The sequence below is a fragment of the Salvia splendens genome, chromosome 3, assembly GCF_004379255.2.
Source record: "Salvia splendens isolate huo1 chromosome 3, SspV2, whole genome shotgun sequence".
In the NCBI taxonomy this organism is placed as follows: Eukaryota; Viridiplantae; Streptophyta; class Magnoliopsida; order Lamiales; family Lamiaceae; genus Salvia; species Salvia splendens.
The window spans coordinates 16,949,310-17,062,729 of record NC_056034.1 but is presented as its reverse complement, the minus strand read 5'-3'; the positions used below and the strand labels follow the sequence as shown (position 1 = coordinate 17,062,729).

The window sequence follows — 113,420 nt, the reverse complement described above, 5'->3', positions numbered from 1 at the left end:
TTCTTCCAACTTGCTCGAGCATTAGCCAAACTAGTTTGAAGATACTCTTCAAACTCAATGTCCCTCTCATACCATCCAATAAGCAATTCTTCTCGATTTAACCTCTACTTTTTTCTCGGCTTTCTCTTAACCACACTAGCTTCAGGATCTTCTATTTCTTCAATGACCACATTGCTTTTAGGTTTCATAAAAGCCTCTCTAAAATTTTTTTGATCCACTGCCAGCTTGGCCCTAGCTAGGGTTGTTGTAATCTCCACCACATACACATGCAGTAGCCTTTCTTTGGATAGAGCCAATGAAAGGAATTCACCCATGCGGCATTCATCGACAAGGGGAACCACACGACGGCCTACTGTAGTTCCCGTGCACTCATCGTTATATCGGGGATCACAATAATAAAACTCACAGATGTAATCTCTGGGATAGCCTAATTTCAGCAACATTGAAGAAAGATCTAGTAGCTGGAATTGCCCAACGAGACAATTATCAAAGTGGGTCATAGAACCACCCACGTAGGTATCCTTCACCACTCCTCCACCGTGGTGTAGTGCCACAGTGAACATTCCCGGTTTATTCTCTGTTAAAAAATTCACCAAATCAAAACCCTTACAAACAACAAACACAAGGCGAACAAAAAAAATTGTTCGTACAAAACACGAATACTAAAAGTGTGATTTACCGTAATAGGTATAAGTAACTTAACCGAACCTTTGTTTCTTCCCGACGTTCTACTCCCTTGATCTTGTGTGATAGGAGACGGGAGTGTCTTCTACCAATTCTTCAAATTTCACTTCCTTTTATTTATTTATTTATTTTTTCTCGTTGTTTCTCTCATTTTTCTTTTTCCTAATAACCTAGAGTATCTCTTAAGCCTTCTCTATTTTCTCTCCCCCCTCTATACAAATCGGCTATATATTATTAGTCAAATCTGATAACTTCTCCGGCAAAAAAATACAAAATAAAATAATGTTAACATATATTATAGTTGCATGCTTTTGAATTTTAAAATAATATAAGGGATGACATTACTTCCCATATGGTGGCTACGTGTATGAAACTAGGTAATGATCCCCTATATTTTTGACAACTAATGTTTGTTCCCATAATAAGTTATTTATAATTATTAAATCTCAAAATTTATCCCAACATCTCGTGTCTATATTTTGCATGAATTATTGATGTTACTATTTTCAAACATAAAATGCTATAATTAGCGTTATCAAACTCATCACGTCACTAATCCATTTTTCCATTTAATCTCTTATTTAAAATAATAAACTTGTATTTAGTAATTAAGATAATATATATACACTTATATATATAGAAGTGATCAAGGTATAACTAATTTTAAGTGTATAACTAAAGAATAAATCTCAGCCACACAAATAAATGCAACAAATATTATTTATTTTAATAATGTAAAATAGGCCAAGTGTATTTTTGGAAATCACATTATGAACTTCATAAGCTCATACGTGATTCATTTCCTTCCAGATTCATTTCCTTCCAGATTGAGATTGTCGATGTTCTGTTCCTCGACTAGGGATTTGGACGAAGAGGATTCGGGCTTGGATTTGGAGGTGTCGGTGTTCGAATTTGGGTCTGATGAGGAAGATTTCGTATCCTTACTCTGGTGATCTTGCTGCAGCTGCTTCTTGAGGACGGCTTTGGCTTCAGATTCCTGCTTCTCCTCCTCGGGCAGCCGCTGGAGTCATTTCTGCTCGATTTCAGAATGCTTGAAAAACTTCTTTCCGCCGACGTCCTGCTCCAGACTTTGTCGTTTCTTCAGCAATTCCTGCTTAAGAATGTCCATAGTCTCGATTCAATTATCGAGAAGATTGGTTCGATTCAAGAGTGCGTAAGTGAACTTAGGATTGGTCGGCAGGCCGACGACGGCGTCGATGAGGGCGGGCATTGCCTGGGTCGATGGGCGCAGCGACGGGGGACGGCGATGAACAGCACAGACAAATACAGAGAAATACTCACCTCGAACATAAAATGGCTTCAGATTATTTTCTACTCAACTCAACCAGATCTACGAATGAAGTATACACATTTCAGTATTTTACAATACTGCAAAATCGAGAAAAATCGGCATAAAAATCATATATTTGGGGTCAGCACGAAAACAAAATTGGCAAATTGGCGTTAGCCGTTGTTAAGCACCTGTGAATTGCAGATTCGCAAGATTATGAAGAAGAAACTAAAAAAATTTGGACAAATTCAGAGGAATCGGGCAAAAACTAGCTTAATTATTCAGCAATGGCAAATGGATTTCGATACCTTCCAATTCATAACCCTGAAACACATCACTATAACCATATTTTTACTTTACCGATGTTAACAAAATACATCACTATATTAAAACTCAAAGAAACATCACTCTAACCCTGGAACACATCACTATAACCATGTTTTTACTTCACTGATGTTAACAAAATACATCACTATAGCAAAAACTCAAAGAAACATCACTCTAAGCCTGGAACACATTACTATAACCATGTTTTTACTTCACTGATGTTAACAAAATACATCACTATAGCAAAAAATCAAAGAAACATCACTCTAACCCTAGAACACATCACTCTAACCATGTTTTTACTTCACTGATGTTAACAAAATACATCACTATAACAAAAAATCACAGAAACATCACTCTAACCCTGGAACACATCACTATAACCATGTTTTTACTTCGCTGATGTTAACAAAATATATTACTATAGCAAAAAATCAAAGAAATATCACTCTAACCCTAGAACAACGCACTATAACCATGTTTTTACTTCACTGATGTTAACAAAATACATCAGTATAGCAAAAACTCAAAGAAACATCACTCTAACCCTGGAACACATCACTATAACCAGGTTTTTACTTCACTGATATTAACAAAATACATCCCAATAGCAAAAAATCAAAGAAACATCACTTTAACCATGGAACACATCACTATAATCATGTTTTTACTTCACTGATGTTAAAAAAATACATCACTATAGCAAAAACTCAAAGAAACATCACTCTAACCCTGGAACACATCACTATAACCATATTTTTACTTCACTGATGCTAACAAAATACATCACTATAGCAAAAAATCAAAGAAACATCACTCTGACCGTGGAACACATCACTCTAACCATGTTTTTACTTCACTGATGTTAACAAAATAAATCACTATAGCAAAAACGCAAAGAACATCACTCTAACCCTGGAACACATCACTCTAACCATATTTTTATTTCACTGATGTTAACAAAATACATCACTATAAAAAAATCAAAGAAATATTACTATAACCACGGAATACTTGGTGTATACAGCCGGAACCTCCGATTGTATAAGTCATATTACACGAAAATATTGTGGATTAAAATAAAAAATAGTAGGAATCCCTCTCCCAAAATCACTCTCAAATCTCGACATTCCCACTAATCTCTCAGCCACCAAACCAACCAAAACATCCACCCTCTGTGCCCCACCTCCCCCGGTGCCGCCCTACCCTCTCCCACGAGCGCGCCGTTGTAGTACACCTCTGTGGTCGCCTCGTGGAACTTGAACGACGCCGCATTGGGGTTCTTGATCGAGACGCCGGCCACCAGCGTCGGGTTGTTCTTGATCGATTTTGACCGAGATGATCTCGAGCGATGGATACTTCACGTGGAAGATCGTGAGCATGAGGATGAGTGTTGTGACGACTAGGATTAGGAGAAGCGTGCTGGAGAAGCCGCAACACTTGAGGCACCGGTTGCGGCGGTGTGATATGAACTCCGGTGGAAAAGGATACATCGAGCACGTCCGTGCCAGCGAGTAGCTGACGTGGCGCATTCTGATTGGCCAACGGCATTTCCGTTGGAAATTCATTTTTTTTAAAATAAAAAATAATACCAAAAATAAAATAAATATTTTCAGATTCCCAAAAATATGGCCGTTTTTTTACCGTTTTTCTGGAATTTTTTTTATTTTTATTTTATATTCCCAAAATCATCTATAAATACACACATTTATCATCCATTTTTCACATCAAATCATCTCTCATTCATCTCTTATTCATATTTTTTTCGTACGAGTAGTGAGTTTTTTTATTTTATGAATTTAATTATGTAATTTTTAATTTTTAGGATTTTAATTATGTACTTTTAATTTTTAGGATTTTAATTATGTACTTTTTAATTTTTTTAATTTGTAATAGTATTCCGGATATTGGGATGCATTTTATTTTTGTGGAAATGTTTTTATTTAAATTGAATAATAGAAAGGTGGGACCCTTGAGCTTGTCCTTGCGAAAGAGCACAGATGTGGGTGTTGTGCTCTTGCCTAAGAGCAGGGAGTAAAAGTGGGTCCAGACCCACATCCATTCTCATTAGCAAGAGCACGGATGTGGATGCTCATAACACATAACATATACATTTAGAAACAGACAATAAATATGAAGTACTCTATTATTTCAGTAAAGATTATACCTACTTACCAAATGTGTATATAGGTATGTTTAGCTATATTCATTTTACCGTATTATCCTACTCACTTATATATATATATATATATATATATATATATATATATATGGATGTATTCATTTCCTTTTTGTATCTTTAGTTCTTTGTTCTTTTTAATCTCAGCCCCACGATTTTGTCATCCGACGGTTAGATTGGTGCCACGTGTCGTTTAATAATGCAGATTTTCAGTTAAATAATGCACACCGACTAATAATGCACCATTATAGTGTAATAATGCAGATCATCTGGACCGTTGATGAATGAGATCTAACGGCCCATATTAAGAAGAATAAAAGATCTACGGGATGAATATGAGAATATATATATATATATATATATAGGTGTGACCAAATACAAACTCTCTATAATAGAAACTATACAAACTGATGTCAACGGAGTGTACAAATTCTGTCAACGGGGGCTGATGTCAACGGAGTGTACAAATTCTGTCAACGGGGGGGCTGATGTCAACGGAGTATACAAATTCTGTCAACGGGGGCTGATGTCAACAGGGTATACAAATTATGTCAACGAGGGTGTACAAATTCTGATTGTTCGATGTCAACGGAGTGTACAGATTTGTAGGAAATGTTGACATTAGAAAAATCTCTTATATTAACCGTTGATTAATTGTATTAAGTGAGTAGGATTAAAGTTTGTATAGTTTGTATTATAGAGGGTTTGTAGTTTATCACACCCCTATATATATATATATATATATATATATTGAGTTGTATTCAAATCCTTTTCCTATAGTTCCTCATTTCTCCTTCTTAATCTTATGCATTGATTTCTCCTAATCCAATGGTTTAAATCATTGGCTGAATTTATTAAATTTAATCATATTTTAAAGTGAAAAGGGCAAAATAGAGATGCACTAATTTAGTTGGTTATGGAAGGTCCATAATTTCCCCCGTCTGCGGTTTTTCACCAAATTATGTTCAGATTTTCGTCTGGGGTTGCAGCGATTCAGCCACGAGACTCTTGCGCCGAGGAAATCATCGTGGATCAGATTTTGTTTCATTCCTTCTCCATTTCTCCACGTTTTATTTTGTAAATTATTTTCAGATCAATCGCTGATCCGAAACGTTGTTTAGCAGGAAATTCGTCTGGGGTTGCAGCGATTCAGGCACGAGACTCTTGCACTGAGGAAATCGTCGTTGATCGTCTGTTTGTCGTCGAGCGATAAAATGATGTCGTTTGATTTTTTACCGACGCAGAGGTTGGTGAAATCGGAGTCCTCGAGCGACGGGAGGGAGGTGAGGTAGAGCCAAACGCGGCGGTAGAAGAGGTTGCGCTGGTGAGTTGAATTGTTCGACTCGGGGACTTTGAAGTGCTGGTGAACGTGAACTCGGTCGTCGACCCACATAATGTACATATTGTATAGTATAATGCGTAGTTTAGTTTTTGAAATGCATTATTTGTGATATGTAATGAACATTTATACTGACGCGTTTAATTTAAGTTATGTCGTGTTTCGATGTTTGGCGCACGTTTCTTGTTTTCCCTAAGGGTTTAACAAGCCTATGGGCTAGGGTGTAGTATGTTCTAAGTCTAAAAAACGTTGTCCAAATACACGAGCTGCAGTAATTCGTCTGGGGTTGCACATAATGTATATTTTGTACAGTATAATGAATATTTTAGATTCTGTAATGCATTATTTGTGATATATAATGAACATTTATCATGACCAGTTTAATTTAAGTTGTGCCGTGTGTCGTTGTTTGGCGAACGTTTCTTGTTTTCCGTAAGGGTTTGACAAGCCTAGTGGCTAGGGTGTAGTATGTTCTAAGTCTAAAAAACGTTGTCCAAATATACGAGCTGGAGTAATTCGTCTGGGGTTGCACATGCATAACGCCTGGGTATATTTTAAAACAGATATACATAATGTAAATATTGTGTAGTATAATGTGTATTTTAGTTTCTGTAATGCATTATTTGTGGTATATAATGAACATTTATCCGTATCCGTTTAATTTAGGTTGTGCCGTGATTCGATGTTTTAAGCATGTTTCTTGTTTTCCCTAAGGGTTTAACAAGCCTAGGGGCTAGGGTGTAGTATGTTCTAAGTCTAAAAAACGTTGTCCAAATACACGAGCTGCAGTAATTCATCTCGGGTTGCACATGCATAGCGCGTAGGTATTTTTTAAAACAGACATACATAATGTACATCTTAGTATAGTATAATGCGTTGTTTAGTTTCTGTAATGCATTATTTGTACTATGGAATGAATATTTATCCTGACTCGTTTAATTTAAGTTGTGCCGTGTTTCGATGTATGGCGCATGTTTCTTGTTTTCCCTAAATGTTTAACAAGCCTAGGGGCTAGGGTCTAGTACGTACAACAGCAACCACGTGATGCATAAAACAAGATAAATAGTGTATTCAAATAACCAAATAATGTACAGAGTCACTCAAGTAATGAACATACAAATATTGCATTCATTCTTAGACTCATGTACAACAGCAATCTAATGATGCATATAACATGATAAATAATGCATAGAAATAGCTAAATAATGTACAAATATTGCATTCAATGTTAGACTCATGTACAAGTTCCGTGACTGGTTCCTTCTGCCGTGGATCTAAACTCTTTATACAATTCAGAAACTCGGTAGGGGTTCGTCGAAAATACAGATGGTCGACGTTTCTACCCCTTAGTTTCCTATCCTCCGTATCTTCCGGAGCTGTACTAGTCCCTGCCTCTGATACTCGCTCCCGGAATTTCTGGCCAATTCCTACTGGCAGTATATCATCGACCGCCTCGTCGATGTCCAATCTTAGCTGTTTTGATGATGTACAACATACAGAATAATAACATACAATTAGTTACGTAATGTACAAACTTAATAAATTAATGTGGACAGTTTTACTGCATTCACTTATACACTCTTGTACAGAAGCATCAAAATACTGGCTAAAAACTAATACATAATGCCTTTTAATAATCAAATAATGTTCAGGATAAATCAACAAATGCACCATGAATATTGCAATCACCCATTGTCCCATGTCCAACAACAGTCACATAAAGCAGACAACCATGATAAATAATGCACTAAAATAACTAAATAATGTACAGATCCGGTCAAGTAATGAACATACAAATATTCCATTCACTCTTTGACCCATTTACAACAGCAGTCACATGATGCACAAAATAGGATAAATAATGCATGCACTCAATCAGACAAATAAAGCACTTTGCAAATCAGGTAATAAACATACAAATAGTCCATTGACTCTTTAACCTTATACAACAACAACAACATGCATCATGAAACATGAAATATAATGCATACCAACAGCAGTCACTTGATGGTTCTATCAGCGCACATAATACATTCATATAGGCAAATAATGTAGAGATTATATCAGGTAATGACCAAACAAATATTGCATGTACTCTTTTACAATATAAAACATCAGTGACATGATGCATGATACATGATATATAATGCATAAAAATAGACAATAAATGAACATAGTCATTGAATTAATGAGCATAAAACTATTGCATTCACTACTTAACCAATGACCAACGGCAGTTGGTTGAAGGTTGTACCAGTGAATATAATGCATTCATATATGCAAATAATGCAGAGATTACAACAAGTAATGCACATACACATATTCCATTAAATCTTCGACAATTAAAAACAGCAGTTACATGATGCATGACACAGGATATTGTAATGCATATAAATACTGTTGTAATGCGCAGATCCATTAGAGTCATGAACACACTAACATTGCATTCACTCGTAGACTAATTTCCGGTAGCAAACACATAATGGCTACTTAAGGGTAATTAATGCACATAATTAGGTAAATAATGTACAAACGCGATTACAAAATGCGCATATGAAATTTTATATAAACCCAATACATCAAGCACAGAATCAGTCCAACAGTCCAAGTATTCAAAATGCAAATGAGATTGATTGCTCACCCTATTTCTGCGATTGTTGTGAAATTGACGGTCGTCCTCTTTTAGACATTTTTAAAATCTGCGCAAAACAGCATACAAACATAACCCATTAAGATTTAATAAACAGATTTATGGTGATAATCGGGTGAATCGTGATTTGGGTGGTGGGTTACGTGCAAAAATGAGGGAAAACGCATTACGAAACTCAAAAAGTAAACCAGTACAGTAACATTCGACAAACCCTACCACCTCTTTGACCGCAGGAGAATCTCGTTCAAAATCGGAAGGGTTATTGGACACTAAAGCAGACACCGATTGAATTCCCTAGAAAACGGCGAGAACTTGAGAGGGAGCGGCTAGGGTTTTGAAAGGGGTTGGAAATTGGGGAGACGAAGCGGGAGAGAGATTGTGAGTTAATTCGTTTAGTGATTAATGCTGTGTAGAGTAGATGGACAGTAGTGGGCTTAAATTTCGCACATGACGTTTTAGGCAGTTTTGAGTATATAAATTTACTAATTCGCCCCCATGATGCACGAAATGCCTCAAATAATGAACTGCGGGATCATATCTAAGCTTCTCATCCGGATCGTCAATCCTCCTGATCCAACGCTCCAAATTGAGAAGAAACTTAAATCTAAGGGGAGAAAAGGAGAATAACACTACCTTATATATATATATATATAGGGTTGCGTTAAAGATAGAACCATTCTTAAGTGTAGAACCTAGAACTCTACATATTTTATTCATTGGATGAGGAAAAAATGACGGTCAAGATTAAAAATCATACATATTAGACTATGTTTTCACGACATTCTGGACTCAACATGTGAAAAAACTCACATGTTGATGGAAGAATGAATGAAACGAAGAAGAGTCTATGCATGCTTTATTTTTTCATTTATCTGCATTCACCCATTAATAATAGTTTTGGTTGTAATGGGAAGTTGTTGTGCAAATCAACACCATTGGATTAAAAGATCTAACGACCTCCGTTTGGCATTTGTTCTACGTTTAAGAATGGTTCTATCTTGATCACAATCCTATATATATATATATATATATATATATATAAAGAGAGAGAGAGAGAGAGTAGTGATCTATGGCAAGAGCCTATTAAGTACTCCCTCCGTCCCCCAATTTGAGTCACTCTTTTCCATTTCGGGTCGTCCCCGAATAAGAGTCACTCTTCCCACTTACCATTTTTGGACATCAAAATTATCCCTGATGTTTAGCAAAATTTACAAAAACTGCCATTATGTACTTTAAAAAAAAGGCAAATTAACCCATTAGGGTTTGAGTCAACTCTCTCTCACTCTCGATTCACTCTATCTCCTTCACTCTCTCTCATTCACTCTCTGTCGTTAATCCTCTCCTCCTCCGCCTCCCTCCGAATATGGACAGTATCGTCCCTGAAACCCCGATGGACTGGGTAGATTACGATGAAATCGGTAGGCGTTCCGTCCTTCACGGTGTTCCACCGTTCGTAGGCTACCATAGGGTTGAAGGGCCGACACCCCCCGACTGGTTCTTTTACGGCTCTGAAACCGAAGATCCGTCCGACGCTCTCGATGGATCTGAAACCGAAGATCCGTCCAACGCTCTCAACGGATCTGAAACCGAAGCTCTGGTTAAGGGTTTCGACGGATCTGAAACTCAGCCTCCGTCCGAGGGCGTCTACGGTTCTGAAATTCTACCTCCGTCCCCATTAATCGACGGATCTGAAACTCAGGCTCCGTCGCAACCGTTTGACTGGTCGGAGACCAAGCCGCCTTCATGTCCTGTTAATTGGTGGGAAAGAGAAACCCCTTCCATTGGTTTGGATGAAATTGAGGAAGACATGGCCGCAGCAATGCAGCCGGCGGTTGAGCCAAAGAGAGAGTACTCCGACAATGAAAAAGCAATGCTATTAATCATGTTTCCTTTACTCAAGGATGTCCTTTAATTTGTGAGTATCTTTCTGATTCAAAGCCACCCCTTTGTTAGGGTTTAGAGGCTTCTGATTTTAGAGAAATGTAATCCATGATTCTGATGTACTCCATGTTTATGTGCATTGTTGGATGTTTATGTGTTATTGCTCCATATGTATGTGATATTGAGGCAGTGGGAATTGATGATGAATGTGACTGTGAAATAAAGGCAGTGGGAATTGATGCAAAAAATGTTTATGTGAAATTAAGGAAGTGGGAATTGATGATGAATGTTTATCTGATACTGAGGCATTACGATGGCTGTTGTAAGTGTCCTCCGATGTCCCTGTGATGAAGCTTTTCTGGGGAAAAGCTCAGCCACCCCTGTGTTTGGTCTGGAGGCTGTTGTAGGTGTAATGTGTTGTCCCTATGCTCTGTGATGAAGCTTTTCTGAGTACTTAGCTCAGCCACCCCTCTGTATGGTTTGGAGGCTGAATTAAGTGTAATGCCCTGTGATGAAGCTTTTCTGAGGGAAATGCAAAAAAAGCCACCCCCTATGAAGGGTTTGGAGGCCGATTTCAAGTGATAATACAACCTATAATCACTGATTACTGAATTACATGTACAGTGATGATGTTTACACAAAATGCAACCTATTTAGCTTAGTCAGCCACCCCCTATGAAGGGTTTGGAGGCTGATGCCATGTGATGAAATTTTTCTGATGGCAATAACAAAAAATGCAACCTATGCACAAAAAAAGAGTTTACATCTTAAACACAAACATATGTTGGTGCTTATACTGTAAACTCCATCCCCTAATATTATGTCTAGTACCCTAAAGCATGGTTAAGAGGCCCTATGTCATATGTGTCTCCAGTGTTGTTTTCAGGCAGCTTTAGGTACTCCAAACTCTCTCTCACCAAACCCTCTTCAACTTGAAGTTGTAAAGGCAGCCCTCCTGTTCTGTGCAATCTGTCCTTGTTTAAATGAGGGATGTTGTAGTCATTCTTCCCATGCACTTGTAATATTGATGTCAGACAGCTTTGTAATGTGATGAATACTCTATTGAGTGTTTGTGGTGAGAGTTCTTCAAATGAGGTAAACACATTCCTCAGCAAGTCATCTACATTGGTGGCAATTTTGTCATCTTGAAGTGATTGTATTGCCCTAAAATACCCTAGGTCTAATACATTTGTGTCCGGGGAGTTGGGTGATTGGCTAATTAGATGGAATTCAAAACCATCAGTACTAGCAAGTGACTCAAACTGATGATCAACAGCTCTTAGGTGAGGTTTGGCATTATCTTGCTGGATGAAAATCTTCATGCTTGCATTGGCTAGCCATTTGGCCTTGATTGTTGGTATAATATGTGCATGAGATGTGTATGAGACTAAATGATGACATTAATAATGTCTGATAGCTTTAATAACAACAAAAATTGGCATACCTGGTTTAGGAGACAAGCTGTCATGACTTCCTTGTTAATGGATTGAATAGGCTTTGTCTCAATTGTCCTTTTTGGACTGTTCTTTGAACTTCTTTGGGCTGGCACTTCCTCTGTTAACGGGAATAAGCCTATTTTACCATCAAATATGGTTTCCCCATCACTACCAATAAGTGGCCTACTGGCAGCAGCCATGAACATCACTTTAGTGATGAATCTCTTGGACTTACAGGACCTGTAAGGCACATCCTCATCCGGCAAAAGGTAGTAACTGTCTGATGTCTTTGTCATGTAGAACCATTTCTCATCAATATGAACTAGTTGTGCATTGAATGGTAAAGAAGTTTACCTTCACCTAATGTTGGCTGAATATGAGAAAGACACCATTTTATCCTTACAATTTTGTTGGCTTCAGTCAATGTAGGCTTGTAGCACTTGTATGCGGTTTTAACTGTCTACTCTTAATAAATCTACCAATTGTTGACTTGCTTACTTCCATCTTAGAAGCAACCTTCCTTATGGTTGATCTCTCAAGCATGGACAGGTTTCTAAATTTTTTCTTCATCTAGCATAAGTTTATCTTTGTGTTGATAACCTGATGCTCTGCTCCTCATTATAACAGGTTCCCCTCTGTCCATTTGCTGCTTGCTGACCTTCCAAATTCTCAATGATGTCCTTTTATGGATGTTGAATCTTTTGGTTGCATCTGTAAATGAACCTCTTGGCAGCACTCCAGCCTTACTTCGCTGTAGAAGAAACTGCGCAATGAGGTTTTTTTCATGGGCGGTCAAGGCTAATGAAACTCGTTGCCGTCCACCCTGCCCTTGCTCATGCTGCTCCTGATCATGGTCCAACTCTCTGACCACCTCACATTCCATTGCCCAGTGATGAAGATTTTCTGAGGGTTTTCAACAATAAATAGATTTATGTTTTTGGTTTTGGTTGTTGGAAGTAGTAGGAGTAGAAATGAATGTATTTATAGGAGTTGGTGGACTTTGTACAAATTCCCTCCATGCAATGAAATTTGGTGCTTGGAATTCCCTCCTTTAATTTTTGGCTCTCACTTTTGAATTTGAGGTTTTTTACCGTCTGCTTCACTGAGGATTAGTAATGGATATTTAATTTTTTGCTAACACCAAAATAAATGAAATTTAATTAATCACTATACCATTATCTAATCCTCCAACATTTATTTGCACATTTAATAATTCAAACAAATTTATTACACAAAAAGTCAAAGGGGTCCCACATTACACTACCTAACTCCATTTATTATACCACACATTCAAACTCTTCCTTAAAACTGTGCCGAGTCAAAGAGTGACTCAAATTGGGGGACAGATGGAGTATATAACTAGGGAACAAATCACAACCACAAGATCAAGAAAATCAAGGGCTAGTATTAATACATGTGATTTTCAAATTTAAAAGAGAATCAATTCACTCTTATCACAAATTTACTTCACTATAACAAGGCAGGGGTATAATGGTCACTTCACAGACAAAATTAGGGAAAAAGTAAAAAGCTCTCATTTGAAAATTAACATTGTCGCTGGAGAGAAGAATCGACTTATCTCTATTCTCATGGCGTCGCAATTGCAGGCAACCACGCCGGAATCGGACTAGAAATCCGACGTTTCAGCCGACGCTTTCAACGAATCTACATTTTTCCTGCGCCGTTGCTGCTGCGTCTGGACTTTCCCTTACTACGGCACCCCAAAACCAAAAATTGGGAGCGAATTTCCACTTCGGAGACCGAACACCACGACGGCGACCGGAGCTGGTGGAGCGACGGAGTGGAGGCGTTTAAGAAGGTGAGAGAATGGTCGGAGCTAGTGGCGGGGCTAAAGTGGAAGACGTTCATCCGGCGCTTTAACAAGGCGTTCCTCGAGGATGGGGAGAGGAAGCTGAGGGAGCTGTAGGGGGATGAAGACAGAGTGTTTCGGCTTGTTAGGGAGATTACAGGGTATTTTCATGGAGATGTGAGCAAGGATGAGTCCAATCCGCTGAGGATTTTCGTGATCGTTAGGGATTTCTTCAGCATGTTGGATAATGTGTGCAACACCCACACGTACAAACCACCAAAAATAGAAAGAAGAAAATTCGTTACAAAAGGCATCAAGCCCCACTTTCATAAATCATGTGATCCCACACACTGCTAAGCTCAATTAAAGTTATTGCAATGAAACAACGAGAAGGAGTGGTTGCGAAATAAATTTAATACCGCTGTGTTTTCATTTTTCACAAAGGATGTTAGTAGTATTTTTCACTCCCCAGTACATGAAAATTAATTTAATTAATTTTATATATGTATTTCGTTTATTCTTGATTCAATTCTAAGTTTGGAATTATGTGTATGTATGGATTATTAATAGTGATGTGTTTTGTAAACAAAAATCATGCTAGTAGTGATGTGTTTTATTAACAAAAGTGGAGTAAAATCATGCTAATAGTGATGTGTTTTGTTAACAAGAGTGAAGTAAAATCATGCTAATAGTGATGTGTTTTGTAAACAACAGTGAAGTAAAATCATGCTAATAGTGATGTGTTTTGTTAATAACAGTGAAGTAAAATGATGCTAATAGTGATGTGTTTTGCTAACAAGAGTGAAGTAAAATCATGCTAATAGTGATGTGTTTTGTTAACAAGAGTGAAGTAAAATCATGCTAATAGTGATGTGTTTTGTTAACAAGAGTGAAGTAAAATCATGCTAATAGTGATGTGTTTTGTAAACAACAGTGAAGTAAAATCATGCTAATAGTGATGTGTTTTGTAAACAACAGTGAAGTAAAATCATGCTAATAGTGATGTGTTTTGTTAATAACAGTGGAGCAAGACCAACAAATGTTGCCTTATCACCTTGCACGGGTGGCATGCTTGGTCGAGTAAACCGTCCTACTAATGTGAATATTCATAACTTTACTCATTCCACTCTAGTCCATCCAAGTCAAGTTCAAAACGGGAGCAACTCCATCGATTCAGTTGGGGAAATGCATCACGTCCTTCCGACTTCCAATTGAAATACAAGTTTATTTCATGGAGTTCAGCCGTCTCTGGAATTGGATCAGTTGTCTTAGAGATGGTAATCGAGAGAGGCGAGATCCATCTTGCTAGGCATTGGGAATACAACGAGTTGGAGTAGAATAGATTGTATTTCTTTTGATGATTTTACAATGATTTACAGCCCCTCATTATATAGGGAGGATTTGTCACTATCTATGGAAAATATATCAATATATTCTAGGACATAATATTCTGTAATATCTTTACATAATTCTAGCCCATCAATTATTCCCACAATCTTTCATTTCCGTTGATGCCTCCATTGATCTCTCTTTTGGTATATTTTGACACTCCCCCTCAAGTTGAGCAACGGTATCTCCGATACTCAACTTGTCCAGAATTGCCTTGAAGATTTTCGGATGAACTGCTTTTGTTAGGATGTCTGCGAGTTGTTCTTCTGACCAAACGAATGGGAACTCTATGATTCCTCCTTCGAGTTTCTCTTTGATGAAGTGGCAATCAACTTCAACATGTTTGGTTCGGTCGTGCTGTACTGGATTTTCTGCAATACTGATCGTTGCTTTGTTATCACAGAACAATTTACTTTTCCGTGTAGGTGGAAAGTCAATTTCTGTCAACAACCTCCTTAGCCACATGATTTCCATCAGTCCACTTTTGATTCCTCGAAATTCTGCTTCTGCACTTGATTGAGCCACCACCTTCTGCTTCTTACTTCTCCAAGTGACTAAGTTCCCTCCTATGAAGGTGAAGTATCCCCCAGTGGACTTTCTGTCAATCGGATTGCTTGCCCAGTCAGCATCTGTATATCCATCAATTTCCAGATCATCTTTTTTAGCTAGGAACACTCCATAGCCAATAGTTCCCTTTAGGTATCTCACAATTCTCAACGCAGCATCCATATAGTCGACTTGAGGTCGGTGCATGAACTGGCTGATAATGCCAACCACATATGTTATGTCGGGCCTAGTATGTGAGAGGTAGATGAGTTTCCCTACTAACCGTTGGTATCTCTCCCGGTCTGCAAGATCAGCTCCCTCTTCCATCTTCAATCCATGATTAGGGATCATTGGAGTTTCTGCAGGCTTGCAATCCAACAACCCAGTTTCTGCCAGAAGGTCTAGAACATACTTTTTCTGCCTTAGGAATATTCCGTGCCTGGATCTCAACACTTCAATTCCAAGGAAGTACTTCAGGGCTTCTAGATCTTTCATCTCAAACTCTTTGGATAGATTTTCCCGCAAGTTTTGGATTTCTTTAGTATCGTCTCCAGTAATGATCATGTCATCCACATATATGATCAGACATGCCATCTTCCCATCCCTTCTCTTGGTGAAGAGCGTATGATCCGAATGGCTTTGCTTGAACCAGTGTTTAAACATTGCTTGACAGAACCTCCCAAACCAGATTCTCGGAGACTGCTTTAACCCATACAACGTCTTTCCGAGGCGACACACTTGTCCTGTTCCAAACTCCTCTGAGCATCCCGGGGGGGACTTCCATATATACTTCTTTATCCTTCTCCAATTCGCCGTGTAGGAATGCATTTGTTACATCAAATTGGTGTAGAGGCCAGTCTTTGCATGCCGCCACGGAAAGTAGGGCTCGAACAGTGTCCAATTTAGCAACAGGAGAGAAGGTCTCCTCATAATCTACTCCATACACCTGTGTGTATCCCTTGGTCACGAGCCTTGCCTTGTATCTCTCGATTGAACCATCAGCACGCCGTTTTATAGTGAATATCCATCGGCATCCGACTGTCTTCTTTCCTGTCGGTAGTGTACACTTCTCCCATGTCTCGTTTTTTTATGAGAGCATCTATTTCCTTCTTCATAGCTTCTCTCCAATGTTTGTGTTTTGAGGCTTCCTCGAATGACTGCGGTATCTCTTCTTCTTCATATATGGCAGCTTTGAATGCACGAGCCATTTCAGTAAGTTGTCCTTGAGCAATGTTTGCCACTGCATATCTGGCCTTCCTTCCTTTCCAGTCTGGAGAGTATCTCCGTGGAGGAACTCCTCTTGTACTTCTGGGGGGCAATTCATATGGTTGTCCTGTGTCTCCATCTTTATTGTTCCTGTCACCATTAGCGTCTTGTAGCCATACATTATCCATAATTGAATCATTTACCACAGGAATCGAAGAAGGGGTTGATGGCTGAGCACTATCACTGAACTCCACGTCCTGCTCCATGGGACTTAACTGCCCGGCTGTACCACTACTTTTCTCTGTTGGACCAACGTCTGTGACAGGACTTGGCTTATGTTGATCCTCTCCCCTGACTGGTTTCTCCCCTGGCTAGGCATAGGTGTAGGTAGCCAATTTAGTAGGTCACTAGTAGGAATATTATCCTGCTGAATCTCCCCCTGACTACTAGATTGGCTGTAAAAGTATTCTCCCTCCATAAAGTCACAATTCATAGTTGTGTGCATGCGGTTTGTGGCCGGATCATAGCACCTATAGCCTTTCTGATTTTTCCCATATCCTAAGAAAACACATTTGAGGGCACAAGGTGAAAACTTAGTACGTTCATGCTTAGGGATATGGACGAAGACTGAGCAGCCAAAAACTCTGGGTTCAAGAGAAAGAGATGATGGTATCTCAAAATCTTTGGAGAAAATGTCTAAGGGAGTTTTGAATTGGAGAATTACAGTTGGTAGGCGGTTCATGAGGTAGACTGCGGTGGCTATGGCTTCAGGCCAAAAAGATTTGGGTATTTTAGACTCGATTAAGAGGGCTCTGGTGACTTCAAGGATATATCTGTTTTTTCTTTCTGCTACCCCATTTTGTTCTGGAGTATAGGCACATGACGTTTGGTGGACTATCCCATGTTCTCGAAAAAAGTCTTTCATTTTCCCATTCACAAATTCTCCCCCATTGTCTGACCTAAGGATTTGGATGTTTTGGTTGTACTGGGTTTGGATAAGTGTATAGAATTCTGTAAATTTTTCGTAAACTTCAAACTTATTTTTTAAGAAATAAACCCAAGATATACGAGAGAAATCATCCACAAACAACACAAAATAACGAAAACCTTGTCCCCCAGTAACGGGTGTAGGCCCCCACACATCAGAGTGAATCAAAGCAAACGGTTTTTTCATTCTAGTATTGTTCAGCTTAAAAGAATGTATAAGGCTTTTGGCCAACAAACAAGTTTCACAATGAAAAGACTGCATAGAAGTAACTAACTTAGGATAAAGTAGACGAAGATATCCTATAGATGGATGTCCTAACCGACGATGCCAAAGCCAAGCCTGCCGGTCTGTCAGTCCGTGAGTCAGTGATAAGTCGTATTCTAGGCCTTGGTTACTGGTCAGTATAATGTGCATAATTGGAATATAATCTGCAAAACAGTTGCTAAAGTGTGCAGGGAAGTGTTCTAGCCAGTACGGGAATGTTCGGAGAATTCAGGTGAAAAGGGCGTCGGGATGTTGTTATCCTGACTAGTATGCATGCCAAAAAGGCTCGAGATAGAGAAGAAGGATAGCTGGGAAGATCAGCCCCAAGCAAGGGGGCAAAAGAGTCATTTCATGTTTGAAGTCTACCCTAAAAATCAAGGGAGGCCTCCCTATAAAAGGAAGTCACTTGGAGAGAGAATCATGATCAATTAGTTAGTTAACTCCTACGCTTAGTTAGCAATCTCTCTTCGGTAGATCACTCCTTCAGCATTATCCTTCGTAATTCTCGTTCCTCGCCACAGCCATGGTCACTTGAAGATCATCAGTTCGCCGGAGTTCCATTCTCTCGTTCCAGTCAGCGTGTCTCTCAGTGTCAACAGTTTCATCGCCCGGAGTGGCAAACAATCTTTATTGCTTTCTTAGTTAATCGCATTCTGTTTTCTTAGGATTGGAGTTGTTGCACTTTAAATATTTGCTTACTTTGAAGTATTAGTTGTGATCCAAACGTTTTATTGAGTATGAAGTTGTTTTCCAGCATCGGTTCATGTTTAATTTCGCTTCTTTCTGCCTAGATAGTGTAGATCTAGCTGTTACTTTTAGATCTGAGTGTGGAATCGCATGTTTTAACTTCTGTAGTTAATTTCCAGTGTGGAATCGCATGTTTTAACTTCTGTAGTTAATTTCTCTGAGTTTGCAAGTCTAGATAGCTGTTAGATTTTAGATCTGAATTAGTTAAGTGCGAAAACCCAGTTTACGTGATTTCTGCCACCCTGCATATTGACCAGTCAGCATAATTGCAGTTTCAGTGTTCGATCTTTTGATTCGAAGTTTTAGATTGTAGATTTGTTTTTGTGAAGTTGTTAATCTGCATTTCTCGTTCATGGAACCTGAGTTGTTTGATTTGTGTTCAGACTTGTTGGAGAAGACAATGTCCACATCCAAATTTGGGACCACATTTACTTTTTAGTTACTTTTTGCTTTTGTCCTTTCCTTTTCTTTACTTTTCAACTGTTACTTTTCAGACCTGCGGGTCTAGTCACCTAACTACCTCTTTTCCTCTGATATTCCGTTTAGCCTTTTATAGTAAACTCGTACCTTCCACATTTATTAGCCAAACATCATGTTCCCCACTCACACGTACACAGCCGTCTGTTTAACATCTCCCCCGCCTCCTAGTCAGTAGAGTACCACCTTAAATTCCAGCCTAGATAAATCTCAACCCAAAGCGTGGTAGCTAACCAAACCTTCCAGAATATCACCACAATTCCCAAAACGCATTCATTTCTGTGGGATTCGACCCTTACGTCCACTATACTAGCCAGTAGAAGTGGGTTGAGGATTATTGATACCAGGTTCAGGATTAGCACGGACTTCCATACTGATCAGTAGGATACACCCTTTGCTTGAAAATGCACCTGCACAAACCTGCTCTTTCAAATGGCGCCGTTGCCGGGGATGAATGGCGTTATTAACAGTTATTGTGAGTGATACTTTGGCGTATATACTGTGCATATTTTTTCTCTTTTCCTTTCATTTCAGTTTATGAGCAGCAGCTCGGCTCCTGACCATCTGTGACCGAAGATACTCCAGGGGGGGACTATACTCGTGACCACTCGTTCTGACATGTCAACAACTTTGTCTGACTTAGCTTCGAGTAGTGACGAGGAACAATACACCATAGAAGGACCAATACCGGAAGAGATACCAAGGATAGAGGGAAACCCGAGAAGGATGGCCGCTCAAGGAGAAGAAGATCCTGAGATCGGGACGCTGAACGAACATACCAAGGGAGAACCACCGCAAGCTATAGTAGTCACCCCGAGGCATACTGCCTGTGATGTGAAGCCCCATGTTATCGCAATTCTGCTTACGTACTGCGGGAAGAGCTATGAAGGCCCTTACGAGTTCCTTCATGAGTTTTGTAAGATTTGTAGGGCGCAGAGGAGGCCAGCAGGGGCAACCGAGGATGACTACAGATTGAAGGCTTTGCCGTTCGTTTTGAAAGGGGAGGCAAACACCTGGTTCATGCGACTGCCGCCCGACTCCATTGAGAGTTGGGCTGATTTCAAGTCAGTATTCCTAGGCGAGTCTCTCCAGTCATCCAAGACAAGCGCGCTGAAAAGGGAAATAACTAGTGTGAAGCAAGGGTACGATGAACCTTTGAGCGATTATTGGGCGAGGTATATGGGCCTTTTAGATGCATGTCCCAATCATCGCATGGCGGACATTGAGATACATCATACCTTCTATGAGGGGATGAACATAACAACTAAGGACCTGGCCAATTCGTCGTCGGGAGGAAGCTTCACGCAGCTACGGGTCAGCGAAGCAAAGAGGGTCCTAAGGAAACTACTGAGTGCGAAGAAGGAGTATGACCATTCAAGGGATGGATACAACTGAGAAAGGGTTGCAAGTGCCTCGTCTACTGACCAGGAGCAGAAGCTTGAACAGAAGATGGATTTGAAGATGGATGAGCTGAAGAAGTCACTCCTGAGCGCAATCGAGAAGAATACACCGCCGACTTCCCCAGTTGGGAACTACAAGGGTGCAGAAAAGGGAAACCAAGAACCGAGCTATGATCAGCCAAACGACTCGGTCAGTATGGAGCAGGCTAATGCTGCCGGGTATATTAACTCAAATGAGAATTGGATCCAGGGGAGACAACGGGACGCACCATGGAGGGATCACCCAAATTTTCGATGGAGAGATGGGAACCAAAATCAAAACCAAGGTCAAGGTCAGAACCAATATAACCCCCACTCGAACCAAAATCCCAACCGTGGACCAGCAAACCCGGACCACCAGTTCAACTGGTCAGGAAGGAACCAACAATCCCAAAACCAAAACCCACAACACCAAAACCCAAACCCTGTCTACATACCACCCCACCAGAGAAACTTCCAAAATTACCAAAATCAACGGAATCAAGCACCCCAACACCATCAGAACCAAAATCATTTCCAAAACCAGAACCAGAACCAATATCACCAAGACCAGTATAACCCTCCTGGCCAGTATAACCAATACCCACCTAACCAGAACCAGCAAAACTTCCAAAATTTCCAGCCCAACCAAAGTTCCCAGTATAACCAGCACCAAGGCCCAAATCAGTCACAAACCAGACGATCCATGGAGGACATGATGGGAGAATTGCTCGCGTCGCAGCAAGGTATCAAGGGCGAGTTGCAATCCCACAACGAAGTAGTGCAGGGGATGCAAAATGCCCAGAAGGAACATAAAGCGAACATGGATATGATGAATAGGCAGTTGGCCCAGCTGGCCAGTTCGGTGGGTGATTTGAAAGGAAATGCAGGGAAACTCCCGTCTATAGTCCAAATACCCGAAAAGGCGAATGTGAGTAAGGTTACATTGAGGTCAGGAACCACTTATGATGGCCCTCGACCGAAACAACCAAGTGGAGAGCCGAGTGGAACGAAGATAGGGGGCGACACCATCTCAGTGGAAGAGCTTAATAGATCCATACCTCGGACGCAGGACCCATTTTTCTTGGGGGATACGCCATGTGGAGGAGAACGTACTGGTCAGGAAGGAACCCCATCAAGAGGTAGAATCCAGAACGGAGGCTCAGTTCCAGAATTTGCCCAAGGAAGATTCCAAGGAGGTTGCTGAGGGACCGGTAGAGGAGAGAAAGGGGGATAAACCATTCCCTTTCCGCTTTGTTACAAAAAGAAAGAAGGAGAACCCGGTGGATTACTTGTCGATTTTTGGGAAATTGGATGTCACCATACCATTCCTCCAAGCAGTGAAGCTACCCCCTCTTGGGAAATTCATTAAGGAGTTCATAGCCGGGAAAGCCCAGGAGGATGGGAAGATGTCATGACCGCACTTCCTAAGGATAGAAAGCACGGTGGATCGCGACTAATGGGGGAATTAAGAAGCGGGGAAGAAGGGGTAGCAATCAAGGAAGTACGACATATAGATCAAAAGACAAAATTTCATTATCAACTCAAAGTTTAAATTACAGAGCAACATAGTGCGAAAAGAAATAGCTTGACGAATTAACGAAAAACATAGAAGTTCGTAAAACTTAGATGAGCGGAAGCAATTGAGAGTTTGACTACTACTATGTATGAGGACACAGTAGTAACCAGAACATTTATTGAATAAAATCTTGGCTCATTGCTCAACACAACAATTAATATTTGGTGTTGTTCCAAATATTAATTCCTCAACCGATCCTTGATTTAAACGCGCCAAGTGCTATAAAATCTATCTCAACCATCTCATTCAATCATGCCAAGTATAGTAACATCAACGTCATTACTTCATCGAGACTTTCAAACACGTCTCATAGTAACCTCCATCATTTAAATAAAGGGACGTCTCATTTCATACCAAGCACGTAAATACTATACTCCATCATAAAGAAAATTAACGAGAAGCATAGCATCCGAAATTTTTTTTATTAATTATTTCATGACATATATTAAATTATTACTTAAAAAGTACGGGCGTTACATTCTACCCACCTTAACAAAAATTTCGTCCCGAAATTTGCTCATCTCATAATATTATCAATCTTACTCCATTCATTATCACGTCCAGCATCAATTGCATAAACATTTCTCATTTCAAAACATTTTACCTTCTCTTTTGTTGAGCGCGGCGAGACGGAATGTTGAGCCTTCAATGAATACTCTTTTAGTCTAGCGAAACGAGTCTAGACTAGATTAAATAAAAAGACTCTCGGTTCAGAGCGGAAGGAAAAATTGCTCTGATACCATTCTGTCACGACCGCACTTCCTAAGGATAGAAAGTACGGTGGGTCGCGACTAATGGGGGAATTAAGAAGCGGGGAAGAAAGGGGAATCAATCAAGGGAGTACGACATATAGATCAAAAGACGAAATTTCATTATCAACTCAAAGTCTAAATTACAGAGCAACATAGTGCGAAAAGAAATAGCTTGACGAATTAACGAAAAATATAGAAGTTCGTAAAACTTAGAGTAGCGGAAGCTATTGAGAGTTTGACTACTACTATGTATGAGGACACATTAGTAACCGGAACATTTATTGAATAAAATCTTGGCTCATTGCTCAACACAACAATTAATATTTGGTGTTGTTCCAAATATTAATTCCTCAACCGATCCTTGATTTAAACGCGCCAAGTACTATAAAATCTATCTCAACCATCTCATTCAATCATGCCAAGTATAGTAACATCAACGTCATTACTTCATCGAGACTTTCAAACACGTCTCATAGTAACCTCCATCATTTAAATAAAGGGACGTCTGATTTCATACCAAGCACGTAAATACTATACTCCATCATAAAGAAAATTAACGAGAAGCATAGCATCTGAAAAAAAGTTTATTAATTATTTCATGTCATATATTAAATTAGTACTTAAAAAGTACGGGCGTTACAGAAGATCATGGTGGAAGGGATAGCGTCGGCGATTGTGCAGGAAAAACTACCACCCAAGAGAGCCGGCCCAGGTATGTTCACTCTACCCATAACTGTAGGAGATGTAAAAGTCGAGCATGCAATGTGTGACCTGGGGGCATTTATAAATGTTATGCCATTGTCAATCTATAACCGATTGAAGGGAGTTAGATTGTCGAGTACTAGGGTGTTGATCCAACTGGCTGATAGGTCATGCATAAGTCCTGAGGGTGTTTTAGAGAATGTGTTGGTTAGAGTGCATGATTTTACCTACCCTGCTGACTTTTATGTGATTAAAATGAGTGAGTCCGAGGCTAGGGAATCTAGTGGCATATTGTTAGGGAGACCATTTTTTAGAACGGCCAAGACAATAGTAGACATGGCTGAGGGGACAATTTGCATTGATTTCCATGGGGGGAAATTTACTTTTGATATCAATGAGGCCATGAAGAAAGCCTATTGATTCTGAAAACTTATGCTATGTTTATGTGATTGACCCCTTAGTCCAAGATTTTCTTGAGACCGAACTATTGCAGGAGAAACTTCAAGCTTTAGATGTGTATGAGCAGGCTGACGTAGAAGCTGCTGCATGGTGCGATCTGATCAGTAGCCAAGGGTTGACTGATGAAGAAATAGGAGCGATCAAGGAATTTTGCCAGAAATCAGAGTTCATTGGAGCCGCAGGGGCTCAGCTATCAGCTAGTATAGAGGAACCCCCAGGGGGAGAATTAGAAAAAGAAGGAGAAGCTGAAAGAAACCCTCTACCCGAAGACACACTTACACCCCAAGTCGAGCTGAAGAAACTACCATCGAATCTGAAGTATGCTTTCCTCGGAGAGGAGAACTCATATCCAGTGATCATCAGCAGCAGCCTTACAAAGGAACAAGAGGCGAGGCTACTGACTGTGCTGAGCAAGAACAAGAACAAGAAAGCGATTGGATGGAGTCTTACAGATTTGGTGGGGATAAGCCCCGATGTCTGCATGCACCATATTAGGCTGGAGGAAGGAGCAAAAGCGCATCGAGATGCTCAAAGGAAGGTAAACCCTAACATGCGAGAAGAAATACTGAAGGAAATCTTGAAATTGTTGTCGCTAGGGATTATCTATTCAGTGCCGGACAGTGAGTGGGTCAGCCCGATCCACATGGTTCCAAAGAAGTCGGGAATCCAAGTCATTCAAAATGAGAGGAATGGGCTGATCCCAACGAGGCTAGTCACGGGTTGGCGAATGTGCATCGATTACCGAAAGCTGAACAATGCAACGAGGAAGGACCATTTCTCTTTGCCTTTCATCGACCAAATGTTGGAGAGACTAGCTGGTAAGAAGTACTTTTTCTTTTTGGATGGATACAGCGGATATTTCCAAATTTACGTGGATCCTGAGGACCAGGACAAGACTACATTCACTTGCCCATTCGGAACCTATGCATACAGACGCATGCCTTTCGGCATATGCAACGCTCCAGGTACGTTTCAAAGATGTATGATGAGCATATTCTCCGATCTAATTGAGGACTGTATAGAGATATTTATGGATGACTTTACGGTCTACGGAGATTCTTTCGACTCATGCCTTCATCACTTAGACATAGTTCTCGAAAGGTGTCAATCAAAGAGTTTGGTTTTGAACTTTGGGAAGTGTCATTTTATGGTCACCGAGGGGATTGTTCTAGGACACGTGGTCTCAGAGAGAGGAATCCAGGTGGATCGAGCCAAGGTGGACGTTATATCCAAAATGTTGTTTCCTGCTGATCAGAAGGGGACAAGGGGCTTTCTGGGGCACGCCGGATTTTATCAAAGATTTATCAAGGATTTCTCCAAGATCGCCCAACCCCTTACCCAACTTCTTCAGAATGAAGTGGAGTTCGTTTTTGATGAGCAATGCAAGGCTGCTTTCAACCTTCTCAAGGAAAAGCTGATATCCGCACCTATCATACGGGCTCCTGACTGGGACTATCCTTTCGAAGTAATGTGTGACGCCAGCGACTATGCAGTGGGAGCCGTACTGGGTCAGAAGATCGATGGGAAGAGGTACGTAATTTTTTATGCATCTAAGACTCTGAATCAAGCCCATCGGAATTACGATACCACTAAAAAGGAGATGCTGGCAATGGTGTATTCTTTCGAGAAGTTCCGACCATACTTGTTGGGATCCAAGGTCATCGTATATACTGACCATGCAGCGATTAAGTATCTGATTGCCAAGAAAGAATCCAAACCCCGTTTGATCCGATGGGTACTCTTGTTACAAGAATTTGATTGGGAAGTGGAAGATAAGAAAGGAGTCGAGAACAAGGTGGCGGACCATTTGAGTAGAATAGTGCAAGATGGAAACCACGAAGAGGTGCACGACAAGTTTCCAGAGGAGCATTTATGTGATGTGATTTTTGAGGTCAAGAAAATTGACTGGGAAGAAGTGATGAAGCTTACTGGCCAGTACGATACAGCAAGAGGGAAAGAAAAGGTAGGGCAAGAACCATGGTATGCAGACCTAGCCAACTACCTAGTGACTAGAGAGCTTCCAAAAGTGTCGAGTATTACCAAGGTCCAAAGAATGAATATTAAGAGTGAAGCAAAATACTACTTTTGGGACGACCCCTATCTGTGGAGAGTGGGATCCGATCAAGTGATAAGGAGGTGCATTCCTGACTGGGAGCAACGGGATGTCTTGATCCATTGCCATTCGTTAGCATGTGGAGGACATTTTGTGTCTAAGAAGACGGCAAGGAAGATTCTGGATAGCGATTTTTATTGGCCAACCCTCACCAAGGATGCATACGAATTCTGCAGAAGCTGTGAATGTTGTCAACTGACCGGAGGAATATCTGCCCGGGATGAAATGCCGCAGGTACCCATAATTGTCTGTGAGTTATTCGACATATGGGGAATGGACTTCATGGGTCCTTTTCCTTCGTCCTATGTCAATTTGTATATCCTAGTTGCAGTGGATTACGTCTCCAAGTGGGTAGAAGCCAAGGCCACAAGCACGTGGGAAGCAAGGGAGGTGGCCAAGTTCCTCAAAAGTAACATTTTCAGTCGATTCGGAGTACCAAGGGCCATAATATTCGATCAAGGCACCCACTTCTGTAACCGCACCATCGAAGCCTTGATGAAGAAGTACGGTGTGCATCACAGACTATCAAGCTCCTACCACCCGCAAGCGAATGGGCAGGCAGAGATCTCTAACCGAGAGATAAAGAAGATTCTGGAGAAGACCGTAAATCCTTCCAGGAAGGACTGGAGTATGAGGTTAGAGGATGCTCTATGGGCATATCGCACAGCTTACAAAACCCCCATAGGAATGTCTCCGTACCGAATCGTTTTTGGAAAAATGTGCCATTTATTTGTTGGAATTGAACACCGGGCATACTGGGCAGTACAGAAAGTGAATATGGATGCTACAGCCTGTGAAGAGGAAAGGAAGCTGCAGCTGCAGGAGTTGGAGGAACTTAGATTGGAATCGTTCGACTCAGCCATGTGGTACAAGGAGCGAACCAAATTGTGGCACGATAGGAATCTGAGGACCAAGGATCTCCATGTTGGGCAGAAAGTACTACTTTTCCAGTCAAGACTGAAGCTCATGCCTGGGAAACTCAAGTCGAAATGGGCAGGGCCTTATGTCATCACCTCACTCCGTTCCAATGGAGCAGTAGAAATTTCAGGGAGTCCTTCTAACTCTGAACCTTTTATTGTGAATGGGCATAGGCTAAAAGTATTTAGGGACAATAGTGATGTGGCTGTAGTGGATGAGATCCCACTGCAACCACATACTCATGTTTCATACTGACCGGTAGGATGGGGATTGGAATTCCACTGGGCTAGCTCCTTTAGCGTAATGTACATATGCTGGCAAAGTAGAATCCCAATTTTCCTAAGGAAGATGTAAATATGGTACATATGTGGTAGTTAATTAATTTGGACCTTTGCATGCTAGTTAGTTTTAAGAAAAACTAAAAATATTTTTCGGACCTCAAATATTAATTGGGAGTACGTACTGACCATCAGAATACCATATTGGTGAAACTCCTATTTTATTTAAGTGTCCTTTTTACTTTATTTCTAATCTAGGAAATATAGGGGGAAATCATTAAGGGACGAATTTGAATTTGTGGACTTTTTGCAGCTTTTGCAGGGTGGCAGCGGCTGGAAGGGGCGCGTGAGCAGAGAGAGTGGACACGCCGACCAATCAGGAGTCAGTATTCTCAACCGCCTCTCCCTCGAAACGACGCGATTTGGAACCGCCTATAACCGGTCGCAAACCCACAACTGCCCTATTCCAACCCATAACCGTCTCCCCCATTGTTCACTTCACAATTTCACTCTGCATTTTTTTTTCTCTCTGCAAAATTTCCACCGTCACTCCACAAACACCAACCCCCACATTATACCCGGAATTTCACAGATCTAAGCCATGGGAAAGAAAGCATGGGCAACAAAAATCAAACCCACTTCAAACCGCCGGGAAGAGGTCCCAGAAACACAACAGCCGCGAGAAGAACCACCGTCCACCCAACCACCGTCGAACCCACAACCAACAGAGCCGGCTCCGCAAGCACCAGTGATGGTCTCTTTAGACGCAATGGCGGAGTTTCTTAGGCTGCAAGATCCGACCAGAAATTGGGCGGCGGAGTTGGCAAATTTCAGCCGAATCGGAGGACAGGGGAGCGTGACCGGAGCAAGCCCGGCAGTAACCGCATCAGAGACAAGCGCGCAGCCCACGGCACAACCTCCATCTACCATGCCGACTTCCCCAACGACTCCACAAGAAGAGGAATCTCACACTGAAGCCGCACCGTCAGAACCCTCGGAACCCTCTCCGAGCCACCAAGAGACAGAGCCCATGGATGTTAACCCTATCGCGGCCTATTACGATTCTGATCCAGAAGAAAGGAAGGAAAGGCTGAGGAAGGAGAAGCAAGGCCAAGAGGGAAGAAGTGCAGCTGAGGAGACGCCGGTCGCAGAAACCGTCCATCACGAAGTGGCTAGAGGGGAGATAGATCTGAATGAGACGGCCAAGAAGCAGGGCCTAATGACCGATGAGGAATTTCAGGCTATTTTAGATGATGTCAATCGGATGGAAAATGACACTGCTGTGGTGGCTGAGGGGCTAGACCTCGCATCACAAGCAGTAGGAGAGAGTGAAGAAGCCGAAGAAGAAAAACGCTCGGAAAGCCAAGCTAGTGAAGAAGAGATTATGCTGGAATCACCCCAGCCAGAAGCAGAGAGGGGTGATACATCTATTGAAGAACATGAAACGAAAGCAAAAGAAACAGAAGCAAGACCAGAAGTACCCAACCCAGTGGCACCTCCGGTGACAAAACCGAAGGCCGTCAAGAGGAAGTTGGAGATCTTGAGTGAAGAAGAGAGGACCACTCCCACAAAACCTGGGGATGTCTTTACCTGTTACTGACCTAGAGGATACTGCAATGGAAACCGAATCGGTCTCTCCAACACTGAGTGGCCAAGGTGAAGAGGCTGACGGGATGGCTGAGGGTCTGGACCTCGCATCCAGGTCAGTAGGCTTCAAGGAGACCGGCCCTACTACCTAGGATCCACTTTCGACACAAGCTGAGAAGGAACCCGAAGAAGAGAAAGACAAGGATGACGGAGAGGAAGTTAGATACCGTGAAGAGAGAAAACGAAAGGGGAAGGCCCCTATGAAGAAGAAGCCCAGCTACAAGAAGCCACGTACAGTGAACACTGGCATAGTCATTAATTACTGAGTCAGTTCAGCGAGCCCAGGAACACCGGAGGGAACAAAGTGATAACGAATACGCTGTCAGTGAAGAGTCAGAATCGGACAGCGATATTTCCCTGGAGGACGAGGAGTACAGTGAGCAACAGTTTCCGCACTATCATCGGGAGCTAGTACATCCCCCGGTAGAGAGACAGAGGTACCGGTGCTGGATAGTGGACCTTACTGATGATCTGGTGGAGGAGATGAAGCTTTTCGACTCGAAGGAGCTACAAAAAGTTTTCGATAGCAAGGATGAAGGGAGTAAGCAAGTGAAGAGCGGAAAGGTATTTCATATTCCTTCTTTAGATGAGTTGGGTGCCCGCGAGCAGTTTCTCTCTTATTTGCACGCGTTAGGATTCGAATGGTTATTGGAGAATGGAGATCTGAGTGTCCCGATTAGATTAGCGAAGGAGTTTTTCACGACCTTTAGGTTTAAGGTCACCACTGATCTAGATGAGGAATGTATCAGTTTTAGGCTGTTTGGCGGAGAGATACGGATGAATCTGATTGAGTGGACCGTGCGTCTGGGAATGTGCAATTTGGAGGAGGCCATAGGGCCTGAGTGAAGAAGTAGGGAGCGGGGAATTCCCTGCAGACATGTGGAATTTGAGCCCCAGGAGGCATGGGAGGAGTTAACTCACCCAGCCTCTGGAGAATTTGCATCCACTCTTTCTCGCTCAATCCATTTCAATAACCCAATCCTATGCCTAGTCCAGCTTCACTTGGACTTCAATTTGTTGGGGCAGTCGAACTCCGCTGTCAGGACATCGATGACGGAGTTATACCTTCTCTGGTGCGCCAAGCACGGAAGGAAGTTACATCTGGGTTTTTTGACCGCCTACCAATGCCATCTAATTGCCACCCACCCAGCGAGAAACCTCACCCTCTGCCATATCTTGGGAGTGTTCGTCAGAAACAACATCATCATCACGGAGGCTGCAGACTTATCCGACCAGATCATGGTGGATCCTCCTGGTCTCTTTGATACACCTTTGTTCGTCCGAACGAACACCGTTTACATGAGGCAGGGCGTACCACATTTCTATGCAATGGGAGAAGAAGCTATGCCTACAGGGAGAGCGACAGCAGCCCAGGGAACACCAGCGCAGGAGCAGAGGCAGGAGAGGTTGGAAAAAGCAGTGGAAGAATTGGCGGAAGAGAATCGAAAAGCAAGAACGGAGTTAAGCCGTTTGGCAACTGTGATGGAAGGAATCTTGAACGAGTTGGGAACCGGGAAGTTGGTCCGTGAATCTGGACCGAGCGGCCACGGAGGCCGAACTAATGAACCACGAGTATCAGAGGAAGTAATACCCGAGACGAAAGAAGCAGAGCAGAAAGAAGAAGCAGAACAAAAGGAAGGAGATGCCGAAGAGTCGGCAGAATCTGGGAACAAGCAGTCCGAGAATGAGGAGGAACAGCCTGAAGAACCACCTGCACCACAACCTGCGCCGCGAAGGAGCAGGAGGAACAAGTGACCACCACCCCACCTAACCAGTTAGTTTTCTTTTTAGTTTCAGTTTTTAGGTTTTCGTATCTTAATTGTGTTTTGCTGTTTTTTTAGGTAGTATAATCTGTGTAGTACGTGAGCAAACCCCTTTCATGACACTTAGCCTACGCAATAGTCTAAGTGTGAGAAGTAACGGGTTTGCTATTTTTGGCGCATGTGTTTGTGTTTTCTGTTTTCTTTTTCGTGTGCATGTCAACTCACACTTAGCCTATTATATAGTCTAAGTGTGAGGAGTTTGTTGTATATACATGTTTCGTTTTGTTGGTTTCTGTTTAGGTTTTACACTCTCCCACTTAGCCTATTTTATAGTCTAAGTGTGAGAAGTTTTAGTTTTTAGCATGTCGTTTTGTTTGTCATGTTTGTGTGTCCGCCGTACTGGCCATTACCTTTTCCACTTCACAGCCTTATCTGAGGGCAGAAACTTGTGAAGTGGGAGGGGGGACGCAATGGCCAGTATGACGTATGTGTATATGCGTGGGTTGTGTTTGTGTTAGTGTTTTGTTAGGTCTAGTTTTTTTTCTTTGATGTGTTGATTGGGCTTAAAACTCAACTGTCTTGAGCTGACGGTAAGGGGAATTGAGGGAGATACGACATGCTGAAAAACAGAAACCACCCCCTTTAGTACCTCCTAGTCAGGATAGATGATGCGAGTATGAAAGAAAAGTCCATCCTCAGAGCCAAACACGAAAGCCCTCTTAAAATGTGAGTTATAAGCTTAAAGTGGAACCATTTTCCACAATATTCAGAAAAGAAAAGAGTGGCTGCCACAAGGTGCCTAGGGTGAAGTGACTGCGTGTAGCAACACTGAAGGCAGTAGGAAACCCCCAACCCTTAGAACCCCACTTTCTAGCCATACACATACCCAGATATAACCCCTAGCCCCTGGAATTATGTGTGCAAGGCATAAGGCAAGAAGGCAACTGGCCAGAAGAACATACAATAAAGAAACCAACTGGAGCGAAAGAATTGAGAAGCAAGGAAAAAAATCGACCAGGAAGTCATTCCAGGTCCAAAAAAAACAATAAGAAGGGAAGAAGAAAAATGTAAAGAAAATGGTCGAAAACACTTGACCACAAAAAAAATGAGAAGAAATAAGGGTGGCGAAGCCACAAGACGCTACTGACCAGTTGGGAAGCAATTTCAGAAAAAGTCCAGCCAAGCCGAGGTGACAGCCAAGAGCCCGAGTACACACAGTTCCCACGCACCAAATAAAGTGGAAATTTATGAACCTTAGAGCCTTAGGAACATCCACCCCAAACACTACAACCAATAGCCTCGTTACAAACCTTAAAGCCCTTCAGTAGCTGCACATGAGATCTAAGTCCGAAGCATCTGTGGTCTAGCGTTTAGAGAGAACAGTCCTAACATTCCCGGAGAGGTATGAGTGACTGAGTGAACCTAGTGTTTGGCCAAAAGTTTGGGCGATCTTGACGAGCGGATATACTGACTGGGAGAGAAAAGGGGGGCGGCGGAAGTTCAAGGCTGTCTAAGGCCGGATTGCACCTGATCCCGAGGGGAGGGATGGTTGAAAATATATCCTAATTATTGTGTTAATGTGTCTAAGTGTTTTAGGTTTCTTTTATGTGTTTGTCTTTGTTATGTGTTTTCTTTGCGTCATAGTTAGAGTCTAGGGTAGGATAGAGTCGGTCAGGGGAGTAACCAGGCTAGAATTCGACTTACTTCTTTTTGTTTGTTCTTCACACTTGAGGACAAGCATGTGGTAAGTGTGAGCAGTTTGATAAGTCGTATTCTAGGCCTTGGTTACTGGTCAGTATAATGTGCATAATTGGAATATATTCTGCAAAACAGTTGCTAAAGTGTGCAGGGAAGTGTTCTAGCCAGTACAGGAATGTTCAGAGAATTCAGGTGAAAAGGGCGTCGGGATGTTGTTATCCTGACCAGTATGCATGCAAAAAAGGCTCGAGATGGAGAAGAAGGATAGCTGAGAAGATCAGCCGCAAGCAAGGGGGCAAAAGAGTCATTTCATGTTTGAAGTCTACCCTAAAAATCAAGGGAGGCCTCCCTATAAAAGGAAGCCACTTGGAGAGAAAATCATGATCAATTAGTTAGTTAACTCCTACGCTTAGTTAGCAATCTCTCTTCGGTAGATCACTCCTTCAGCATTATCCTTCGTAATTCTCGTTCCTCGCCACAGCCATGGTCACTTGAAGATCATCAGTTCGCCGGAGTTCCATTCTCTCGTTCCAGTCAGCGTGTCTCGCAGTGTCAACAGTTTCATCGCCCGGAGTGGCAAACAATCTTTATTGCTTTCTTAGTTAATCGCATTCTGTTTTCTTAGGATTGAAGTTGTTGCACTTTAAATATTTGCTTACTTTGAAGTATTAGTTGTGATCCAAACGTTTTATTGAGTATGAAGTTGTTTTCCAACATCGGTTCATGTTTAATTTCGCTTCTTTCTGCCTAATAGTTTAGATCTAGCTGTTACGGTAATTTCCAGTGTGGAACCGCATGTTTTAGCTTCTGTAGTTAATTTATCTGAGTTTGCAAGTCTAGATAGTTGTTAGATTTTAGATCTGAATTAGTTAAGTGCGAAAACCCAGTTTACTTGATTTCTGCCACCCTGCATGTTGACCAGTAAGCATAATTGCAGTTTAGGTGTTCGATCTTTTGATTCGAAGTTTTAGATTGTAGATCTGTTTTTGTGAAATTGTTAATCTGCATTTCTCGTTCATGGAACCTGAGTTGTTTGATTTGTGTTCAGACTTGTTGGAGAAGACAATGTCCACATCCAAATTTGGGACCACATTTACTTTTTAGTTACTTTTTACTTTTGTCCTTTCCTTTTCTTTACTTTTCAGCTGTTACTTTTCAGACCTGCAGGTCTAGTCACCTAACTACCTCTCTTCCTCTGATATTCCGTTTAGCCTTTTATAGTAAACTCGTACCTTCCACATTTATTAGCCTAACATCATGTTCCCCACTCACACGTACACAGCCGTCTGTTTAACATCTCCCCCGCCTCCTAGTCAGTAGAGTACCACCTTAAATTCCAGCCTAGATAAATCTCAACCCAAAGCGTGGTAGCTAACCAAACCTTCCAGAATATCACCACAATTCCCAAAACGCATTCATCTCTGTGGGATTCGACCCTTACGTCCACTATACTAGCCAGTAGAAGTGGGTTGAGGATTATTGATATCAGGTTCAGGATTAGCAGGGACTTCCATACTGATCAGTATGATACACCCTTTGCTTGAAATGACACCTGCACAAACCTGCTCTTTCAGTCAGCATCGTAGTACTCTGTTGGGCTATTTCATCCACATAGTACAGTCCGCATCGTTCAGTGCCACGCCCAACTATCGTCCCCGCCTTGATATCCTGTAACTTACAAAATTTCAGTTGCATAATTAATTTGCAGTTCAGTTCCTTAGTCACATGACTAATGGACAAAAGCTTATGTGATAATGACGGAACATAAAGACAGTTAGAAAGGCGTAAAGTCGGGGAGATATTAATTGTTCCCGCCCCCCGGACTTGCGCTAGGTCTCCACTGGCGGTTTGGACATAGGATTTTTTTGATTTTGAGATGGTTAGAAATTATGAGGCATCAAATGACATTGTGTCGGTAGCTCCGCAATCAAATATCCATTGGGTGTCTTTGTTATGTGGCTGTGAGGTGGAGGAACAGGCTAGGGATTCAAAGGAGTTTTTGCACGGAATAGATGGATGAATTGTGGGTTGTTTTGGTGGCTGGGGTGCAATTTGCAATGTTTTGGCTGTATTGGGTTCAATTTGAGGTTTAGGAAAAGATTTGGGTGGATTTTGCGGTTTAGGAAAGGTTTGGGGTGGTTTCTGGTATGTTTGAGATAAATGGGGTCCAAATTAGAATTTTCGATTTTCTGGGGGTGGACTTTGGTATTTAGTGGGGATTTGGGGTGTGTTATGGAGTATATGGGACTTGGGTGGGTCGAAATTGGATTTCAAAAGATTCGGAGTATTTAACCGTGAAACACTCATCCTCCCTGAAACCTTAGCCGTTTCTCTGGAGACCTTAGCGCCGCCGTCCTCTTCTCCGATGGACACCTCATCCACCGTCGATCGACCGCCGCTGGCGGTGGACACTGGTTTCGTACCTTCTGACCAAATTCTGGCCATCGATACCGACGCCACTGCCTCTTTTCCGTCGTTGCCTCCCCGGGTTCTGTCCTCTCCGATTGCGGGTAGCGGAGGAGCGATGCTGCCCGCCGGTGGATTGTCGGTGTAGGTAGCTCGCTCTCCCACAACTACGGACGCCCGACCCGCGCTTCCTTCTCGATTTGAACTCCGGTTGGCCCTTGACTTCTTCATCTCCTCCCACCACTCCGGATATCCGTGTATCAAGAAACAAGTATCCTTGGTGTGTTTCTTTCCCCCACAATGTGTGCATACAAATTTACTCTTATCCTCATCCCTTCGATTGGCTTGAAATTTGGGAGGCGGTGGGTTGCTTCGGTTTCTGTCGAGTGCGCTTAGGCCGATTCCAATCCCACCATCCTTGACTTCGGTCTTGGATGAACGGATGTCGGCATTGACGGCCTCTCGCCTAATCATTCCATAGGCAGCTCTCACAGTTGGGAGGGGTTCTTTGTTCAGTATTTCTCTCTTGATGGTGTCATACCGATCGTCGAGAGCCCACAAAAATTGGTAGACTCTGTGCCTTTGAGTAATTTGGTTATACTTCTCTATGCTTGCTGGGGTGTCGAATGGGTTGGGGTCGCGACTATCTATGGATAACCATAGATCTTGAAATTTCTGCCATAGTGCTTCTAATGTCATTCCTCCTTGTTTCATTCCATATGTTTCTCTGTGCAGGTTCGATACTTGGAACGGATCTGCGCCGCTTCCGTATGTAGTGGCCAGACCTTCCCATAGGTCTCTGGCCGTCTTGTACTGTGAGACTTCATTTACGAGGCTAGCCTCGATGTTGTTGATGATCCAGTTAAAACAACAATGATCTCTTTGCTGCCATGTCGGATAGGTTGGATCGGTAATCATTGGAGGGTCTGAAACTCCAGTAATGTGAGACGTCAGACCCTTCCCTCTGATGGCTCGTTCCATCAGATTCACCCATCGGGGGTAATTGTCCCCGTCCAGTTTGGTTTGCAGATTTATGTCTCCTAACGACTCCGGTCGTGGAGACGGCTGGTTTGGTGTGTTGATTGACATCATTCGCATCAGTTCAGCAAATTGTGCGGCTGATAGATTTATAGGGCTGTTATTGACAGTGGTCATGGTGGTATTGGAGTTGGTTCCGGTTTGGTCACCTTCTGACATGGTTTGTTTCTGATTTTTGCAGGTTTACAAAGGTCGGGAAAGGTATTTTTCGGACGATGATGATAATTTTCTGAGTCCCGAGCAAGAACAAACCTGCTCTGATATCATCTTAGAGATGGTAATCGAGAGAGGCGAGATCCATCTTGCTAGGCATTGGGAATACAACGAGTTGGAGTAGAATAGATTGTATTTCTTTTGATGATTTTACAATAGATTGTATGGAAAATATATCAATCTATTCTAGGACATAATATTCTGTAATATCTTTACATAATTCTAGCCCATCAATTATTCCCACAATCTTTCATTTCCGTTGATGCCTCCACTGATCTCTCTTTTGGTATATTTTGACAAATTGCAGCACAACAAGGGAAATGCAAATTTCGATAGCATCAACAACTCGAGAATGTCAGTTGCAACGCAACAAGGGCAATTTATCTTTGAAAGATAAACATTTGGAATGTGAGTTGCAACGCAACAAGGGCAATTTCTCCACAACCATCAACATTTGGAATATGAAGCCTACCCGTCGATAAAGTAAAAAACCTTAAAAAGGATTTGTAAAACAAAGTTTGCCGTATTATGGAGAAATGGTAAACACCAAACCAAATGCTTCCTTCGTAAATGAGATATTGGGAACTCCAGATTTATCATAAAAAAATGAGCCGAGTAAGTAAAAATATAAATTTCCAAATCATGAGAAAAATCCATTAGGTTTTAAATGAAAATATAAATAAATGAAACCATATTCCTTTGACATTTGATGAAGTGTATCAGTATTACAAATATATGTGTCCTATTTTCAAATTTATCTTATTGAAATAATGGCCCTGTATATCATAAAAGTTTTTATCTTTTAGTAAGTCAATGTATTTAGTTTTGTTTCTTTTAGTAATCCAATGTAAATTATGCTAATAATGTATAGTTAACTTTTGCCTTGACTTGTGGTACTCCGTACTCTCTCCGTTTCAATAAATATGAAATATTTAGTTTTCAACATGAAATTTTATGTAGTACTGTTTGTGAGTTAATGAATAAAAAATAAAGTAAAAGAGAAGAAAAATTAGAGATGCTATTGTTTCCATTTTAGAAACAGTTTCATTTGACAACTCAAAAAGAAATTTTTTTATTTGTAATGGGACAGAAGAAGTATTAAACTATTTGTCATGGAAAATGCTAAATATTTATTGCATGACTTGTTTGATTTGTGCATGTCTTTTGTTGAATAAATAAATTAATACATTAGGGCTGGATCTATTCATAAATTTATATAAATTTATTAGCGCATGGTATTTAAAATAAAAATATTATTCGTGCTACAAAATTAAACTGCATATATGATATATTCCTTAATCCTCACACGGTCCATATATTACTGCACTATGTACATATAGTGTGCTAACAATTGATACATTTAAAAATTTATGGATAACAATTGAAAGTTATACAAATACATTTAAAATGAACAACTCGAATTTGCAAAATAGATTAAATTACAAATCAATTGAGATATAGAAGAGTAAAATCGTCGAATTAAAGAGATAAAAGTCATTTGTTTCCTCGGTACTAGTGGAAGAATATTCATTTAAATATCAATTGCTTGAAAATTAAAGTGTAGTAGTACTAGTAATTGGCAAACTATGTGAGCATTATTTACGAAATTAACAAAGGTAAGGGACTTGCCTGCAATTAGGTGAAAAAATCGAGTAGATATATAAAGTCGGAACGGAGCCGTAATCCCAAATCCATCGCCTCAACCGAAAACCCTAGTTTTGTGACATTCAAAATGGTGAGGGAAGAGCAACCCAACAAGCTGCGATGGGGGGAGCTAGACGAGGACGACGGCGAGGATTTGGATTTCCTGCTGCCGCCTAAACAGGTTATCGGCCCCGACGAGAGCGGGATTAAGAAGGTCATCGAATACAAGTTCACCGATGATGGAAACAAGGTTAAGGTTACCACCACCACGCGCATCCGCAAGCTCGCCAACGCCCGCCTTAGCAAGCGCGCCGTCGAGCGCAGATCCTGGCCTAAGTTCGGCGATGCCGTGCACGAGGACGTCGGCAGCCGCCTCACTATGGTGTCTACGGAGGAGATCCTCCTTGAACGCCCCCATGCTCCTGGTACAACAATTCTCTCTGTTTTATTTGTACACCTGCCGTTTTACAACTCCTGGCCACTAATACAATAATTAAATAGCCTATACGTTTCTGTTCATGATTGTTGGGTGTTTAGTATTGTATTTTGGAGAGAAAATGTCGTCATTTTGTAGATCCTGATTGCAATTTCCAGTAATATGGCTCTCTTTTTTTTTGTCTATTTTGGTTATAATCTGATTATTTTTGAGATCGATCTATGTCATTGTCTACTGGACTGTGGCATCTATAGATTTTGAAGTTCTGTTCTGCTCCATTTATGAATTACCACAATCCACTTAATAAAGTTTTTGACTTCCTATGTATGACATAAAATAGATGAATTATGACATTTTAGTTCCATCTAGTTCTTCTTTAATTGTTCGAGGATCACATGGATAGTAGATTAGAATTGAGTGGCTGCGAGGTTCAAATTGCTTTCATGCAATACTGCTCGCTCATCTAACTGGCACTGTAGCGTTTTGCGAGGTTGGGATTGAGCCAGTGACATCGGTACTTTGTCAACCTTGGAAGCTCACCTTTTTTTATTTTCTTTAAACACAAGTGTTCTTTTATTGGTGGTTTAGTCAGGGTCTTTTAATGTGATCTACTTGGGGTTGCCGGATTAACTGAGGGATTCTTTATTTTATCCTGGCCATCATTAGAACGTCTTGGCTTGATGACTCATTCTTCCTTAAGATGTTTGCTTGTGTGGTTGGCATAGCAGTTTGGACATGTCTAAACTCATGATTACATTCTTTACTATCTCACATAGTCACATTTGTTATGTGGTTGTTCATAGATTAATCTTCTGATGGACGCAGTGCACCAAAAAGTTATGTCATGTGTCTTTGTTGTTGTTAACATGTAGAAATGTGCTATACCCGAAGACTGGCATGTTATGCATTAAAGTAGTCTGATTTTTGTGGCATTGTTTTCTTTCTTCTGACATCATTCTTCCCATTCATACCGTCATTACCTTTTCACATCTACATTTGAGATTACACACTAGGACTGTCACCGATCATTTGTCAGTCATTTTAACACTAGACATGACTTCCTTATGTTGTAATGTATTTGATCTACAAAGTGCTTCATTGTGACGTTGATAAAGCAATGGTTTCTGTGGACCACAGATTTTCCAGCCCTCGTGTATTTGGGAGTTGTGGCATTTATGTCCTACTTTCTTGTTTCTCATTTCAGTTTTATTGTGTTCTTTTATGTGTACTCTTACTCATGTAATTGACGAATTGACTAATAGGTACAAAATCAGAGGAAGCTAAGTCATCTGGCGATCCTCTATCTCAAATGAGTAAAGGAGGTGCTGTGCTCATGGTATGTAGGACTTGTGGGAAGAAGGGTGACCATTGGACCTCTAGATGTCCTTACAAGGATCTTGCTCAACCAAGTGAGACCTTTGTTGATAAGCCGCCAACTGAAACTAATCCTGCAACAGGTGGTACAAAGGGCGCTTACGTTCCTCCTAGCATGAGAGGCGGTGTGCCTGAGAGTCGCGGTACTGACATGCGGCGTAGAAATGAGGAAAACTCAGTCAGGGTTACCAACCTTTCTGAAGACACAAGAGAGCCCGACTTGCTTGAGCTTTTCCGTCCTTTTGGTTCAGTGAGCCGAGTTTATGTTGCTATTGATCAGAAGACTGGGACAAGCAGAGGTTTTGGTTTTGTCAATTTTGTGAACAGAGAAGACGCAGAGAGGGCCATCAACAAGCTTAATGGGTATGGATACGACAATCTCATCCTAAGAGTTGAATGGGCTGCTCCTCGGGCGAACTAGTTATTGGAACGCATAAAAAGTGCATATGCATTCTTGGTCATTGAGGAGACTAGTGGGAGAAGATGGCACATTCGATTTTGTCTGCACAAGGTCGCGTGATGGTTTATGGATTACATTCAACAAGTATAAATTTGGAGTTTTTATCAGTTATATTCAACTAGCATGTGGAAGAGGGCTTATCTTCTTACACAATCAGTTTTTACAAAGTAATTTTATGACTGGAGATGCTATTGTCGTATGTTGTACATGCGTGCTATATTTAGTTGGGGTAAGGAGAAACATATCAAATGCTCATTGTTTGGTCGGGCTCATGGAATCTATTGAGTTATTTAAAATCAATTCAAATTATTAAAAAAATGTAATATAAAAAAAATAAATAGTAGTCGTACACAATTATGGAATGTTTACTACTTGGAACTTTATCTAATAAAAAAACACAACAATTGTATTGCTATTTATAGTTAGGTCTTGTGTACCTACATTTTTACCCCCCATATAAAAAGGTGAGAATAACGTCTGACTTGAAAATTAAATTTAATAAATAGGAGAGGGCGCCCCCTCCCTGGGATATATGGATTCTTTTCTGCATCCTCTTTTTCCTTCTGTTGCTCCCGTTCTCTCTGTTTGCCATTTTCAATGTTTATCTTACAGTTCCTTCTCACAGCATGTGTGCATTAGCTTGCCATCATTGATCATAAATGCTTATGTTCATATTTTCCATGATTTTGAATTATCATAAATGGACTATGATTCTCAGTTTTTTTTTTTTTTTTTTTTTGATATCACATTTTGAGTAGTTTCTTTCCATCTTCCTTTATATGTAGTGCATGCATGTAGAAAGTGATTCTCTCCGTTGGAATAATAATAAGATGCTTCTTCTGTTCTTTTTCTGGTGCAATTGGGCCATCTTGGACTTGAGCAAAAGACCTTGTTCGCGAAGTAAACTAATGCACATATGGTTCAACCGATTGGGAGAGAATCAACAGATTCATAAACACTGATATGATGAATTGAGTTTATTTGAACCATTTCACACTTCTAATACTCAATCATATGCCAATCTATCGTATTCAAAATAAATAAAGAACACTAATTCAAAGTAAATAAATAAATAACACTAAAATACATATATATATGGCGTCGAATGTCAAATACTAATTGTATTTTACCAAGTTGAAGAATGAGTCCTCTTACAAGAGAAGATTTGGGCTAAAACAAAGGCGTTCATTCGTGTACAACTACAATATCCTCCAACACAAAAAGATGGAAAAGGAAGAATGAATATGGAATCCTCAAGACTATACATGATGCCGGAAATTCTACAGGGAAGAAAGAAACCACGAGGAGGAATTAACTGTAACTGTTTTCGACATTTAGTAAGATAGTCGGTGACTGGGAAAACTTGGAAATCCGACTCATTGGCTTGAGAGTATAATCATATAACCATACCAGCTTATCATAGCTTAGAAGATAATCTCCTTCAAAACTAAAAGTACTAGCATCACCAAACACATAATAATAAGAATTGTCGCGCACATAACCATGCCACCTTGTTTTTGACTTCTCTCAGCCTGCAATTTCGTTTCATTCCAGCACAAAATTTATTGCCAGGTAATTCAAGACCTATCAAAATTTAAGTATGGAATATTTGCATGAAAGGCTGCAGAAAAAAGAGACTGGACCTTCTGAAGTTGTTTCAAACCATCTTCGACTGAGGCTGCAACATTTGTTATATTGTAATCGATCCTATCAACAATGGTCCCCTGTTTGAAGGCAAAGTAAATCAAACTGACATCTGCTATATTAGTAGCGATTGAGAAAAGCATATAACATCCAACCTGATCGATGACCAAAACTGATAAATCCTTCATAATTTGAGCAAGTTCACTGACAGATTCCACCACCTAAAACCAACAAAAATTCCATAAAAAACGCAACATCTAGTGCGCTTGCATACAAGAATCGTAAATCTTCTAAATTACCTGTTGAATTTCTCTCTCCCTTTCTGCAGTGAATGCTTCACTTTTCTTTAGTCTGGCCATTTGATGTTCACTGAATCCCTAAAACATAATCATGTTGGCAACCAAATGGAGGTTAATGATGCACTCATGACATAATTCGAAGATTGTATGCCGGTATGGGGGTGAAGAAACAACAGTCAGAAGGTGATCAAAGACTCTAAAATGATTACAAATTTCTAAATAAATGGAAAAAGTTAATCTAGGAAAGGTCATCTTTCTTATCCTCACTTTCAATGAGAAACGTCTGATTAGGTCCACTAGGTAAAAAAAATCCGAACTCAGCCCATGTTTAAGCAGTCATCTAGCAGGACCTTGTAAAAGCAAGCAGGGAAACTCATTTTCCTATTGATGTAAAGACCCGAAATATGATATAGGCATCAACCTTGATAAAAAAAAACCAGTGAATGAGTTTGGAAGGTTGCAGTAGCCAATGGTTGAAAATAGCAGTAACCAAGCTTGAGGTCGGGATTCTAAACGTTGCTGCTATCCCAGAAAAAGTACCTAGTTAGTTCTACAAGCTATTGGTTCAAAGATTCGAAGATACCATTTTTACAACTCACTTCAGGTCATAGGAAAGTAGGAAACTTCTGATACAACTCATACAACAAGACAAATATCAAGACTTCTAGAACTGTTGTTGGACTGACATTGATGATGCTACAGTTAGTACCAAATGTTTCGATGGAGAATATGATCCTACTAGAAATTCCTATAAGCTACATATACATGCATGTCAGCTTTATGCCCAGTTTACTGAGCACAGAATATTTGTTTACTATTCCAACCACGACACTAAAACCATATGGATAGAAGCTTATGTCATATTCAAAAGAGAAACCCACTTACTATGTCATCCATATCATAATCATCATCTCTTGTCGACTTGCTTCCATTTATGTTCATTTCCAAGTCAACCCCATCAGAACCCTACACAGAATGGCAGGAAATTAGAGTTTGGCCTATACAAGAATGCCAAGGCATTACCCATCACAATAAGGAAGTTTATTATTTCACTGAAACAAACTTGATCGAGATTCACATTCTGATTCTGGATGAAGGCGTCAGGAAAGAAATCATACCTCTTTCTGCTGCCGGAGCCGTTTCAAATATGTTGATTGTTTCTTTCGTAGCTCCATTGAGAGGGTCTGAAGCTCAGTAGCTAATGACCGCTGTGAAAGAAATAGTGCACTTTAAGTAAAATCTTGCATTAATACATGGAGCACAAGCTTTCATAACACGGGCATAATGAAGACTAAAACTGATCACTAGTATAATAGCAGGAAAATATGCATAACATGCCACATGAGCAGCATTATGTGGTCAACAAGGTAATCTCAGGATATGCAAAATCATTTCTGTGATGGATGAGAGCTACAGGGACCACAGTTTTTATTCAATTTTATTCTATTAAACATCTACATCTGAAAGTAAAGATCACCAGATGATTGACAGTTCCATATGAACTACAGAGAGAGACTAGCTGGGGAGAACATAATCATCAATCTCATCATCAGGATGTAAATTAAAACAAAAAAACATACTTTCTAAATAGCAAACAATGACCTAACAGACAGTTCTTCTGCGGGCATTTCATCAGAAACTAATTTTATCACGTAAACTGACTTCTGTGTGTTTCTATCAGAGTTTGTCATCCTGTAGAGCTCAGCAAGTAGAAGATCACGGAAATGACTTATGTTCACATACTGTTGAGGGAACTAAATATTATCACAGATACTTATGATTTCATACATCATACATTTCAGCATATAGAAGATTATACATTATACCTGGACATTTTTCCTGATATTTGAATCCTCTGTAGGCCCACCCGCAGAGAGTATTTGTAACCTTTTTTCTGACTTTTTCAAAAGATCGGTTATCTCTTCTGTTAGTGCCTCAATCTGACGTTGATCCTCTTTACCATCTCCAAATGAAGGCATTAAAGCCTTGGCATGAGCCTTTAATAACTCAGCCATCTTCCCTCTCACACGTTGTACGTTAGTCGCTATTTCTTCAGATACATCCACCCAAGCTGGTGGTAAACCTACTGCAACTGTTCCCCTACTGCGTTAATAATTTTTTAAAAAAAAAAGGATCAGTTAGACCAGGTGGTATGGGGTCTTTGCTTGTAGCAATATACAAGAACGTCTGTATCATACTAACAGAAGAAACTGTTGACAAGCGAAAAGTATATTAAAGGCTCCAGCTCACTGAATAATCATGCTCATATTTTATTATACTACTATGAGTGGAACATATAAGCATATTATGAGCTATACTAGTAGTTACCAGAGTAGCACACATGCAATGCACATAAATGGACGATAACATAGTTCTGTTTGCAAGTTATCACTTCTCACTTTATTTTTCAAAAGATGGAAAAACAATTAAAATTTGATCACATACAGTGACAAACTCCATAACCTATTTGCAAAAGTGAGATGATATTAAATCCTAGAATATAACCAGCCATCTGCGCTTGGACTCTCCGCTTCACATAATTAATACTTTACACGAGGCCAACTGCAAAGCATTGTTACACAATTCAAAGTGTCGGTGTCGGAACCTATTATAAGGACCAATAGAGATGGTTCCTAAGCTTGAGAAGCAGAACTACGGTGACATTACAGCAAAGGCATTTGGATAAATTGCTGTGCCCCCTGATCACAATTATGAACTAGAATCATTCTCGGCCACTATGTGGTGCACGCCCCATCCATTTCATAATGACATTGTAGCCAAAAGGTTTCCAGGTAATTCACGTTCTACTTGACTAGCTACTTTTTTTACATGCATATACAACTAGGTACTAACTCAACCAATGTGCATAAGTTGTGGCAGAAGACATGAAAGATGCTTAGGATTTCAAAATTGAGTTGGTTCTCCTCTCACTCGTCTCCATGGTTTAGCAGTGAATCAGGATTTCAGATGGAACAATTGAATGTTAAATTTTCAAGGTACTATCATAACGAACTCGATCATTTCGGCGAATGGTTTATGGATGCAATAGAGGCAAAACATATCTCATAGCATACAATCAGTCAAATCAATGCCACCAGGATCATCAGCTCAATAACTGATACAATATTGGATTGATCTAAACAAAGTATAACTAATTTGTAGCTAAATCTAAAAAATTGAAACAAATAAATCCGAGTAGCAAAAGCAGAAAGCACAGTAGATGAACATTACAGTACCTGGAGGTTCCGGGATCTTCAGTGCTAAGAGGAGTGTAAGATCGATTAGGGTTAAGCAAGGACGCGGTGGAGAGCTCGATCACCGATCTTCCGCCGGAGCTCGAGGAGCCCACCGGAGCCCTAACGCTCTTCAACGCATCCCTATATCTTCTAAACAGAATCGTCCGATTCCTCGTCGCCATCAAAACAAAAAACAAAAGACGAATCAATACCTTCACAGAATCTACCAATATCAAATCAAATCGCGAAATTTGTTTAGTTTATGATAGATCTGCGAAGGATGGAGCGGGAAGCTCGAAAATTGGGTAGGCCCGGCTTGCAAACGAGCCGGATTAACTGATAGATGTTGCCTGATTTGGTTGGCGAAATTTCTGATACGGGAGTTTTCGCACAAACGAAGAACTGTGAAAATGGAAGTAGACGTATGTGGGGCCTATTTAGCTGCCACGCAAATTAATTAAGATTATTAATATACTCCATAAAACATCTAAATAATCTGTTTTTTCGGTTTAAATGCCTTAATTCACACGAATTATTTTGAGAAGACTTCACCCATAAGTTTTTTAAGGTATTAATCATGTAAATGTATATTATCTTGCACAACATGATTATACCTAACGAAGAACCGATGACAGCTAACTTTTACGACGAGGATGAAGTCGGAAGCACAACCGCAAGGTCTCCCCCACATCGAGGTGTTCATACGATGGTGCGCGAGAGGATCAAAACAAGACACACAATGCGTGATACCAAAACCCACATTGAGCTACAAGAATACCTAATCCAATACATTTTGGTGAAATTCGGTCACGAGTAGTGAGTTTTTAAATTTTATGATTTTAATTATGTAATTTTTAATTTTTAGGATTTTAATTGTGTAATTTTTATTTTTTTAATAATTTGTAATAGTATTTCGGGTGTTTTTAATGCATTTTAATATTGTGGAAATGTTTTTATTTAAATTGAATAATAGAATGATGAGACCCTTGAGCATACTCTTGCGGAAGAGAATGGATGTGAGTGTTATACTCTTGCAAAAAAACATAGAGTAAAAGTGGGCCCAAGTCCACTTCCATGCTCCAAAGAGCATGGATGTGAATGCTCTTATAAACAAAATATAGTCAATGTTAGTAAATTCTAAACAAAATAAGTCAACTCACAATCAAACGTTTTACTCCCACCATCCCATAAAAATATGGGCAATCAATATGACACGAGAACTAAGACAAAATTGATAAAGTAAGATAGAAGAAAAGAATAGTATGGTAAAGTAAGAGATAGAGAGAGAATGGTAGTTAAAGTATTGTTAGTGGATAGTGAGACATATATTATTAAATTGATATAACTTTCTAAAAATGGAATACACATTTTTGTGGGACGGATAAAAATGAAAAGTGCACATATTTTTATGGGACGGACATGGTACAATATTATTCCTAAAATAGATCTGTTAGTATTTGGAATCAAATTGCGTACTTATTAATGTAAGAGACTTTTATTTTGTCCATTTTAACTAGTTAGTTGGTTTTAATTTTACTGTTTAAAGTAACTATCTTATTTTATCGAGTAAATTGTCTATAAAATTATCGTCAAATTTTGATTTGTCCTATACCTAATTTTAAATTATACAAAGTTTCAAAATTTTCTTAATTTTTCATAATAAGAGCAAATTCAATTCTAAATTAGTATACTAAAATTTTGGTATTGTTAATAAGTTATGACTTAAATGTGTATTAACAATATAAGTTTGAGCATAAGAAACTAAAAATAATAGCACAAATTTGATCAAATGAAACAAAAATTTTAAAACTTCGTGATTTACTTCAACTTTTGAAAAGTATGAGATAAACCAAAATTTGATTAAATTTTATTAATTTATACGCAATTAAGTCTAGTTTATTTTTACCAATTAACCCTAGTTTATTCTTACTATAAATCTATTTGTCAATACTCTATTTCATATCCTATGCAACACGTCCAAGCGGTAACTGAACTGAATTTGAAGATTTAATTAGTAAATTTTTTAGTAACAGAGTAACTATTGTTATGCCTATTTTAGAATATAAAGACCCTAAAATTACTATGCAGACAAGTAATAAGCTATAAACGACTAATTACCCTATGATAAAATCAAATAAATATTTTTTCTAAAAAAAGAAGAAGAATATTTAGATGGGATCTACAAATTTGCTTCAGTTTCTAATTAGTACTACTATCATGCACTTTAATAGTACTAAAACAAAAAGGTAAGTTTTAAAAATAACTCTGTTACTAAGAAAAAATCAGCAAAGTAAACACTAAACACCAAATCCAAATAAGTTTAAAATGTTAATGATATGATGATTGACCTTTGGCAAAAAGCCCGATTTTGCATTTACTTCTCCTAAATTAATAAAGAGAAATACAGTTTATTTTCACTGCCAAAGTCATATTCCAAATCTGCTATCTAGTAAATTCCATTCAGACACAATAAAAACGTCAAGCTGTCAGATGACAAAATTCAAAAAAAAAATAAAATTAATTGAGATGTACTAGTAATAAAATGATTAAGAAAAAAACGAATGAATAATATAAAATGTGTGTGGAATTAGATTAAGAAAAAAAATGAATGAATAATATAAAAGGTGTGTGGAAGACAACTCTCTGCTTCCTTTCGGTGGATTTTCATTCCACCTTGCAAAGGCAGCCAAGCCCCTTTTCTCTCTACCTTTCATGTCGTCGTCGTCGTCGTCGTCGTCGTCGTCGTCGTCGTCGTCGTCATCATCATCATCATCATCATCGTCTGTCTCTCAACTCTCAGGAATAATTTCTTGAGTACCCTTGATTGGATGGATTTGATAAGCTCTTGAGAAGAAGACAGCTCGGGATTTGCACAGAAAGAAATCAAATTATAATTTTTGTTTTTTGGGGTTGACAAGAAAGAAGCCATGGATTCTCATTCTTGGGCTGCTCGTTTGTCTTCTGCCTCCAAGCGCTATCAATCTGCTCTTCAATCTCGATCTGGTAAAGCCTTGCCCTTTTTTTTTGTTTTAAGAAAAAACTCTTTTTTACTCTCTTTATATGGGGTTCTTGTTAGCTACTGTAATGATTGATGTAGTCTTCGTTGAATATTGATGGGTTTGTCCTGTGTTGGTGGGGCGATGATTTTCGCTTCAAAGATTGAGCTTTGAATCTAGGGTTTGTTGAATCTCTGTATGATTTTGTTTGAGGTTGCCGTTATCTGTTGATGCCTATGCTAACTGTGTTTGGTTTCTATGTCGAGGAATGAGTTCCTTCGAGGTTTTGTTTCATCCTATGCCTTTTTACGCATGTGTTTGTAAAGATTGGATTTTCATGTGACTTCCTAAATCTCACAGCTGCATTTTATTTTTGGGGTTGATGGGCTTCTCGTTGCTTTTGTATCATCTATAGGAATGAAATGGGATGGCTTTGATGCAGAAATACTCATGGGCTTTGAGGTGATTGACATGGATGATGATATAAGAGAGGAATATCCATGCCCTTTCTGTTCGGACTATTTTGATATTGTGGGACTTTGCTGCCACATTGATGACGATCATCCTGTAGAAGCCAAGAATGGGGTGAGTGTGAGTCCAATTATATCAGTGTACAATTATGGGCAAAAACTTGGGCATTGTTAGGGATGCCTCTCTGGATATTATTGGCCTTCCTCAGCTGAAACTTGTCTCACTAAATGGTCATTTCTTAGTTACATGATGTAATTTATTTTATAAGGAAACCAATTTTATATCTGGAAATGATAATTTACATGTCTTTTGGGGTACTATAGCATTTGTTGGGATGAGTCAATTTTGAATATGTAATCTAGGCAAGACTCAGTATGTTCCAGATGTTAGGAGATTATATGTACGACTTTTCAGTTCTTCAACACCACAATTGTTTTTCTTGTGATGTAGTCATTCGTTGTTCTGGATTCAAATCCTGGTTGTTAAGGATTCTTTGTTTGAAAGCATACTGATGATATTCATCCAGATGCTTTCTCTAAGAAAAACTACTAATACATGCTCTATTCCTGCAGGTATGTCCAGTTTGTGCAGTGAGGGTGGGTGTTGATATGGTAGCTCATATAACTCTGCACCACGGGAATATTTTTAAGATATCCTTCTCTGAAAAGTTATCATTTTCAAGTATTTTATTCATTCTTGAAGCCATTACTTTCAGTTTATTGTCCAGCATGTATTATTTTTCTATGTCAGTCCTTTTAAATAATCCGGCACAAGATTTCTACTAATTATTGATGCTGCAATTCACAAAATTGGATTTTAAGTAATCCAAGTAGCATTGTGCAGATGTAATGCGGGTCATGTTATATCTAAGCTCAAATGGCCGTTTCATTTGTTCCTATAACAGATATAATTGCATGCTCTATTCCTTAAATGACCAACAACTTTGAATTCCTTGACTAAATATTACATGCAGCGCAAGAGAAAATCACGAAAATCTGGTTCCCATTCTACTCTTTCCTTGTTGAAACGAGAGCTAAGAGAAGGGAACTTACAGTCCCTTTTTGGAGGATCTTCCTGCATAGTTTCTTCAAGCATTGCAGCCCCTGACCCGCTTTTGTCCTCATTTATTTTGCCAATGGTTGAAGATTATGAAAGCGTTCCACCACACTCTTCAGCTGATTCGACAATAACCAAAAAAAGCACAACTGGGAGCATTTCAGAGAGGTTAGTTGTTTTTTCAGTTGTAACAGTGTTTGCTCTGATTCTGTGGATCTATCGTGAGACAGCATTTGATGCAAAAGTTTCCCTATAACTGTGTTATGATACGTGGACGCACAAGAAGACTTGTAAAAGTTCCCCTATAACTGTTATAATACGTGAACGCACAAGAAGACTTGAATCAACACTCTCAATATATGCGTATCACCAAAATCTGATTACCTATAGAAAGCACCTATCTAAATTTTGTTGCAAACTGGAACTTTGGGAAGGTTATGATTATTTTTTAAAGATGATTCAGATGATATTTCTGAAGTTTCATTATGATTGTATACACAGTTTTACTTTTATGGGTTTCTTCACTACAAATAGATGCTTTAGATCTATATCAGTGAGAACTCTGAATTGTGCGAGTGCGCTTGATAATATGAAGCCCTGTAGGGTCTTCATGTTAAGCACATGATTTTTTTTATCTTCCTAGTGTTTAGTAGGTGTTTTAGAAACCTAAACAGTCACTCTAAGTTAACATAATTTTAGATGCTTTGGAAATCCTAAACTATCATGATCTAGAACTGTGAAAAGAAACTGTTTCCCATGGGTTGATAGGATAAATTGTTGTTGGATTCCCATCCGTGAGCTGACAGTACAATAATAATCAGTATTGTAAGCTCCATAGTGAGACGACCTGTTGGTGTATTTTATGTCTCTCTGGTCTTAAAATAAGACCATTTATTAATTCTCTGTTTTTGTGGTTTTCGGTCAATTTGTGTACTTATTTATTTCACAATATTTTAATCTTGGTTCTTAATCTCTAGCATTGTACTGCTCTGCTATGCAGAAATCCTCCAATGTCGATCAAAGATCATGAGGAGAAATCGAAGAGAAGTGACTTTGTTCAAGGACTGCTGATGTCGATGATAATATCTTAGTCAGCTCGAGATGGGGCTGCCAATTCGTGGTGAGTATAAAGGCCTTGGCATGGAGAATGGAAAGTAAAATAAGTTTGTAGCAATAAAAGTAATCAATGTTATGTAGAGGTTAGTTTTAGGTGTTGAAGATTGATGATGTATTTTTCTTGTGCTTTGGTTGAAAAAGAATGATGGACTTTCGCATTAGTAATTTGCATTATCGTTGATTGTAGTATTAGGCATGTTTGATAACATAGAGTAGGAAAGTCCAAGAAAAGAAACAAAATGAGAAAATAAACCAAATTATTGAGAAAGTGGGTTTCTCGGTTTTGCTTTGATACAAAATAAGATGCGTTTTTTAGTGCTTAGAAATGGCCAGAAACACCATATACTCCCTTGTGCAGACATTATTGCCCTCCACCTTTACCACTTTTCTCTAACATACCACTCTAACCCTAGAATATATAATTTCCTCCTCATTTCTTCCTCCCAGTAGCAGCAGCTCGAAGACTCATGTATGCTTCAACGAAAAAGAAACCTTCGATTGTGTGTAAATCTTCCAAATAGGGCTGCACAAAACAAGAGGCCAATTTTAATGAGATAAATTCGCGTAAAAAAAGAAATTGAATTGTTACAATCGTGTGGTGTTCGAAAATCTGAGAGAAAACGGGAAGAGAAGATGGATTGACGGGAAGAGAAAATCGGGAAGAGAAAATCGTGTGGTGTTCGAAAAGAAATCGTGTGATGTTTGCTGTGAATCTGCCCAAATGAGAAAGAGAGAAAGAAGATGGAAGAAAGAGTTTGAGCGTGAACATCAAAGTCAAGGCTAATTTTGGAAGGCAATTTTATTTCTTGATGGAGTGGAAAATAAACTACGGTTGAAAGAGAGATAAGTTTCCAGAGGTAAGTTGGTATACACTCTTGGGCCCTTGTCGGGCCGACGTATTTTGCGGGCTTTCTTACAAAAGTTCAAAGTGTATCAAAGCATGGAAAAAACAAGTAAATGGGCCTGTTTCTTGGATTTTCTGGGCTATCAAACATGCCCTAGTACAAGTCGGCATATATTCTGGCTTTCTGCCAATATAAAAAAAATAGTGTAGTACTCCATCACGGGTGTTCCCAATCCCACATGTTTTGCGATGTAAACACAAATAATATCTTATTGTATGTTTACTAGTACATACTAACTAATTGTTACTAATAATATTGATGTAGTTCGAACGTAAAAATCGGACTAAAACCTTCGGTGTCAGTTTGACTTGAAATTCGCACGGTGCATGCGAATCGTAAAAAAGAAATAGTCTTTCTGACATATATCGACTCATTTATTATCAATTAACATTATTTCCTAAGAATCCAAAATATGCCTTTGATATTTAAGTTTGGTGCAATACTGATGGAGTTAGAATTTATGTCACTGATATTAACGGTGGCACAAGATCCGATATCCAAAATTTTCATATCCGATACTATGCAAACATGCAGTACCGGAAAACTACCGCATTCATCTGATTATTGCATATCTAGGGTTTAATTAATAACTCTTTAAAGTTATTGTTTTCTTGGACTAAACATATCGTGTTTTTACGATTGCCGTCCCGTTTTCAAATGTGTGGGACGAAATAATTCAAAACGTAATGTTAAGGACCAAAATCGTAAAAACACGATATGTTTAGCACCCTTACTTTTTTTTCCCTAATATTTATATTTTTGATGGAATAACAGGGGAAGACTTCCTTTATATCTGTAGCGGATATGCATGAGCTACACATGTTCGTATTTGTGCTAGCCGCCATGCAAATTTTTTATAGTCTGACCCACATGGCATAAGTAAGGCTTAAGGTAATTAATTTAAGCTAGCTTTTTGATTCCTTAATTAAACACTGAACCATTGATAGATAGTAGTATATGATAGTAACTTATTTTTGGCCTAACATAACATGTGTACAGATGAAGATGTGGGATAGTTGGGAAAAGGAATCTAGAACTGTAGATCCAGAGAGACTCCTAGGAAGTTTTGCTACAAATTCGACTTACGTATGGATTGTATTGTAAGTATATTCATTTTTTTTAGATTTTTAATTTCAATTCAATTTTTACGTAAAAATTAATTATGTTCTCACATTTCTTTTTGGTTTGTGGCAGAAATGTTTTTTCGTCAATTCTTCCGGTTGGTGGCACTATACCAAACAACTCTCTCAATCTCAATTTTTAGGATTTTAATTATGTAATTTTTAAATTTTTTTTATAATTTGTAATATTATTCCGGGTAATTTTAATGCATTTTAATAATGCGGAAATGTTTTTATTTAAATTGAATAATAGAATGGTGGGACCCTTGAGTTTGTCCTTGCGGAAGAGCACGGATGTGGGTGTTGTGCTCTTGCCTAAGAGCAGAGAGTAAAAGTGGGTCCGGGCCAACATCCGTGCTAGTTGGCAAGAGCACGGATGTGGATGCTCTTACTCCCTGCTCTTAGTCAAGAGCACCACACCCACATCCGTACTCTTCCGCAAGGACATGTTCAAAGGACATGCTCAAGGGTCCCGCCATTTTATTATTCAATTTAAATAAAAACATTTCCACAATATTAAAATGCATTAAAAATAACCGTAATAATATTACAAATTACAAAAAATTAAAAATTACATAATTAAAATCCTAAAAATAAAAATTTTCTCCATTAAAGCCTTAAAAATTAAAATTATATAATTTAAATCCTAAAAATTAAAAATTACATAATTAAATTCATAAAATTAAAAAACCCACTACTCGTGACCGAATTTCACCCAAATGGATGATGAATGTGTGTATTTATAGATGATTTTGGGATATTTTTTTTAAAATTTCAAAAACAAAATTCAGAAAAATGGTAATAAAATCTGTATATTTTTGGGAATCCAAAAAAATATATATTTTTAAATTTTTGGTATTATTTTTGTTTTTTTAAAAAAAAAGAAAAAAAGAAAATGCCAACGGCCAATAGAAACGCGTCACGTCGCCCTGCTCGCTGGCACGGACGTGCTCTTAGCTAAGAGCAACGCCGTGCCAGCGGCAAGAGCGCAGCGGCAGACAGCGATGCCGTGCCACTGGCACGGACGGACGGACAGCGGTGTGCTCTCCGCGGTGGATGCTCTTACAACATTTAAATAACAAGCTACTGAAATGAATGGAGATGTGTAATCGTAACTACGTGGGGAACATGCAATTCGAATTGACGTGGTGGTGGTGGTGGTGGTGGTGGTGGTGGTGGTGGTGGTGGTGATAACCCTTCAATCATCGCTTCAAATGTTATTTTTGAGTAGTTGGGCCTTTTGATGTTGCGGGCGGGCCGTCGGGACGAACCTCATGCTTAGTTGTATCAGAGTGATACATTTAACTACTTAGGATGTCTGTTAAAAAATGCAAGAATATCTTATTGTATGTTTACTAGTTACATAGTAACTAATTGTATCAGAGTGATACAAATAATATCTTATTGTATGTTTACTAGTACATGTTTTCTTAAAACTCGTGCTAGGTCAAAGTGAGACGAATTATCTGGAACGGAGGGAGTAATTGTTAGTAATAATATTGATGTAGTTCGAACGTAGAAATCGGGCTAAAACCTTCGGTGTAAGAATGCCTTAAAATTCGCACGGTGCATGTGAATCACAATTTGGAATCGAACTCATCGCGACACCGTCGCGATGAAGGATGATGGATTTTGGCCATCTGACATCGTTTACGTTTAGGGGTGAAAACGACAATTTACTATTTTTTTCGGGTTTAGTTTTAATTTTCTATTTTGCGTTTTATTTCCTTTTGAATTTATAGGGTTTTCTAGACGCTTATAAATAGCGTTGCTTTTGTTTTGGACGATAGTTATTCTCGTTTTCACAAAAACTAGAGTTTCTTTGATTAATTCTCCTTTCAGTCTGTTTTCTCTATACGTTTTGCATCAGAGCCACTTATATCTTTGGACTATATTTAATTGGCAATACAAAGCTTAATTTTGGAGGACCATTCCCGCTCAAACTATGAACCGATTATTTTTAATTTTTTTCTTTCTTGAGCGTAGACACAATGCCAAGACATGGTCGTTTGACCTCCTATTCACCAACTCCTTGTGACAAACCAAGCAGCTCGAAGATTTCACCTCCTAAAGCAGCCTAGGCTTCTGTTGCAATTCAGCTCTATCCAGCTGAATATTGCAAGCTCAACTTGGTTGGGCTTCTCGGCCAACATTGATTTGAGAGGAATTGTTTGTTTCTTCTCTTGACTATGGTTGTGCGATGCTGCTCCATCAGCGACTCTTGGTTGGGCTGCTACTCTCGCTCGACCTCACTGATCGAAATTCAAACCCACTGTCATCGTCTCGGTCCACCATTTCTGTCGGGTCTTGCTATGCCGTCACTTTGTTGGTGAAGAACTTGCTAACTCCAGGAGCCTCCTCCTTGATGTTTTTCTGATAGGTTTGTAGGTTTTGATTGGACATTTTAGAAGTTTTCTTAGGGCATCCGCACGTTTTCTTAGGGCATCGGCAGTGGTGGGAATGCCCCGGCAGAATTCCCCGCGAAATTCCCACTTCCACGTCATAAGGACTTCCCACTGCTCTGCCACGTCATACGGAATTCCCTTTGCACAGTAGCGGAATTCCCCTGCGAAATTCACGACGGAATTCCCACATAAAAAAAAATCACAAATTCACAAATTAACCAATTTCCGGAAGTAAAGAATTTACGGAATTAAAATTTCGACGCGAATACGGAGAAAACGAACACACGTTATTTAAAAAAAACATACTTCATTAAAAAAAATTAATGCAAAGGCCGAAATTCAATGCAAGTGGTGCGAATGAAATGAAGTTCAACAGGATGTATTTATAGAAAATAAAAAAAATTAATGCAAAGGCCGGAATTCTGTGCGGAATTCCGTGACAGTCCACACAATGGCGGATGTCAGGACGGAATTCCGCGGAAGGCCGCGGACCTGCGACATCCTCTTCCGTATCCACGCGTGTGTGGCCTAATGGCGGACGTCCGCCACGTCCGTGGAAATTCCGCGTCGAAGTCCGCCATTGCGGATGCTCTTAGGCCGTTTGTTTTTGCTTTTATTTTTTCTAATTCTGGCTAGGTATTGGTTTTGAAAAAATTAACTTTGATACCATGTTGGCTAGGTATTGGTTTTGAAAAAAATTAACTTTGATACCATGTTGGCTAGGTATTGATTTTAAACAAACTAAATCTATACAAAGTAAAATGCAAAAATTAAAAATCAATTTAAAAATAAAAGGACACTCAGAAAATTACATTGTCATCAACTATATATAGGACTAAATCCTATATGTAAAGCATAGAAGAAAATATAGTGCACCTATCCACAAAATGACTAATTTCGCCCAACCCAAGAATAAGGAATATATAAGTAAAATAATTTCCATTTTTAATTGAACAAGATATCCTCCCATTCCATGAGAAAAACATCACTACAGTCTACAGTCATAGTAAAAGTGATCTTGGCCAAAAAAATGCAAAGAGGAATGTAATTAACTGTCCATGAATAAGATAGCACTTGCTAGATAACAGATATAATCACACTACATCATTTTGTTCAAAATAAAGAGAGCTGAATCGAGCAATAGTATTTCTGTATTTGCAAAATTCGAACCACCAAATTTATGTTTCAATATGAAGCTATATTCATTTCATTTCAATCGTGATACAAGACCAGGAGGTTCAACTCTTGCCAACGAACAACCTAAAGCAAGAGAAAGTAAAGATCACGCTTAACTTAACCCTTCGTGGAGCAGCTGCTCTGTTATTATAAGCATAATACAGTATTAACTTAGCAGCACAGTTAGATGGAATACTAAAGGAGGAGAGTCTATGCATATGGATTTCACAAGCATACATGATTGCCTTGTAATGGCTATCGACATATGATTTCACACAATTCAATGGCAAGTGCCTAGATAAAGAAATAGATGCCCAAAGATAGTTAATCACAAACGGAGGCAGTACGGGATAAAGTATGACTCTGGCAGCTAAACATGATAATTTAACCATACAAGTGAAGTGACCATAAAAGGCAGATGAAATAAGTTCTACTGATTCCCACCATCAATTCATATGGAAAAAGAATCTCATCCATAACTAGTTAAAACATGGCCGAGCTTAGATAGTGAATGATTGGTATGAAAAACATTCTGCATATATAAAATTCTAAGAAATTCTTGGGTGAATAACAAAACACATCAAATAAGTAGTGCCCTCCTGCAGCAGCTAATGACAAATTGAACACTCATACTCCAGAAAGTTTACCAGAAATTCCCTCTTCTTCGTCCATACCGGTTTTGATATCGTTCGTACTGTCTGTTTGCTTGGACTCCCGCTGGTTAGGAGCAGCCCCAACTCCTCCGGTGACAGACTGCTGATAGAAAACCCCTCCAACAATAGTCAGAAGCAAACACACTAAGCCAAAAGGAGTGGCATGCTTATCCCAAATCAACACATTGATAGCAACAGTCAAAAACTTGTTCACAACCCCTGTAACTGTAAATGCAGTCGCAGATATCGCTTTTCTAGCTGCAAAGCCAAAAAAGCTAATGAGCAACCCAAACACACAAGACAGAGACACTGCAGAAAACGCAACGGGTTCAAGCAAATCCGCTCCGCTCGAGGATCCCAGAGCTGCAAACACATCAGCATACTCCCCTGTCAAAACCCAAAAGACGGGCGCCACCATCAACGACAAAAGATTATTGTACAACACAAATCCCCAAGTGTTCAACCCAAGATTAGTCACAATGTGCTTGATGTAAACCATCTCTGTGGTGATAGTCACCAAATAGGCGAAAGCCCAAGAATAAGCAGTCAGGGTAAACCCATTATCGGTAGCCACATACCCAACAGCGCCCCCCAAAATGATCACCAGTGAAAGGAAAGTCAGTTTAGAAGGGCAAGGCTGTTTCCTAAACGCTGTGTCGGCAACCGCCACAAGAAGTGGAGTCAAAGATCTGAAAACAATAAAGGTATCAACATTGGCGTGACGAAGGAGATTCGTATTGGTGAAAATAGCCAGATAAAAAACCAATGCTGCAGGCAGGAACTTCTTGGCTGTATCTAAATTGAAGGGATCGTGGTGCAAGAACCCAAATTTACCCAGAATCCAAACACCTGCAGCTGAAGTTAAATACTGAAGAGCAGTGAGCAAACCAGGGTAATTAAATTTGGTAATCGCGAATTTGTTGATCACAGCAAGCAGGCTGGAGCAGAGAGCATAGCCGATCACCAAGCTGCTGGTGGCGTAGTATTGCTTCGGCGCCTCCAACCGTATCAAAGCCATCAGCGCGGGGGGTTTTTCAAATTGGAGAAATTTAGCAGAGTTCAAGCTAAATCTGAGTCGAATCAAACGGTTCGATTTGGATTCATCAGTTAATTGGGAGATTTACGAACGATCTCTCACAGATCAAAAGCGGGGTGAGGAGAAACCCTAAAAAATGAGGGGGAAACTAGGAGGAAAGAATTGAGGAAAAATTGACAAGAAAGGACGAGGAAGTGGGGATTGTATTAAATCTTGGAGGAAAAATCAATGGTAAAACCTGACAACCCACGAAAATCATTGAAATATATATAGAAAAATATCACCATTGAGATTGAGACTGAGATTGAGATTGACGACCGACACAAGAAGCTTTGTTTTGTTGGATTTTGGATACTACGCCATGAATATGGGAAGGAATGGGTTGCCCAACATAATTTCGACTAATATAATTCTTTAAGCTCCCAACTAATTCTCGACGAATTTTACTTTTCTGGTCACAACATATAAATTAGTGTTCATATATATTAGTGTCTTTTTTTTATTGAGATGGTCTCATTTTTTACTAAAATAAAAATATTAGCAAATACATATTATTTCATATATTTTCTCTTCTTATTGTCTTCACACCATCTTAGCAAATACTATTAGGTCTTCTCTTCATCTTTTCTCCAAAGTATGTGTGTGAGTGTGGATCTCAATGAACGTTTGATGGAGAAAATCCTTTCTAACAAGACTCTTGAGAATTCTTAGAGTGATTGTTTTTTAAAATAAAAAACACAATAAATAAAAATTGGAAGCCCCACAAATCGGGTACAAGCATGATATTAAAAGTTAAACCAAACTATAATCAAACATACGAAACTAATAAGCAAAACAAATGTGTCAAAACCTATCAGAACAAGAATGATAGTCTTCTTCCCTACGCTGGAAGCGGAGTTAGAAAATCTCAACTGGTCCATCTTGAATAAAAACGTTTAATTTCAAACATTTCTTGAAGATATTATCAAGCTAGACTCACCTGGAGTGCGATTCAATATACTCCCTCCATACGTCCCATAAAAAAATTTATTTGCCAAGTTTTTTCTCTCTTATAAGGTGAGACCATTCTCCACTAGCAATACTTCAATCACTTTTTCTTTTTCGTCTCCAAAGTTTATATTTTTATGGGACAACGGGAATAATAATAATTATAGCACCGCTAGACACTGATTATCACTACTCCAAGATATCTGGACTTTTAATTTAGATTACAAAAAATCCGCATCCTTTTATAAATCAAATAAAGCATAATCAATATGTGTGCTCAAAGTTAAATATATTGATTAAGAAATAATAATCATTGAGATATCGTCTTTCAGTAAATAACAATAAAGCCTTATCTCACTGAGATCCTTTAAGTGCTATAAAACACCGGGGTCGTTTATATTCTTAAGGCTAGGACATATGTGGACTGATACTACAATCTTTCACGATTAGGTAGTCTAGGCCTATCTAGGTTGTTAAATATCATTTCTCTTTTGCAAAGAACCGACTGTGTTACCTTACTATGAACAATGCTAACAACCAGTCTACATAAGCAAAAGACTTTAACCTTGCTTGTTTCTTATAGTATAATGTACAAAACATCTTATAAATATACAAACAAAAAAACATTGTGACAAATTAATCCGTTTCTTTGATAGGAAAAATAAATGAAGAGTTTTTCAATATAAAAGCACTCAAAATATGCTTTAAAGTATACAAAACTCTAATATGCACGAGTTTCAATGCAAAAATAAGATAAATAGATAAATTGAATAAACTGTGAGAGAGAAAGAGAAGATGGTGGGTAAAGTAGGTAAAAAAATGATAAAGAGTGAGTAAATTCTAGAGGACAGCCAAAATGGAGAAATGAGACCATATTTTATGGATGATTGGATTGATAGATTGATTGATTCCCTTGCAATAAAAGAATGTTTGATTTCTTTTCATTTTCTACCAATTTTGTTTAAAAACCTTGCTCGTATGTTGAGGGCATAATAGAGGAGGAAAGAGTTTGGATACTTATTATGCTGTTTTCACGTATTCCATGTAATTTTTGGATTGTTTGATCCAACTATAATAATGTACTCCACTAGTTAATAGTTATATACAACCTCATTTTGCATGGTTGCGACCCTACATGCATAAATATACTATCAGAGTATCAGTTTTGGTTTTCTAGATTGGTTTAGACATGCTTTTTTGGGTATATATTAAGCAAAAGAGTTGTCCAAGAAGTGGTTCCACGCTTACGGTTTGAGATAATTGAGTATAGTCTTGTATCTGATTAAAATTTGGGTTGTGCGATTTCGATCCCAACTAGACGATCATATATCGCATAATTCTAAAGGGAAAATCTAACTTTTTTGGTCAAACAAAGCATTTAATAATTGTAGATACCAAGTACACCTTAGCATTTTTGTTAGCTAGGAGTATTGATTATTTCCACGAATTTTTAATTGTAGGTTTCAAACATATAACCAAACACTAGTAACATATCACTAACAACAAAATATTTACAATTACCATTAATACATATAATTCGATTGAAGTAACCTCAGAAGATTCAAAAGATACACAATCTTTTTTTCAGCTGCTCTTAACATCTTTTACATACAGAAATAAAAAACTAGCTTGACTTTTGTGGTGCACAAATGCAACTCTGCTAATGGTCCTGGGGGAATAAAGATAGCCAGAATTAGAGGAAACTATACTATACTGATTTAAATATTTTGATTGGAAAAATAGAGAATTAATTAAGCAGATGATCACTCGACCTCAAATCAAAATCTTGTCCCAGCACTACGTTACTTAAACCCAAAACTAGTTGTTAAATGTCACATTGAATCCTTCCATTTGCGAAGCATCTCCCATCTCAAACGACACATTTTCGAGCGTTGGATGATGAGTATTCATCTCCATCTCCACCTCACCTATCACAAAACCTTATTTTCATATTAAATATTTAAGATTATTAGCCCACCATTTTTTGAGTTTGGATTACCTACCTTGTCCCAGAGTTTGAGGAAGCATGTTAAGATCAGCTTCACAAATTAACCAGCTGCTTAAGTTTTCAAAAGCGCGCTGCTTCAGCTCCTCCACCGCTTTCTGGCAAAATATAGAGTGCGTTATGACAATCAAACAATGTTACAAATGTGAAGTGAAGAGAAGCAACTACCCGTTGATAAGCGGGGAGACTATGCATAGGGATATAAGTGCGGCCATCAAATGCAACTCCAATGAGGCTGTAGATGGAGTTGAACATCAGGGAAGTCCCTATCCCTTGCGCATTCATGTAAATATATTTCTTGTCGTCTAAGACGCACTCAGCAGCGTGTCTCACTATTATCTCCCATTTCTTGTTGGAGATCTTACCAAGTGCCTAACACAGAAAAACACACTGCTTTTCATCTTATAAACATGATCAATTCAATTCATATGTTATCTGTCTATGCATCTTACATTGCGTACTGACACCGGATTCATGGCAAGCGACCTCAACAAATCTCCAACGTTGGAAATGCCAAGTTTGGTGAGCTGTTTATGGCATGCGCCGTTTTTACCTATCCTCTCCAAGCGCCACACTTGATCATTCAACTGCGGCGGATGATGCTTCTGATAAGCTGATCATACATACACCCCATCATCATCATCAGTACTAACACAACTACATATGTTATGTTATGAGTAAGAAAATGAACACTACAACTCACATTCTCCGCGTTGATCTTTGACTTTGAAGGCGTTGCTAACACCTTCTCTAACACTCGCTTCACCAGAACCAGAACCAGAACTAGAACTAGAATGGACTCTGAGTCCCAAGCGGAACGTGCCAGTCCTATCCCATCTGGAGTTATCCGTGAAGGAGAGGTTGTGGATGTAGCCTACTCCATCCTTCAACGCTACAATCGCCTCCCCGTTCAACAGTGGCCTTTTCCCTTGCCTGCTCTGCACAACATTGCTGTCAAACTCCTTCGCTGTGCATTCCTCGCCATCGAAGCCACCCTGCACCACCACTACACCCACCTTCATTTTAGAATACGGACCCGACGCTACAATTTTGTCGCAGCTTGGTTCGTACAAGGAGATTTTCACCGGGCTTGTCCCAATCTTGTTTCCTGTAAAAATAGTGGTCGGCAGCCTACTCTCAAACCGCAAACACAGACTCCTCCTCTCACTTTCAGCATTCAAGTATACACTACAACAAACAGAACAACTTCACAGTACAGTACAACAAACGAGAATATAGCATAACATTAACGACTCATGTCCAGATAACTAACCGATCTATTGCACTGCCCACCTCCTCTTTCACCTATCAAAATCAATCACAAATCATCAACATAACTATTTCTGCACGACTAAAAAGGACAAGAATATTCATATACCCAATTCCGAATGACGGGTTCCAACATGGGAGCCAATTCTTCAAGATTCCGGTATCTGCTGGTCCCTGATATACTGCAAAAAAAAAAAACACAACCGAATCAACTAAGTAGAATAGAAATGTAGTCGTAAAATGGAAAAGAGAAAAAGGAGAAATTGGCCGACTTGGGGAAGAAATGGCGACGTTTATTCTGGAGTTGGTCACCCTCCTGTGAGAGCTGTCGTTTTGGCGCCATAAAATTGAGAAGCTATCGAAATTTGTGCTGCAAAATATTAAGAAATAATGGTGGTTTAAATATAAGAGAAATGGGGAATTTGAAGGAAACTACCTAGGAAGGAAGGAAGCTTCACTGATTTTCTTAACTAGTGTAATTAATTAAAACAAAAACACGGTAGCCAGATTAGTCAAGGTTATGTGAGGTTGAGATGGTTTATAACAGATTTAACAGAAACTTCCCAACATTATTTAAACTATCAACCCACACCCAAAATGTTTGCACTTCCACTTTCGATTCTTAATGGAGTGTACTATATATTCTCCATTAAATATTGTTGCATTAAATTTCAACTTACTGTTTTAAGTAGTTCTCAAAAGTTTTGCATGTCAGCCATAGGATACATATTTTGTATCAACTTTTTTTTTTTTTAATTTTATTTATCATAATATTTTAGTTTGGAGAATTTCTTATAAAAGACTTTCGTTTTATTACTATCGTGTCAAAGCAAAAGAAAAGAAGAAAATGGAATAAGAAGGGAAAAGAAAACCATGAATTCAAAGTCGTAAATTATTAAGAAATTTCATGAAAAGTCATTTTTTAAGAAGAAAGCACTTCAATTAGACACAAAATAAGTTATGATAACTACCTAAGATCATCTTTGAGTTGCATACTCATAAATTAAGATGCATGAGTTAAGATCTTAGTCAATTTCATGACAAATTATTTCAGAAATGCTTATAATAATAATAAAAAAACTGAAGATGCATGCATTTGAAGTTAAATTATTAACAATTCTACTTACTACATTTTCGGAAATGGGTAATAAGTAATAACTACCCTAAGTAATGTTGGAGCCGATGTCATTAATATTCAGCCGATAATTAAACTGTTAATCGCTTAATTATATGAGTGGGATCCAAAATAAAATATAGGTTAGTTGCTTATCATATTCATTAATGTGAGACTAGCCAAAATAGAAAAAGTAAGAAAACGTTGAATAGAATGAAACAAGAAATTGACACAAACCGCGTGGACGTGGAAAGGCCTCCCCAAGTACGAAGTAAGATCAAATTGATAAGTAGGAGTACTAGCTAGTACTATTAGTAATTTTTTTCTCATCCAATTACGATTTTTTTGTCGTAACATTTAATCATTGATCGATTGTCTTTTTCTGGGGGGGAGCTGTGAAAACAATTCCACGAGAGTATAGACTTTATATAATGGGAATATATATATATATATATATATATATATATATATATATATATATATATATATATATATATATATATATATATAGGTTGCGTTAAAGATAGAACCATTCTTAAGTGTAGAACCTAGAACTCTACATATTTTATTCATTGGATGAGGAAAAAATGACGGTCAAGATTAAAAATCATACATATTAGACTATGTTTTCACGACATTCCGGACTCAACATGTGAAAAAACTCACATGTTGATGGAAGAATGAATGAAACGAAGAAGAGTCCATGCATGCTTTATTTTTTCACTTATCTGCATTCACCCATTAATAATAGTTTTGGTTGTAATGGGAAGTTGTTGTGCAAATCAACACCATTGGATTAAAAGATCTAACGACCTCCGTTTGGCATTTGTTCTACGTTTAAGAATGGTTCTACGCTTAAGAATGGTTCTATCTTGATCACAATCCTATATATATATAGTTTTTTGAATCGGAATAACAATAAATTTACGTGTAATGGCGTCTTGCAACTACAGATTTCGGCACCCAAAAATGTCACAAGTTGAATTTAAAGGCTTTTCACTTAATTGCGATTGGATTTGGTTTGAAAATACGAATCTTTGACAGCTTACGCGGTTATATAACAATTTCGTTAATTTTAGTGTATTTATTTTTATATCCTTTTCATTTGATTTTCGGAATCTATTGATTTTCACGAAACTTATTATACTAGTACTTATAAAGATGCGGAAAGAATGGTTAGAAAAACATTTTTGTGATGACGACAGTGAGAGCTCTTATAAAAAGCTCAACTATCCCCTAAGTGTTGATAAATTTTCAATTGTGATGTTTTGTTTTCGTTAAAATTGGGGGTATATATATTCATTCCACTATATTCAACCATAATTTATTAATATTCAATAAAAATATGTCAAGGTCATATATTCTAGCCTACCCGATCTATAATAATTTTGTTAATTTTATCCTAATATTTAGTGATAGAATCAACTGCATCTCAATTTTTCGAATTAATAAATTGTCTTGTAATCGTTTGGTAGTTATATTAATTTTATCAGGAGATCACCACACTTAAAGTGTGTTGTCTTGTGCTGAGCTTGAGCTATTATTTTATCCCGGCCCGAAGACTGCTCATTTTCTTTAATCCGTGTCAAGAAAATTATTCATTTTAAAAATAGAAATACTATTATCTATATTTTATTAGTATGTTTGTTTTTTTGTTTTTTTTCACTTACCACATAAGATAATAGTACCGCATAAAATCTTGTATTGTTAAGAAAAGGGTTGGAGCGATATTCATATTCACTTTAATTTTGTTCTATTAACAAATACAACTAATAAAATAGATATAAATTTAAAAAATTAGGTTAAAATGTATAAGTTGAAAGCTTTTGAGAAATATATACAAACAGTTCCTAATGATGAATGAATACCGTAAATTTTAAAGAATTGGACATAATTTTTAAATAGCTTACTACTACTATTTCATATCCCCTGAACAGACATTTGAGATGAGACGAATTTTAATACCAAATTAATAAAGTATGAAAAGTAAAAAGAAAAGAGACTTTCGTGCACACATTAGGGGCTGGGATCCTCTGCTGTGCTAAATAGCACAACAACCCTGCTATGTCTAATGCAACATTAAAATAATAGGTAAATATTCAATTTATTTTATATTTTTTATTTAATTATTTTATTTGGTGTGTCTAACAGCAGGGGCTGCTGTGCTATTTAGCAAAGCAAAAGATCCCCCTCCCACACATTAGAGTAGGGGTGATTGCAGAGATTTTTATTTTATTTTTATTAAATAGGGACAAAGTCCAATGCTCGAGATATAAAGCTAGACGAGTGAAACAACGAGCAAAGAAAAGAACCCAACTACTCTACTAAAAGAGCCAACCAACATACTCACCCATATAATAAAACTAGAGTAGAAGCAAGTCGCAGAACCACACACTAGGAAAGCACCACTAAGCACAACATGAAAAAAACCAAAACAACAAAAGGACCTCAAAAGACTAAACAACTAACCAAATTAAGAACGAAGTAGCAAACACCTTAGGCCATCCACAATAGGAATAGCCCAGCAATAGCCCAGCCATAGCCCAGCCACTGCCACATCAGCAGCACTAAAAATCCTCCTGCCACATCATCAAAACAAGCAAATAGCCCAGCAATAGCCCAGCCACTAATATCCACATCACTATTAACAAATATATACAAAATGAAATAATTAACAATCACACAATATGCGAAATTTAATTTACGAGACATATACGGGAAAAGTATAATAATACTATTAAAATTTAAAAAAGTACAATAATTTAAAAGTACATTAATTAAAAAAAATACAATAATAAAAAAAGTACATAAATTTTAAAAAAAATACAATAATAAAAAGGAGTGACAATTAAGATAGAGAGAATACTCGTTAAAACAAGTGGTGCGAATGAAAATGACGAACAAAGCGCGTATATATAGTGTTTCGAAAAAAAAATTTATTTTTTCGCGCTAGGCGGTGCGCTGGGCGATCCGGGCGATGCAATAGCGCCGAACGGACCGCCCAGCGCCACGCGACCGCCCAGCGCTGCGCGGTTTCTCTCTCCAATCGCCCGCTGGGCGGCTGCAATAGATCGCCCAGCGAACCGCCCAGCGCCGGCGCTCGGCTGGGCGGTCGCTGGGCGCCTATTGTGGATGGCCTTAGAAAAACTTAGGTATCAGCTTGGCTTGTACCTCTTTGCAACTTCTGTGGCCACAACTAATTCCAAATTTCATCCAAGCTATCAATCAAGGGACCTTGTGTGAGGAAATTCCGACAACAGCCATTGACCCAAGTACCAAGATACTATAAAAGTCGTTTCTTCTCGACCATCCAACTTTGAATCTCAATTATCCACCTAGCTATACGTATTCCGAGGAGTCATTCCTTCACATTGAACATATTGACCTGACCTTTGTTTGGATTCCTTGAAGTCTTCCATCCTCTGATGTTGCTAAAATTTTCCATTACTTGAGCCGAGGAGAATGGAAAGTCCGAGCATCGCCTAATGCCAAAATAGTTGGCTCTCCTCAAACTCCCACACTCTCAGTTAGGCTTGAAATTAAGTTTGCATAGATGAAGGGAGGAAGGGTTTGATTTCAACGCTAATGGACGGTGGAGGTCCGTTTTCACAAAAGCTGTAAATTTAAACTTAGAGCATCAGCAATGGGGCACCCTAAGGCGCGCCCTAAAGCCAGCCCTATGCACCGCCACGTCAGCATTTTATCCTCCTGCCCTTCCATCTGCAGTGGGGAGCCCTAAGCCGCGCTCTAAGGGGCGTCCTAAGAATTTTCTTCTATTTGAATATTTAAATAACTAAAAAATTAGGAAAATTGCGTCGTGCACGACTGCATTTAAGGCTCGAGTCAAGGTCAGACTACCGTCCTCCGAGGAACTCCGGTCGTCGTCGTGGTTCATTTTGGCTTGTGAGATTTGGAGAGATGTGTGAGAGATGAGAGAACTGATGCAAGAAATGTTCGTATGAAAAATGGAATGACAATCAAGGTTTAAATAGACAAATTTCAAATTAAAAAAATTAAAAAATAAAAACGCGTTGCATCGTCTGTGTCTCCCACAGTGGGCGGACGATGACGCGGACGATGCCCTATCGTCCACGGTTCGTCCGCGGACTAAGCGTCGGGCGCGGACGACGCATCGTCCGTCTTCCACGGAGCCACAATGGCGGACGATAGCGCGCCCGACGCATCGGGCGCGCTATCGTCCGCCCTATTGTTGATGCTCTAAAAGCACAGTTACCACAATTTGGTTTAATATTTGGCTGGATTGAGTTCGATCGCGATTCTTTCGGATTTGATCAAGTTATATAGAAGATAACCGTCCAGACGGATCAGTTAGCAAATATCGTTGCCACTTGATCAAGGCGTTCTCGCTCTCGCTCACAACCAATGTAATTTGTAACTCCCAAACTCGCGCAACCTTAACAGTAAAGCGGCAAGAACGAGGTCGATCCCACAGAGAAACCGGTGTATCGAGTGTGTGAGTAGTGAACAGGGTTCAGCTGCTGCCACGCTTTAGTTTGAGAGTTTCTAAGCTACTGGAATTACGCTAGGCAAAATATAAACTATCTACTTGATCAAGCTACTCATCATGCTGGCACAATTTAATGGATCAAGTAAGCGACAGGCGGAAATAAGGATTTAACTACCTAGGCATGCTAAGCAAAACACAAACACTTTGCCATTCCACATAATAAAGATTTGGACAATTAATCTTAAAAGCGAAACTGAACTGGAATAGTAAACAAGATGACAAAAACAAAACAACTTTGACTTTTACAGCTCAGAACAGTGCGGCGAACATGCGGAATACAAAAAGATCGATTCTTTAACTACGCAATTAAACTAAGCTATCGACTTCCAAAAATAAGAAAGCGAGTAAAGCCGAGGAGTTCTCGGTTGGAAACTTGGGACGTCGCCGAACAAATATTGAGTATTCTGTCGCGCTCCCTTCGGTCACTCTCTCTCTAACTGAACCTTTCTCTAACTAAACTAACTAAAGTAGAAGGAAAAAGTTAAAAAGGTAGATACTAAAAAAAAGATCTAAAGAGAAGAAGCTCCTTAATTATGGTGATACATCCTCTATTTATAAGCTCACTGTAACGACCTCCAGCTGGATAACGATCTCGGAAGAGGATATTCGCTCACGCTGTGATCGAGCGTATCATCGATTGATACGTGCCTTCCTTCTAGAATGACGTCGCTCCTCAATAACAGAATGATGACTCAGTTTCGTCCTTGCGTCTTGCGTATCAACATGTGTCCCCTTCTAGAACGTTGTCCTTGATAACAGAATAATGCTCGCCATCCAGCTCATTAGTCTAACGTGTCCTCCTTCTAGAAACCAGTTATCCCTGCCTAACTGCTTGATCACCCCCTTTGATTAGTTCACCCGATTTTTGGTCTTTTTCTCCCTATGTACCAGCTTGATCAGCTTGGCCTTGTTGCCTTGGTCAAGTGGCATTCCTGCACATTTAACACTTGCTTTGCGCGATAAACTGATCAAGTAGCATACATTTTACCCCTAAACCGATGCATGAAATAGGCCTTATCAATATTTATTTTGCAAGGTAATAGTATAGTGAAATAAAGCACCTTAAGGAGCTCAATCCATTTTCCAGCAGCGTATGTTTCTTCCCTTTCGCGTATACTTGATCAAGGTGTCAGTTTGTCAAGATTGCTCAATTAAAAACCAAATGTTGTATTCACTCAGTCACTCATTTCTCACCAGAGATGTTAGGACTGTTCACTCAGTATTGCCACAAGTTTAATATCTCGAATCCTTAAGGTCTTTGTTTCGGGTGTAATGGGGCTTAAGGGGAGTAATGTATTAAGGTAGGGTCAAAAGGTTCTAAGTTAAAGATATAAACTGTAAAAAGAAGAACACATGAGTCAAGAGACCAAAGATCTGAACAAGCTTTGCTGGATTAGACTGAACGATTTATTTTGCCACTGAAGATCTCACTGGGTCAAGTTGCGACCTCTTGCCTTTAATTTTTGGCTTATTCCCTAACTCTCGACCTACTGGGTCAGGTTACAACTTTTTCCTACCCTCTTTTTTCTCAACTTTCTTTTTCTGGTGTTTCCAACATTTTTTTAACAACTCGATTCTTGACTTGTTCAACCTGATTGACTAACTTGCTCAACCCGGCTACCCTTTATTTCGACTTTCTATCGTTATACCCCTTTCTTTTGAAATGATTCATCTCCCTGACCCCTTTTCCTCACGTGTTTGTTAAAAAAGTATAAGGATGTGGGTTTCGGTTTCAAAAGAACGGGTAAGAGTGTAAATGGGCTCAATGCGGATAACTAGGGGGTGCCTTGTTTGATGAGGCGGGTTCATGAAATGAAAGAAGAAAAAGCTCAAATGGTTATGTCCTAATGCCTTTAGTCCTTACTACCTGTGCAATTTTCATCTAAACATTAAAGAGCAGCCATTCATAATTTTTTTCTTTGTAAAAATAGTAGAAAGTATTCTACTTTGGCTTATAACTCACATATAGAGAGGCTTCACAGATGATTTTAAAATTGAGCATTTCCATCATACTTGCGTCGTTCAAACTGATCAAGCTTTAGCAATCAAGTTTCTACATGTAAACATCCTGATTCCTTTTTCTTACTCTTCCCAAAGCAATCAAGTCTTTCATTTATCCAATTGCATGCATACTGCCTTAATTATTACTAACTGTTATTTTGCATTTTTATAAATCGGCATGAGTGATTAAATTGAGGCTAACCCTTCCCCCTCCCACTGCATATGAACTCGTCCTCGGGGGACTTGATGCAGTGGAAAAAGGGTTAGGCAACGGCACAGACAAGCCAAGAAAAACTTCTGACACTTAGACCAGACACTGGGCTAAGTGGGAGATGGTGCCGACAATCAAAGCATGCCAATAAAAACAGAAAAACACAATAACCAAAAACACAAAGGCAATCAAAAACGTGAAAACATGCATAACCTTCTCACACTTAGACCCAACAAAGGTCTAAGTGTGAAAGTGGGACAGAATATCAGTTATATTACAGACTAAAAAAATAAAAACATAAATTGTATCAAATTGAAATGAGCTTAGTTAAGGGGGTGGTATACTAGTTCTTCCGTGAGGGTTGACCGGGGGATGCCGAAGGATGCTTGGGGGAAGATGGGCGCCGAGTTGGAGGAGAGCTTGTAGAGGGAGGTGGTGGTTGCCTGGCAGGGCTTGGTTGCGGATAGCCTCCAACAGCCTGGCCAGTGAGACCAGTTGAGCATGTGAGTTCTCCACCAGCTGCGTTATCATTTGCTCCATCCGGAGCTTCCATACTTGGTCTCCTTGCGCAGCCTCCTCTTGCTCTGCACTCGCAGTGGACACCAACTCCAGCCGCTACCTCTGTTGCCTCGCAGGGCTCGCCGGGCGATCAGCCGTCCTCCGCCTATCCTCCTGCCTTCCCTTCTGCTACTCCTTCTGCTTCTCCTTTTGAGCAGTAGTGTAGAAGTGAAGTTTCCCGCCGCGCGTTCTTTCAAGTACCTGAATTCTCACAACGAAATCCAGGTCAAATAATTCGGGTTTGGGGCAGCGACTGGGTCGCTCTACATCCTCCTGGAATACCAGGGTCCAATTACGCCTCAAGTAAGCTTCGAGAAGGTGGCAGACATTAAGATGGCGGGTAAGACGGGTGGCAATTTGATTTATCGAGTAAGCCAGCTAGAAGCCAAGGTGTACCTTCCTCTGCTCCCTCATGCTCCATATAAAGTAGATCTTGGCCAAGGTAATGATAGCCATTGTGTTGGCTTGACCGAGGAGGTTGCACCCGAGGTAGACTTGGGCAAAGCGGAGGGCTGGATAAGTAATGTGTGTTCCTCTGGACTCAGAGGCTTTAAAATCTGGGGCACGTCCGTTGCACAAGGCCTGCCAGACGGCCTGCTGATCAAAGTCCGGCTTCCTCTGAGGAAGACCGATGTCACGCCCGAACCACTCACCATTGACGACCTGGGCTTCTGTGTAGAGCCCCATCCTCACGGAGAACTCGTTCAGGCTCATCTTCTGCGCGCGGCCGAATACCCTAAAGGAGACACTCCTGGCCTCCAAGTCTGTGCTTCCGGTAAACTGGAAGGACGTGAAAAATTCCTTGGCCAGGGCCTCCGGCACGAAGGTCTCCTCAATCTCCAGCAGCCAGTCAAAACCAATGCCGATAATATAGTCGGCAAATTTCTCCTCAACCCGGATAGTTTCCAGGGCTGGCTGGTGGAGTTTCTTTCCGGCCTTTAGCCGCTTCTGGCCTGTCACTCTCTGGTGGATCTCCTCATGCCACTTGGGGTTATCAAATTCCACCATATGCTAGAGGAGGTCCGTGGTCAATACCACAGTTGGTCTGGAATAATCGGAGGCTGGATCAGTAATGTGTGTTCCTCTGGACTCAGAGGCTTTAAAATCTGGGGCACGTCCGTTGCACAAGGCCTGCCAGACGGCCTGCTGATAAAAATCCAGCTTTCTCTGAGGAAGACCGATGTCACGCCCGAACCACTAACCATTGACGACCTGGGCTTCTGTGTAGAGCCCCATCCTCACGGAGAACTCGTTTAGGCTCATCTTCTGCGCGCGACCGAACACCCTAAAGGAGACACTCCTGGCCTCCAAGTCTGTGCTTCCGGTAAACCGGAAGGACGTGAAAAATTCCTTGGCCAGGGCCTCCTGCACGAAGGTCTCCTCAATCTCCAGCAGCCAGTCAAAACCAATGCCGGTAATATAGTCGGCAAATTTCTCCTCAACCCGGATAGTTTCCAGGGCTGGCTGGTGGAATTTCTTTCCGGCCTTTAGCCGCTTCTGGGCTGTCACCCTCTGGTGGACCTCCTCCTACCACTTGGGGTTATCAAATTCCAGCATATGCTAGAGGAGGTCCGTGGTCAACACCACAGTTGGTCTGGAATAGTCGGAGACTGGATCAGTAATGTGTGTTCCTCTGGACTCAGAGGCTTTAAAATCTAGGGCACGTCCGTTGCACAAGGCCTGCCAGACGGCCTGCTGATCAAAGTCCGACTTCCTCCGAGGAAGACCGATGTTACGCCCAAACCACTCACCATTGACGACTTGGGCTTCTGTGTAGAGCCTCATCCTCACGGAGAACTCATTCAGGCTCATCTTCTGCGCGCGGCCGAACACCCTAAAGGAGACACTCCTGGCCTCCAAGTCTGTGCTTCCGGTAAACCGGAAGGACGTGAAAAATTCCTTGGCCAGGGCCTCCGACACGAAGGTCTTCTCAATCTCCAGCAGCCAGTCAAAACCAATGCCGGTAATATAGTCGGCAAATTTCTCCTCAACCCGGATAGTTTCCAGGGCTGGCTGGTGGAGTTTCTTTCCGGCCTTTAGCCGCTTCTGGGCTGTCACCCTCTGGTGGACCTCCTCCTGCCACTTGGGGTTATCAAATTCCAGCATATGCTAGAGGAGGTCCGTGGTCAACACAACAGTTGGTCTGGAATAGTCGGAGGCTGGATCAATAATGTGTGTTCCTCTGGACTCAGAGGGTTTAAAATCTGGGGCACGTCCGTTGCACAAGGCCTGCCAGACGGCCTGCTGATCAAAGTCCGGCTTCCTATGAGGAAGACCGATGTCACGCCCGAACCACTCACCATTGACGACCTGGGCTTCTGTGTAGAGCCCCATCCTCACGGAGAACTCATTCAGGATCATCTTCTGCGCGCGGCCGAACACCCTAAAGGAGACACTCCTGGCCTCCAAGTCCACAATTGGTCTGGAATAGTCGGCGGTGGGGGGTGTTGCAAGCCTTCCTTGTTGCCTGCGGGATGTTCGGGTCCATCGGAGCTCCCCACCCTCAGTTTTACTGCCCTCATCCCCCTCTTGTGGGGCGGCAGATTGGTCCGCGTCAGTGATCCTAATGCCCTGGGTAGTAGGGTGCATCCTCTTAGGAGGGAGAATAACACTCTTCCCCTTCCTCTTCTTCTCTCTCTCAGCTCTTACTTGGCTATCCTCAACAGCCGCACTCTCCTCAACTGCCTCACCGGCCTCACCGGCCCCTTGGTTCTCTGGCTCCTCCTCATCCACCACCCACCGCACTACATGGGGCCTCTGCTCCGGCTCCTCCTCCACCCTCAGTACATTGGCCCTCCCGGCCTCTATTTCCTCCAACAGCCGGTCCATGTTCATCCGGTGCGTCCGACGGCGCAGTGGCTGCTCCTCTCTCTCCGGCTCTTCCTCTACGTTCGGAATGAAATTCCATTCCGGCTCCCGTTGCTGCAGTAGAATTTTGCTGGGAAGAGAGAGGAAGTCATTCGTAGAGTCGTCGTCTATGTTCACAACCTCTATCGGTTGTGGCGGCCCTCTGAGAGGGAAGTTAGAACCTCCGCCACTCAGTGGTGACGGTGCGTTTTGAGCAGATGTGCCCTCTGCATGTGGTGGCGGCACGGATTCTGCTTCTTCGACCGGAGTAGCGGCAGGCTGCGCCCCTCCCTCTGCTTCTTCAGAGTCGTCCCCACAGTACTGTACCAGCGGGAAAACGGGTGTAGGTTTAAGTGACCGGAAAATTCCAAGTCGGGCTTTAAGTGTGGCGTAGACCGCCGCGTTATCCATTTCAGAGGGCATACTGCGGAGGATGTTTTCTAAACGCCTCATGGATTCTGGGTCCACTTCAGGAAGGAGGCAGCAGCGCTCGGCGTAGAATGGCCGGCGGTTTCTGGGACTGTTTGGGTTTGGGGTGAGGTTCTCCGGTCACCACTGTCTGTGCCGGCATCGGAGGATGAGGATGAAGTGCTAAGTTGGGTTATCTGCATTTTTCTAGTGATTGTTTGTGGGTAGTTTCTTGCAGAAGATGATAATTTGGGAGGGTTTTGAACTTGGGTATTGTGGGTGAGAGCAAATAGAATGTATTGTAGGCGTTTCTGATAAAAGTGAGATATGGATCAGAAGGCTACCTTTTATACCGGGATCCTGACTGTTGAGATCCCTGCGACTCTTCGCGTACAGACACATCTTTTCAGAGTGACAGCTGACTGAGCTTCTCCGATACGCTACTTCTCTCCAGTACGTCTTTTCCAATGCAGCAGTTAGTGCTCGCTGGCACCCTTTCAATGATCGTACACGTCCTATCATCAACCTTCCCTGATCAATTCAATCATTGTATCCACAAATTAAATTCAAATTCGACTGATCAAGTGGACAGTTAATTCCAGATGAAAACTCAAATAGTACCACTTGATCAGTTTCTTCTTCCGTTTCCAACGTTTTAATTCCTAAGCTTAAAAACTAACACATGAAAAATATTTACACTAATTACTAAGGACTTGTCCGGGTGCCTCTAGGACGTCACTTGATCAGTTTAATAGATTAAGAAATTGTTGCTTGATCAAGCAGACTACCTATGAGTACCCAGCCACTCCTTTTACCTGCTCACTGGGGAGGGTTAGGCATGAGTAGTGGAATGTTGTCCACCACAAATGCCTTCATTCCGTCTATGTACGGCTTCACCCTGTGTCCATTCACCATAAAGGAAGGCGAGTCTGGATCGCTCCCCTAGAGTTTGACTGCTCCATTTGCTCTGACGGCGACAATGTTATAAGGGCCGATCCACCTCGACCGCAGATTTCCGGGCATCAATTTAAGTGTGGACTGGAAGAGAAGTACTCTCTGGCCCACCTTGAGTTCCTTCTTGCGAAGGTCCTTTTTTTTTTTTGCGAAGGTTCTGATAATGCCACATCTTCATTTTTTCTTTATACCACATGGCCGAATCATAGGCATCAAGGCAGAGCTCTTCAAGCTCTTGCAACTGCATTCTCCTCTCTTCGGTACCCGCCTCAGCATTCAAATTCATTTCTTTAACTGCCCACAAATCCTGATGCTCAACTCCCACCAGCAGATGGCACATCTTCCCAAATACCAGCCGGTATGGGACATTCCGATTGGCATCTTAAAAGCAGTTCTATAAGCCCAGAGCGCGTCCTCCAGACGACGGCTCCAATCCTTTCTCGTAGGGTTAACCGTTTTTTTCTAAAATCGCCTTGATCTCTCTGTTTGATACTTCAGCTTGGCCATTGGACTGCGGGTGGTAAGGCGTGGATAAGCGGTGGTGGACTCCATACTTTCGCATCAAGGCTTCGATGGTTCTATTGACGAAGTGAGTTCCCTGGTCAGAGATTATGGCCCGTGGAACTGAAGGGGTTGGCAGCGGAAGTGTGCGTTCTAATGGATCACATAATTCTGATCTATTTAGCAGATTATTTTGATAAATTCAATTCACGCAATTATCACATGTATCATGCTCATAACTTGAATTCTAAACAAGTTTTAGTACAAATAATCCCTAAAACATGCGTACTACGGAGTTAACCAATTTACCTCGTTGATTCACTTAAGAATCGAAGATTGGTTGCGTCTTCTCCACGTGAAGATCTTGAGAACTCGACCTCGGATCTTCTGACTTGTATCCCAGACTGTAGACTGGTATTTGTGTGGGCAAATCTCACCAGTGTACTAGGACTTAAATAATGAAGACAGAAATCTGCTCACGGAAGGAGAGCAATTTTCGATCCTTTCTCAAAGATGAGGGGGACGAAAATTATGATGTGGAAAAAGTGTTTATTTTGTCTCCTTTATTCTCCTATTTATATTAAGTCACATATTGGGCCCAGTCAGGGATCTAAGAAAGAATTTGGACATGGCATCACCCAATTAGCTTTTCACTAATTAAATTGAACCCACAATTTAATACAAGCTTATATTGGAATATTACAAGCAGCCACTATAGAAGTAATATTGCATTGCCTTTCCAAATCTGAAATTACAAGTATTCCGGGTTTCTTTTTAGTGTGTTACATTCATTTCCATTAATTAATCAATGTCTGCTATGGACTTAATTAATTAACATATTTTAATCTCCAAGAGTGGACTTAGCAAGAAACTCTTATTTATCATTCATAGAGTAATCAAACTCGAACTAGCTAGGTTCCGAATAATAAAACCCTGTTTCGAGCTCCTCTTGTGGATGTTATCAAACGAGACTCTCCTCGCGCACGATTCAACATAATAGCAATCCTAGCACCGCTAGATAATGATTACCACTACCCAATATACCTGGATCGTTGGGTGACGAAAAACCCGCACCTTTGGTAAGTCAAAGTAGTAGATACTCAATATCGTATGTTCAATGCTAACGTACATTGATTAAGAAATTAATTATCAAGACCTCGTCTTTCAGTAGATAGCATAAAGAATCGTCTTGCCGTTTAGATCCAATTCAGTGCTATACCACACCAACGTCATCTTATTTCAATAAGGCTTAGAAATAATCGGACTGACATTGCAACCTTTCACGATAGGTAGTCTACGCCTATCTAGGTTGTGAAATTCTTATTTTTCTTTGTTTAGAACTGACCGTGTTACCTTAAATTGGACGCGGTCCACAACCGGTCTACTAAAACAAAGACTTAGACTTTGTTACGTTCGCTTATACATTTAAATATGCAATAAACATCCATTAAATGTAAAACATATCAACATTATGACAAAAATAATCTGTTGCATTTACTTGGAAAATAATAATTAGAGTTTAACAGTATTCAATCACTCGAAAGGTGATTTCTAGTATACAAACCCTAACAATCTCCCACTTATACTCAAAACAGCTTTTGAGTATACAAAACAGTAGTACACACGACTAAATTTCTCCCACTTATACTGAAAGCGAGTTGAGGTCTTGAATGAGTTGAACTCCCATCCCTTCAACGTGGCCCTCAAACGGTTTCACCGCCAATGCCTATGTAAAAGGATCTGCCAGGTTGTTCTCTGATGCAATCTTGACCACTTGTATGTCTCCTCTCTGCACTATATCTCTGATGATATGATACTTCCGCTCTATGTGTTTGCTCGCTTTGTGAGCTCTTGGTTCTTTCGAGTTTGCCACATCACCAGAATTGTCACAATAAATTGTGATGCTCTTGGGCAGATTCGTAACCACACCTAAATCCATAAGGAAGTTCTTGAACCATACTGCCTCTTTTGCAGCCTCCGAAGCAGCCACATACTCGGCTTCCATGGTCGAGTCCGCGATGCATTTCTACTTCACACTCTTCCAAATTACGGCTCCACCTCCTAAGGTGAACACATATCCTGATGTAGATTTTCTCGAGTCCTGATCAGCTTGAAAGTCTGAGTCAGTATATCCCAAAGGACAGAGCTCGGCTGCTTTGTAAACTAGAGCATAGTTCTTAGTCCGTTTAAGGTACTTGAGTATGTTCTTTACGGCTGTCCAATGTCCTTGGCCCGGATTCGACTGATATCTTGCCACTATGCCAACAACAAAGCAAATATCAGGTCTCGTACAAAGCATAGCATACGTGAGACTTCCAACTGCCGAAGCATTTGGAATCCTTCTCATTTCTTGTATTTCAGACGGCGTTTTGGGGTACATCTCTTGAGATAAATGGATGTAGTGTCTAAAAGGTAAGAAACCTTTCTTGGCGTCCTGCATGCTAAAACGGCTAAGTACTGTGTTGATGTAAGGTTCTTGAGATAAGCACAACATCTTCTTTTCTCGATTCCGAAGAACCTTGATCCCGATGATGTGTCCCGCGTCTCCCATATCCTTCATCTCGAACTGGTTTGACAACCAAGTTCTTACTGATGACAACATCTTTTTATTGTTTCCAATTAGAAGAATGTCATCTACATATAAAACTAAGAACACTACATTCTTTTTTTCAACCTTCTTGTACAATCAACTTTCATTTGCGCACTTTTCGAATCCAAACTTCCGAACAGTTTGATCAAAACACTGATTCCATGATCTAGATGCTTGCTTAAGGCCATAAATAGCCTTCTTAAGCTTCCAAACCATGTGTTCCTTGCCCTTTACGGCATGTCCCTCGGGTTGTTCCATGTAGATGGTCTCTTCAAGACAGCCGTTTAGAAACGCAGTCTTAACGTCCATCTGCCATACATCCCGGATCGATTTGAGCATGGCCACCGGGGAGAAAGTCTCATCGTAATCGACACCTTCCTTTTGGGTATACCCCTTGGCCACTAGTATTGCCTTGAAGACTGTAACTCATCCATCAGGTCCACATTTACGTTTATATATCCACTTACTCCCAATAGCAGTACAACCGTCGGGTAGGACGGACAAATCATAGACGTCTTTGTCTATCATAGATTGTAGTTCCGAATCCATTGCTTTCACCCATTCGCAATGATCGACATCTGCCAGCGCCTCTGCAAAGTTTCAGGGATCTAATACATTGCTGTCCGAGGAGTGATTCATGGATTCCCCCAAACCAATGTATCTTTCGGGCTCATGCGAGACCCTCCCACTGCGGCGCGGCACTAAAATACTTGGAGTAGAAGTTGAAGTTTCGGGAACTGTTTGTACACTTGGTACTTGTTCTTGGTTAATGGAACTTGTGACAGAAGTTAGCTCATCAAGAGCCACTTCACTGCTGGGTTTATGATTCATTACATAGTCTTCCTCTAAGAATGTCGCGTGAGTGCTCACAATAACTTTCTTATCTCGGAGACTATAGAATTCATAAGCTTTCGTCCCTCTAGGGTACCCTATAAACAAACATACATCCGTCCTTGATCCTAGCTTAGTTGGATCCTTTTCCAATACATGAGCAGGGCAACCCCAAATCTTGAGATGTGCTAGATTGGGCTTGCACCCAGTCCACAACTCATAAGGAGTAGTAGGTACGGATTTTGACGGTAAATTGTCTAATATATGGCTTGCAGAACGCAAGGCATGTCCCCAAAACGAAGTAGGTAGCTGTGCATAGCTCATCATCAATCGGACCATGTTTAACAAGGTCTTGTTCCTTCTTTCAGCCACGCCGTTCTACTGGGGTGTGCCCGGTTCAGTCAGTTGGGATTCAATTCCCGACTCCGATAAGTAGTCCAAAAACTCGGCACTGAGGTATTCGCCTCCACGATCAGATCGCAGGCATTTGATACTCTTTCCATGTTTTTTTTCAAGTTGAGCCTTAAAGTCCTTGAACTTGTCAAAAGACTCTGACTTGTGGGTCATCAAATAGACATATCCAATTTTCGAGAAGTCATCAATGAATGTGATGAAGTATCGAAAACCACCTCAAGCTTTAGTAGACATTGGTCCACATATATCGGAATGAATGAGCTCAAGTACTTCCTTGGCCCTATTGCCCTTAGCCTGAAAAGGCCTCTTGGTCATCTTGCCTTCTAAGCATGACTCACACTTATGAAATGGTTCATCCTCTAGACCTTTAATAAGATCTCGTTGAACAAGAGAATGGATCCTCCTTTCATTGGCATGACCAAGTCTAAGGTGCCACAAGTACGTTTCGTTCATTGAACTTGAAGGTTCCTTTCGTTTCTTTGAAATTTTCGATGTTGTATTGAGTTCTGATTTGCAATTATTAAACTGTGTAGATGTGATTGTGTACAGATCGTTTTCCATGATACCACGACAGATATAAGAACCATCTTTCTTAATAACGCAGTTGTCATTAAAAGAAATCGAATATCCATAAAAAACTAATTTAGAAACTGAAATTAAATTTCGTCTCAAAGAAGGTATCAATAAAACATTCTTCAAAATAAAAAATCTATCACTACTAAAACGCAAATAGACGTCTCCCACTGCAATGGCCGCCACTTTTGTAGCGTCACCCAGCTGGACTTCGATCTCACGATCATGTAGCCATCTTGTCACCTGCATTATGTCAGGATAAAAAAAATATGATCAGTGGCTCCTGTGTTAATAACCCAAGTGCAAGTAGACGTCGATGCCATACATGACTCGACTACTAAAGCTTGGTGCATACCTTTAGCCTTGCCCTTTTTAGGACAGTTTGGCTTCCAATGCCCCTTTTCCCTACACTTGAAACACTTCCACGTAGGCTTCTTATTTGCCCTCTTCTTCTTCTTCCCTTAGCCATCTTGGTCGCTTCTGAGTTCGGTGCCTGCCTTTTTCCTTTGCTAGGCTTAAAGGTAGAGGAACGAGGCGCCGAAGTCATCATGGCCACCTTAGCCTGGACCATAAGGTCCTCCTCCGACTGAAGCTCAGTTAACAGCTCTGCCAAGGTGTAATTCCTTTTGTTCATCTCGAAATTAAGCCTGAACTGCTGGAATCTAGGGGGAAGACTTTGAAGGATAATAGTCACTTGGGACTCGGGATCGATCGTCCCTCCCAAGACCTCAATCTGGTTGAGGTGGCCCATCATCTCGAGGACATGGTCCCTCACAGACGAACCTTCCTTCATTGTCTTCGACATGATACTCCGAAAGGCTTGAGACTTAGCCGTTCGATTCTGAGTACCAAAGAGATTCTTGAGATTCTGCATGATCTCAGCGGCTGTTTCCATGGAAGAATGCTGATGCTTGAGTACTGAAGACATAGAAGCCATCATATAGAACTTAGCCATCTCATTCGCCTTATGCCACCGTTTGTGTGCATCCTTGACTCCTGCCGCAGCATTAGACGCCGGCACTGGAGGTCGCGGGGTTGTGAGTACAAAGATGTACTCATCTGCTGTAAGAACGATGTCCAAGTTTTGTTTCCATTCTATGTAATTTTGGCACTCGAGTTTGTTTTCTTTAAGAATTGCAGAAAGAGGATTGAACGACATCTTGATGATTTGATTTGCACTGTAAAACAGAGTAATTACTATTTGTCATAAACTTATGTAAGATGTTTGATTAGATTACATAAAACTTTTCAAAATCTTACAACTGTAAAATTAAAATTTTGTACCCTCCAGAGGAAGTCAATACGCATTAAAATCTTACAATTTTACATGTCACAACATCGATGAATAGTCCAGAGACCACAGAGTGGCATGGCCGCCTAATGTTGCCTAAGCAAGACCACCTAATTTAGCATTACAGAGTCTCATTTCTACAACACACTCTCATAACAACGCTCATGTGCTGCTAACAAGATCAAGCTATCTCATAAATCCTGTCCGAACTTCTGAATCTCGCAGTTTCTTAGGATTATTGTCCCCACAGAGCAGGTGGCGATAATATTGGAAACCACATTCTAGTTCATACTATTTTTTTTAAGAAGTCCGCCCTCATGAACTCACTATTTCTTAGGATTATTGTCCCCACAGAGCAGGTGACGATAATATTAAAAAAAGCTTCATGAATTGCAGACCAATTGATGGAGATCATATACAAACGTTGATCTCGTAATTATAACTTAGATATTTTAGGTTATGGTTTTTCTTTAATTATCCTTAGCCTTAAGGTAGTTTAAGTCTTAATTAATTTCTGTTGGTATTCCATGTTTAAGATTAGAAAGAGAAGATTTATTATTTAATGTATTCATACATATCTATCCTTATTAGGATTCTAGATATATAAATATTAGGAAACTATTAAATTATTCTCATCCATATCATCTAGGAATAAAATAATAATATTTATTTCCATAGATATAGATAATAATAAAAATATTCCTAAAATCTAGGTAAATCTTCCAAAAAGATTTTATTTCATTAAATAATAATATTTTAATGATATCTTTTAATAAAATAATTAAATAACCATTAAAATAATCTTTCATCGTTATCTCATCGCACGAGGTTTGCACGAACGATGAACGACGAAAATCCGACGAGTTCATCGCTGGAATCCGACGCACATTGCGTATCGACCAGCGGCACACAGAGGCGCGCCTGATCTCAGTCGTGTGGCTCGCACATCGGCTCGTCGGGGTCTTGGCAATTCTCGGCCAGTGAGACGCGCACAGGCGTCGCCGCTCTTGGCCAGCCGCTGACTATGTCTCGGTGCGTTGCGGATTCTCGGCCAGCAGGACGTTAGGTGGCGCAGCTGCTCTTGGCCAGGGGCACGCGCGTTGGCGTGACCCCTCTCGGCCAGCACGGCGCCAGCCGTTCGTTGCCAGTCTTGCCACACCGAGACCCGAAGCTCCCACTGCCTTGGCCAGCTGCACGCACGAAGGCGCGTGTCTCTCGGCCACCGGCTGGAGCCTCGTCTCGGCCAACTTCCGCCTTGGGTTCAGGCCTCGGGGATGTCTCGGCATCTTGGTCGCTCTCGGATGAGCACCGTGCCACGTCTCCGCCCATGTCGATCTCAGCGTGAGCTCTGCCTGAGGCTCGCGGTCTCGACCGACGGCATGCACGAGCCCTCGCTAGTCTGCGCTTCGCCCCGTGATCGCAGCTCCCACGCTCCCACTGTCTCGACATCCCTGTTTCGATCGCGCATGGTGCGATCCGTCTCGTAGCGAGCGCTGACGGATCACACGTCTCGTACGATCGAAAAATTCAAGTTCTTTGATTCGATTGTTCTAGAGTTCAACATGCATAAAAATTATACAGAAACATCAAGAACATGCTTCGTAATCAAATAACACATGCATACATGAATTTCGCGAAATTTAAATCCAAACAATCAGAGCCAAAGGCTGGCTCTGATACCAATTGAAGGGTTAGCAGCGGAAGCGTGCGTTCTAACGGATCACATAATTCTGATCTATTTAGCAGATTATTTAGATAAATTCTATTCGCGCAATTATCACATGTATCTTGTTCATAACTTGAATTCTAAACACGTTTTAGTACAAATAATCCCTAAAACATGCGTTCTACGGAGTTAGCCAATTTACCTCGTTGATTCACATAAGAATCGAAGATGGCTTACGTCTTCTCCACGTGAAGATCTTGAGAACTCGACCTCGGATCTTCTGACTGGTATCCCGGACTGTAGACTGGTATTTGTGTGGGTAAATCTCACCAGTGTACTAGGACTTAAATAATGAAGACAGAAATCTGCTCACGGAGGGAGAGCAATTTTCAATCCTTTCTCAAAGATGAGGGGGACGAAAAATATGATGTGGAAAAAGTGTTTATTCTGTCTCATTTATTCTCCTATTTATATTAAGTCACATACTGGGCCCAGTCAGGGATCTAAGGAGGAATTTGGACATGGCCTCACCCAATTAGCTTTTCACTAATTAAATTGAACTCACAATTTAATACAAGCTTATATTGGAATATTACAAGTAGCCACTACAAAAGTAATATTGCACTACCTTTCCAAATCCGAAATTACAAGTATTCCGGGTTTCCTTTTAGTGTGTTACATTCATTTCCAACGCTTAAGATAGAAACATCCATTAATTAATCAATTTCTGCTATTGACTTAATTAATTAACATATTTTAATCTCCAAGAGTGGACTTAGCAAGAAACTCTTATTTATCATTCATAGAGTAATCAAACTCGAACTAGCTAGGTTCCGAATAATAAAACCCTGTTTTGAGCTCCTCTTGTGGATGTTATCAAACGAGACTCTCCTTACGCACGATTCAACATAATAGAAATCCTAGCACCGCTAGATAATGATCACCACTACCCAATATACCTGGATCGTTGGGTGACGAAAAACCCGCACCTTTGGTAAGTCAAAGTAGTTGATACTCAATATCGTATGCTCAATGTTAATGTACATTGATTAAGAAATTAATTATCAAGACCTCGTCTTTCAGTAGATAGCATAAAGACTCGTCTTGCCGTTTAGATCCAAGTTAGTGCTATACCACACCAACGTTATCTTATTTCAATAAGGCTTAAAAATAATCGGACTGACATTGCAACCTTTCACGATAGGTAGTCTAGGCCTATCTAGGTTGTGAAATTCTTATTTTTCTTTGTTCAGAACTGACCGTGTTACCTTAAATTGGAGGCGGTCCACAACTGGTCTACTAAAACAAAGACTTAGACTTTGTTACGTTCGCTTATACATTTAAATATGCAATAAACATCCATTAAATGTAAAACATAACAACATTATGACAAAATAATCTTTTGCATTTACTTGGAAAATAATAATTAGAGTTTTACAGTATTCAATCACTCGAAAGGTGATTTCTAGTATACAAACCCTAACAGGCACCCCATATCGGTTTAAATATGTAATAAACATCTATTAAATGTAAAACATAACAACATTATGACAAAAATAATCTGTTGCATTTACTTGGAAAATAGTAATTAGAGTTTTACAGTATTCAATCACTCGAAAGGTGATTTCTAGTATACAAACCCTAACAGGCACCCCATATCGGGTAAAAATGTTTGACTTTAGGAATTTCGCCACTTCCCTAGACTCACACGTCCTCATCGCCTTTGCCTCTATTCATTTGGACACATAGTCCACTGCCACTAGGATGTAGAGATTGCCTTCAGAGGATGGGAAAGGTCCCATAAAATCCATCCCCACACATCAAATATCTCACATACAATTATGGGAACCTGAGGCATCTCGTCTCTTGTAGAAATCCCTCCCATAAGCTGGCATCTAGGGCACCTTTTGCAGAACTCATAAGCGTCTCTGTGGATGGAGGGCCAGTAGAAATCGTTGTCAAGTACTTTCCTTGTTGTTTTCTTTGGCCCGAAGTGACCGCCACAAGCTAGTGTGTGGCAGTGGACCAGTACGTCTTCTTGCTCCCATTATGGTATATAGCGTCGGATTACTTGATCCGCCCCCATCTTCCATAGGTAAGGATCATCCCAATAGAAGTATCGGGAGTCGCTCCTGAGTTTCAGCCTCTGGGCCCTTGTAATCTCATCACTTTCGGGCAACTCGCCTGTTACCAAATAATTGGCCATGTCAGCAAACCATGGCTCATGTTGCTTGTGTTGTCCCTTTCCTTGGTTGGCTTGATTAACCCCTTCCACTTAGTTGATCCACTGACGTTCAGATGTTGACTTGATCAGATAGAGATGCTCCTCAGGGAAAGCGTCAGAGATGGCCTCTCCGTTGTCTTCTTGCAAAATTCGGCCCAAATGGTCAGCCACTTTGTTCTCGCTTCCCTTTTTATCCACTGCTTCCCAATCAAACTCCTGTAGAAGGAGTACTCATCTGATTAACCACGGCTTTGATTCCTTCTTTTCAAAGAGGTATTTGATCGCCGCATGGTCTGTATACACTATCACCTTTGAGCCTAGCAGATAAGGCCTGAACTTTTCAAAGGCGTAGACCACCGATAGCATCTCCTTTTCGGTCGTGTCATAATTCTTCTGTGCTTGATTTAGTGTTTTGGAAGCATATAAGATTACGTAACTCTTTCCTTCAATCTTCTGACCTAATACTGCCCCCACAGCACAGTCACTGGCGTCGCACATCACCTCAAAGGGGTGACTCCAGTAGGGGGCGCGTATAATTGGAGAGCTTATCAGTCTATCCTTCAGCAGCTGGAACGCGGCCTTGCAATCATCGGAGAATTCAAACTCCACCTCATTCTGAAGTAGCCTCGTCAGGGGCTGGGCTATTTTGCAAAGTCTTTGATAAATCTTCTGTAAAAGTCAGCATGTCCTAAAAAGGCTCTGATCTCCTTTTGGTTGGTGGGGTACGGGAGTTTTGCAATGACCGCTACCTTCACCTGGTCTACTTCTATTCCCCTGCTCGACACTACATGGCCCAGGACAATTCCTTCAGTAACCATAAAATGGCATTTTTTCAAAGTTTAGAACCAAGTCCTTATGTCGGCATCTTTCCAATACTCTGTTCAGGCTGTGCAGCCCTTGATCGAATGTGTCCCCATATACAGTGAAGTCGTCCATGAATATCTCTATGCAATCCTCTAACAGATCAGAGAAGATGCTCATCATGCATCGTTGGAAAGTACCCGGGGCATTACAGAAGCCAAAAGGCATTCTTCGATATGCGTAGGTGCCGACAGGGCAGGTGAACGTCGTCTTTTCTTGGTCTTCCGGATTCACCTCACTCTGGAACTAACCATTATATCCGTCGAGGAAGCTGAAATATTGCTTCCCTGCCAACTTTTCCAACATCTGATCAATGAATGGCAGAGGGATGTGATCTTTCTTCGTAGCTGCGTTTATCTTCTTGTAGTCTATGCACATTGACCACCCAGTAACTGGCCTTGTCGGAATCAATTCATTTTTCTCATTCTTCACGACCTGGATTCCTTCCTTCTTCGGTACCATGTTCACTGGGCTGACCCAGTTGCTGTCCGGGATGGAGTAGATAATTCCGATCGAGACCAACTTGACAATTTCCTTAAGCACCTCTTCCCTCATGTTGGGGTTGAGCTTTCGTTGTTGGCCGCGGTGTGGTTTTGCTCCTTCTTCCAGTCGGATATGATGCATGCACAAGTCTGGGCTGATGCCAACCAAGTCTGTCAGTTTCCAACCGATAGCCTTCTGATTTCTTCTCAACACTTCCAGCAATCTGTCTTCCTGCCCTTGGGTGAACTGACTGTTGATGATGACATGCTTCGTTTCTTCCTCTCCCAGGTAGGCGTACTTTAGATGTGCCGCAAGTGGCTTCAATTCCTTTGCTGGTTTCGACTCTTCAGTGGGCAGAGGGTTTTCTGCCGCTTTTCTTTCCAGTGGCTTGCCTTGATCAAGCCGCCTCTCTAGGCTGGATACTTGAGCCTTCCTACTTGACCCAGCTGGTCGCAGGTGCTCACAAAAATCCATCATCGCTTTCGTGATGGCTTGGTCATCCATTTCTCCGACTTTCATGGTTGCATACCACTCTGCAACCTCTCTCTCGACTTCTTCATCAGCAGCGGAGTCAGTGAACTACCTTTGCAAGAAATCCTCCTCTAAGTACTCCTGCACTAATGGCTCAGTCACGTCTACTGAGTACACATTCTCGCTGTCAGCTGGTCTTTTCATGGCTTCATCGATATTGAACGTGAACTGTTCTCCATTGAAGTCCAAGCTGATCGTCCCATTACGGACGTCTAGTGCTGGCCGTAGACAGGAACGGCCTTCCCAGTAGGACTCCACTCGACTCCCTTTCTGTTGGCTTTATCATCTTGATTACGAAAAAATCGGCTGGGTACATAAAGTTATTCACCTTTACAATCACGTCCTCCAGAATTCCCTCTGGGTGAATTAGTGTTGCCCACGGTTCAAAAACCGGCGGTTCCGGTTCGGAACTGTCGGTTCCGGTTTTGTCGAAGGTGGAACCGGAACCGAACCGGCAGTTCGAATCCAAAACTGGAACCGAACCGAACCGGTTTCACGGTTCCGGTTCCGGTTCGAAAACCGACGGTTCCGGTTCCGGTTCGGAACCGCCGGTTTTTCCAGCGGTTTAGGCGGTTCCGGTTCGAAACCGGCGGTTTCGCGGTTCGTTTTTTTTTTGTTTTTTTTTTTAATTTGAAATTTGGATTTATATAACAAATTGGAACAAGACAATGTATAATTCAAATAGAAATACGGCGAATAAGGAGAAAATGATATCAATTTTATTGAGTTTGAGTTGTAACGGACAACGATACATTACAAATTACAATACATATACATAATACATCTACAAGAATACAACTACAAGTATACAAGTATACAACATACAACAATGTAATATAATTTACATTGAAAAAAACATGAAATGGGGGGGAAAAAAATTAAAAAGGGCTTGAGCTCAACTTAAACTTTCAAAGTTAAACTTTTCAAATTTAAGTTGAGTTGCCTACGTATCCACAATTTTATTGAGGAATCAAAGCCCACGTAGTTCTCTTACCTTGCTTACCTATTTGGTCGGCCGTGCTCGCCGTTCACCGCCCCCCGTCATTGCTATTGTGAGTGCTCTCGCTTCTGACCTCGTCATCGCCATCGGAGGAAAATTCTTCACCATCACTCTCTACACGGAAGTCGAAATCTGGCTCTTGTGCTCTCATGTCCGCCATTGCCCAACCATCAAGTAGCATAGTGGCTTCCATGTTCTAAGCGGAGAGATTGCTCCTTTTATCGTCTAGGACACAACCGCCGACACTAAAAGCTTGCTCAACGGCGACGGTGGAAGCGGGAACGGCGAAAATCTCCTTAGCCATGATGGATAGTATCGGAAACTCTTTGTCATGTGTTCCCCACCAATTAAGGGCGTCAATTTGTTGCGTAGGAGGACCTGCATCTTGAAAAAATAGAGCGTGATTCCAAATATATATCTAACTCACTAGTCGCTCTAGTCCTATTGGTTGTAATACCGTATAGATCTTGCAATTGTGATACTACGTCTGGATCAATCATGACATTGCTAAACTCCCCGCCACCAAAATCAAATGTGGAAGGACTAGGAGGAGCACATACCTGGTAAGCGGTGTTGTAGCGCATTTCATATTCCGCATAGAGAGCACGAAGTGCACTATCTAACCTTAGTTTGATTTCATCAACATCCGGAATACTTAGTTTGAAGCATTCTCCTCTTGTCAAGCCCATTTCGCGGAGTTGAGAAAAATCCAAATCGTGCAAACAACCATAGTACATGTCTAAAATTTTATAAACACCATGCAACTTCCACTTTGGATCCAAACATTTTGCAATCAAAAACACATTTGGAATACGTGAAAAATATTTTAACCACTTTTCAACCATATAAAACAAAATTGCCCTCAACTCAATGAATTGAGTATTTTTCACACAAGTTTTAAAACCAATTGCCACATACATGCAATGCTCCAAAACGCGCATAGAAGTAGGATAATAAACACCGGATAACTCAACAGTGGCATTTTTGAAAGCGCGGAATAATCGAAATAAATCCATGCTGTGGTCCCAACAAGCGGGTATCAAAATCAAATCAGAAGGAACATGAGGACAACTTCTAAAAAAATCACATAAATACTCAATGTGGTTCAAAGTCGACTCCAACATATCATATGTCGAGTTCCAACGAGTTGAAACATCCAAACGAAAGTTGGTGTACCTGCATTGCTTACTATGACAATATCTCTTCCAAGCTCTACCAATAGGAGCTTTGTTATGAATCAACTCCACAGCAGTTCTAATAGGATCAACATACTTTTGCCACAAATCGATCGCATCTTGAACACACAAATTCAAAATATGGGCAATACATCGCACATGAAAATATTTGCCATCAATAACAGGAGAACATGCACTTATTAGTTCATCTATGCTAGCAGTGTTAGCGCTAGCATTGTCAAAACCAATTGAAAAAATTTTATTGATCAATTGAAATTCATTCAAAACTTGAATGATCAATTGAGCAATTGCTTGTGCAGTGTGTGGTGCGGGAAATTCCCGAAATGCAATCAAACGTTTGTTTAAAGTCCAACTGTGATCAACGAAATGCACAGTGATGCCCATATACGAATTTTTACAAAAACAATCAGTCCACACATCAGAGCAAATAGAAACTTTATGCCCTAAGTTAATAATAAACGTACCTAATTGCGCCTTCTTTTCCATGTATTGTCGAACAACGGCTCGAGTAATTGAAGTTCGACTCAATTTTTTTGCAGCGGCATTATAAACTTGCCGCATACTCAACTCAAAAGCATCGTTATCAAAAGCATTGAATGGAAAATGTTTCATAACGGCAAATCTAGACATCACATTAAGAGCATTTTTGTGATCATATTTCAAAAGAGTATTGCTACACGTACCTGATGTTTGGGATGAACCCGACCCACTCCCGGTCCCGACTCCATGTTGAAAGTTGAGTTGAGTTTGGGTTGGAGCGATACCAAACTCGACCGGATGCGCTTTCTCCATGTGACGGGTAAATGTACCGTATCCTCCACCCCTTCAGAATGTGTATACGTTTTCGCAATAGTTACAATACACATTATAAGTGTTGGGATCGTTACTATCTTGCACCTTCTTGAAATGTTTCACCATGATATTTGAGGTTAAAGACCTTTCAGCTGGTCTAGGAGGTTGAGGAGGTTGTCCACGACCACGACTACGACCACGCCGACTCCTTGGTGGTGGTGGGGGTGGCATTTCTTGAACCTCTTCTACCTCCTCCACCTCCTCCTCATCGTCATCATCATCATCGTCGTCTTCATCAACATTCACAGGGGTTGGAATTTGTTGGGAATAGGCACCGCGACCGGGAGCACCACTACCGGTACCAACATAAGCATCGCCTTGGTTTTGAGAGCGAGAGAGAGCAATAGCATGTGCCACATCTTGCTCTTCTCGAGCCTACAAAATAATATTTGTATTGTAAATACAAAATAAAATTATGAACAATAATGTAATGTAATTCAAAATTAATTAAATTAGTAGATAATAAATATTAACCTGCCATGCATCCATGTTCATTTGAGAAATTTCATCAATAACGGATCTCCGAGATGGCCTCTTGGCCTTTCCCTTTCCCTTATCAACACGACCTTCTCGGGATGAAGACATTTTACTTTGTAGAAATTTAGAAATATGGAGTAATATATATTTTTTTTGTTTTAGCAATTGAGAAAGAAACGGGAACAAGTATAACTGTATAAGTGTATAACAATGCGTAATAAGAGCAGCACTTGAGTAATTAAATGGAAGCACAATAGCACAAATGAGAAATTGGAGACAAAGAGAGAGAATTGGGAGATTGAAGAGAGAAACTCTTATTAACACAAGAGTGGGGTAAATGTAAATGAGGATAGAGAGGGGTATTTATAGATAAAAATGGGGGGAAATGGAAGAATTTGAATTTGAAATCTGAAATTAAAAAAACAAAATTGAATTTCGGAAAACCGGCGGTTTCGGCGGAAAACCGCCGGAACCACCGGTTTCCGGGCGAAAACCACCGGTTTCCGGGACAAAACCGCTGGTTCGGTCAACAAACCGTCTGCCAAAAGCTGCGCCATATCGCCTCGTGTCCCGCGCCGCCTTCGACAGCCCCTGAACCGGCGGTTAACCGCCGATTTTCACGGTTAACCGGCGGTTAATCGCCCAAAAACCACCGGAACCGGCCGGTTTTTCCGCTGAAAAGCTGCCGCCTCCACCCATCCCCCTGCTGCCTTGATTTGCATGCCCGAACCGGCGGTTCCAAACCGTCCCGAACCGCCGGTTCGGTGACGGTTCCGGTTCGAAAAAACTTAAACCTGAACCGGACCGCGACCCGATTTGTAATGGTTCCGGTTTGGGAAATTTACCACGGTTCCGGTTCGGAACCGGAACCGCCGGTTCCGGTTTGCCGGTTAACCGCCGGAACCGGAACCGGTTGGCATCTCTAGGGTGAATACACGATCTGTCGGTCAACTGTATCATTATATCAGTATCAACTAGCTTGGCCTCCCCCAGCTCCTTGTAAATGGAGTATGGCAAAATATTTATGGATGCCCCGAGGTCGCACATAGCGTGCTCCACTTGAATCTCTCCGATTGAAATCGGGAGCGTGAACATTCCCGGGTCGGTCTTTTTGAAGGGAGATCACTCCGCTGGATCACTGCGGATACATTCTCATCTGCAATCATTCTACCCTCCTTATTGACCTTCCCCGCCAAGTAATCCTTGATGAATTTGTTAATCGGGGGTATCTTCTACGCCGTCAAGAGCGACACCTTGACCTCCACATCTTTGAACATACTCGCCACGTTGATTGTGGCATCTCTTTTCCTGGTCACCATTCCACGGTATGGATATGGCTTTACCTTCTCTGCTTGTGCTTCTTGGCTTTCTTCTGAGGATCCACCTCCCACTTCCGCTTTGCCTTTGTCTTTCCCTTTTGCTTGATCAGGGGAACTAGACTCTCCTTCTTCATTCTGGCTCTGTCCGGGTATACCCATTGGGGGCACTGCAAGTGGGCTTGGGCTCTGGTAAACCTTCCCTGACCTTAGGGACACTTCACTAATGTTTTCACGACCAGGTGGCTGCACAGTGGCAGGGATTTTTCCTTCATTGCCCCTCAGCTCTCCCAGCGACATTGCAACTTGAGACAGTTGCTTCGTAAGCATATCCAACGCCGCCCTTTGCTCCTTCTGAGCCTCTTGAATTTCCCGCATTGCATCATTGGGATGGTGCGGGACTATCATATTTCCTTGACCTTCGTTGGGGTGTCGATTATATCGTTGATTCGGCGGCCCCCCACCATGGTTGGGCTATGGGTAGTCGGACTGTCCATAGTGCTCTTGTTGGTATTGCGGCTGGTTGTGCTGTTGGTTGCCTCTCTGATGTGGCGGGACATAACTCACCACCTAGTGGTTTGGTTGCATTCCCTGGTTGCTTGACTGGGGGCCTTGATGTCTGTACCCCCAGTTTCCTTCATTCTGTCTACTTGACCAGTTGGACTGTCCTCCACTGGACCAGTTCACTTGAGGTCCACTTGACCAACTTTCCTGACCTCCCTGCATTCGGTTCTCTCCGTTGTTAGATCTTTCTTGGTTCCGAGTGGCCCAGTTGGGCTGCCCTTTAGAGGGTTGCATCTGTTGTGTCGATGGTTGAGGCGGATGGCTTTGATTCAGATCAGTCCACCTGAAATTGGGGTGGTCTCTCCACGGGGCATCCCTTTGCTTCCCCTGGATCCAGTTGCCATTTGCATTCCAGTGACCGACAGCATTTACCTGAGGTTGCGGGTCCACTTCAGGCGGAAACTCGCAATAATAATAGTGGTGCTCCTCGGGCGGTAGTGGTGGCGGCACAAATTGCTTCTCCTTCGGTGCAGGCGGTAGACGTGTTCTAGACTTTTCTGCTACCTCTAGCAGTTTCTTCTCCATTTGCTCGAATTGAGCCTCCAACTTCTCATCACTGCCCGCCTCTGCTACGTGCACTGCACCTCTTCTGTACTGGCCACGGTATGTCTCATATGACCGCTTGGCTTCGATCAACCTCTTTAGTATACTATTTGCTTGACTGAATGGGGTTTTTGTGAAATCCCCTTGAGCTGCTAGTTTGAGATCGTTCTTGCTATCCACTGTGAGTCCGCCGTAGAAGGTTGAGTAGATCTCCCTCTCTCCCATCTTGTGGTTGGGGCATGCTGGAAGCATCCCTTGGAATCTATCCCAGTACTGGCCGAGGGGCTCATCATACTCTTGTCTGGCCTCTGTAATCTCCCTCTTAAGGGCACTCGTCTTCGACGCTGGCAAGAAGCCATCTAAAAATATCATTCGGAACTCGGCCCAGGTCCTGATCGATCCTCCTGGCAACCTTGACAGCCAGACACCCACATCGCCCTTCAAGACGAAGGGGATAGCCTTTAGCCTATAATCTTCAGATGTAGATCCAGCCGGCACAGGTTGGATATCGCAATATCGGTAAAATTCCTCCAGAAAGGCGTAAGAAATTAATTAGGATGATTCGCAATATCGCAATATTGGACAAAACGGCCAGCACTCCTGATTTGATCGCGATGGTCCGCATCCTATGAGTGATGGCGATGGCATGGGTGGGCTCCTTTTAGTCATGAGCGTGCAGAGAGCCAATTCCTGAGTCGTTGTCGACGATGGCCATCTCTGCTTCTGCTTGTTCAAGTGGTGGTGGTTGGGGTGGCGCGTTCTGTTCTCCTTCTTCTTCGCTGGTCAGTTGTTCAGCAGCTGCTGCAGCTGCTAGTACGGCTCTGTATCGCGTGGTAAAAACACCGGCTTTCTGGACTCTCCAATGAGCATTAGCGTCTCTGTATATATGAGGATGATTCCAGTGTCCACCGCGTTGGTACCTTCTCATGAACAGAAAGAAAAACAAATGAGAAAAGAAAGAAAATAAAACTATTTACACCTATGCACTACACACAAACATAAAATAACACCATGCTTCCCCGGCAACGGCGCCATTTTGGCTGGATTAAGTTCGATCGCGATTCTTTCGGATTTGATCAAGTTATAGAGAAGATAATCGACCGGATGGATCAGTTAGTAAATGTCGTTGCCACTTGATCAAGGCGTTCTCGCTCTCGCTCACCACCAATGTAATTTGTAACTCCTAAACTCGCACAACTTTAACAGTAAAGAGACAAGAACGGGGTCGATCCCACAGAGAAACCGGTGTATCGAGTGTGTGAGTAATGAACAGGGTTCGGCTGCTGCCACGCTTTAGTTTGGGAGTTTCTAAGCTACTGGAATTACGCTAGGCAAAATGTAAACTATCTACTTGATCAAGCTACTCATCATGCTGGCACAATTTAATGGATCAAGTAAGTGACAGGCGGAAATAAGGACTTAACTACCTAGGCATGCAACGCAAAACACAAACATTTTGCCATTTAACATAATAAAGATTCGGACAATTAATCTTAAAAGCGAAACTGAACTGGAATAGTAGACAAGATGACGAAAACAAAACAACTTCGACTTTTATAGCTCAGAACAGTGCGGTGAACATGCGGAATACAAAGAGATCGATTCTTTAACTACAGAATTAAACTAAGCTATCGACTTCGGAAAATAAAAAAGTGAGTAAAGCCGAGGAGTTCTCGGTTGGAAACTTGGGACGGCGCTGAACAGATATTGAGTATTCTGTCGCGCTCCCTTCGGTCACTCTCTCTCTAACTGAACCTTTCTCTAACTAAGCTAACTAAAATAGAAGGAAAAAGCTAAAAAGGTAGATGCTAAAAATGATCTAAAGAGAAGAAGCTCCTTAATTATGGTGATACATCCTCTATTTATAAGCTCGCTGTGACGACCTCCTGCTGGATAACAATCTCGGAAGAGGATATTCGCTCACGCTGTGATCGAGCGTATCATCGATTGATACATGTCTTCCTTCTAGAATGACGTCGCTCCTCAATAACAAAATGATGACTCAGCTCCGTCCTTGCATCTTGCGTATCGGCACGTGTCCCCTTTTAGAACGTTGTCCTTGATAACAGAATAATGCTCGCCATCCAGCTCATTAGTCTCACTTGTCCTCCTTCTAGAAACCAGTGGTCCCTCCTTTGATCAGTTCACCCGATTTTTGGTCTTTTTGCCCTTTGTACCAGCTTGATCAGCTTGGCCTTGTTGCCTTGGTCAAGCGGCATTCATGCACATTTAACACTTGCTTTGCGCGATAAACTGATCAAATAGCATACATTTTACCCCTAAACCGATGCATGAAATAGGCCTTATCAATATTTATTTTGCAAGGTAATAGTATAGTGAAATAAAACACTGTAGGTTTTGACATTTATTTTGGATCCATACTTAGACATCTATTTCAATTCTCATTATTATATTACAGGTATTGCACATAGTTTGCTCAATACATAATCATTTTAAATTATAAATGATGTATTATAGGATAAAACATATAGAAAAGTTAAGTTTCTGGCCGTCCACATTCTTCTCCTCCTAATCATCCGCTTCATAAGTTTAATTGATCACACATCACACAAGACATACCAACTCGGAAAGGAAAGAAAAAAAAAAGGAAATGTCTTCGTACGTGGTATAAACAATTATCTGCGAAGGCAAATCCTCAAATCCTTCTTTCTCTTCTCTCTTGCATAGAGAGAGAGATAGAGAAAGAGAGGAGAAGAGATAATAACAAAAACAAAACAAAAAAAAGGCAATGGAGGTTAGTAAAGTCGAAATGTCTTCGTACGTGGATTTGAGCAAGAGACCAAATTCGGTGTTAGGTGCATGGCTCAACAATTCAGAGATGAAGAGGAAGAGAAGGGTGGCCAAATACAAAATGTATGCCTTGGAAGGAAAAATGAAGAACAAGTGGAAGAAAGGGTTGAGTTGGTTCAAGACCAAATACTGTAAACTTGTGCATGGATACTAATTCTTGCACACCCAATCCTTCATTGTTTTATTATTATTGCTATTATTGCTATATCTAAGAAAGATATGTGAAAGATTTTCCTTGTCATTTGCAATCAAAAGGTTTGTGTAGGCTTTTTGTTTCAAATAACACACAGATTTGTTGGCGGACATGAACATCATATATATTAATCGGAGTTTCCTTTTGATGATATATAAATGTAGTAATTAATATGATCGACATGCATGATTTATTGTTGTTAATGTTATGCTTTAGATAATCTATGTTCCAAACTCGTGAAAGAGAAAGAGCCACAGGTAAGGGGTCACTGTTATTTATTTTAATTACTATATAGTTTGGTGTTCGATTAAATGTGATTGGGCAGTTAGCATGAATGATAATAGTAACCCATTTGGTAGGAATAACTCTTCCACCCACATATTTCTCTTCGTGCTAGCTCTAACCAATTCTTATGAATTTACTATATAACATTATCTCTTTTTCTCCCCCTTTGTTTATTAGTACTTGTTTATTTAAAGAATGAAAGAATATCTTAGTAAATATAGCTTTTTAGGAAGTGTAATAGTGAAATTGAATAGATTCCTTGGTCCACGACACAATAACCCCTTTGATGTTGGGTGATTTGGCCTAGAATTTGGGTTGGACATTGGCATCCAATGTCTAGTCATAACAAAGATATAAAATGATAATAATTTTGAGTTACTGTATTAATCTAATTTACATATGGAGAAAAACGTTTTGTACACTCTCATAAATTTAATGAGAAAATATTTTATGATCGACTATAATATGACTAATGTTATAAAATGAGATACAAACTTGACGGGCGAAAATTACACGGAAAATAAAACAATGAAGATTACACGGAAAATAAAACAATGAAGATTACACTGAAACAACTGAAAATTACACGGAAAAAGCTGTGGAAAGCGGTAAGCCGAGTCGAGGAGTCCTCTTTCGGCAAGACGAGATACGCCCCGGTAGTGCTCTCGGTTTGGCTGCCGTTCCCAAAGATAAAACGGCTTCGTCTCTGAAGTAGCAGCACCGCTAGCACCAGAGCTCCGGCGAACGAGAGTAAGGCGGGGGCAGAGCTTCGACGGGATGATTATGGAGAGAGGGAGAGAGCGTGTATGCAAGAATGCTTGTGTGTGTTCTATTATGAATGCAATGGATGCATGCCTATTTATAGGCCAAGTCCACCCGCAGGGGCATTGATGGAGTCAACAACCATTATGTGTGCCATGATGGCTTGACTGTAACCGCCGGGGGTTATTGACTGGTGCACTAGCCATTGGGAGCTGAAAAGACACGACGTACCTGGACATGCTACACGACGGGATACACCATGGACCATGGGTCACGGGTCACGGTGCACGGTACGTGGTGCACGGTGCGAGGTGCGCGACTGGCGGGCGGCATCGGCGCGCGCGTGCGCGCGCGTATGGGCTCTGTCACCTATCTTGTTCCATGATAATTATTACACATAATAATTCATCTTATTAAATACTTCATCGAAGAAGTTTATCATCCCCGATGTGGGATAATTAACACTTAGTTAATTAATCCCTTAGTTTTTCCCATATCTCATTTTTAGCTTTATTGTGACCAACTTTAATATATTATATCTCATTCACCGGGAATCAGATTTGAGAAAATGAATATACTACGGTCATCTACTCAGAACGTATATCGTGGCTATTGCATTTAATTTCACAAAATTAAATGTCTTGTAACATTTGTTATTAGTCAAAATCGTTTGACCAAGCACGATTCCAACAATCCCCCACATGAGTGGAAATTGCCAAATGCATATGTATGCAGACACAAGCTCAACCCTCAAGAGGTATGTAAGCATAAGGATAGGTAGTTTTTGGCTTTGAATCATCCATAGTCAACACCATCGGATACACAGACGGACTAGTAGCGCGATGCTTTGAACTATTCCTCCACGGCGTGCACCGAGACAATGATGTTAACAGTTAAACACCTCAGCCTCATCCGTTCTCATGTTTTGTGTCCATTTCAGGCCTTGGACACCACTTTGGATTCATAAGTGTATTGTTTGAAGCTGCCCCACTTCACACTTACATATGTGATTCTTCGTTAGGTATCTTGCCATACTCGGTCTCCTTGAGAACTTCATCTCAACGAGATCCTTTAGGGATCATTAAAAGTCATAGACTTAACCTCACCACTAGGCAAGTTTTTTCAACACTCTATTACTCTCTAGGGAATAGATGTAGATGAGTGTTCACACGAATTCTCATAGCTTAGTTTTCCCATTGAACCAAGTTCTTGGGATCTCCAGTCATCATGGTTGGGTTACCACTATGACAATTCTTTAGTTTGTGGATTTCAAACCTATTCCCTCTAGCAATTTATTCATTTGATCACAATTTAACACTTTGGTTAGTGGATCCGCTAGAATATCCAATAACTTCACGTAGTCAATTGTAATCACCCCTGTTGTGATCAAATGTCTCACGGTATTATGTCGTCGACGAATGTGCTGAGACTTACCATTGTACAAGCCACTGTTTGCCCTCCCAATAACGGCTTGGCTATCACAGTGAATTAACACTTGAGGCACAGGCTTTGACCAACATGGAATACCTTCAAGGAAGTTTTTAAGCCATTCGGCTTCTTCCGCAGCTTCATCTAAAGCTATGAATTCAGATTCCATGGTGGATCGGGCTATACATGTCTGTTTCATGGATTTCCACGAGACAGCACCACCCCCGATGGTAAAGACATATCCACTTGTCGAAAGTGAGTCTTTGTTATCGGATATCCAGTTTGCATCGCAGTACCCTTCAAGTACCGGGGGGTATCTCGAAAAGTGTAGCCCATGATTTTGAGTATACTTGAGATACCTCAAAACTCTTACAAGAGCTTTCCAATGCTCTTTGCTTGGATTGCTCGTATAACGGCTCAACTTGTTCATGGCGCAAGCAATATCAGGTCGAGTGCAATTGGTAAGATACATAATGCATCCAATGACCCGTGCATAATCTTCTTGTGCAATGAGCTCACCCCTGTTCTTGCTCAAGTGAACATTGAGCTCTATAGGTGTTTTAGCCGTGATGCCATCATAGGCGTTGAACCTCTTTAATACTTTGTCAACATAATGAGATTGTGTTAAGATGCTTCCTTCGGATGTTCTTAGAATTTTCATTCCAAGAATTACATCGGCTAGACCCATATCCTTCATGTCGAAGTTTCTCTTTAACATGACTTTCGTGTCGTTAATCACTTGGGTGTTACTACCCATGATTAATATATCATCAACATAGAGACACACTATAACGTATCCATTATCAGTGTTCTTAATGTAGACAAATTTGTCACATTCATTGATTTTAAATCCATTTGATAACATCACATTATCAAATTTCAATTGCCACTGCAACGGCGCTTGTTTCAATCTATAGAGGGATTTAACCAGTTTGCATACTTTTTTCTCTTGTCCAGGTACTACAAAACCTTCAGGTTGTTCCATATAGATTTCATCTTCAAGGTCACCATTTAGAAACGCAGTCTTAACATCCATTTGATGAATCTCAAGATTGTGTACAGCAGCAATCAGAAGCACTCGAATTGATGTAATCCTCGTTACAGTGAGTAGGTATCGAAGAAATCATACCCTTCCTTTTGTTTAAAGCCTTTGACTACCAGTCTAGCTTTATACTTGTCCACTGTTCCATCGGCCTTAAACTTTCTTTTAAAGACCCATTTGCATCCTAAAGGTTTAGCACCTTCAGGCAGATCAACCAACACCCACTTGTGGTTTAGCAAAATTGAATCAATTTCGCTTTGAACAGCTTCTCTCCAATGCAACCCGTCTGGGCCAGCAAAGGCTACTTTTATCGATGTTGGTTCTTCATCCAACATAAATGCAATATTGCCAGGACCAAATGTCTTTGGTGTTCTGACCCTGATGCCACGTCTTGGTACCGCATCGTTTGGATCAGGCTGCGCGATTCTAGCTCTTCATCCATTGATTTAAAACTAGTGGTTTCATCCTCAATTGTCGTCTCAGAATTGGGTGCAATATTTTCCTTGTCTTTGCGAGGAAATAAATTATCAAGAAATACAGCATTTCTTGACTCGATTGTTGTTCACACGGTCACAGTCGATATTTCAGACTTGTGGACAACAAATCGATATGCACTACTATTAAGTGCATACCCAATGAAGATGCAGTCAACCGTTTTAGGATCGATTGTAACTTCTTTGGGATGAGGAACCATCACCTTTGCCAAGCACCCCCACACTTTGAGGTATTTGTAGGATGGCTTCCTTCCCTTCCACAACTCATAAGGAGTAACGTCCTTACCTTTGCGTGGGATTTTGTTTAGGATGTAGTTGGCTGTCAAAAAAGCTTTCCCCCACATGTTCTGGGGCATCCCCGAACTGATCAGTAACGCATTCATCATCTCTTTGAGAGTTCGATTCTTACGTTCTGCAACACCATTAGATTGTGGTGAATATGGTGCAGTCGTTTGATGAATTATACCACTTGTGTTGCACAATTCCTCAAACGTGGCTACGTATTCACCTCCTCTATCACTTTGAACCATTTTGATTTTATATCCAAATTGATTCTCGGCTTCGTTCTTAAAAGTTTTGAACGCTTCTATTGCTTCGTCTTTACTTCTTAAAAGATAGACATAACAATATCTTGTGCAATCATCTATGAATGTGATAAAGTATTTTTTACCACCTCTCGTTTGCACCAATTTCAAGTCATATACGTCCGTGTGAATTAATTCAAGGGGTCGTGTTCCGTTCAACCGAATGAAACGGTAACTTAGTCATTTTCGCATCAAGACAAGTTTCACATTTGTTTTGAGTTTCTACTTCATTTGCCTTTAGTAAATCTAAACTTACTAATCTATTAATGGCATTTGGATTTACATGTCCCAATCTATTGTGCCCAGTCAAGTAAGAAGAAGTAGATGCATTCTTATTATTAGCCAACAGCTTAGGGACATGGCGTGTAGCTACACTAAGCTTGAAAAGTCCGTCGGTTACAAAACCTTTTCCGAGTGACTTTCCAAACTTGTACAAAGAAAACCTATCAGATTCGAAAACAAGTTTAAACCCCTTATTCACTAGTATTGATCCCGACACTAGGTTCTTGCGGATGTCCGGGACGTGCAGCAAATCCTTCAAAGTGATGGTGACGTCAGACGTCATCATGAGAAACACGTCCCCAATGCCGAGGACTTGAGATGAGACTTGATTCCCCATATTAATTTTCCTCCCTTCAACAGCGGTGTAGGAGGCGAACTTGCTCTTATCGGCACAGACGTGGGCAGTAGCTCCAGTGTCGATGTACCAGCCACCTTTGTTATCAACAAGGTTGACATCTTCCGTGACCACAACAATAAGGTCACTTTCATCCCAGTCCTTGAACTATTTTCCAACAACGTGGGTAGCCGGCTTCTTCTTCGGCTTGCGGAAGTCTTTAGAAAAGTGGCCACAACTATTTTCCTCGCAGGCTGCTTCCTCTTGCCCTTGTCCTTTGCAGTTGGACTGGAGCGTTTGTTGGAGGGACCGTCCCGCTCCAACAGATTGGCCTTTGCAATAGGTGGGCCATGGCCCTTAGCCAAATAATCGCATTTGCGCACGTCTGACTCGATGCGCAGCTTCACGATCAAGTCTTCAAGATTCATCTCCTTTCGCTTGTGCTTAAGGTAACTCTTGAAGTCTTTCCAGCCGGGTGGAAGTTTTTCAATGACCGTGCCCGCCGTGAAAGCTTCAGGCATGGCCATTCCCTCGGCGGCGAGGTCGTGGATGATCAACTGGAACTCTTGCACTTGGTCCATGATTGGTCGGGAATCGACCATTTTGTAGTCCAAGTACTTGGCTATTACAAATTTTTTAGTGCCCGCGTCATCACTACGATACTTCTTATCTAGCATTTCCCACACTTGTTTTGATCTGGGAATAGTACAATACAACATTGTAGAGACTGCACTTAAAATAAAGTTTTTACAAAGATAGTCTCCTTTGCGCCAAGCGTCATTCTCGACGTACATCTCGACACGTGCCTCGTCATCACTTGGCGGGGTTGGCTCGTTCTCCTTGAGGAAGTTTACGACGCCCAACATTGTTAGGTAGAACAACATTTTCTGTTTCCATCTCTTGAAATCCGTTCCCATGAACTTTGATGGCTTCTCAGCGGGTGGCATCATCCTTGGTGCCATTGGTGCCGTAGGAGCTAACAATTGGTGGGGGCACCGTACCCCCCATAGTTGCGTGGAGCATGGAGGCCCCCGCACCCGTGCCGACCCCGAAGGATCCAGCACCCGTGCCGACCCCGATGGATCCAGCACCCGTGCCGACCCCGAAGGGTCTAGTACCCGTGCTGCCCCGAAGGAGCTAGCACCCGTGCTGACCCCGAAGGGTCCAGCACCCGTGCTGCCCCCGAAGGAGCTAGCACTCATGTTGACCCCGAAGGATCCAACACCCGTGCCGTGCTCGAAGGCCTTGATACTCGACCCAATGAAGGATCCAATGGAACCACTGAAAGTGGAACAAACTGATCCACTCGAGGTGAATCCGGAAACCGTCCCAAAGGGGTTGTCTAACACCCAAGGGGTTGTTGAGGAAGAAGTTGAGAAGCCAAGGGTCGGAATCATCGTTATGTCCGACGACGTGTTGACGGGGTACAACGGGGGACACAGTGGATGGAACGGTGGCAGCGGCGGTAGACGGGTCAGTCGACATCTCCAAGCAAAGGTGTTGATTAAGTTCAGTTGGTGTGTGTAAACTCCTTTAGTGGCAAGAATATCTTGTCTTGCGATTGTTAGAAAATGAGATACGAACTTACCGGACGAAAATTACACGGAAAATAAAACAATGAAGATTACACTGAAACAACTGAAAATTACACGGAAAAAGCTGTGGAAAGCGGTAAGCCGAGTCGATGAGTCCTCTTTCCGCAAGACGAGATACGCCCCGGTAGTGCTCTCGGTTTGGCGTGCCGTCCCCAAAGATAAAACGGCATCGTCTCTGAAGTAGCAGCACCGCTAGCACCAGAGCTCAGGCGAACGAGAGTAAGGCGGGGGCAGAGCTTCGACGGGATGATTATGGAGAGAGGGAGAGAGCGTGTATGCAAGAATGCTTGTGTGTGTTCTATTATGAATGCAATGGATGCATGCCTATTTATAGGCCAAGTCCACTCGCAGGGGCATTGATGGAGTCAACAACCATTATGTGTGCCATGATGGCTTGACTGTAACCGCCGGGGGTTATTGACTGGTGCACTAGCCATTGGGAGCTGAAAAGACACGACGCACCTGGACATGCTACACGACGGGATACACCATGGACCGTCGGGGTCCATCGAGGACCTTTTGTCTCCCGTTATGCGTCGGGGTCCAGCGGGGACCTTTTGTCTCCCGTTATGCGTCGGGGTCCAGCGGGAACATGACGTGGACCAGACCCGTCGGGGATAGCGTGGAGTTTGGGGTGGTCTAAAAAGAATAAGCGGGGCTTGAACCACGCTCAACGACCAGCTCCAAAGAACAGCCCAAAGACCAATTGGCAAGAGATCCAAGGCACAAGGCACAAGGCACCCGACACCCGGCGCACGGGTCACGGTGCGCGACTCGCGGCTCGCGGGCAGGCGGCGGAGGCGTGCGTGTGGGCTCTATCACCCGTCTTGTTCCACGATAATTATTACACATAATAATTCATCTTATTAAATACTTCATCATAGAAGTTTATCATCCCCGATGTGGGATAATTAACAATTAGTTAATTAATCCCTTAGTTTTTCCCATAGCTCATTTTTAGTTTTATTGTGATCAACTTTAATATATTATTTCTCACTCACCGGGAATCGGATTTGAGAAAATGATTATACTACGGTCTTGTACTCGGAACGTAGATCGTGGCTATTGCATTTAATTTCACAAACTTAAATGTCTTATAACATTTATTATTAGTCAAAGTCGTTTGACAAAGCACGATTCCAACAACTAAGTACCACAAAGTCCTCATTTTGTTAACCAAGGCTCTCTCTCCTGGTGAATCATCAGTTCAATGTTGATGCTCTGTGTTCCATAGATATGCTATCTACAAAGGACAATGAAAATGGGTTATTTGGAATTGGGGGCTATAATGACGTTCAAATACCCAAATTGGGCATTCCCCTCTAAAAAAACTACCAAAGAGGGAAAGTGGTTAGTGGAGGGGTACAAATTTTAATTCTACCTCTTTATCTTTTTCAGAGTTATTTACATTAAAGACGTTTACATATTTTTATTTTGGAATATTGACATTTAATATCATGAAACTTTTAAAAAGTTAGATTTTTTCCCATAAACTTTAAAAATGGCAAATAATATCACGAACTTTACCTCGGGTTTGTTTTTTCCCATGAATGAAAAAATTCCCACAAATAATATTATGATACGGATTTTTTTCGTAATTTTTCGACAACAATTTTGAGAGCTTCAAGTTTTTGAATCTTTGAAGATAGTTTTTCTTGAAGCACACCCTTCAAAATTGTCCTTCAATCAATTAAAATAACATGAATTTTTTCATTCGTGGAAAAAAATCTGGGGTAAAGTTCGTGATATTATTTGTCAATTTTAAAGTTGGTGCGAAAAATCCAACTTTTTGAAAATTTCATGATATTAGATGTCAATATCCCTTTTACTTTTTAGTGGATCTTCAATTGTATTTATATATTAATAACTCAAAATAACGAAATTAATAAATGAATGACAGTTCAACTTTGAGATTTATACTTTTAAAACTAAATGTTTTGGCAAAACGATAACGAAAGAAAATACAATAGTCGGCACATTTAAAACACCAAATTGATAGGCTAAATATGAAAATACGGAGTATTTGTTTTTATAAAACCCCAAAGAACTTTATATTTTTTTTTCATATGAAACAAAATTGGATACAAATGATCTGGGGTTTCTGCGTCCACTGTAGCGAGATCTTTAATTTTATATTTATTTACCTATAAAAAAAATAACATATAAATAGGATACATGTATTAATTCTTGTAAATGATATAAAAGTAAAACTGAAAGCATGTTACATCATTAAAAATTTATAAGTAAATGTAAATTAGGAAAACTTTTAATTTCTTGTTGAATATGGAAAGTTATGAGTATATACGTGGAGAAAACAGTTTGGGTTTGGAAGGAGTTAGTCCAGAAGGCGTTCTAATTTATGTCACGCTTCTCTAATTTTTAGTTAAACCAACATATCCAGGCTAGGATTTACTAATTTCATTCAATCAAATAATAAATTCCACTAATACTCGTTTAAATTTATTTCAAGCCAATCTCAAATAATTTCAAACGTAAAAAACAAAACACAATCATCCAAATTTCGACGACAAGCTTATTTTTCGGCATACAGAAGATTAACATTACCCATATTATGTCTACTTGAGAAATTATTGCCAAAGCTTCTAATAATTTTCCTGAAACAAACCATGTGAAGAAATTATTATTCCCAGAATTTTCAATTCATTAATTTCCACCTTTTGAGATCAAAATTAAATAGTACTCCCTCCGTTCATGTTCATAGTAGTAAAGTCGTTTCTTTTCGGCAACCGATTTGTTAGAAGTCTCAAGATTGATGGGATGCATGAGAAGAAGATTGGCTTGATCAAGCGTGTTGAAGAAGATGACTTGATCAACCGAACCGATAGCTTGATCAAGCGTGTTGAAGGAGATGGCTTGATCAACCAAACCGATGGCTTGATCAAGCGTGTTGAAGGAGATGGCTTGATCAACCAAACCAGTGGCTTGATCAACCAAGCTGATGGCTTGATCAACCAAGCCTTGTTGCATGAGCTTGAGAGTCGTAGGCAAAAAAAGGCAAGTGACAACTCTCGGCAAGCTGTCATCGCACGAGCCAACACCTCACGAGCTCAGCTCGTGACTGTACCCATGCTCACAGCTAAGATGCGGGACCACGAATGTACCTGGAGATACGTGTTGCTAAAGTGATTCAAGAAGGAAGTAGATTAGGAGAGTTTGTTATGATTAACTTTATAATCTTGTTTTAACTTGTACTGGATGGATTATGGTAGAGTTCTAGATGTTTCCTATGCCGTATATATGTAACGACACTTTGAGGATTCTGCAATCAATCAATGAAACAATAGCTCGAGCTTCCGATTTGCAACAGTGTTTAATCTTGCTTTCTCCATTATGTGTTATTGTTGTTCTTTTCATGGTATCAGAGCGGGATTCCTTTGATCATGTCTCTTCCTCTTTTTCTTCTCTTTTTGTTTCTGGCAAAAATGGCAAATTCCAGTGGTTCGTTTGGAGGCATTACACAGAGTCAAGGAACTCAACCTACCTATGGGCAGTTGCCTCCAATATCAGTGAAATTGATTGATTCAAATTTCTTGTTGTGGCAACAACAAGTTGATGTCACTGCCTACGGATATGGGCTAGAAGGATTTCTAAATGGTGATAAAGCACCTCCACTTCAGATGATAGTTGTTGCTGAAGAAGAAGGAGAATCTGTCATGAATGAGGAATTTATTTCATGGCAGAGGCAGGATAGAAGAGTAGTTGCGTGGCTGCTTTCTTCTCTATCAAAAGAAGCCTTAGGTCTTGTTGTAGGCCTGAGATTATCAAGAGACATCTGGAGTGCTCTTGAAACAAACTTTGCCAGTAGATCTACTGCAAAGATTATGCAATATCGACAACAAATGCAAAATTTGAAGAAGGATTCACTGAGTATGAGTGAGCATATTGGAAAAATGAGGAGCTATTTTGATCTCCTTGGATCAGTTGGGTGCAGAATCTCTGAAGATGAACAAGTAATGCACATTCTTGGAGGTCTTGGACAAGAATATGATCCAGCAGTGTGTGCAATTAGCTCAAGATATGATTCATGGAGCTTGAGAGATGCCACTGCCTTCTTACTCACTATTGAGTCAAGGATGGAAACCACGAAATCTCACTCTTCCAACACAGAAGGCTCACGGCCTGTTCTGAATCTGATGCAACACCCAAATCAAAAGAGGGACTTCACTTCTCCATACAATGCTAGATCTGATTCAGGAATAGGAAGATGAGGAGGAAGAGGCTTTGGTGGAGGAAATAACAAAGTGGTTTGTCAATTATGTGACAAACCAGGACATACTGCAGCCAAATGTTGGCACAGATTTGAGCACAATTATGCTCCTCCTCAACCCCAATCACAATTCAGAGGAAGTTCATCAAATCAACAACTAGGTTTCTCTAATCCATCAGCAGATCTGCTGCATGCTGCTTCTACAAGGTATTCTCCAGCACCCAGTTCTTCAAATACATCTGAGTTTGGCTTTGATTCTATTGCCTCAACTAGCTAGTATCCAGACTCCGGGCCACTCACCATGTTTCTGGGGATCTCAGCAACCTCAACATAAGCTCAGAATATTCTGGAGGTAAGAGCCTTCTGCTTGGAAATGGTTCTGCCGTTTCTATTTCAAATGTTGGTGAAACTGAACTGAAGTCTCATTCTGATAATTTCTCCAGAAAGCTTACTTTAAAGAACCTTCTACATGTTCCTAGCATTACCAAAAATCTCCTTAGTGTGTCAAAATTTGCTAGGGATAACTCTGTCTTCTTTGAGTTTCATCCTGACTTTTGTTTTGTCAAGGATATGGGAACCCGGGAAATCGTGCTCAAGGGAACTATTGACAAAGGATTGTACCACTTTCTTGTTTATCACTCACCAATCAAGAGAAGCACTAGCTCCACCACTTCCTTTCCTGTCTCATTCAATCAAGGATGCCCAGCCATTCATTCTGTCAGCTCAACCTTTTCAGCAGATAGCTCTAGCTCAAATGTTGTATCTAGTCTTGACTTAGCCTTGTGGCACAATAGATTAGGACACCCTACTCTAGAGATTGTCAAGAATATACTCAAAGGTTGTAATATCTCTTTTAATTCAATCAATACTCCTCAAATTTGTCATGCATGCAGTATATCTAAAGCTCATAGGCTTCCTTACAATCATTCTGAATCTGTTGCTTCGTTTCCCCTTGAGTTGATACATAGTGATGTCTGGGGACCATCTCCAGTCATCTCAATGAATGGATACAGATATTATGTGTCATTTGTGTATCATTATTCAAGGTTCACTTGGATTTATTTGTTGAAAAACAAGAGTGAAGTCTCTGATATTTTTAAGAATTTCAAATCCTTGACAGAGAATCTCTTTCAGAGGAAGATTAAGTGTTTTCAATCTGATTTTGGTGGAGAATTTCAGAGTCTAAGTGTTTTTTTTAAGGAGAGTGGTATATTGCACATAATCTCTTGTCCATATACTCCTCAGCAAAATGGATTGGCAGAGAGGAAGTATAGACACATTGTAGAGACTGGCCTTACTCTTTTAACTCAATCTTCTCTTCCAAATAAGTTCTGGGATGATGCTTTTGTGTCTGCTGTTTTCTTAATCAACAGAATGCCATCTAGAATTATTGGTGATGTCTCTCCATTTCAGAAATTATTTGGCAAGAAGCATGACTATACAACCTTGAGAGTGTTTGGTTGTTTGTGATTTCCTCTAGTAAGACCATACAACAAGCATAAGCTTGATAGTAGGTCACTGTGGTCTGTATTTCCGGGTTATAGTAGCTCTCACAAGGGGTATAAGGCGCTACTTCCTAATGGCATTTTAATTGTTTCTAGAGAAGTTGTCTTTGATGAAAAAATATTCCATTATCCAGCTCTTTTTCCCTCTGATGATGCAATCCATTCCACCACCTTATCTCCTTCTGTGTTTCTTCCCACTGCACAGCCAGTGATGTCCCCTGCTCCTCCTCAATCTTCCTCTGTCTCTGCTATTCTTTCCGCTGACTCTCTTCACTCTTCCTCCAACTCCCCAGCTGCCCACATAGCACCTCCACAACATCATGCTTCTGGTTCAATATCTGATAATGAGCACTCTTCTACCTCATATTCCAGCCTTGCCCACCCATTGTTCCTGAACCTCCTGTTACCAACACCCATCATATGAATACACGATCTAAGTCTGGGATTTTTAAACCCAAACTTTACACCCTTCTGGCCTCTCCACTTATCACCCCTAAATCAGCCAGTGAAGCCTTGCTCATCCCTGTCTGGAAGGCAGCCATGTTGGCTGAGTATCTTGCCCTAATCAAGAATAAAACCTGGATTTTAACTACACTGCCTCCTGGTAAGAACCTTGTTGGTTGCACATGGATCTTCAAATTGAAACTTCACCTCTCTGGTGAGATTGCTAGACACAAAGCTAGACTTGTAGCTCAAGGCTTCTCTCAACAGCCCGGTTTTGATTTTACTGAGACCTTTAGTCCAATAGTCAAACCAGCAACTATCAGGTTGATTCTCACCATTGCTGTCTCTTGGTTGGAATGTTACTCACCTTGATGTTAACAATGCATTTCTTAATGGTGTGATGAAAGAAGACATTTATATGAGGCAGCCTCTTGGTTTTGAGCAAGGGGGGCCTCACCTGGTTTGTAAATTGAACAAAGCTATTTATGGGCTCAAACAAGCCTCCAGAGCTTGGTTCTTCACCATCCACTCAGTGCTTCTTTCCCTTGGATTCAATCAATCTAGAGCATATGCCTCAATGTTTATCAGAAAAACTGGTCTTGAAACTATCTATCTCTTGATTTATGTCGATGATATGCTTATCACAGGTAACTGCCCCCTTGCTATTAAGAAGGTCGTTAATCAACTCAATGCTCATTTCTCTCTCAAAGATCTTGGTGAAGTTAGTCTTTTTCTTGGAGTTGAAATCATCAAGACTGAGCATGGCCTTCATCTGTGTCAGTCATCTTACATCAAGGATCTATTGAAAAAGGCCAACATGACTGGTGCAAAGGGCTGCCCCACTCTTATGGTCTAGTTGTGAGCTCAGTAAAACCATTGGTTCCCCAGTATCTGATGCCAAATTCTACAGAAGTATTGTTGGAGCCCTCCAATATGCTGCCATCACTCGGCCTGACATAAACTATGTTGTAAACAAGGTGAGCCAATACATGGCTTCACCACTTGATACTCACTGGAGAGCTGTCAAACGCATCTTGAGATATCTATCAGGTACTTTGGATTTTGGAATTCAAATTCTTCCATCAAATGGTCTTCTATCTGCATTCTCTGATTCAGATTGGGCAGCAGACCTTGATGATAGGCGATCTACTACTGGCTTCTGCACTTATTTTGACAGAAGCCTCATCTCTTGGTGTGTAAAGAAACAAATTGTTGTAGCTCGCTCCAGCACAGAGGCTGAGTACAGGAGCTTAGCTCATGCTGCAGCTGAGGTGGATTGGCTTCAGTCTATTCTTGGTGAATTAAAGTTGCCTATTAAATCTGCTCATGTAATCTGGGTTGACAACTAAAGTGCCATGGCTCTGGCTTCTAACCCTATTCTCCATGCACGGACCAAGCATATTGAGCTTGACATTCATTTTGTAAGGGATAAAGTTCTCAACAAGGCTCTTGAACTCAGGCATATTCCTACTCATGATCAAGTGGCTGATATCTTCACTAAGCCCCTAAGCCAACAACCTTTCTCGAAGCTACGGAACAGACTTGGTGTGGTTTCCTTAGCTTCCCTCAGGTTGAGGGGGGATGTTAGAAGTCTTAGAAGTCTCAAGATTGATGGGAAGCATGAGAAGAAGATTGGCTTGATCAAGCGTGTTGAAGGAGATGGTTTGATCAACCAAACCGATAGCTTGATCAAGCATGTTGAAGGAAATGGTTTGATCAACCAAACCGATGGCTTGATCAAGCGTGTTGAAGGAGATGGCTTGATCAACCAAACCAGTGGCTTGATCAACCAAGCCGATGGCTTGATCAAGCGTGTTGAAGGAGATGGCTTGATCAACCAAGCCTTATTGCATGAGCTTGAGAGTCGTACGCAAAAAAAGGCAAGTGACAGCTCTCGGCAAGCTGTCATCGCACGAGCCAACACCTCACAAGCTCAGCTCGTGACTGTACCCATGCTCACAGCTAAGATGCGGGACCACGAATGTACCTGGAGAGACGTGTTACTAAAGGGTTTAAAGAAGGAAGTAGATTAGCAGAGTTTGTTATGATTAACTTTATAATCTTGTTTTAACTTGTACTAGATGGATTATGGTAGAGTTCTAGATGTTTCCTATGCCGTATATATGTAACGGCACTTTGAGGATTCTGCAATCAATCAATGAAACAATAGCTCGAGCTTCTGATTTTAGCAATGTTTAATCTTTCTTTCTCCATTATGTGTTATTGTTGTTCTTTTCACAATTTACGAAAAATTATGTTAAGTGAGTTAGGTAAAGGCCGAATAAAGTAGAAAATTAAAAAGGTAAAGAGAAAAAGAGAGAATAAATTAAAAGAGAGCAAAGTAAATGAGAAAAAATATGTTTGACTTTTATTTAAAAGGAAATGACTTTACTATGATGAAACTGTTATGAAACGTAGAAAAAACTCCGCTATTGTGTTTTTAAAACTCCGCTACTGTGATTTTCAATTTATTAATTTCAATTACACAACGCTGCTGACTCTGACTACCTGATGTCTTGTTTTGTTCCAAACACACAATTCACCCTTTTTTTCAAATCAACACTGTCTCTCTCCTGCTCCGTGAGATTGAATTTCAAAATCCATCTCCGCTTCTCGTTCAACGTCCCAGATCTTTACCTCTACTCTCATTCTGTACTTCTCAATTAATGCTCTGATGTTTCTGACTATAAAGATTCAAGCTTTGTACGGATTCTTATTCACAGTAGTGAAGTGAAGATTTTGGATATGAGCTTTTCAGGTTTGTTTGTGCAGCCTCTTCTCTTTGTTTGAAGGCCTGCTCAGCTGAATGTTGCTAAATTATACTACTACACTGCACATTGTTAACGGGCACGAGTAGCTGTGTAGATTTAGATACATTAGTTTAAGCTCTGGGATTGAATGAGATTTGACATTTTTTGCGTTTAATGTGTGTTTATAGGAAGTGAGGTCTCCATATTTTTCTTGATCTTTGTTTTGTGTGTGCTGGTGGTCTGCATTTTGTTCTGGGGAAAAGCCTGTGTTAGGGTTCCGTCCATCTTGATATGGGGTCTGTTTTTTGTTAGCTTTCAGTGGAGTTCTAATGATTTTATTTGTTTCTTTCCAATTTTTTACCACTTTAATTCCTAAGACTAAAGATTGGAAACATTTGTTTTCACTCTACTAGATGGGGTGTCACTTGATTTATCTGTTTGTTATCTAGAGAATTTTATGCTGGAGTGAAGAACTAAAATGGAGGTTGAGAAGCGAGGAAAGGGAGGCTTTCTTCAGTTGTTCGATTGGAATGGTAAATCTCGGAAGAAGCTCTTCACTACCAAACCTGATCTGCCTGGTATTCTTCTTCTTATTGTAACTGTCGTATGGTCTTATTGTATTTTGGTGTTTAAACGTCATTTTCGGTATCGTGTGCAGAGAGTTCGAACCATGGAAAGGATAGTTGTCATGGTTCAGTCATTGCACGACGTCAGCTGGTACTTATCTTGAATTTTCTTCTATCTAGGAGGCACAAAGGTTTTGTTACTGACTTTATTATTTTTGTTGTGTGCTTGTATGAAGGTGCTTGAAAAATCCTTCCAACTGAATGCCACATGTGACAATGATTATCCTTATTCTTCGTTAGCTAGTGGCGACTCAGAACAGGGATCAAAAGCACCTGGGGTTGTCGCACGTCTTATGGGACTGGATTCTTTGCCGACTTCAAATGTTAATGAACCTTGTTCTAATCCATTTCCTGAGTCCTATTCATTTAGAGATTCTAGTTACTTAATGGCCGCTCCTGCATTTCATGGTGAACATGATATTGTAATCTTTGAGAGTGTGCGCAATAAGTTGGATGGATCTAGTCGTAATCCTTTGGACCTGAGGTTGCAAAAGGTGCAGAATCGACATATAGAGAGGTTTCAAAGAGAGATACTGCCTCCCAAATCTGCTAAGCCCATCTCTGTTACTCATAACCGGCTCTTGTCTCCTATCAAAAGTCCCGGATTCATTCCACCTAAAAATGCTGCTTACATAATTGAGGCAGCTTCCAAGATTATGGAGCAGAGTCCAAGGTCAACCACTAAAGGCAATTTCTCATCACTTGGGTTACCTTCTGGACCATTTAGAGTTCGGGATTTGAAGGAGAAAATGGAGTCTGCTCACCGATCTTCTCAATCAGCTGGTGCATCCCACAGGGGGAAAGAGGAAAATTCTAAAAATTTCAAGAAACAACTTAATGCTCGGGGTAAAGGTCGATTAGAAGAAAGTTATCAGTATAAGGGATCTGAAGAATCCAAAAGGGCAAGTTTGCAAAGGCCAAAGAATAATGAAAAGCCAGTTTCTCTTGGAGTTCAGGCAAAATCCAACTTCCACAGAAAAGATGGGACAGCTTCTTCTGGTAGCAAAAGTTCTGAGAAGCAAAAAGAACACAATGA

General features: G+C 40.7%; 7 protein-coding genes across 9 annotated transcripts in view; 4 read left to right on the top strand and 3 right to left on the bottom strand.

Moving 5' to 3' along the window:
- Positions 1 to 28,202: 28,202 nt before the first annotated feature.
- LOC121796673 lies at positions 28,203 to 30,930 on the top strand. Its single transcript, XM_042195475.1, has 5 exons — positions 28,203 to 28,589; positions 28,674 to 28,910; positions 29,357 to 29,554; positions 30,389 to 30,601; positions 30,922 to 30,930. Exons 1-5 carry the CDS (start codon positions 28,203 to 28,205, stop codon positions 30,928 to 30,930), a joined length of 1,044 nt encoding a protein of 347 aa, XP_042051409.1.
- A 6,955-nt stretch (positions 30,931 to 37,885) lies between these two features.
- LOC121797206 (eukaryotic translation initiation factor 3 subunit G-like) lies at positions 37,886 to 40,367 on the top strand. The gene is made up of 2 exons (XM_042195953.1): positions 37,886 to 38,267; positions 39,541 to 40,367. The coding sequence occupies exons 1-2, from the start codon at positions 37,931 to 37,933 to the stop codon at positions 40,071 to 40,073; spliced, it is 870 nt and encodes a 289-aa protein (XP_042051887.1). The 5' UTR covers positions 37,886 to 37,930; the 3' UTR covers positions 40,074 to 40,367.
- Positions 40,368 to 41,173: 806 nt separating this feature from the next.
- Positions 41,174 to 45,714, bottom strand: LOC121795280 (syntaxin-43-like). 2 transcript variants are annotated; one of them, XM_042193786.1, is made up of 8 exons: positions 45,292 to 45,714; positions 43,882 to 44,155; positions 43,174 to 43,263; positions 42,941 to 43,021; positions 42,056 to 42,133; positions 41,912 to 41,977; positions 41,756 to 41,836; positions 41,174 to 41,644 (listed from the first exon to the last, which is right to left on the bottom strand). In XM_042193786.1, exons 1-8 carry the CDS (start codon positions 45,471 to 45,473, stop codon positions 41,537 to 41,539), a joined length of 960 nt encoding a protein of 319 aa, XP_042049720.1. In that variant the 5' UTR covers positions 45,474 to 45,714; the 3' UTR covers positions 41,174 to 41,536. The 2 variants fall into 2 exon arrangements, with proteins under 2 accessions (XP_042049720.1, XP_042049719.1); XM_042193785.1 differs by having other exon boundaries at positions 43,882 to 44,158; positions 45,292 to 45,711.
- Positions 45,715 to 47,930: 2,216 nt separating this feature from the next.
- Positions 47,931 to 51,091, top strand: LOC121795279 (protein DEHYDRATION-INDUCED 19 homolog 3-like). 2 transcript variants are annotated; one of them, XM_042193784.1, is made up of 5 exons: positions 47,931 to 48,294; positions 48,730 to 48,872; positions 49,331 to 49,408; positions 49,726 to 49,982; positions 50,815 to 51,091. In XM_042193784.1, the coding sequence occupies exons 1-5, from the start codon at positions 48,219 to 48,221 to the stop codon at positions 50,903 to 50,905; spliced, it is 645 nt and encodes a 214-aa protein (XP_042049718.1). In that variant the 5' UTR covers positions 47,931 to 48,218; the 3' UTR covers positions 50,906 to 51,091. The 2 variants fall into 2 exon arrangements, with proteins under 2 accessions (XP_042049718.1, XP_042049717.1); XM_042193783.1 differs by having other exon boundaries at positions 48,703 to 48,872.
- A 5,865-nt stretch (positions 51,092 to 56,956) lies between these two features.
- LOC121797205 (GDP-fucose transporter 1-like) lies at positions 56,957 to 58,665 on the bottom strand. Its single transcript, XM_042195952.1, has one exon. The coding sequence runs from the start codon at positions 58,206 to 58,208 to the stop codon at positions 57,165 to 57,167; it is 1,044 nt and encodes a 347-aa protein (XP_042051886.1). The 5' UTR covers positions 58,209 to 58,665; the 3' UTR covers positions 56,957 to 57,164.
- A 2,045-nt stretch (positions 58,666 to 60,710) lies between these two features.
- Positions 60,711 to 62,913, bottom strand: LOC121793841 (calmodulin-binding protein 60 B-like). The gene is made up of 9 exons (XM_042191874.1): positions 62,760 to 62,913; positions 62,597 to 62,669; positions 62,492 to 62,523; positions 61,922 to 62,406; positions 61,671 to 61,831; positions 61,387 to 61,590; positions 61,217 to 61,316; positions 60,986 to 61,141; positions 60,711 to 60,882 (listed from the first exon to the last, which is right to left on the bottom strand). Exons 1-8 carry the CDS (start codon positions 62,828 to 62,830, stop codon positions 61,032 to 61,034), a joined length of 1,236 nt encoding a protein of 411 aa, XP_042047808.1. The 5' UTR covers positions 62,831 to 62,913; the 3' UTR covers positions 60,711 to 60,882; positions 60,986 to 61,031.
- Positions 62,914 to 111,508: 48,595 nt separating this feature from the next.
- The window catches only part of LOC121795278, a 5,010-nt gene continuing 3,098 nt past the window's right edge, over positions 111,509 to 113,420 (top strand). Inside the window, exons 1-4 of the mRNA XM_042193782.1 lie at positions 111,509 to 111,766; positions 112,208 to 112,336; positions 112,417 to 112,475; positions 112,561 to 113,420. The exon at positions 112,561 to 113,420 is cut by the window's right edge and continues 892 nt beyond it. Of these exons, the coding sequence (XP_042049716.1) occupies positions 112,237 to 112,336; positions 112,417 to 112,475; positions 112,561 to 113,420 (1,019 nt within the window). The 5' untranslated portion in view covers positions 111,509 to 111,766; positions 112,208 to 112,236. The remainder of the gene's footprint in view (positions 111,767 to 112,207; positions 112,337 to 112,416; positions 112,476 to 112,560) is intronic.

What these genes read in the sequence shown, in the direction of transcription:
- LOC121796673 (XM_042195475.1), top strand. Translation starts at nt 28,203, where the DNA reads ATGGCGGAGTTTCTTAGGCTGCAAGATCCGACCAGAAATTGGGCGGCG. An exon ending in AAACAGAAGCAAGACCAGAA is followed by an intron (nt 28,911 to 29,356) that starts GTACCCAACCCA and finishes GAGTCAGTTCAG; the next exon opens with CGAGCCCAGGAACACCGGAG. An exon ending in TGGACCTTACTGATGATCTG is followed by an intron (nt 29,555 to 30,388) that starts GTGGAGGAGATG and finishes TACATGAGGCAG; the next exon opens with GGCGTACCACATTTCTATGC.
- LOC121797206 (XM_042195953.1), top strand. Translation starts at nt 37,931, where the DNA reads ATGGTGAGGGAAGAGCAACCCAACAAGCTGCGATGGGGGGAGCTAGAC. An exon ending in TGAACGCCCCCATGCTCCTG is followed by an intron (nt 38,268 to 39,540) that starts GTACAACAATTC and finishes ATTGACTAATAG; the next exon opens with GTACAAAATCAGAGGAAGCT.
- LOC121795280 (XM_042193785.1), bottom strand. Translation starts at nt 45,473, where the DNA reads ATGGCGACGAGGAATCGGACGATTCTGTTTAGAAGATATAGGGATGCG. An exon ending in GAAGATCCCGGAACCTCCAG is followed by an intron (nt 44,159 to 45,291) that starts GTACTGTAATGT and finishes TTATTAACGCAG; the next exon opens with TAGGGGAACAGTTGCAGTAG. An exon ending in CAGTTTTGGTCATCGATCAG is followed by an intron (nt 41,837 to 41,911) that starts GTTGGATGTTAT and finishes GCCTTCAAACAG; the next exon opens with GGGACCATTGTTGATAGGAT.
- LOC121795279 (XM_042193783.1), top strand. Translation starts at nt 48,219, where the DNA reads ATGGATTCTCATTCTTGGGCTGCTCGTTTGTCTTCTGCCTCCAAGCGC. An exon ending in CTGTAGAAGCCAAGAATGGG is followed by an intron (nt 48,873 to 49,330) that starts GTGAGTGTGAGT and finishes CTATTCCTGCAG; the next exon opens with GTATGTCCAGTTTGTGCAGT. An exon ending in ACCACGGGAATATTTTTAAG is followed by an intron (nt 49,409 to 49,725) that starts ATATCCTTCTCT and finishes ACTAAATATTAC; the next exon opens with ATGCAGCGCAAGAGAAAATC.
- LOC121797205 (XM_042195952.1), bottom strand. Translation starts at nt 58,208, where the DNA reads ATGGCTTTGATACGGTTGGAGGCGCCGAAGCAATACTACGCCACCAGC.
- LOC121793841 (XM_042191874.1), bottom strand. Translation starts at nt 62,830, where the DNA reads ATGGCGCCAAAACGACAGCTCTCACAGGAGGGTGACCAACTCCAGAAT. An exon ending in CGTCGCCATTTCTTCCCCAA is followed by an intron (nt 62,670 to 62,759) that starts GTCGGCCAATTT and finishes TTTTTTTTGCAG; the next exon opens with TATATCAGGGACCAGCAGAT. An exon ending in GTGGGCAGTGCAATAGATCG is followed by an intron (nt 62,407 to 62,491) that starts GTTAGTTATCTG and finishes TGTTTGTTGTAG; the next exon opens with TGTATACTTGAATGCTGAAA.